At 30.6% G+C, this 102,272-nt stretch overlaps 6 protein-coding genes and 2 long non-coding RNA genes across 14 annotated transcripts; 2 read left to right on the plus strand and 6 right to left on the minus strand.

Annotated features, from left to right (window-relative positions):
- Positions 1 to 6,453: 6,453 nt before the first annotated feature.
- On the minus strand, positions 6,454 to 16,456 carry LOC130669376 (equilibrative nucleoside transporter 4). Its single transcript, XM_057472239.1, has 5 exons — positions 16,059 to 16,456; positions 15,469 to 15,623; positions 10,534 to 10,662; positions 8,831 to 9,394; positions 6,454 to 7,312 (listed from the first exon to the last, which is right to left on the minus strand). The coding sequence occupies exons 1-5, from the start codon at positions 16,226 to 16,228 to the stop codon at positions 6,477 to 6,479; spliced, it is 1,854 nt and encodes a 617-aa protein (XP_057328222.1). The 5' UTR covers positions 16,229 to 16,456; the 3' UTR covers positions 6,454 to 6,476.
- Positions 11,156 to 14,634, minus strand: LOC130669377 (uncharacterized). Of its 4 annotated transcripts, none has more exons than XR_008990166.1 (3): positions 11,987 to 13,552; positions 11,694 to 11,886; positions 11,156 to 11,329 (listed from the first exon to the last, which is right to left on the minus strand). XR_008990166.1 is itself a non-coding variant. In XM_057472242.1 (3 exons), the coding sequence occupies exons 1-3, from the start codon at positions 14,613 to 14,615 to the stop codon at positions 11,326 to 11,328; spliced, it is 1,245 nt and encodes a 414-aa protein (XP_057328225.1). In that variant the 5' UTR covers positions 14,616 to 14,634; the 3' UTR covers positions 11,156 to 11,325. The 4 variants fall into 4 exon arrangements, 2 of the variants coding, with proteins under 2 accessions (XP_057328225.1, XP_057328224.1); XR_008990167.1 differs by having other exon boundaries at positions 11,694 to 11,904; XM_057472242.1 differs by adding an exon at positions 14,602 to 14,634 and having other exon boundaries at positions 11,694 to 12,920.
- A 3,388-nt stretch (positions 16,457 to 19,844) lies between the features above and the next one.
- LOC130669937 (WW domain-binding protein 2) lies at positions 19,845 to 26,782 on the plus strand. Its single transcript, XM_057473099.1, has 4 exons — positions 19,845 to 20,061; positions 20,330 to 20,664; positions 22,709 to 22,861; positions 26,225 to 26,782. Exons 1-4 carry the CDS (start codon positions 20,006 to 20,008, stop codon positions 26,506 to 26,508), a joined length of 828 nt encoding a protein of 275 aa, XP_057329082.1. The 5' UTR covers positions 19,845 to 20,005; the 3' UTR covers positions 26,509 to 26,782.
- A 2,076-nt stretch (positions 26,783 to 28,858) lies between these two features.
- On the minus strand, positions 28,859 to 34,071 carry LOC130669959 (uncharacterized; the record flags this gene model as incomplete). Its single annotated transcript, XM_057473130.1, has 4 exons — positions 28,859 to 29,169; positions 31,525 to 32,000; positions 33,044 to 33,152; positions 34,027 to 34,071. Coding segments are annotated over 4 exons (846 nt in total), but the record flags the coding sequence as incomplete, so codon positions are not given.
- Positions 34,072 to 41,577: 7,506 nt separating this feature from the next.
- On the minus strand, positions 41,578 to 51,320 carry LOC130669598 (ubiquitin domain-containing protein UBFD1-like). Its single transcript, XM_057472584.1, has 5 exons — positions 51,209 to 51,320; positions 50,580 to 50,951; positions 46,569 to 46,759; positions 45,693 to 45,881; positions 41,578 to 42,047 (listed from the first exon to the last, which is right to left on the minus strand). Exons 1-5 carry the CDS (start codon positions 51,216 to 51,218, stop codon positions 41,937 to 41,939), a joined length of 873 nt encoding a protein of 290 aa, XP_057328567.1. The 5' UTR covers positions 51,219 to 51,320; the 3' UTR covers positions 41,578 to 41,936.
- A 3,322-nt stretch (positions 51,321 to 54,642) lies between these two features.
- On the plus strand, positions 54,643 to 76,449 carry LOC130669546 (polycomb protein suz12-B). 4 transcript variants are annotated; one of them, XM_057472506.1, is made up of 9 exons: positions 54,643 to 54,904; positions 63,982 to 64,028; positions 65,640 to 65,820; positions 65,909 to 66,000; positions 67,827 to 68,025; positions 68,105 to 68,467; positions 69,914 to 70,239; positions 70,317 to 70,570; positions 73,501 to 76,449. In XM_057472506.1, exons 1-9 carry the CDS (start codon positions 54,805 to 54,807, stop codon positions 74,492 to 74,494), a joined length of 2,556 nt encoding a protein of 851 aa, XP_057328489.1. In that variant the 5' UTR covers positions 54,643 to 54,804; the 3' UTR covers positions 74,495 to 76,449. The 4 variants fall into 4 exon arrangements, with proteins under 4 accessions (XP_057328489.1, XP_057328488.1, XP_057328490.1 ...); XM_057472505.1 differs by having other exon boundaries at positions 54,644 to 54,904; positions 69,911 to 70,239; XM_057472507.1 differs by lacking the exon at positions 54,643 to 54,904 and adding an exon at positions 61,328 to 61,855 and having other exon boundaries at positions 69,911 to 70,239.
- Positions 76,450 to 80,812: 4,363 nt separating this feature from the next.
- Positions 80,813 to 84,962, minus strand: LOC130669548 (uncharacterized). Its single transcript, XR_008990214.1, has 3 exons — positions 84,846 to 84,962; positions 82,245 to 82,400; positions 80,813 to 81,131 (listed from the first exon to the last, which is right to left on the minus strand). It is a non-coding gene; the product is annotated as an uncharacterized LOC130669548 (long non-coding RNA).
- A 6,303-nt stretch (positions 84,963 to 91,265) lies between these two features.
- Positions 91,266 to 95,133, minus strand: LOC130669429 (uncharacterized). Its single transcript, XR_008990186.1, has 3 exons — positions 95,038 to 95,133; positions 92,106 to 92,261; positions 91,266 to 91,572 (listed from the first exon to the last, which is right to left on the minus strand). It is a non-coding gene; the product is annotated as an uncharacterized LOC130669429 (long non-coding RNA).
- Between the last annotated feature and the right edge of the window lie 7,139 nt (positions 95,134 to 102,272).

Below are 102,272 nucleotides of genomic sequence, written 5' to 3' on the forward strand. Positions count from 1 at the left end.
CTAAAAGAATTTCTAGCATTAGCCGCTCCTAAGAAATAAATTATTTTGTTAAAAAAAAATATTTTCATGCGAAAGAAATTGAAAAGCAGCGCGACGCCGCCCAGTGCGAGTTAGTAACCGGTAAATGTCCGCCGCGCGCTGCTGCCAACTTGTGTGTGGTAATATTCTCTTGTACGATATAGATATATAAATATTTAGGTTTGACATTCAGGTATTCTCTCTTAATAGAGATACATTTTTTATTAATAATTAAGAATAATTCTACGCGTAATAAGTATTTTGTCACAAACAAAAATATGTTATTTAAATATTAATTATTATATTTACAAATATATATTTATATTATATGTAATTTGTGTATAATATTCAAGAAGAATTTCGAGGTTATAACCACAACAGGTAATTGAATTTTATTTTGTTTTTAATTAATTTTGAGTTAAAATAATGAAAAAATTCTAGTAACAATAGAAGCATTATTAATAATTATAGAATTAATAATATTAACAATAATAATAATAATAATATCAACAATAAATAATTTATTAAAATACATTTGAGTAATAATTTTATGAGCAAGCGATTTTTTTAATAAAATTGTTTTTAAAAAAAATTTAATTTTAATTGAAACGGAGTAATTCCTAATAAAAAAAATTAAAAACAAAATGGAAAATCTATCTTTTATTTTTTAATTTCGATAAATTAATTATTAAAAAAAATTTCATTTAGATTATTTTTTATATAGATTTAGCAATCTGAAAAATGTGGCAACAGCGCGCTTGATTTAACACGGCGGCGCAGCGTTCACCGCGCGAGTGACGAAGGATGAAAAAGTGATGCGGGTGACGAAGGGTTAAGCAAGTGCTCTTCTATAAGAGCCTTGCGCAAGGTCCATAGTTAACAGTGTCTCCCTCTACGCATGTGCCTTGCGCAGATTGTGTAGTATGGAACTGACTTAAAAATTGTGCATGATTTGCTTACGGTATTGTAGGTTAGAATATTGAAGATATTTCTAACATGGTGCAGCCAAAAGTTTCTTACGCATTTCTTGCCCAAGAAACTTGCAGCAGACACTTGCGCATGGCTCGCTCAAGACGCGGGGTATTCCCCATACTATTCTTTCCCCCACCAGTTTCAACTTGCGCAGATCTAGAGCAAGCCATGCGCAAGGTAGATTCTACATGCTTCGGCGCCGATTTTCTCTTAGAATTGAATAATAACTTCAACAAAATTCTTGTATAAGATTAGTGTAAGACTTGCAATTCAAATCTGCCCCAAATATCTGGAGCAAGACTCATAGGTGAATGGCGACACTAGCAACTAGCTAGAGAGCAGACTTGTATGATGAATCCTTTCTTTCTGTGTATGATCAGTTGATTGAAATTGAAATTTGTTATTTTACATTTATTTATTTTATGAAATATAATTTAAACTATAATTACTATTACAATAAACAATCATCAAGAATAAGTAAATTTTCATTGAGTAAATATATTTTAAAGTGAGATGTGTATTTTATAAAAAATATTTTATGTAATTTATTAAAAATGTCAAAAAAATTAAGCCTACTGAAATTTTGTACTCTTCCACGGCTTTAGATATGCTTAATTAAGGTAATAATAATTAATAGAATATTTAATTAACTATTCAGTTAATAACTTGATTAAGGATTACGTTACTATAAATTATACGATGTCTTTTTGCAGACATCAATATGATTTTAAATAATCTGTTTTTTTGAAATGACAATTACACAAAATGAGGTTCGTAAAATCATCCCTATCAGAAAACTCCATTCAGGAATCTATAGAAATCCATGTGGGAAAATTCGGATACCTGGATTCCTATACAAGTAGTCTATGGGAAACTATAAATACCCGGGTTCCATATGATAATTTTACGTAGGAAACTGTGGGTACCTGGTTTACCAAATAGGAAATCCATATGGAAAATTATGGATCTCTGGATTTTACTCTGAAAATTCCACATGAGAAACTATAAGTACCTAGATTCTCATATAAGAAATCCACACTGAAAACTATGGATACCTGAACTCCCATATAAGAATTTCACATAAAAAACTGTTGGTATACTTGGATTCCCATACAAAAAATACATATAAGAACTTGGATAGTGCTCCCCCCCTGAGATATCAGATTCGGGGCTCTGGTTCCAGGAAAAATATCTTATGAGGTACCCCTTCCACTCTTAAAAGATAGAGCTATTAAAAATAGAAGCATGCGCAGTCTTACTATCTATAAGTATATCTATGTGTATGTAAACAGCTGACTTATAGTAGCGGCTCAAGCGCATGCGCAAGTAAGTTCCACTGAGTGTAGTGGGGAAACTGAATTGAGGAGAAATGATATCTTACAGAGGGATATCTTAGGGGGGGAGCACTGTATTCAGGTTCCTATATGGATTTCTAACATAGGAAATCAGGTACAGTGCTCCCCCCTGAGATATCCCTCTGTAAGATATCATTTCTCCTCAATTCAGTTTTCCCACTACACTCAGTGGAACTTACTTGCGCATGCGCTTGAGCCGCTACTATAAGTCAGCTGTTTACATACACATAGATATACTTATAGATAGTAAGACTGCGCATGCTTCTATTTTTAATAGCTCTATCTTTTAAGAGTGGAAGGGGTACCTCATAAGATATTTTTCCTGGAACCAGAGCCTCGAGTCTGATATCTTAGGGGGGGGGGGAGCACTCTACCTGGATTTCTATGTAAAAAATTTATAATCATGGTGAACCATGTAAGTCCATAAAAGAATCTAATCTAGGTTCCCTATCAAATTTGTTTGGTTTGGATTCCTATAGAATATCACTGTATAAATCCCTAGGAAATTCAGACTAGATTCCCATGGGAAATCACATAAAAATCTATGCTGGATTCCTATAGGAAACCATATGAGAATCTAGGCTGAACTCCTACGTAGATTTTTTTGATAGGGATCACATTACTGTACAAAATTGATTAAGCAAATTGTTTTATGCTGTCAAGATAATTTAGTTACACATTCTCGGCTGATTTGTTAATAAATTTAACGGAGAACAGTTCAAAAGGCGGGGCACGAGGCTCCAAAATATCCTTATCTTTTTTTTTCGTAGTTTCATTAAAATATATTGATTTAAATTTTATTTTTTCTGAGTACTTTATTATGTTATGAATGCATACCAATTTCTATTTCCACAATAGAGGTTAAGTGGAGGAAGCTGTTTGGACTCAGTAACTGCCAATTGAGGAGAGAGGCTTATTACGGACAGGCTTATGAGGGGCAGTCGACTGTAATTATTGATTTCTAATTAATTTTGATTTCTTGTATTTCGTGTTTGTCGTGAAAAATCTTTAATTTGTTTTCTTAAAGATGAGCACCCATGACTTTTATTGGATCGTGGATATAACGTATCACGTGACCCGACACTAGATAGTTAAGTCTGCAAAAGAATAGGCTTTTCTCCCACTACTTAGCTGTTATGAGGTCCATGACTTTGCTCTAACACGCATGCGCAGTAATGACTTGATCGTAGAAAAATGGTGGGAGAAAAGTATATTCTGTTGCAGACTCAACTATACAATCCATATTTTTTTAGCACCACTTTTGAGCACTTCTCGGATGAAGATCCTCTCTAGAAGTAATTATTGGGTCGAATAATTTCTTTCAACATTTTTAGTAACGATTTAAAATAAATAACTACTATAAATGTTATTAACAACATTTTTTAATTTATTTAGAGATAAAATTATTGTCTATTAATTATTGAAATATATAATGTAGAGAAATAAGAGAAAGAACAGAACTGAGGTTTTAAAATTTTACATCAAATCATGCCCGAAGAATATGCTGCTAATTGACTAAAGTCAGCCTCATAAAATTTTATATTAAAATACAATCCTTCCTGATTGGTCGATAGTGTGATTTAATATATATCAAAACACTACTTTATATATTTAATCATGAAATTCTGATGAAAGGGCTGGAGTCTTTCTCTACTCAATAATTCAAGCCAATAACTACAGTCGACTCTGTCTAAAGGTTCTTTGCCTAAAGGTTCCTGGATATTCCCCCACCCGCTTTCTCGAGTGACGAATCACAATTCAGTTTTCGAGTGCTAACTTTAAATGCACGTTTTTTTGAGGTTATGTTTACTGCGCAGTGTGTTCGTTTTAGCGTGCGCCTCGGCGTTCGAGGGGAATATATTGTAGGGGAAGTGCTGATGGTAGGGAGGGAACCTTTAGACAATGGTCCTGTCCCGACGTGGAACCTTCAGACAGAGTCGACTGTAATCACTAATCACCTTTACTCTTATGACGTCACTTTGAATTTAGCTGCCTTGTTGACACGACCAAAATTTCTACTGCACATGCGCATTTAATTAATCAGCGCACGCATGTGTAGATCAATGCAACGTCACCTGAATTTTATAACCTTACATATTTCTATTAACTGATACGACATAACACCAAAGTTGACGTTTTTTTGAGTCAAGTTTTGTTAACAGGGGTTCGTACTTCTCTCTTTATTACACTTAAGTCCACGAACGGTACTATCTTTGTTACACTTGTGCAGTAAATTGAAACTTTGGCCGAATTTTTCTCTTAAACAAACGAATATTGTCGAACAATTTAAGCGCACTTCGTTAGATTAGACAGTGCATCAATGTGCGGTCTGTATTTTGTAATTAGAGATTTTGTTTCCGAAAAAAAATCAGCCGAAAATATCTGATAACGAAGTAGAAATCTCTTTAATACTAATAAAGTAAATCATTTTTATAAATCTGACTACATGACGCTGACTTTAGACATTTAGCGGTGATTTTCTTCGGGTATGAGTTAGATAATAGTATCTTACATATCTAGTGACATCGAATGTCATACTGGTGATTCCACAAGATGCATAAGATACTATTTATTAACTGTTTTCTTTCAACTAATGAGTGAAAACACTTCCAAGATTAAAAACTTCGATTGTAATTCAATCAGATTTAATTGGAAACAAACATTCAATCAGAATTGCTCACCCTGCTTAAAAAATCCGATAGATTCTTAGAGCTGTATGTACAAGGCCCTATACTTAACTATAGCACTTCTCATAGAACTCATATATCCTTATAAAATCTCTGTAGGAATTTATGAGAATCTATTGAATTCTATAAAATTTTCTAAACAGGGCAAGAGCGTTCCAAGTATCTGATTGAATTTCAATTATTTTGAATTGGGTTTAATCGGAAATTAATTGAGTTTATTTTTTTAATTTTCTGATTACATCTGATTAAATCCAATAGAAATTTTATAATCAGATTCAATCAGAAAATAAGAATTTATTTTTTTCCGATTACGTCAATAAAATTTTCCAATCGAAAATTATCGGAGTTTTTAGTCATGGTTACTAATAATTTATTTTATTTTACAATTTTTTACCCTGGCAGATCCTAATTACGGTAAATTACCGTAATTTACCGCGTTTTGCCGCAATTTACCATAAAATACGATATTTCTACCGCAAATTTGCCGCAATGTACGGCAATTTACAGTAATATAGGTAATTTTCGGTATTTTACTGTGAATCACTGTAAAAAATAAGGCAGTTTACCGTAATTTGTGGCCTTTTTACCGTAAGCACCGTATGCCTTTTTCTTTATACAGTGCAATACTTGACATTACGGTAAAATACCGCAGTCTTACGGTAAATTACCACCCGGTTATTGAAAGTTTGCAGTGAAAATGCCGTAAAATACCGTACATTTACCGTAAAAACCCGCAGATTGCCGATGTTACGTCATTTTACCGTAAAATACTGTAATTCTTCCGAAAACCGTAAATTACAGTAATTACTGTAAGTTACCGTAGTTTGGATCCGTCAGGATCCCTAGCGAATCCGAATTACGGTAAATACAGTGATTTACCGTAATTTACCGTGCCTAGCAGAATTACCGTAAATTACGGTAATCTACGGCAAATTACGGTAAATTGCCGTAATTTACCGTAATTATGCTAGGCGCCGTAAAATTACGGCAAATTGCGGCAATTTACCGTAATTTACGGCAAATTACTGTAATTTAGGTAAATTACTGTAATTTAGGTGAATTACTGTAATTTAGGTAAATTACCGTAATGTACGGTAAATTACCGTAATTTACGGTAGTTCTGCTAGGCACCGTAAATTACGGTAATCTACGGCAAATTACGGTAAATTGCCGTAATTTACCGTAATTATGCTAGGCGCCGTAAAATTGCGGTAAATTACGGCAATTTACCGTAATTTACGGTAATTTACGGTAATTCTGCTAGGCACCGTAAATTACGGTAAATCACTGTATTTACCGTAATTCGGATCCGCTAGGGATGAGCTGAAAAATCAAAAGAGTCCAAACCTGTTCTCCATTTTTCGATTTGAATAAAATATAAGGTGGGAATATTTAGTTTTTAAAATCACAACTTAATAAAACTGTCATGAAATATAATTTTATTTTAATGCGGAATAATCGCATTACTAATTGTTGATGTGACATTGGTAAAAATCATTGGTACTGCTGTTGTTGATGTTGTATTAAGAGCAGTTCCTAATAGTATTGCTGTTTTGTTCGCAATAATTGAAGTAGTCAAAAATGTTGCCATTTTTGTAGTTGCTGTTGTCACTAATGTATTTGATATTTTACTTATTTTTTTGACTGTCGGAAGAGTTGTGTATTTGATACTGCTCGTTAAAATTTCAGTTGTTGTATTATTACTTATCAACGTTATCGGTGTTGCAGCTGTTAATAAATTCGAACAAAGTTCTTTTGTAGAAACTGGATGAGCAAGAAGTGCATCCAACATATAAGCTATTAATGATCCAAGAGTAAGACCAGTAGTGTATGATAAAGTCATGATATTTCCTGCTAGCTCACGATGTTCTTCAGGAACTTTACTTGGCGCTTGGATCATTGGAACACTACCGACTATACCATTCGTAAGTCCAAGTAACCATGAGAACATTAGTGGATAAATTTCATTAGATAAAAGTGGCGCGTGCCTTGGAATTGCACATAAAAGAAAAAGAGGAATAAGAATTACACGCGCAGCAGAAAAATATAGCAGTTGCGTTCGTGTCCATTCGTAGGGTATCGATGCTAAAATTTTTCCAAGTAAATCAGCACCATTGAATGCTGCCATTAATATTACTGGCATCCATGATTCAAATTTGCAGGATATTATCTCAGATACAATGCCAGGGTAGAGACAAAGTGTAACGAAATAAGCTACGCCAATGCTTGCCATGTAAGGAAAAATGAGCTTTGCAACTTCAAGTCTTGCTAATAATCCCCCTGAAATTGTAATTATGGTCAGTACTTGATATAATTTATTATTTATTCGGTTTACTTTCTACATAGCAATCTTGTTCAAGGCTTGAGCAAACCTGGTCTTAAGTTCGGTAGACGTTAGTGTCTTTTCCTGCCTACACGGAAAAGAATAGATAGGAATGGTTACTGTGCTACACAAGAATGATCGTAAAGTATGCAAAAATTAATTAAAGAATGGGTCGTTTTTACATACGACTGAGTACAATCCAACATAGCAACCATTACTATGTTACACATTATGTCGAAAACATGAATGGTTATCGTGTTTATAATCACCATTCGCTTTCCAGATAATACAGGCTCCTTTCAGCAGTCAATGTGTTACTATATCCCTGGCGGTTTTGAATCACCCTGGAAACAGCCTGGAAACACTCTGGGAGTGTAAACAGGGTGGAATCACGGTGGATCCAGGGTTGTAACACAGTGGGTTTGTGCCATTTTATCACCGTGTATACACCGTGTAACTACCGTGATTCCACCATGATTCCAGGGGAATTCCAGGGTGATTCAAAACCGCCAGGGATAAAATAGGTTTAGGTCCTGTGTGGAGATGCGAAAAACTCCCCGGACAAATGCGTTCCATCGTCGTTCAGCATAGTAACTATTCTTGTGCTAGACAGGAACTGTTGCTTTCAGTCACGTGTCTGAGTGCTGTTTACAATATTAGTTCCCGTTAAACAGTAGTCAGACATGTGACTGAAAACAGCAGTTCCTGTCCAGCACAGGAATGGTTACTATGCTGAACGACCATGGAACCCATTTGTCCGGGGAGTCTTTCGCATCTCCACACAGGACCTATACCTATTTTATATAGTAACACATCGACTGCTGAAAGGAACCTGTATTATCTGGACTGTGAACACGATAACCAGTCATGTTTTCGACATGATGTGTAACATAGTAATGGTTGCTATATTGGATTGTACTCAGTCGTATGTAAAAACGACCCATTCATTAATTAATTTTTACATACTTTACGATCATTCTTGTGTAGCACAGTAACCATTCCTATCTATTTTTTTCCGTGTATGTGTCTTGCTGCAGATACTTGTGGCCGAATTTCAATAGCAAGTCTAGTGCAAGCCTTGCACAAGACATTTGTGCCAGATTATAACTCAATTCTGAAGGAAGACTATAGTTGAAAATAGTTGCGTATGTCTTTCTCAAGATCTACTCAAGGCTCAGAATCGACCTTGAGCCTTGAGCAGATCTTGAGCAAGCCATACAAGTACCTGCCGTAAGTTACTGGTGCAAGAAATGCGCAAGAAACTTTTCAACTACTCGTATCTAAGATATCTTCAATATTCTTGTGTACAATGCCTTGAGCAAGTTATGCTCAAGTCTTGATGGCGATTTATTGCTACATGATCTTGCGCAAGACACATACGTAGAAAAAGACACTAGTGACTAAAGGTTTCGCTTAAAACACTGGTACCAGAATCTTGCTCAAGCTTTTGTTACGTTGGTATTTAAAAGACTTACTTTTAATGCCTGACCAAGGTTTACTGGTTTGGTTGCTAGAAAACCCTCGCATCACAACAACATCTTCGACTTTATATTTTGGTCCAGTACCACTTGAGGGATTCCCTGATGGACCATTGGGTTCGTACACTGGGTTGCTGAAGGAAAATGCTGAATATTGGGCGCCACTTGGATCGCCGTTAGAATCTACAGCCAAAGGACTCGTTTGAAGCTTTAATATTCCATATTGTCCTTTACTTGAATCAACTTGTTCCAAGGGATCCATTAAACCGATATCTTCAGTGGGTTCAAGTGTTATTTTATTACGTTCCTGGCAAAGGTTTACGTAGAATTTAACAAATTCTGTCTTTCTGACCAGTTGATAGAGAAATGAACACATGAGAATTGTCGATATAGATAACATGAAAAATATGGAAGTATTGCCACGTTCATTATCAATAATAGATTTTGTAATTAGTCGATTAATTGACACCCAAAAACCCGCTAAACTTTCTCCTGTCATTACTGCCTGAGTATATCTTGATGGTAACATTGATGTATATCCGTAAAAGCTTGATTGTTGGACTAAAATATAAATACCGTTAAATTAATCTGGTAATTTCGTGCTAATTGGGATTCCGATGTAGGGAATACGAAAAACTTATTGGAATAAAAAATTTAATAAAAAAACTATTACCCGGAAAGAAAATTATGGCAGCGGTTCCTATAATTTTGTGAAATTTTTTCCTATACCATCATAGGAATTACGACCATAAATTATGGGAGCAGTTCCTATAGTTATAGGAATGTTTCCCATATAGGAATACTTTCTATAATATTATAGGAACCATTCCCATAATATTATGGGAACGGTTCCTATAATAGTATGGGAACTATTCCCATAATATTATGGGAATGATTCCCATAATGCAATTGGAATGGTTCCCATACCATTATGGGAAGCATTCCCATAATATTATGGGAATAGTTCCCATACTATTATAGGAACCATTCCTATAATATTATGGGAATGGTTCCCATATTATCATGAAAAAATTAATTTAAAGAAGTGTGGTAATCACTTCTATAATACACAGAAATATTATTTAACATAAAAACAAAAATTCAAACATTGAAAAAAAAAATCGTATTTGGCAAAAAAACATTAAAATTTTTAACAAGACTTTTTTGTCAGCACAAAACATTCAAGAAAATTTTAATTTTGGGAAATTTCTACACTATTGTGCAAAAAAAAAATTTTATGATATTATAGGGATGGTTCCCATAACATTATGGGAATAGTGCCCATAATATTATAGGAATAGTTCCTATACCAATATGGGAACCATTTCCATAATAGTATGGGAACGATTCCCAAACCATTATGGAAATGGTTCCCATAATGATATGGGAATGGTTCCCATAATATTATGAGAACCATTCCCATAATGGTATGGGAACCATTCCCATATTATGATGGGAACCATTCCCATATTATGATGGGAACCATTCCCATATTATGATGGGAACTATTCTCATACTAATATGGGGATGGTTCCCATAATATATATGAACCATACCTATAGTAGTATAGGTACTATTCCCATACCATTATGGGAACCATTCCCATAATGCATAGCAAAACTTCCCATAATTTTCTTTCCGTGTAGATGAATTATTCAAATGTAAAATTATTTAATTATACAATAAATTTAAACCATTACCTGTACATCCTACCGAAACAACTGCTACTGCAATTAAGTTAATTGTATATGACGTAGCCACCCCAAAAAGTTCCCACCATATTTCTGATATAACGACAAAGTTAAGAGTAACAAATGAAACAAGATATCCTAAAAAAAATTCGTTAAATAAAAATTAGTTATATGAATAATATAATAGTATATTATGTAACAAGGGATGAAACAAAACGATTCCAGACCAGGGTGAAGTTCGCTGCACGAGCCGTAAGCGAGAATATTTTTTCATAATACCAGCATCAAAACTTAAAGTTTCAGTGTCTCTACAGCCAGAAAAAACAGCCTAATTTCAGCTCAATACCGCGAACAAATATTAGGAAATAAAAAGTTAACGTAAGAGAGCTAAAATCCACCTTTTTACGAGAGTCCGTTTCCTCACCCTTTTGAGTACAAATGCGCTGCAAAGCCCCTATTTCTTCCCCAATACGGGAAATTCACAGCACGTGTGTGCCTGGAATAGGCGAGGAAATGGCCTCCCATGAAACGGAGGTGGACTTCGTTCCCGTTACATTACCCTGATTAAGGGGTTAGGGGTACTCAGGGGTATGAAAAAATGATGATTTTCAATAATTTTTTTTTTGTAGTTAATTACTTTATTTGACAAAAATAAAAACATAGCTTTATTAGAACACGTTTCGATTTGACTTCACGAAAATTTCAAAAAAAAAAATTAATAATTCAAAAAGTTATCGCTGTTTTTGTAGAGCCCGTTCCTCCCGAAGTCCTTTGCGGTGATCATCATAAGTCCTTGGAGATTCATCTAAAATCAATCGGACAAGAAAAATTAGTTTTATTAATAGATAATCTTGTGCCTGATCGAAGCTTTTTTTTTTTTTTTCGAAATTAACAAAATGGCGGCCTCAGGAAATTTTTTTCAAATTTTCGAGAAAAAAACCGACAGTTTATTGTTAAAAAAAAATCGAAATTTTTGAAAAAAAAAAAAATCCTTCGATCAGGCACGAGTTTTTAATGTATTTCAAAAGTACAATAAATTTTATTGAAATCTACCGAGCAGTTTTTAAGTTACAGTGATCACCAGTTCAGAAAACATAGTTTTGAGAAAAACGCATTTAAAGTTTTGCTATGGATTTATGTCGAATTATAAGAATTATTTAATAACTTACACTGAGTCATCTATTCCTGGACCATATAATAGCTCTTCAGCCGACATAGCAGCTTCCAAAATATCGATTTGCTGGTGCCTACGTTGCAATCGACCTTCTCGGGTGTTATCATTAGCGCGCTTATCTGCTACTTTGATACGTGCAGCATCCATTCTTTCTGCATACCGATGAGAATTAGGCCCACAATTAAGTCCTAGTGTATTCATCAAGACTAATAATGAATTTATACCCTCATTAAATATACACATAGCAACGTATGCAGCTATTTGTACGATAGTAAAACTAGTATTTACCGTTTTTGGACATATTTTCCATACTAGTTGGTTAAAGCTTTCATTATTATTCTGATTGAATCCACCTACACATCTTGAAAGTAAATTTTCATTACTAAGATCTTCGTATATAGGCTTGATAGCTTTTAAAACATCAGAAGGTAAAGGAGAATAATCGTGAGAAAAGGTATCAAGCTCTCCTCTTGCTTCAGCGCGCTGGTAAGAGCACCAAGATTCTTCGCCTTTTGGACACATATCATGATTCGGTTTTTCATCACTCGAGCCGTAGTGATAAAAGGTTGCCATTATAGCAGATTTCATATTTTCAATAGAATCACAATGCCGGCGTATTGCTAAACCATAGTACACAGTTAGTTTGTCTATTAATTTTCCTGTGAGCTTACCTCGACCACCAAGACCTTTTTGTTTACTCTTCAGCGTACGTAATCGACTCCCCATCCGCTTTTGGACATGCCCTATACATTCCTTTTTATTTACAGTTGTATTTTCGTAAGGATCTGATTTTATAATTCCTGAATAGGTCTTGGAGTCACCATCACCAATATAGTTGGCATACTTAACTCCATATTTAGTTTCAGAATACGAAAACATTTCGACCATCGCATCCACCTCCATTTTCCCAGAAGACCCTTGATGATTAGCAGAACACACATCTTCATGCGATTGATACCATTCCTCGAACTCAACAGTATTTGTTTTTTTTTTCCAATACTCACATAGCTTACAATATGCACTTTTAATGTTTATGTCAAGAATCTTTCCAGTAAAATAGCCAATTATAGAAGAAACTCCAAATGACGATGTATATCCCCGTTTTTGCCAGGTTCCATCTCCCGATACAGTTAGATGATTTATATCTTCATTTTCAGTTGTTGGCATTGCTTGCTTTTCTTCATTCACAGCTTTCGTCATGAAGGTTTCTGCGACGGCTTTACTACAATTCAAAATCTGTTTCAGTAAAATTGTATGCGTAGATTTATCTAAAAAAGACGGCATGTCCATCAGGCCGCAAAACTTGCACAATCCTTCGTATCCTATTCCTAGTATTCTCATTACAAAAATGAAACGTCTGTTTATTTCATAAGAATGCCCAACGAAAGAACAGGAAGGAATATATTCATTTCCACAGTTATTACATGCAACTACAATTTTGAATCCCAGCCCACGTGTACTTGCTGTTTGAAACACTACATTTCCATCACATTTTTTACATTTTATAAGAGCAGAAATTGCAGTGAATACCTGAATAAAATTTATTATTCGAAATTCAGTACTGCTGTCTTCAGGTACATCATCTTCAGTGTTTTGTTTTAATTTTTTAGAAGATGTACTCTGAATACTTTCATCACGTTCGGCTGTTTTCGGATTAAAAACATTCTTTCTTTTGACTGAACGCGACTTATTAATTTTTTCAGAACTCCGAAGTTCTCTTGAAACCTTTCTAGAATCACGTCCCATGGTTAATAATTTAATTCACTTGAGAAATAATTTATCACAAAACTATCGACTGATCAGTGCAACGACTACAGGTATACTGGCAACCAAAAATTATTTTTCAGTTCTTGTACTACCTACAAATTGTGAATATATATATATATATATATATATATATATATATATATATATATATATATAATTATAAATACATTAAAATGGGGAGATATTCATGACAATGAAACCCGAAAGGTCGGTTGCTTGCAGCTGTTTCTAGCTACCTGCACTCGAATGCCACGTAGCACCCGAGCGTCCTTTGGTCATTGTTAAATAACTCGAAAAGAATTTGTCGGATTCACTTCAAATTTTCACACAATATTTTTAAAATATTATACTTTAAGAAAATGCAAAAAAAAAAAAATCGATTTTTTGAAAATTCTGACTACCCCTAACCCCTTAAAAATACTCACCCTAGCGGTTTTGAATCACCCTGGAAACACGGTGATTCCACCGTGTTTCCACTCCCAGGGTGTTTCCAGGCTGTTTCCAGGGTGATTCAAAACCGCCAGGGCATTGAAAAGTATTGAAAATTATTTAAATTTTTTTCAATCCATACGGAGATTTTGAAAAATATGAAACGGAATTGAAATTTCGATCATTTGAATACTTTATAATTCTTACAATGGAATTCAAAAGTATTGAAAAGAATTCAATCTTTCATCATTTTAAAAAAAGATTCGAAAATGTGAATTCATTTTAATTTATTTCAATTCAATTCATTACGCGGTGCATACACCGTAGAACCACGGTGGTGAAATAGCACAAAGCCACCGTGGAATCACGGTAGATACACCGCGTAATCACAGTGGATACACTGTGTATACCCGGTGGTGAAATGGAACAAACCCACCGTGTAACCATGGTGGATCCATGGTGTTTACACTTCCACAGTGTTTCCACCGTGATTCAAATCTGCGAGGGCAATATCTGATGTTTGTGTACAGAAAAAAAAAATAATAAAAAATTTTTCTCTGTAAACATGTTTTCAAACTCAAATTACCAAATCTATTCTAGCTAAGAATAAGATATATTTTTAACCTTATAGTAAGCTGAATTGTCACTGCTTATGCAAACTAAGACTGCAAGCTTTATGTTAGCGATCCATAGCGTTACCAACTAACCTTGTGTTAACCATAGTTTGTTAGCTAATTTTAGGCTAAAACTGATAAAATCCCATACAGGAGCTGCCAGAGTTGAACAACGGGCCCCTACTTGGCCCAGCACTGGGGAACCTAGCGTTGGCACACCTATATTGGCCCAGGCTTGGGCCAGGACTGGGTAACCTAGCCTTGGCCGTTACAATGATTACCCGGGCTTGGGCCAAGACTGGGTAACCTAGTCTTGGCCGCTACAATGATTACCCAGGCTTGGGCCAAGACTGGGTAACTTAGCCTTGGCCGTCCAATGGCAACCCAGACTTGGGCCAAGGTAGTATTACCCAAGTTTGGATATACCTATGGTTTATATAAGTGGATCATATAAATGTACCAGTTCAACGTTAGTAGGTTCGTCCAGTAGCTACCGTTCGGACCCAGTAATCAGAAGGACGGCAGTTCGCGCCCAGAGTCCAGCAGAATTTTCACCGAGTTTTTTTCACATCATTTACCTCCCTTACATAATTAAAACGTTATTGAACATGAACTCTACGAGGTTAATAATAATCAATTTTTTTTAATTAAATTTATTCGTTTCCTGGAAGCCTGGGCCAGGTCTGGCAACCAAGCATGGGCCAGGTCTGGCAACCAGGCTTGGCCCGAGATTATTATTCCAGGCTTCTACCAAGGCTGGGCCAAGACTGGCTTACAAGCCTGGCCCAAGGTTCTACAAAGTTGGGCCAAGTCTGGGCCAAGCCTGGGCCTGTGGTACTTTCCTCTCTGGGATTAGCTTAATGCAAGCTAATTCCATTGATTACTTTCTACCTGGGACCATTGGTCTAAAATCGTTTTGTTTCATTTCTTGTCATACAATGAACTATTATTGAATCTTACCAAATGCAATCCTTGTATTTAGAGATATTGTTTCTACAAGAATGTTATTAGCACAGACAGCAAAAAATGCCATGGTTATATATACAACTGACATATCAAACACCACTGTCGTGCCTGGATATCGTGCTTGAAAATAATCTACTGGAATAACAAAGCTGAAAAATATCATATTATTAATATCAACATTCGTCTGCAAGCAGTAACACCTTTGAAATAATTTGATCAATGTACAGTCGACTACCCATCATAAGCCTAGTCTAGGGGTTGCAGGGAAAACTTTTCTTGGAATTTCAAGCTCCCACTACCGTGCGCTTAGTTTTGTTCTCCACTACCCGTAATAAATTATATTTTACTTAATATTGATTCAATGACTCTGCGAAACATAGACAGTAAATTTTCTATTTTTCCCTATTGTTAGTTTACAAGTTTAACAATTTTAACGGTGGCTTATAACGGGTTGTCTGGTACGAAATTCAAAGAAGTGGTTAAGAGGGGGAAGTTGTTTGGAATCAGTAATTGCCGTTTGAGGGGAAGAGGGTTATTACGGACAGGCTAATGACGGGTAGCCGACTGTATGTTTGTTATTTTACCTATTGTACGGTAATAAAAATCCTGCACCCGCGAGTATCAAAGCAAGATAAACAAAATTATAACGATCTGTCGGAGGAGTTATATGATCTAATCCATTAGAAAACTTAAACTCGTTTACACCCCTGGCCTTGCCGAGCTGCACGTAACCACGACTCAAATTTTCATCCATATTGCAACTATTTTCAAACTATCTGTCACTAGAAATTGTTGAACGAGCCCTCTTTAAGGGCTCATCATTTCATTTTTTTAAACTAAACAATTACTTTCACCCCTTTTCTGTTATTACTTTTCACTATTGTTACTTATTTTCACTTTTCATTTATATAATATGACAGAAAATGAATAAAGGAAGCTCTGTACTTTTATTTCCAGCTAGACTCGTTTATCAAGCGCATGCTTTGAAAATCGCATTGATTTCAGCGCACGCATTCTCTCGGAATTTTTTTCTCTCTCATTCCTTCTATATTCGTTTTTTCTTTATATTCTATACTATAAATATTAAAAAAATAAACTACTGATAATTTAAAAAAATATTTATCTATAGATACATTAAGTAATTTTTTTTTATTCTTTTATTCAATGGCATTAATTATTTAAATTTTCTAGGATTAAACGCTATAAGAAAAAAAATTTTTGTTAATAAATAAAACTGACTATTCAATATAAAGATCATCTTATAAATTTTGTTTTTTGTTAAATTTAAACTTTCGCGCCAATAATTGTTTTGTACCTGTAGTTAGTACAACAGAACTTTTTTTTCATTAAAGTTATTAATTTTTTATTTTATTATTAAGTAAAAATCCATACGCAAGTTCAAGGTCGACCTTAGAGGCTGTTTCAAAACATCTGGAGACCAACACAGGAAAAAAGAATTTCTTGGCGTAAAAAAATTTTTACTCGCTCCAAGAAATTTTTTGAATTATGAATTAAAAATGGAAAATTTTTTTAGTTCAAATCCATATAAGGATTAGTGAAGATGGTTGGAGATGGGTGAAGATGAGGCTCTCCATGTCTTCCTACAAAGAGTGGCCTGTAACTTTGCTCCTGTTGGGAATAACCCATCACAATATAAATGTTTTTTGTTCATAATGATGTCCTTTAGTAGGAAAAATCTTAAAAAGTCCTGGAAAAAATATATTTTTTGAGTTATCGACGCCGGACAGATGCGGGCAGATGACGGTGTCTATCCCTGATTTAAAAAATCGATTTAAAGAGATTTGCAATGTTAAATGCCCATAAGAAGAGAGATTCAAAAATATTCAAGGTATTCAAAAGTATTTAAAAGTATTAAAAAAATTTTTTTTTGAATCCCTTTAAATCGATTTTTTTAATCAGGGATGGCTTTTGATGAATATTGTCCTGTAACTTTGCTCCTGTTGGGAATAACCCATCACAATATAAATGTTTTTTGTTTATTATGATGTCCTTTAGTAGGAGAAACCCTAAAATGTCTTGGGAAAAATTTATTTTCTGAGTTCAGATCCATATGAGGATAAATTAAGATAAATGAGGATGACACTTTTCATGTCTTCCTACGAAGAATGGACCGTAACTTTGCCCCCGTTGGGAATAACCTATCACAATATTAACGTTTTTTAACTTCCCGCTAAGAAAATTGGAAATTTTCAAAAATTCGGGAAGTTATTGATCTCGGTCTGATTTTCGAAAATCTAATTTCTAAGAGATGTTGACATTTTGAGCTTCTAGGAAACTATTCTGACTAATTTCAAGATGATGCCCGAATGTATGTATGTATGTACGTTAGGGTGTTTCATATTTAGGTGATATTTTTTTTTTCTGTCCTACCTGGAAAACTAACAATTAATAGTACAAAAAAAATGTTCCCGCTTGAAAAAAAATTCTAAGTCAATTAGGGGCTTAGCGCATCGAAAAATTCGATTTCCCATTTAAATAACATGGGAAAAAAAATTTTTTTTAGTTTGGAATTTTTTACCTCGGCAATGGCTTATTGTACGAATAAGCCCAGCATACATTTTTCTCGGAAATTCAACGCTCTATAAAAAAAGTCTTATCATTTTTCAATAAATCCATCTGTTCAAAAGTTATTGGAGCTCGAAGTCAAGTTAAAGTTAATTTCGAGATCTTTTTACTTTTTCGGCGAAACTATCGGACTCATCGTAAAATGCCATAGAATCTTTTTTGTAGACAATTTTATTTCCTACAAATTATCTCTGATTAACTTTTTTTTACTTCTGCATTGTTTTCTAGTTATTTCCATTTTAATGCCAAGCTCCTAAAAAAATAGTGTTCTGATCAATTTTAAGAGCTTGGCATTAAAATGGAAATAACTAGAAAACAATGCAGAGTTAAAAAAAAATTTATCCGAGATAATTTGTAGGAAATAAAATTGTCTACAAAAAAGATTTCATGACATTTTATGATAAGTCCGATAGTTTCGCCGAAAAAGTAAAAAGATCTCGAAATTCACTCTAACTTGACTTCGAGGTCCAATAACTTTTGAACAGATGGATTTATCAAAAAATGATAAGAGACTTTTTTTGTAGAGCGTTAAAATTCCCTACAAAAATGTATGCTGGGCTTATTCGTACAATAAGCCATTGCCGAAGTCAAAAATTCCAAACTAAAAAACATTTTTTTTTCCCATGTTATTTAAATGGGAAATCAAATTTTTCGATCTGCTAAGCCCCTAATTGACTTAGCATTTTTTTCAAGCGGGAATATTTTTTTTGTACTATAAATTGTTAGTTTTTCAGGTAGGACAGAAAAAAAAATATCGCCTAAATATGAAACACCCTAATGTACGTAGGGGAAGGGGGGCAAAACGGGCCACCTAAAATTTTTGATGCCTCGAAATATTAGGGGGCAAAATGGGCCCCCCAAAGTTTTTAACATGAAAAGTGTTTGGAGCGGGGAAGGGGCAAAATGGGACATTGAGGCAAAATGGGCCACTGAGGTAAAATGGTCCCCTCAAAATTTTTAACATGAAAAGTGTTGGGGGGAGGGGGTAAAATGGGCTGTCTAGACTTTGAAAACCTACGAATATTCTTTAGCCAAACGGGTTCCTAAAATTTTTTTAACAGATATGATTGAAGAATTATGATAAGGGGCAAACTAGGTCACGAGTTTAACAGCATTACAAACTATAATTTTTTTCAAAAACAATTTATTCTATATAATCGAAAATAATTAAAATATAAGCAATCAAGTAATGAAATTAAGTTATTTTTAGGTCCAAATTTTCACTATCAACTCTTTTTTATACTAAACACACAGCAAAAAGTTTCAAAACGCAAAACAAGCGACAAACATACATTGAGTTTTGTTGGGGGCCGTTTTCCCAACTTTTCGGGATTTTTTAATTTTCATAGACACAGCAAATTAACACCAAAAACTCAGCAGAAGGAAAAAAAAGTGAAATAAGCTGAAAAACTCGCATTATGAAAATTTTTTGAGGGGGGCCCATTTTGCCCCACATTTTTTAATTTTTTATTTTTAATGGACAGAACAAATTAACGTCAAATCTCGGCGAGGGAGTAAAAAAAAAGTAATACAAGTAAAAAAAACTGAGGATTTGAAAATTTTTTTCTTAAGGGGCCCATTTGGCCCCCCCCCCCTTCCCTTGCGTATGTAAATATCTATAACTTTTGAACGGATGAACCATACTTGGAAATACTGGTGTACGTGGGAAAATTTGAATTGCCCGCCACTAAGCTTTCTTTGATTGGTCGCGCACAAAAACGTGGTGGGAGATAGGATTGTTAAAATTAGAGAGAGAAAAAGTAACACTACGGAGTGACATTACTAGTAAAATTTTTCATACTGACAATAGGAGCCGAAAAAAGCCGAAGTGAGATCTAGGATCGCTCGGTGTCTCGCCCATTAAAAACATAACAGACGTAAGTCAATCGTTGAGTTGGAGTGTCAGTCTAGTTTTGTTGGAAAAGAAAATTGATAAAATAATAAAATGTCATTAAATACCGCACACGCCAACAATGGCGTTCTTTTACATGCGGGAGAATGGTAAGTAAATAAAAATATATATAAGTATATTTATTATTATAAATACGACGTAGATACGTTTCTATCAAAATGGCCTTCGCTCAATATGTCAACACGAGCTATAATTGAATCATTATATTTTTTATTACTGTTATTTCTTATCATTTAAGTAGCAGTAAAATGCGTGTGTTCTTAATTTTAATTTCTCGTAATACGAAAGCTATTAATTAATTTTTAGTCATTAAAATTATTGCGCAATATTTGTAATAAATTATTTACATGTTTTTAGTATTCTCCTTTTTTGCGATAATGTCACTATGGAATTTCACGGACAAGAACAACCGGAGTTCATTGGTTCGAAAAAAGGAAGGATATATCTGACGACACATAGAATGATATTTAATGCCAAAGACCATAATGAAAAAATGCAGTCGTTTAGTTTTCCGTTCGTGACTTTGAGTGAGGTAGAACTGGACCAGCCATTATTTGGCGCTAATTATATTAAGGGAAAATGCAGGGCACAGCCTAATGGTAATTGGATTGGAGAATGTAAATTTAAGCTGCATTTCAAGAGCGGTGGAGCCATCGAATTCGGACAAGCGATGCTCAGAGCAGCGGCTATGGGTACAGTATAATTTTGAATATTTAAATGATACAGTAAAAAATTTTGTGTTAAAATCAATATAATTTGTGTGTTAAAAAGAGGCACATAATATTTGTGTTATTGTTTGGGGGGGGGGGGGAGGTTTTAAAGGCGAAAAAAAAGCATATTTTTGTGATTTTTTCCCGGCGAGATGAGTAATATAATTTCATTAAACTTAATCACATATTATTGTACAACTTTTAAAGAATATCAGAAAAAATTTTCAACGAAAATTATTGATTAATAAGCTGGTGACGTTGAATCTCCGGAGGCGCCTCGAAAAAAAGTTGTTTTGCGGTGAACATCATAACTCGTTACCGGATCATCGGAAAAAAAAAAATTGATATGCATTTTAAAGTTGATGTATTTCTCGAGGTAACCACGAAGAGTTTTTTTTTTTTTTTTCGATTTTTTGCAGCACTTGGAAGTGAAAAACGCGATTTTAGCTCAAAAAATCGCGGTTAATTTGTTATTAAAAAATAGAAAAAAATGAAAAGCAAAAAAAAACTCTTCGTAGTTACCTGTTGATTTATGTGAAGAAGTAATGTTCAAATTTTCAAAGGGATCGGTTCAGTACATTTTGAGTTATGATGTTCACGGACTTTAAAAATAACATTTTCGGGAAAATCCATTTAAAGTTTTTTATTCGTGAAAATTTGAAATAAACTATCAATCAAAGAATATGAATTTTTATACTTATATTGAGTTATCAGTTTACATCCTTTGAAAGACACACAGCCGGAGAAATGGATTCGGAAGAACAAAGAAAATTGCAGCCGATTTCTACTAGGGGTATGTAGGGGCAGGTCGGGCAGTTATAAAAATCAGGTATACCGGCCGGTCATTTGAAACGCTGTAACTCCGTTAGTTTTACTTGTATTGATTTAAAATTTGTACACAATATTCTTGACATTGTTCATTCAGAAAAAAAATTAAAAATAAAATTTTTTTTAAATAATTTTAATACCCCCCCCCCCCTTAACACAAACTATTTGTTAGGGTGAGCCAAAAAAAACGACCTATCGAATTTGCGTCTTAAAAAGGACCTATATATCGAGAAAAAAATTCTCTCATTGGGCAAAATTTTTAGCTCAAGTTTAAAAGGTGTCGGTGGCCATTTGAAGTTTCCCATTTAAATAACATGCAAAAAAATTTTTTTTGATTAAAAATATTATAACTTTTGAACCGTGTGAGATAAAAATTCGGCTCTGGAATAATCTTGTATGGCATTAAATTTTTTTAAAAAAAAGTCCTGAGAGTCGAATTTGTAAACTTGATATTTCGTATACTAACAGGCCATCAAAGTCTAGAGTAAACAGAATCATACAAATTTAATCCTTTATTTGGATTTTCCAAATACTTTTCTTTTATTGTGATCGATAACAAAATATTATTTGTTACAACGTGGATATTGTTGGTGATTTCATTGCACTACATGTACAACAAATTTTCTCGTAGCATTGATATTTTTAATAATCAAGCCTTATTAACAAACATTAATATTACAATTATTACAAACATTATTTTTAAAATATCAACAAATACTATTTAACATTCAACAATTTTTTTTATAGTAAACAAAGTTTTTATTCGAGTCAAGATTTTGAAAAAAATCACTTGACATTTAATACCAGATGTAAAAAGTAAATCAATGAATTTCTTAAAAAAAAAACAAAAATCCATTCTTATTTACGAAAAAATAATTTTTTCATTACATAAAAAAATTTGAAATTATAATTGAATATTTTTGATTCGTATGAAAAAAATTCAAGATTTTAGTAACTGCTAAATTTAATTTATTAATAATTAAAGCTTTGGAGTTAAATTGACATTTAAAAAATTTCGCTTTCAGAGATTGCCTATCTACGGTTAATTTTAAAATAACAAAAAAACTGTCTTGATTTATCACAAAAAATTTAACCCGAACCCATTTTAACACCTACTCAATATTTTTTACTGTGCGCACATGAGGTATCTTTTGATACTGTAACGATAAACCTTTTAACTTTAAAAATATTTATCCAGCTCAACGTAGTGGTCCTGGATATGATGCTCCTCCGCCGTACCAGCCTCCAACATCTGACTGGTATGCAGCTCCGCCACCAGCTTATCAAGCAGCACCCTCTGGATACTATGGTTGGATGCCTCCGACGAATGCCTTTCCTGAGATGCCTCCAGGTTCGTTTTTTTATAATTATTCATTAGCGTGCTCCGTTTGAAACGAACACTTTTTTCTTTCTTTTCCCATTGAAAATCTTGTTCTACATGATAAAATAAAATTCAGTCCAATTTTGAGCTCTTAATATCAATTTTCCGAACTGGAACAACGTCATTTAAATTTTTCCATGCTAAAAGCATGTAAATACATCAATTTTTTTTTTTATTGAATAAAACTCAGTTCCATACTAATGTATCTTTTTGGTTATAAGTTTTATTTTAAGAAAATTGTACGCTTCTTGAAAAACCCGTATGTGCTTAGCGGTACCTTCAACTAAGGTCCGCGTGGAAGCCTCGAAAGTTTAATTTCCTTTGAAGTGGTTTTTTGTTGTTAATTTATCAACCGTTGACTTTTAAAAAAAAAGTATACAAAATTTTTTGTAGGAAATTGAATCTTCTAAAAAAAGTTCATATAAGTCGAATCTATAAACCTTGATTAAAAATACTCATTAAAAAGTATTGAAAGTTATTTCAATTCTTTCCAATCCATATGGAGATTTTGAAAAATATTGAATGGAATTGAAATTTTGATCATTTGAATACTTGATAATTCTTATAATGGAATTCAAAAGTATTGAAAAGAATTCAATCTTTCATCATTTCAATACCTTCCAATTCCAAACTATTTTGTTATTGAAAAAGATTCAAAAAGATTCAAAAATAAGAATTCATTTTAATTTATTTCAATTCAAGTCATAACTCGAAATATGGAACTATTTTAGTATTGAGAAAGATTCAGAAAAATTAAAAATTCTCAATCTCTTTCAATTCTTTTCAATCCTACACTCGATCCAAAATATGAAACTATTTTGGTATTGAGGGAAATTCAGGAAGATTTAAAACTGTCAATTTATTCGAATTTTTTTCAATTCTTTGGAAATTTAGAAATTCTTATATTATTTTTAGATTCAATATAAATGAAAAGTATTAATTTTATGTTCAGATGAAAACCTTATGGAATAGGATTTATTCAAAAGTATTCAATTCTCATCTTTTTCAATACTTTTCAATGAGTATTTTTAATCAGAGAAATCAATATTTAAAGAGATATATGAACTTTAAGTATACTTATAATTATTTACCATATATTATAATTATAATTAAAATTCAAAATTTCACCTAAATGTCAAAATTCAACCCTATAGAATATGTTTGTTTATCAACTTATGATAAGTATTGATTGATATATGTTTGTATAAAATATAAAATACCCATCTCCTTTGCAATTCTTTTCAAAAAATAAATCGTTAATGGACTAAAAAAATTCCGTTCGAATTTTTAATTTTTTCGGGACCTAACAAAGGAATTCCGATTGAAACATATGACTAATATAAAAATCATTCAATTATTAAACCATTAATCTTGAGATTCAGCTGAAGTTTTGAATTTTAATTACTTAAAGTCCATAAATCTCTTTAAATATTGATTTTGTAGATTCGACTTATATGAACTTTTTTGTAGAAGACTAAATTTCCTATAAAAAATGTTACATACTTTTTTTTTTAAAGTCAACGGTTGATAAGTTAACAACAAAAAACCACTAATTTCATATGAACATAAACTTTCGAGGCTTCCACGCGGACCGTAGTCAAAGGTACCGCTAAGCACACACGGGTTTTTCAAAAAGCATACAATTCTTTTTAAATAAAACTTTGAACCAATAAGATACGTTAATATGGGACTGAGTTTTATTCAACAAACAGAAAAAAATCGATATATTTACATGCTTTTAGCATGGAAAAATTTCTACGACGTTGTTCCAGTTCGGAAAATTGATATTAAGAGCTCAAAATTGGACTGCATTTTTATTTTATCATGTAGAACAAGATTTTCAATGGGAAACGAAAGAAAAAAATGTTCATTTCAAAAAGAGCAGCCTACACGGAGAGAAAAATATCGCCAGAATGACTATCCAATGTATCTTCAAATGACGTATCGTCAGAATAACGATTCGTATAACTAATTTAGGAATACTCTCATATTAATTTAATAATCTATAGTATCTAGTGTTGCAAAAAAACAATCGAATAATCGATTTTTTAGTTTGAATAATCGATTTTTTTAAATCGGTTATATATGCTTCGATTAATCGATAGGAAATCGATTAAAATTTCAAAATACGATTTTTAAAAATCGATTTTTTTCATAAAACAATAAAAAAAAATTTTTTTTTTTAATTACGTAAATCAATACCTACAATAATTTTCAATTAATTTAATAAGCGCATTGAACACATATTTAGAGAAAATTTACTTTTAATAAAAAAAAAAATATTTTTTTCCACAATCGATTACAATAATCGATTATTAGCAATTCGATTGCGCAACTTTAAAGTTGTAGTCATTGAACAATCGACTGTCTTAAAATCTTAGAAAAAAAAAAAAATTAATAGAAAAATTAAAATTTGAATAGTAAAAACAAATAAAGCACTCTCTAATGCTTCGCATAATGAGTCGTGCAATTATGGAAAAACCGTCGTCTATCATTTAATCTATTGTAAGCATTTCCAATACTGATTTTTTAAAAATATGAAATCGATTATTCCACAATCGATTGTTTACTGTACGATTTTGCAACTTTAAAGTTGGGTTTAAAAAATCGATTGTTAAAAAAAAATTGTCAAAAACATTTTTTATTATGTTTATAATGAAATTATCTTCAATATTCACATATTAGTTGTCTATTATTTCGATAACCTAATCGATTCATTCAAATCAAAAGAATTACTCGCTATAAAAATGTAGATGTCTCCTATACGAAAAAAATATATATCCGGATATATCCGGGCAAATCTGCATATATGAGAAATATATTTATATATATATTGCATATATGCGACATATTCCAGATTTGCCCGGATATATATTTTTTTCGTATGGGCTCTAGAAGTCATCCGCTTTTTATGTGGGTTATTATAAAAAATTGTTACCTTACATTTAACGAAAAGGCAACAAGTTTTTTTTGTGCCGTTTGGGATCAGAATTAACTAGCAGGTGTAGCTTTTGAATTTTGAAAAATATGAGTCAAAAATTCGATTGTCATAATCGATTGTCATACAGCCGATTGTGCAACTATACAGTTGTTTCAAAAAACAATCGCTTTTTTTGAATTTCAAATAATCGATTCTTCGAAAAATCGATTATTTGCAAACGATTAATCGGCTCTATCGATTATTTCAGTTGGATTATAATCGATTGTTAACAATACAGCGTATAGCCAGAATAGCGATACGTATACTTAACCTGGCGATATTTTTCTCTCCGTGTATTATTCATATTATATTTTATTATTCTCTACTAAAGTTTGTCATTATTACGCTAATAGCAAACAGTGTTTATATGACGGACTCGCCGCCTCCATATCCAGGAATAAATTCCGGCCCGATGAATGCTGGTAATGTACAACAACCTGGTGCTCCAGCTTGGGCCAACCCCAACTATAATAGTCAACCTAACCCCCAAGCAGGTGCGTATCCTGGTTATCCAGGTTACCAGCAAGCTGGAGGTTATGTACCACCTCCGAATTATCAACAGTCTGCAGGCTACTATAATAATTATCCTCAAAACCCCCCACCCTACTCTCCCCAAGGATCTTACAATCCGTACTAGTTATCAACCATAGAAAAAAATATAATTATTTAACGATATTCTTCTTGTAGAATAGAAATTATTTAAATTAGTGGCTAATTTTTTCAGCACGAAATAAAAATAATTCCGATGTTAATGGAATTTTATTTTCAATTATAAAATTGACGCAGTCAATTTTTCCCTATACTTTGTTATAATTTCAGGCGTTAAATTTAAAATCTACGAACATTCCAAAGATTCAGTTCATAAAAAAAGTGACATTTTATTATAATCGCTTGATAACATTTATTTTTTTATGCAGATCAAACTGTATATAAAAATTGTCGTTCTTTTATTGAAGCAATAAATCTGTTGAAAATAAAAAAAATATATACTTATAATTATTTTAAATGTATGTAAGTTTTTTTTTAATTGAAATTCGTCATTAATGAAAGTTTTTTTCAGTTGTTTTTTTGTATTACAAATACTGACTAGTAACTGATTTAAACTTTAAGTCAATCAGTTTTAGTATCTTACGGAATTGTCTTACACCAGACTTGTCCAAGACTGATGATGCCGACTTGCTGAAGATTGGAGGTACAGATTTACGTAACCCGAGTCAAAATTAAAACAGTAGTAGTAGTTTGAGCCTCTAAAACCTCAGTTCTTTTGATGTTGGACTTGCCGCTGAATGTAATATGTTATTGAAGTCCTCGATGTCCTAAAAGTAACGTATGGAGGAGTAAGTCACCTTTTTAAAAAGATGTTTTAACCCTCCAAGGCCTACCATCCCTAGCAGACCTGATTTACCGTAAATTTACGGTATTTTAACCGTAAATCTACCGTAGAATCTGGTAAATTACCGTTAAATCCAGGCAAATTTACCGTGATCTACGGTAAATGGGTAATTTACGGCAAGTTTACCGTGAATTATCGTATTTTCTACCGTAAGTTACGATAGCTTTACCGTAGAATACAGTAAATCTTCCGTAAAAATTCGGGTGAATTACCGAATTACCGTAATTTACGGCGGATTACCGTATTTTACGACGGATTTCAGTAAATTACGGTAAAATCACCGTAAATTACGGCAAATCCACCGTAAATTACGGTAAATCGGTATTTTACAGCGGATTACCGTCAATTACGGTGAAATCGCCGTAAGTTAAGGTAATCCTACCGTAAATTTCGGTAATTTACGGCAAATCGGTATTTTACAGCGGATTACCGTAAATTGCGGTAAAATCACCATAAGTTAAGGTAAGCCTACCGTAAATGACGGCAAATCCACCGTAAATTACCACAATTTACGGTAAATCGGTATTTTACGGCGGATTACCGTAAATGACGGTAAAATCGCCGTAAGTTAAGGTAAGTCTACCGTAAATTACGGCAAATCCACCGTAAATTACCACAATTTACGGTAAATCGGTATTTTACGGCGGATTACCGTAAATTAAGGTAAAATCGCCGTAAGTTAAGGTAAGTCTACCGTAAATTACGGCAAATCCACCGTAAATTACCGCAATTTACGGTAAATCGGTATTTTAGGTGGATTACCATAATTTACGGTGGGCTTACCGTGATTTACGGTAAACCTACCGTAATTTGGGTTCGTTAGAGATACTCTTAATCTGTAACTTCGAATGAGCTCAATTCTTTAGCATGATTATTGTTATACATAAAGATAACTCCAGCTGATCGTAAGCGTCCAAGTAGCAGTGCGGCAGTGGTTGTGCTTCATATTCGCAAAGTCGTGGTTTCGAATCCCGGCGCAGCAGATTAGTTTTCAGCAGTTTTTTTCAAATATTTCGGCAGGTTCCGTTTTCCAATACATCGTTTGTATTTATTGTTCACATAAAATAATGAATTAATCATATACTAATAAGTCAAAGGCTCCAATTATTTAATTCGAATTTCGAATGACTTAGTACTATTCTATTCGAACGCCTACTCGTATAACTGTAGCTATTAATATTAATATTTTAAATTTTATAATTTTTTAATTTACAACAAAACATTTATTACTAAGAAATTATTTTTGGAATTTTTAAATTTCAAATTTTTTCGATCTCGGCAGCCATTTCTAATTAGTGGCCCCCTTTTCCCTTCTGTTTCTTTACCAATTGAACGCGATCCGATGCGAGTCTTTCTCGATCTATAAATTTAGGCTCTGGAGGCTTATTTTACCTTTTTAAAAAGATGATTTGAACCTAACCTTGGTAAAAGTGGACAAAGTTTCCACATTTAGATTCAAATCACCTTTTTAATGCATGGATCTTCGTACTCTAAGAAGATGATTTGAACCTCCTTACCCTCGTGTAGGATTTGGAGGCTCAAATCACCTTTTTAATTTTGACTCGGGCGTGTTAAATAAATAAATAATTAATAATAAAATAGTAAATAGTATACATTTTTACAATTATAAAATTACATGCGTTGACCATACAAAGATATCACTATATCCTTAACATAAATATATTTATTTCAACCATATTCTGATGTAATCGTAAGACTTAAAGTATTATTTTCAACATGAGTTCCATGATACCAGATTCTTGTGTCAAGTAATAGAATATCTCCAGTATCTACAGAAAAACTGAAAGGTTCGCAGACACTATCACATTCAGGAGTCGGTGCAACCGACCACAGTTTTTTCCCAACAATTTGTCCTTGCCACATAAGACGTGGAATGTAATCCAACTGTAAGAAAAAGGATGTCAATGAAAAACAAGTAATGTAAGTTTTCTCTAAATTACACTGAGAGAAAAAACATATACTTTCGAAAAACAATACTTGGTTTAAATATTTTAGTTACTTGAATAGTGTCAAGCAATTATTTCTTCAGTCAAGTAAAATAATTAATTTTTTCAAGTATTTTATTTATTTATTTATTTATATCCGAGGCCGAAGCCGTATGGCAATGTTTATACAAAAAACAATACAGTGTCACGTAAAATACTTAAAAACATATTATATAAATAATTATAAACATTTGTAACGTCCATTTCGTTCATCACTAGTTTACAAACAAGCTTAAAAAGTTACTGTTTACTTCGACATCCTTGCTGATTTACTTACTCAATATTAAGAAAAAAATTTGGTTTTAGGAAAAAATATTATTAGACGTCTCCCTAGTGGATCCGAATTACGGTAAATACAGTGATTTACCGTAATATACCGTAATTTACGGTGCCTAGCAGAATTACCGTAAATTGCGGTAATTTACCGCAAATTACAGTAATCTACGGCAAACTAAGGTAAATTGCCGTAATTTTACGGCGCTCAGCAAAATTACCGTTAATTACGGCAATTTACCGTAATTTGCCTATCTTGCCATAATTTACCGTAGATTACCGTAATTTACGGTAATTCTGCTAGGCACCGTAAATTACGGTAAATCACTGTATTTACCGTAATTCGGATCCGCTAGGGCTTTTATTTTATCTACTGTTGTCCAAATTTGTTTTGCACCTCAACAAACATTTGTTTTTATAAATAAATCATTTTAACATCCCTAAGATTCGAATCTAGACCGATCACGCAAGACTTATAACCTCCTTAACGGACCCAAATTACGGTAACCCGCCGTAAAATACCGATTTACCATAAATTACGGCGGATTATCGTAATTTACGGCAAATTTGCCGTAAAAATGCGGTAATCTATCGTATTTGACTGTAAATCCTGCGTAAATTACGGTAATTTGCCTAACTTGCGATGGGCTTACCGTAATTTGCCGCAGAATTGCGATAAACTGCGGGGATTTTCGCTGAATTTTTACGGTATATTTACCGTAAAATACGGTAATTTACCGTGAAGTGATTTCACTGTGTTGCGGAAAAATTGCCACAAATTGCCGTAAATTATCGCATTTTCCCGTAAATTACCGCAAAATGCGGCGATTTTGCAGAAGTACGGTATATTGCAGTAAAATTCGGTAATTTATCGTAATTCGGATCCGCTAGAGCAGCCACGGTGGCTTATTGGAAATGAAGTTTTTTTAATCGACTCTTAAGTTATTCAACGATATTTGTCATCTTAAATATCAATTTACACAACTAAATAATACAATTTAAATATTTAATAGTTTATAAAAGTAGATCTCGAAAAAATTAATATATTTTATATTTTTATCAACACCAATAAGAAATTTCATTTTGTTATAAAAAAAAATTTTTTTCTAAGTGCAAGAATTTTTTTCCAATTTTAAATTATATTCTTCTGCAATTCCTTTTTTTATTTAACCAAATAATTGCTTTATCGAAGTTTTCAATTGTAACAAATTTGAGCCGGTATCAACTAAATGCCAAAAGGGCGTATTACAGCAGTTAGATAGGGTTCCATGCCAAAAGGGCGTATAAAAAAATTTTTTTTATCATTCTTTTTAGAATCGCTCGAAACGTAAAGATCTGCAGAAAAAAAATTTTTGACGTACTATCGCCAAAAGGGCGTATATCTTTAGATCTTTGTATCTTTGTATCTAAAGATATACGCCCTTTTGGCTTTGAAAATTTTTTTTTTATTTTGAGGCTTAGAACATGTTTACAAAACGATTGGCACCAAAAAAAAAAAAAAATTATACGCCCTTTTGGTTCTTCAAAGCTAAAGGGGCGTATTACTTTTATACGCCCTTTTGGCATTTGGCACGCGATATATTACTAAAGTGAAACAACAGTTTTCTTAAAATATGAACTACAGTCGAATTCCATTAACTCGGATTCCATTATCTCGGAACTTCCCCTCAATCTTGACCCCCACTACGAGCTACGCTGTCTCCCACCCAATACTATACATTTGTATGTCTCTGTCTATATTTATCTATACATCATTTATGCATACATAAAAGCGCATGCGTTGTAGTTTACTTTTCAAAGAAGAAGGGGCGTCCGTTAACCCGGAAATTCCAAGAAATTTCCGCTCCTCCGTAAATTAACCGCCCAAATTAATGGAGTTCGACTATAATCATTTTGAGTATTTATAGAAACAAGAAATTACTTGAATTTAATTATTTTTTCTCAGTGTGCGTAGCATAAACAATGGATTAAAAACACTTACGTGCATAATTGCTCCCTGATCATATCCTATAAAAATATAATTTGTTTGTGGAACTTCCGCATCAACCGGTAGAAAATGTGGAGTGTCATAATATTTACTCATGATTTCTAATACTTGCGGATGGCAATTTTTCCATCCAACATACCAGGGATTTTCATTTAAATAATTCGACGCGCGTTGCTTACTCATTGTCAAAACTTGTTTCAATAATGAAAAATTACTTTTGAAATGTAGAAATTGACATTCGTCTTCAATTGATTCGTAAGCGCCGTCGATATTTTCATATATATTTTTAAAAAACTCTAAATCGAAGACTTTCGACGCTTTCCATGTTCTGGCGGCATTTTTTACAATAATCGGCCTCGATGAATAAGCGTATGGCGTAAATTCTTCTCTTGTAAGATTCGTTAAAACTAAAGCCGTATTTATTCCACGACAAAAATCACAATTCGATACTGGTCTTGTAAACTCCCATACTAAATAATTATTTGGAATGAAGCAACGTTTCTCATAAATAGAACTAATTAACAAATATATACTTGGATTGTATAAAATAATAGAAATTATAAACGAGGAAAAAACAGTGAAAATAAATTTTCGCGATATAAAAAAGTAAAAATATGAAAATTTCTTATCCGTGTAATCATTTTTTAATTTGACGATTTTTTTCAGACTTTCAAATTCCGCGCCTTGACATAAAAATTCTTTATTTACACCAGTCAATATTTCTTTTATAAATATTATCTGTTCTTGTTTAGTTTTTATGTCATTCATTTTCGAAATTTAGTTTACTCTCTAAATATAAATTAGTGATTTTTCACTAATTTAAAGTGAATATTCACTAATTGTCAATGCTACAATCGTACCACGCAGAATTAGTGATTTTTCACTAATTTTAAGTGAATTTTCACTAATTGTCAATGATACAATCGTACCACGCAGAATTAGTGAATATTCACTAATTGTCAATGCTACAATCGTACCACGCAGAATTACTGAATATTCACTAATTGTCAATGCTACAATCGTACCACGCAGAATTAGTGAATATTCACTAATTGTCAATGCTACAATCGTACCACGCAGAATTCGTGATTTTTCACTAATTTTAAGTGAATATTCACTAATTGTCAATGCTACAATCGTACCACGCAGAATTAGTGAATATTCACTAATTGTCAATGCTACAATCGTACCACGCAGAATTAGTGAATATTCACTAATTGTCAATGCTACAATCGTACCACGCAAAATTAGTGATTTTTCACTAATTTTAAGTGAATTTTCACTAATTGTCAATGTTACAATCGTACCACGCAGAATTAGTGAATATTCACTAAATGAAAATGTGAATATTAGAATTCACTGATTTGATAAGTGAATATGAGAATCCACTAAATTGAAAAGTGAATATGGGAATCCACTGATTTCATCGGTGAAAAAAGTATTATATTGCGAAAAAAAATATAAGACACTTGTAATCAGATCCGAAATGTGATTAATGTATTAGAATCATTACTTAGAGGAAGTATACATGATTTTGGATTGATGAAAAATTTCCGGTGACTGCTGGGCTCGAACCTGCATCCTTCCGATTCAAAGTCTTTGATGCTATCCACTGCGCTGGCCTACGCATGTGATCGCGTAAGTGTAAATAGTATATTCGTTATGATACCAAACAATAACTGATGAAGAAATAAAAAATCCGTGATGTTATGATTGACGTACTCTTCATATAAATATATTATTGTTCTGTACTTCTATTTTTTTTTATTTTGAAAGTTTTTTATTAAAATTTTTAAAAATAGCACCATAATTATTAATTATATTTATATCTAGTAAAATATTTAATTATTTGCTAGTTAAGTTACTAGTGAAATTGTGAAATTCATAAATTAAGAAGTGAATAACAGTTTCACTTGTAGAAATTATGAAAATATCGCTAGTTAAGTAGTGAAAATCACTAATTTGCTAGTGAAAATTATAGTACTAAATTTATTAGTGAAAATTCACTAATTTGTTATTTAAATACACGGATTATGAAGTGAATACTGCTTCACTAACGTAATTAATGAAATTTCCACTAATTCATGTTTAGAGAGTACAAAATTAAATAATTGTCATCTTTGTATAAAAAAATATTTTTTTTTACTGTCAATTAATTTCTCAGTCATCTCTCAATTTTTTTATCGCAACGTAATCTTATCAACTTTTTTTGTTATGACGCAGAATATTTTTTCATTAACTTATATCACGTTAACATATTTTTTAAATGCACACACCCACATATTTAATTTCAAAAATTCATTATCTTTAAATTACAATACCGTAATTTAATGTTCGTAATAAATAAGTGGAATTTTACTGTAGAGTAATAGAATTTATTTACTACTAGAGTTATTACGCGTAAAAAAAAATGACAGCAGACATTAAAATTTGAATATGAATGGTATTACTAAGTGTCAGATGCTTGTTTTTAACTAACGTTATACGTCAACTTACATTCAACTGAGAAAGACTAAGTAGGGGAATATTGATCACACGTGGTCAAAATTTCTCCTTGCCATTGGTGGAATGTTATTTGATTCTCCTTAACACTCTATGGACCTGTGAATGCGCTCGCATCTGCTATTTAGAAAAGAGAGATGAATTGATGAAAAAAAACGAGTAAGAATAAGAGAATAAAAAAATGAAATTTGTCTATGGTTAGTAATGCAAGCTGCTAGTTCTTCTCTTGCTCTTGCTACAGTATTCAACCCACTACGTCGAAGCTCCGACTATTTTTGTGATGAGGCATTTCCTGCATCAACAGATGTAGACATTATTTTTCCTTCTTACTTTCTCTTTCTATTTCTCTAGCTATGTAATGCAGCGCTAGTTTGTCGGTTTGTTTAAAAAAGATACAGAATAGATTCTTGTATTTTATTTTTTTTTAATTTAGTAATATTGGAAAATTATAATAAATTACTAATTTCAATTAAATCTTGTGGGTTTTTATGTGTTCAGATAATTAAATAACTATGGAATGTTTTTTTTTAATTTTAAATAAATGAATTTTTATAGGAGGGGGGGAGGGGGGGGGGTATTCTTCAAACTTTTTTTTAATGATATTCATAGTAAAAAAAATTTGAGCTGGTCTTAAAAAAAAAAATCGGTCTATCGGTTGACCCTGCGGGCCAGCCCCAAAACTTCTCGCTGTTTTCGAGCTCATTGAGATCGAAAACATTATTGTAAACACATTTTCGAGCTCTTCGAGCTCGATAATACTTTTGTATGCCATTGTCTTGAAAAAAACCATTTTTTAGTATTTCTTTCTCCCACGATATCTCGCGAATGAATTAACCGATTCTGATGGTTGAGGTGGCATTCGAGGCGGCTTATAAAGTTTTAGAGCTGATTAGATTTTGGAATCAATCCATCGAGCAAATTAAAAGTTATCCAAATAAAACATTTTTGAAAAAATTTTATTTTTGAAATATCTCTGAACGCACCCTACCGATTAAGTTCAAATTTTTACGGCTTCAAGATATTAATAAGCCGCGTCGAATGACACCTCAAAGATCAAAATCGGTTCATCCGTTCAAGAGTTATTAATATTTACATACATACATACGTACGTACGTACAAACACACATAAACTCGGACATCATCGTGAAATTCGTCAGAATAGCTTCCTAGAACCTCAAAACGTCAAATTCTGATAGAAATTCGGTTTTTGCAAATCGGACCGAAACCAATAACTTCCCGAATTTTTGAAAATTTACAATTTTCATAGCGGGAAGTTAAAAATGAATTTTTTCTATAAGCTTTGAGAATTACATTTATTAATTAAATTTTTTATAAATAATTAAATTATTATAATATTTTTTATAACTGCTGCCTTTAAAGTTCAATATTCGAGCGTCGTGTGGCGCGAGTAAAATAGGTCTTTCTCTCGATAACTCGACGAAACTATAGAACGATGTCGAAAAATCAGCTGTTGGACTTTTCAGCATGATTTTACTGTGCTGAAAAGTAATTGCCTATAGGAAATGTATACAAATTACCTAGCAACCGTCGTTCACTCGAGTTAGAAAAAGATAGTGATACTTTTTTCTCCATATACTCCTACTGTCGCATTTATCCTGAAATTCGCACATGCGCAGATAGAAAGACGACAATTGGAAACCTGCATAGTGATCATATGTTTCTTATTCTTATTGAATATCATAACTTGTGTGTTTGTATTGTGAAAATAATATTATTATCATATTATTAATTGTTCATTAAAAATTTTCACATTATTAAAAACAGTCACAGATTTAAATTAATAAAATTAATAAACTAATTGATAGAATTCAATTGAAAAATAAAACATGAATAGATTGTTATTATTTACACTTGTACAATTGTTTATATTTAGAAGATAATTTTTTATTCTTTAAATAATTGAATTCCTCTCGATTAAACTTTAAAGGCAGTCGTTATAAAAAATATTGTTCGATACAAAGGATTAAAAAGAGGGATACGGTATGCATGTATTGTCAACACTCGTCTAGGGATATGTTACATTCACAACGAGAACTCGTACCTACATCTCTCTCGCACTCGCTTCGCTCGTGCGCGAAAGATGTATGTACTCGTTCTCGTTGAGAATGCGGCATAACCCAAGACTTGTGTCGCCAATCCAAGCATGCCGCAAACCCTCTTTTTAATCCTACGTATCGAAAATAGCTATTTCTAATAAAACTAACCCATGTTAAAATATGTTAATGTTAATATTTATTTTATTTAAAAATTTATTTATTATTAATTAAATAACCTAATTTTTCAATTATAAAACCTTATTTTAATATTAAACTTACTACCTTGAATTGGAAGCAGCTTCATCGAAATTGTAATAATTTTAATGTAGCATAGAAATGATTCCAATGTAGCATATGAATGATTCCCATACTAGCATAGGAATGATTACCTTGCTAGCATGGCTAGTGTTACCATTCAGAATCGGACAAACTACTAGGTTAAATAAATAATACGGCTAAAAAACTTGCGTTACCATGTTATATGGTAATAATTACTATGTTACATTGGAGAATTTACCATTCACTTCTCTCCGTGTACTACTATTATTTAATTACTTAATATTTTACATGTGATATTAATAATTATATTGAAAGAGGAAGGGAATGTATTATAGTTTTTAAAAAAAAATACATCTGGAAATAAATACTACTACTACTACTACTAATGCAACTCACTAATTAATAAAACTCAAAAGTGGTAAAGTTGGGAAGCTGTTTGGACTCTGTAACTACTGATTGTGGGGAAGAGTTTTATAACGGGTAGTCGACTGTATCTTATTATTAATCATATTATTCATAAATGAAAACAACAAAGCTTTCATATAGCAAATCGTATTAAAAAATAACAATAGTTCATGCATTGAATTTTAAGTATTACTGATAAAATGTACTGATTATTACAACTATTTAGTTTTTCCAATTTTTTTAATCATATATTTACAAAAATGTATAGTATTATTTACTTTTTATTATAAATGTCAGTAATAATAAATTTATCTCATATATAACGTAGATATATCATCAATTAATCATTTTTAATAACATCTATTGATTTTTCTCGGTATTTATATATTTCGAAGTATGATATTCAGTAGAACAGAAACGAGTATTCATTATTTATTTGTCTATGAATAACCAGCACGCGGTTACTTTTCCACAAAATCTTCTATGTCTTTATAAAATTTATTGAAATCGTTGTTTTTTTAGAAAGTTTTCTTATGATTAATCCTGTTAGTTTGTAGATTTAAAAAAAGTGAATTATTTATGAAGTCATACGTCATCAAATTTTCAAAAAAGTACTCACACACAGAAAAAAAAATTAACTTGGTTCAAGTAAATTATTTTCTTAAAAATATCATTCTTGTTTCCTAACACCTAAACTTTTCAATTCAAAAAAAGTTCAATTTTAAATAAATAAATTATTACTCTTCAATGGAGAATAAAAATTTTTCTTTCAAAAATTTAACTCTTGAAAGAAGCATTTGTTGTTTTCAAACAAGATGCATATTCATTTCTCCCAAGAATTTTTTTCTCTTGGTTTGAGGCCGATAATATTGACTCAGGATGATACCGACTTAGTTTGAGTACGGCGCATTTTTTGAATCAGGATGTTATTTTACTCGATTCAGAAATATACAAATATATTTTTTAAAATTATTAATCAGTTTATTACTACAATAGTTACTCATACTAATTTTTGATTTGGAAGTTTAATGCATATTTTTATTTAAAAAAAAATTTATTTATACTAAAAATTTAAATAACATTTTTGTTTAATGACCACATTTTCAATAATAGAAAATTTGAGGTAACCCAGTAAATAAGCATTGACAATTAAATACATTTACTGTAAAAATCTTTAAAGTTTGAACACAGTAATTATTTACTACTTTAGGTATTATAATAACGAAATTTGTTCATATTTATATACATTAAACTAAAATAATTATCAACGGCGAGATTTATGTTTTGATGTTCAAATTGTGAACTTACAATTCAAAACTAACTACAACTAACCGAGAAAAACAAGCAAATACGCTGTACTCATCGAAGCGCCACCTGGCGTAAAAATTTTTACTTCACCCAAGTAAATCTGTTACTTGGTTTGAGAGTTAGATTTATTGTGTGAAAAAAATGTACTTTTGAACCAAGCATATACAAATCTTGATTTAAGAATCCTGAAACTCCTGGAGTCAAGAAATAAATTCTTGAAGCAAAAAAAAAAATGGAATTTTTCAAACTAGTATTCTTGGTTCAAGAATATTTCACTTGAATCAAGTCAACTTTTTTTTCTGTGCAAGAATCATAAATATTTTATTATTTAAATAATTAGAATATTAGTTCTGAGCAATAACATACGTAAAATAATTAATTTCACTGATTATTAAAATAAAAACGAAACATTTTATCACTATTTTTTATTGATGTTTCAATTCTTGAACATCAACTTTTATTTGAGTTTCATAAAACAAAAGCGTTACTGTATTTTAATAGTACATTGTGTAACGAGGGATAAAACAAAACAATTTCAGACCAGTGTGAAGTTGGCTGACATCACCCGCAGTCTGAAGTCGTATTTCGTCCTGAGTTACACACAGTATTTTTCATGATTACCTGCATTGGAATTTAAACTTCTTTTAGTCAGCAGCCAGTCGGAAGCAAGTTAATTTAAGACCAACGGTGTGATCAACTATTAGCGTAAGCGTAAATTGTAATTTGCAATTTATAATTAAGCAGAAACTATGAATGCTATTTATTGGCGTTACTCTAGGATCAATGACCTGATCAAGGATCTTTTTGCGTGTGGGGCCGAACCAACAGCCGCTACAAATTCGTGCCCATAGAATTTTACTATTCGGTTCCCTTTATGCGGACTTAGATAGGTTCTATAGCACCAATTCCATGTATTGGTCGACATACCACTTGGACAAGAAGGGACGTAGTTTCTTTCTCTGCCTTTCTAAGAAGACGCCCAGTAAATGACAATTATCAGAGTTTAAATTGCGAATGTCTTCAGCCAGCGGACAGAAACATTATTTGTTTCTTGCAAAGAGACAAAACAGAGACATTTCTGCCCGCTGATTGAAGGTATTCACAATTGACTCGTTTGTTAATACCTGGACAAACAAGGATCCAACTTTGATTTGTTCCATACAATCAAAGAGCTTAAGCTCGAAGAGTAGAAAATCTTTAATGACTTAATAAGTGAATAGTAGCTTGTACGCAACTTGAATCATTACACATGTAGATGATCTTTTTTAAGGTAATCAGGCGAGGCCGCGTCTTACCATTTTGTCCCGAAACGGCCTGTTGACCAGTACAGGGAATTGGTGCCACGGACTGGCCTTCCCAAGCCCACTTCATCTAGAGTCTCTTTATTTTCTGAGATGGAAGGAGTGTTAGGCCCATAAAAGTTTGGATTGATGGTTATGATTAGACACCATGGGTCAATGGCGAGTTCTTTGAACTCTCCCCGATTAACGTCCACCTTCGGTCACTGGATTATATTTTCCGACTGAAGGTGTCGTCTGGACAGGAAGTAGAGGCTTCGCAGCGCGTGTATATCCAACAGAGAGAAGAAACGGCCTCCTGTATTAAGGAGGTGGGCTTCAGGCTACAGCTCAGTAATATAATTTTGAAGCTAATGTTCATTCGCGGCATTGGACTAAAATTAACTTGTTTCGACTGGCTGTAAAGACGCGGGAATTCGAAATTTCGATGTTGGTATCATGAAAATTTTTTACTTGAAAATTATCGCACAACAATTTAAATGAGTACAATTATCGCAGAGTTCCACGGAATTTTAACAACGTAAAACTTTTTCGTTATAGACATGTGGGTTGCCAATAAATAGATTGTAAATAATAAAATTACAATAGAGAAGTTGCATGTTTGTAATTAAAATACTTTTTTTAGTTTTATGAAAGTTGTTAAGAAAAATTGAGGGAAAAGTATTATAATAATAAATTTCGCGATTAATTTTTAAATAAAAAATTTAAACTTAAATACTAGTGACGTCATTATATCAGTTCCGACGCGCCATTGCAGGGAGATGAAAAAATATCCATCATAACACTCTATTAGAATCAACAAAATACAAGAGAATAAAGCGTGACTTTTATTGGTTCTCAGTTCTACACAGAAAAAAAAGTTGACTTGATTCAAGTGAAATATTCTTGAACCAAGAATACTAGTTTGAAAAATTCCATTTTTTTGCTTCAAGAATTTATTTCTTGGCCCAAAGAGTTTCAGGATTCTTAAATCAAGATTTGTGTATGCTTGGCTCAAAAGTACATTTTTTTCACACAATAAATCTAACTCTCAAACCAAGTAACAGATTTACTTGGGTGAAGTATAAATTTTTACGCCAGATGGCGCTTCGATGAGTACAGCGTATTTGCTTGTTTTTCTCGGTTAGTTGTAGTTAGTTTTGAATTGTAAGTTCACAATTTGAACATCGAAACATTAATCTCGTCGTTGATAATTATTTTAGTTTAATGTATATAAATATGAACAAATTTCGTTATCATAATACCTAAAGTAGTAAATAATTACTGTGTTCAAACTTTAAAGATTTTTACAGTAAATGTATTTAATTGTCAATGCTTATTTACTGGGTTACCTCAAATTTTCTATTATTGAAAATGTGGTCATTAAACAAAAATATTATTTAAATTTTTAGTATAAATAAATTTTTTTTTAAATAAAAATATGCATTAAACTTCCAAATCAAAAATTAGTATGAGTAACTATTGTAGTAATAAACTGATTGATAATTTTAAAAAATATATTTGTATATTTCTGAATCGAGTAAAATAACATCCTGATTCAAAAAATGCGCCGTACTCAAACTAAGTCGGTATCATCCTGAGTCAATATTATCGGCCTCAAACAGAGAAAAAAATTCTTGGGAGAAACAAATATGCATCTTGTTTGCAAACAAAAAATGCTTCTTTCAAGAGTAAAATTTTTGAAAAGAAAAATTTTTATTCTCTATTAAAGAGTAATAATTTATTTATTCAAAATTGAATTTTTTTTTTAATTGAAAAGTTTAGATGTTTTGAAACAAGAATGATATTTTTAAGAAAATAATTTACTTGAACCAAGTTAATTTTTTTTTCTGTGTAACAAATGTAATGACGTCATTACCGACCATAAGTCGTTTTTTTTGCACCAAAAATAATTAATTTATAAAAAAATGAAAATTTTGACTTAAAAAAAGATGATTAAAACATATTCTAAAAAAGTTGTTCATTTATCTCTAAATAAATTTGTGATGATAAAAAATTCATGCGACTTCTCTATTGTCATACAATTTTTTAAGTGATAGAGAACTTGAAAATAATTTTCGTAGCTCTTGTAAAATTAAGGCGAATATTTTTATCACTAAATAAAAATAAATAAATTTTTCCTTTTGTTGGCATGAATTTTAATTTTAATATTATTTTACAAATATTTTTCAAACTTAATTAAAAATTTCCTTTAGCTTTCAAAATATTTGTGGCACTTTATTATTAAATAGAAAAAATGGAGATGACATTTTTCTAAAAATTATTTTAATTTGACGAATATTTTATTTATAAACAACCGAAAATTATTAAAACAACCTGGAAATTCTGATAAGATCTGATGATATTTTATTTACATTTAAGATTTTAATTATTTATTTTTAAATTACTAAGTCGTTTATCGAAGAATATACGACGAAAGCTCTAGAACCATAATATTAATATTAATAATAATAAATTTTAATAATAAAAATGCGTGACTAGTATAGTCGTTTCATGACGATGTTCACATTTATTAATCGCGTAATTATTTTAATTATTATCGAAAATTTGACATAAATTAAAAATAACACCACTTGCCGAGGACAGCATCTTTGATGGCAGCGATGTATTGTGCAGGGACCCAATATATCCAATATCTCGATGCTTCTGTTGTACCTAATTGTATTCCCTGAAAACAATAAATATTTTTATTGGGTAAAAAAAAGGCCGGCATTCAAAATGGAAGTAGATTTCTTATGATTAATTTATTCGTTCTCGCTTTGAGATACGATTGAATTAAAAAGAAATTTTTTTTCAACATTTTTTCGATATTTTGAAGTCAAAAACTTGATCATTCAAAAATATGATAAATGAAGCGAAATTAGTTATAACTTTTTGAATTTAGATGGTGAGATTTGAAAAGTGTTACGCGGGAATAAATTCTATTGAAGCAGTCTCACATTTTCAAGGATAATTAGGAGAACAAAAGCAACAACTAAATTTCAATAAATAAATAGGTAATTTCTGTTTCAGAAAAGGCCATTATATGAGTACAGTAGTAACAATTAAAGCACGGATGATAAACTACGACGAGAAAAAAATGTATGTAAAAAGAAAATTTTTGATTTAAGTATTTTAGTTACTTAAATAATGCCGAGCAATTATTTTTTTTAATTGTAATTATGCAGTACAGAAGCACAAGTCGGTCCACAGCCGCATGAAAAAGAGGAGGGAATAGAAAAGGTGGCAATTGCGATTAAAGGGAAAAAAAAGTGTAAAAGGCAGACAAGGCTATACACTAGGGTGGCGCAAAAAAACCGACTATTTTTTTTTTTTCGATCTCGCATGAAAATTTGTTGGTTTACGATGTTTTGAGAAGCCTCTCCAAAAATCAGGTCGATAAAAAATTTTCAAGAGGTCGCTCACGAATTTTGAAAATATCAAAAATAATCGAAATTCGGATTTTTATTTCTAAATTTTTTTTCTTTCTCGTGGCAGCAATATTTTATATCTGTAAAATTATGACTATGCTGAAAATTTCAGCCCAAAATTTGAATATTTAAACCTCGCTCAAGAATTTTGAATGTTTCCGAGTGCTGTCTTTTGGAAGTTTTTGAGCGACCCTTAAATATTAATAACAAAGCTTCTCGATTTTTTCACCATCAATTTGCATGACAATGAATGAAAATATAACCCGAGAAATAGAAATAATAAGTTTTTTTTATACTTTTTTATTTTTTAATTCAATTTTTAGGTTTTTTCGCTTATTCAAAACTTACAAAATTTTATTGTTGAAGACTGTCCTGTATATTTTTGGTTATGCAAAAGTTATATTTAAGTGAAATGACAATAATTGAGTTATAAAAAAATATAAAAACTAATTCAAACTAGTAGTTAAATATTATCAGTTAATATTCAAAATTCTTGAGCGCCGTTTAAATATTTAAGTTTTGGGCTGAAATTTTCAGCATAGTCATGATTTTACAAATATAAACTGTTGCTGCCACGAGAAAGAAAAAAAATTAGAAATAAAAATCCGAATTTCAATCATGCGAGATCGAAAAAAAAAAAATCGTCGGTTTTTTTGCGCCATCCTACTATACACTTAACAATAGTAGTAAAAAAAATTAAATCAGGCATGCCTTTTTTTATCTAACGTCAGATTAGTTTCGAACTTTAACAAACATTTTTTTTATAAATAAATAATTTTAACCTCCCTGAGATTTGAAACTAGACCGATCGCGCGAAACATGAGGCTCAGCCACGGCGGCTTATTGGAAATCTTGTTTTTAATAAACTCTGATTATTCATTGATGTTTGTCATCTTAAATATTAATTTACACAACTAAATAATAAAATTTGAATATTTAATAGTTTATAGAAGTAGCTCTCGAAAAAATTAATATATTTTATATTTTTATCAATACCGATGAGAAATTTCATTTCGTTATAAAATCAAATTTTTTTCTTAGTGTAAGAATTTTTTTCTAATTTTTAATTAAATCTTTCTTCAAGTCCTTTTTTTATTTCAACCGAATAAATATTTTATCGGAGTTTTTAATTGTAATAAATTTGAGAAGGTATCAACTGAACTGTCGAAATATTTGCTTGCCAAGTAATTGATACTTCTAGAAATTTATTACTAAAGTGAAGCAAAAGTTTTCTTAAAATCAGTACTATCAATTTAATTTTTTTAAAAATGACTTATTTTGAGTATGTATTAGGGCTGTACGTCTAAACCGGCTTAACCGGTTAAAAAAGTTAACCAGGTTAATTAGCTGATTAGCTGGTCAGCTTAGCTAATTTAACCGGTTAACTTCATTAGCTTGGCTAAGCAGCCAAAGGCTTAACCGGTTAACTCAAATTAGCTAGGCTAATTAGCTGAGGGTTTAACCGGTTAAATGGTTAATTTTTTTTTTTTTTCATCTATTCGCTACTTTATCTTAGAAAATGTATAGAAAATATCATATTTACTTAATTATAGACCGAAAAAGCGATAACAAAAAATTTGTACTATTAGGTAAAGAAAAATTCATTTTAATTTTTAAAATTATTTAATCAAAAATATATATCGCGTTACTGATGCCAAAAGGGCGTATAAAAAAATCTTTTTTTCTGATCAACTTGGGAACATTTTTTTCATTTAATTTAATGTTTTTTTCCAATTGATCGAGTTGTAAAGTCATTTATTTTACTGTTCTCTCGATTTTTTTTCGCTAAGAATTAATAATAATTGAAAAGAAAAAAAATGATACGCCCTTTTGGTTTTCAAATTTTTTTTTCGTTTTTTTCTAGATAGTTGTTTGTTGTAACATTCCCAAGTTTATCCGAAAAAAGATTTTTTAATGCGCCTTTTTGGTTTTACAGAGCCAAAAAGGCGTATATTTTGAGATACGCGTTTTTGGCATAAGTAACGCGATATATTTTCAAGTAAATAATTTGAAAAATTGTAGAGAATTTTCTTTGAACTAATAGTATAAATTTTTTGTTATAGCTTTTTCGGTCTAAAATTAAATAAATATGATATTTCCAAGACATTTTCTAAAATAAAGTAGCGAATAGATGAAAAAAAAAAAATTAACCATTTAACCGGTTAAACCCTCAGCTAATTAGCCTAGCTAATTTGAGTTAACCGGTTAAGCCTTTGGCTACTTAGCCAAGCTAATGAAGTTAACTGGTTAAATTAGCTAAGCTGACCAGCTAATCAGCTAATTAACCTGGTTAACTTTTTTAACCGGTTAAGCCGGTTTAGATGTACAGCCCAAGTATGTATGGAAACGAAAAAATTATTACTTAAATTTAATTTTTTTTATTTCAGTGTAATGAGATTCAACTATTATGTATTAATCAAAAGTCATTAAACGCTAAAGCGAAAAAAAATTTTTCCTACTTGCTAAAATATTTTGAAATTCATCGAAATATTAAAAAAAATTATCAAAAGAATGAGTAATGACAGCACAAATCAAAGCTAATTGAATGATCTTTAAGATGCAATCACCCGAAATATATTATTTATTTGAGTTCAGAAGTTATTTGATGATAAATCAACAAAAATCAACTTTTTCGAAAAATCAAAAAATTTCAAACGGTCATAACTTCTAAATTTTCTGGAAGATTGAGCTCATTTTCAAACTGAACCGAATTCGTTAACTAAAGAATAACTATACGAAGTTTCATCAAAACCGGTGTAGAATTGTGGTCGCTATCCTAGTCGACTAGCCGAGACAGGAAATGATAAAATTTTTGTCAAGTCACTTCATGAAGACAAATACAATAGTTAGATCTCTATGTAATCTACTAAGAAGTATCTATTGTAAAGAAAACCGATACTAACCATAATGTGATATTCTGGAAATTCGGGAATCGGCTCACTATGAATATTTTTAATTGAATTCATTGATATTTTGTCAGTTCTCTCCTTAGTCCCGATCCATAATTGATCTTGTTCTAGCTTAAATGTTAATCTAACTTTACCACCTGATTTATTAAGCATTCCTGATAATGGAAATTCCGGAAGGGGATCCTGAAATCAGATACGTCATAAGCAAAAAAATACTAGGATATGAGTGCTAGTGATGAATAGGGACAAGATTTTCGCTTTGATTTAGAAATGAATAGTTCAAATGTTTGATATTACGGCGAAAATATTGGTCTTATCAGAAAAGTTTTGAAACAAAAGTTGTAGGAAATTTAATTTTCTAAAAAAAATGTCTCTTTAGATTTTTTTATACGGCCAATATTTTCATCGTAATTCAAAAATTTAAATCTATAATGAATAATTCAAATTTTTGATCATTATGAAAATTTTAATTTTAAAATTACGGCTTTTTTTTTAGTCTTAAGAAAAAATTATAAGGGACATTTTTTTTATAAAATTAAATTCTGAACAACTTTTACTTAAAAAATTTTTTTATACGGCCAATATTTTCACCGTAATTCATAAATTAAGATCCATGATGAATAATTCAAATTTTTGATCATTATAAAAATTTTAACTTTGAAATTAAGGCCTTCTTTTTAGCCCTAAGAAAAAATTATAAGAGACATTTTTTTTCGAAAATTAAATTTCCTACAACTTTTGCTTAAAAAATTTTTTTATACGACCAATATTTCTGCCGTAATATAAAAAATTTTACAACATTATTTATTATTGGTTGATTTTAAATTAAAGCAAAAATCTCGGGCCTAGTGATGATTGATGGTAGCAAACCTGGACATTTATAATTCCTGGCATAGCATCTTCAGGTACCCCCTTATCCAAAATTTTCCTGTGGATTTTTTGTTGTGTCAAAGGTTCCTTACTTGAAGCTGCCGCAGCTTCGTCTTGTACTTCTTGTTTATTTGGAACAGAAACTGATAATACATCGTCTAATTTTGATCCGACAATCATTACTTTGGCCCCTGCAAAATAAAAATTAAAATACAAATTATTTTTTAGTGCTTCTGGTAAATATCCTAGTGTCAGTCTTAAGCAAGTTCCTTGACGTATGTCCTTCAGCAAGTTTCTTATGGAAGATTTAAACAAGACGAAGATGTATTTCTTAAGTATAATTGCTGCAGATTTTATCAACTCTTGCTTAAGATTCTTCTTAAAGACTTACGGAAATATGTAGAAACAGTCTGCAGCAATTCTTAAGAAATATACGTACTAGAAAACGATGATAAGTCAAAGTTGCTGCAGAATTGCTCAAGATATCGGGTTTCTTATTTTCCGAGTCACTCATAGCTCAAACGCAATACCTGAAGCGAACCCAGTGGCCCTCATTTATATTTTTAAGAGAATAAAGAAAATTTTGTTCCCGCCATATCTATTAGGGTGGGCTGAAAATACGCTTTTTTTGAATTTTCATTATTAATACCAAAAATATTTTTCTTTGTACAAAAAAAAAATGTTTCAGAAAACAAAAAAAATTTTAGGTCGATATCTTTGGCTCGCCAAATCCCGTTAAAGTGAGAAGTTGTTTAAAAATTTTTTTCCAACACATTTTGATCGGAAATTTAATTCTCTACAAAAAAGGTCCTATAATAAAATTACGTAAAGTTGATAGTTACTGAGATAATTGCAATTTTGTTCTAAAAAATATAAATTTTCAAGATATTATCACTTTTTCAGGGTAAAATATCGCGTGCTTAAAGGTAAAAGGGCTTATAACAATTTATGCGCCCTTTTACCTTTGCAAAGGTAAAAGGGCGCATACTTTTTTTTTTTATTGCCAATCGAGTAGTAGACACATTCTACGCTTAAAATTGAAAAAAAAAAAATTGAAAGGTAAAAGGGCGTATGTCTTTAATTATACGCCCTTTTACTTTTAAGAATTCGAAATTTTGGTGATCTAAAGGTAAAAGGGCGTATCCTGTTTTTTCGATTTAGTATAAGTTATAGGTCAGAGTAAGACAAAAAAATGCCACTCCAATCAAAATTACCACTCCACAATTTAATTTATAAGAACAAATATTTATTCAAGTGAAAAAACGAATGAAAAATGAAGAAAAAATAAATTCATCAGGGTATTGGTCCTATGCCATCGCCATCGTCAGGATCATCTGTACCTAAGATTATAAAAAAAAAGATTTTTTATTTTTTTTTTAGAACATAACTTGATAATAATAAAAAAATTTATAAACTATTATCATCGCTGAAAATTGGACTTTGATAATACCGATGAAAAAAAAAAAAAAAAAAAAAAAAAAACAGAAAATAGAAATGAAACCTTGATTGAAAAATGAAGAAATGCACCTTTGAAAAATTAAAAAATCTAAAAGTACATTTTATTAATTTGGTTAAATCAATTTTCACTGCACTCATAGAATTTAAAATTTTTTAAATGCATTTTTTTCATTCTCGAATTATACATTTTTTTACATCAATTGTTGAATTAAAAAAAATATAACAAACTTAAGATTCGATCAAAATTAAATAAAGAAATTTGGTTTTTTACTTAAATAAATATTTGTTCAGATAAATTAAGTAATGGAGTGATAATTTTTATTACCCTTGCAATTTTTTCTCTTACTCTGACCTATAATTGATAACAACCGAAAAAACAGGATACGGCCTTATGACTTTAAAAAAATTTTTTCTTAAAACCAAAAGGGCGTATAATAAAAAAATTTTTTTTTTTGTTTTTTCCATAGATTTTAATGTTTCCTACATTTTTACATTGATTGGATCGAAAAAATTTTTTTTTATACGCCCTTTTGGTTCTAGTAACGCGTTATTTAACATTTGGTATAAAAAATACGATTTTTTTTTATGCGCCCTTTTACCTTTAAGTAGTACTTTTCTTAAAGGTGAAAGGGCGTATGTCTTGAGATACGCCCTTTCACCTTTAGGATACCAACTTTTTTTTTTTCACAGATTTTTACGTTTCAGACAATTTCAAACCGAATGGCAAAAAAAAATTTTTTTATACGCCCTTTTACCACAAATCCCTATTAACCCTTAGCTATAAGCCCTTTTACCTTTAAGCACGCGATATAAATTTTATCATATAAATTTCATGGAAAATCAAATTTCTTACAAAATTGGTCTTCTGGTAAAAACTTGAAATTTATAGTTATTCAGAAACTGACAGTTTTATGTTTAGATAGTCACATTTCTCGTTATTTGGTGGTTTTCACCAAGAATTGCTGTTATTTTCGTAACTATCAACTTTGAATAAACTTTGATTAGGTCTGTTTTGTAGAAAATTGAATTTCCTACGAAATTTTTATGATAAAATTAATTTTTTACCCTGAAAAAGTAATAATATCTCGAAAAATTTCATTTTTTAGAGCAAAATTGCAATTATCTGAGTAACTATCAACATTACGTAATTTTATTATAAGACTTTTTTTGTAGAGAATTAAATTTCCGATCAAAATGTGTTGGAAAAAAAATTTTAAACAACTTCTAACTTTAGCGGGATTTAGCGAGCCCAAGATATCGACCTAAAATTTTTTTTGATTTCCGAAAATTTTTTTTTTGTACGAGGAAAAATATTTTTGGTATTAATAATGAAAATTAAAAAAAGCGGATTTTCGGCCTACCCTAATATCTATACAATAGAATTAGTTAATGTTATTTAAATTGATATCATTAGATAGGTCTTGACTTAAATTTGTGCCTTTTCATACTTTAAACTCTTTTTAATTGCCAAGTATTAAGATAAATAGATTTATCTATACCATTCTAATTACATTTAAATTACGCGAGAAAAAAGACGATCGTATTTATTTTCTTTAAATAAATTAATTCTTTAATTATTCTGTCACTAAATATGACTGAATGCCACTGAATATATAGTTATATTATTTATATCGCGTTACTTATTCCAAAATGACAGATTTTTATGCTCCCTTTTGGTTTTAGGAAAATTTTAAAAGCCAAAAAAGTGTGCATAGAAAAAAAAAGGATTCATTGAGACAAAAAATGTTTACTCGCCTAAAGAAAATTTTAACTTACCCCAATAAATTTTTTGCATTGTGAATTGAAAACAAAAATTTATTTAGAACTAGAAAAAATTACTTGGTGCAAGGAAAATTTTTTCTCGCCCCAAGACAATTTTTGTATTTAATTGATAATGCATAAAATTTAATGATACTGGAATTAGCAGACATTTAAAAATTTTTTAATTTTCGTATTTCAACAAATAAATTTCAAAAAAATACAATAAAAAAATGCACATGTAGAAAATTTAAAAAACCACAGATGCAATTTTGTCAAATATTTTTTTTTTTATGTTTTATCGTCTAAAAAAAAATCCAAAAATTATTAGACGTCTGCTAACTTCAGTATCATTAAAATTTTGCTGCGGCAAAAAATCTTTTTTTTCTGCGTATTTTATAAATTTAGTTGTGATATTTGGGCAGTCACGTAGTGGCTGCAAGTTCTTCGTTTAAATTTAAAGAGCTACAAATTAATGTTGTTATCTCTCGATAAAATTATATCGAACATTAAGTGGAGCTACTGAATTTACTATACTAATGCTGAATAGACGGATCACAAAGTAACGGTTGCCATGTCCAGGTATCTTAAGCAATTATGCAGCAAATCTGAGCGAATGCATCTTAAAGTATGTCGTCTTTAGCAAATTACTACAGATTTACTTAACGTATCTTACGGGTGTCTTGTCTCAGACTAGTCCAAGACTGATGATGCAGACTTGCTGAAGACTGAAGGTAGATTTACGTAAGACTTTCTTAAGAATACTACTAGAGTTCTTATAAAATAGGATCTTACCATTCGTAACTCCTAGACTGCGAAGAGTATCTTGATCTTTGGCTAGACCTTTGATCATAACTTTTTGCATTTCCTTTGGTACTGATATTATATTTTGTAAGTGAGTTTTTAAATCAATTACTAACCCATCCAGTGGGAAGGTGACATCGATTTTCTTTTTATTATAAATAACTTTAAATTCTATATTTTCAGTAACTTTATTGGGTTCTTCGCTGTCTAGGTCCTTGTCTATGTCACCCTTATTTTTGGGTAAATCTTCACTTGGTGGTTTTTCATTGTTTTCTACGTTAGTGTTTGGTGCCTCATTTAATTTAACTTCAGAACACGTTGAATTGCCACAATGATTTTCATGACAGTCAGCTTTTTCTGTGTCTAAAAAAAATTATTATTTGGATTAAAAAAATTTATCTTTTGAAAAATGATTATCATCGTTGCTGTAAATAAAAACCCTGACTTGCATTACTTTTGAAAAAATATTTTGAATATTTCTGATGATTTTTTATAGAAGTAATTTGTTATTAATTTTTTGGGTCAGTTTTAAAATTCAAATTAAAAAAAATTATCATCAATCATTAAAGTGTAAAAAATAAACAATAATAAAATATATAAATAATAATATGCTTACGTACCAACGTCCATGATGAATAAAGTTTTGTTAAGTTTGGTTAGAATTAGACACCGTTAGAAACTACAGGTTTGCCGGCTGGAGACAAAAGACACAAATTTCCTAAAGGCACCAACTTTATAAAATTTCCCCCGAAAATGTGGTCCTGAAGTTCGCAGACAATTAACAATTTTTGAATTTTCTTTTCAACAGTTTAATTTAAAAAATAAATAAAAATAAAAATATGCGCATGTAGAAAATTAAAAAGACTATAGGTGCAATTTTTTCAAATATTTTTTTTTTATATTTTATCGTTTTTAAAAGAATTCAAAAATTTTTTGACGTCGGCTAACTTCAGTTTTATCCCGAAAATAGGGTTACTAAATTTAGTCTCTAGACAGGTGGCGGCTCGAGCTCTTTCTCTCACAGAAAACTTGTTCTGCGCATCTTTTTTGCGCATGCAGTTCAGCAAAGTATTTCAAATGAACTACAGGTGCGTTAATGTTTTTTATTGTTTAAAAAATTGATTCGTAATCAAAAGTCATCAGTATGACGTATGAGTGTGAGTGTAGCAGACATCAGACAAATTTAAAATTATAAATAGAGTAAATAATTTTAAAAAGTAGTATTTATAAAAAATGCACTCGTTAATTTCAAAATTTTTTTTAAGCGCATTTTTTAAAAATTTTATTTTATTAATTATTTACTCTATTAATAATTTTAAATTTGTCTGATGTCTGCTACATTCATACTCATCATATATTTTTATTTTAATTATTTTTGCACGAGTGTGAATGTAGCAGACATCAGACAAATTTAAAATTATAAATAAATTGAGTAAATAATTTAAAAAATAATATTTACAAAAAATGCACTTATGAATTTTTAAATTTTTTAAATGCGCATTTTGTTTTAATTTTCAAAATTAATTATTTACTCTATTTATTAATAATTTTAAATTTGTCTGATGTCTGCTACATTCACGCTCATTATTTTTGCGCAGATAAAATATTTAATGAATGGAATAAACATGATCCTGAAGTTAGCAGACAATTGATAATTTTCGAATTTGTTTTTTTAACAATTTAATTTAAAAAAAAAAAAAAACTAGAATATGCACATGTAGAAAATTTGAAAAAATTCAGGCAATTTTATTAAATATTTTTTTTTTTTAAATTTATCTTTAAAAAAATTCAAAAATTATTAGTCGTCAGCTAATTTTAATTAAGGGCCAGTTTTTCAAACTGGGTTTATTTTTATTCCAGATATACCCGTGTTAAAAAAATTCTTTCCGAAAAGATTCCAAAAAAGTTCCGCATGTGGAACTTCTGAAAATGAGACAGATTAGAACTTTGAATGGAATTTTTTTGGAACGTTAGTAATTTTTGTGGTATAAAATAAGTTTTTATGAGCGAATTTAGAGTCAAAAAAGGAGGTTCTTGGAACTTTTTTGGACTTTTTGATGGACGTTTTTTTTCGTTCTATAAAAAATTCAAAAGTAATGATTTTTGAATACTATTTTGGCATATTTCTGGAACGTCTTTAATTTACACGAGATGCAAAAGTAGTGATTTTGGAATGTTTTGGAATGCTTTTTTTAGTCCATAAAAAATTTAAAAGATTCTGGAACTTTTTTGGAATGTCTATATAAAATTCCAAAAAAGTTCCAAAAACGTCCTTTTTTAACTTTAAATTTGCTCATAAAAACTTTTTTTTTACCATCAAAATGACTAACGTTCCAAAAAAGTTCCATTCAAAGTTCTAATCTGTCTCATGTTAAGAAGTTCCACATGCAGAACATTTTTGGAACGAATTTTTTTTACACGGGCTAGTACACTAGCAATTTTAATTTTAAGCCTGGATTGAAAAACTGGCCTTAAACTATCTCAAGTGGCCAGGCCCGCGTTCTGTTCGCTTTTAGTTGCCCATTTCAAGTCAACTCTCTGCTATTTAAAATGTTAATAAAATGATGACAAATGGAATTTTAAAACGTCAACTTTTAAAAGTTTTTTTAAAGCCCCCAAAAAAAATGTTAACAAAACATAATATAAAAATGTTAGCGAATAGTTGTCATAAAATGACGTAATAAATGATGTCTATTTGGGGATAAATAAAAGTTATCATTTTAATGCTGACAGTTTGTTACCCAAAAATATTAACTAAATGTTGACTTTTTACGATATTTAAAAAATAACATTGAGTTGTTAAAATTTTGTTAACTATTTCAGGTGAATATTTTATTGTATTTAAATGTTAGCTTCATTTTGACAACTGGCAACTGAAAAATGCAGCCGTTGTTTATATCACTCTATGTTACCTTTTTAATGACTTTATCTTTTTTACGCTGGGATTTTTTTGTTGTCATTCGCGTGTTCAACATGTCGATTGTTAGACATCAAAGTGCGCTCAAGAAAATAATAAATACCTCAAAATAACTTTGGCTATTTTAAAATTATTTAATAAATCATTAAAAATAAATTCAAATATTTAAATTGTATAATGTATATATTTGTATAAGCCGATAGTGGGCAGTTAAGAGTTAGTAGATAAATGAAACACTGGTGCATTCCATATCTTATTGTAAAATGATAAATCGTTTTTGCTTGTTTGATTCGTAAAATAAATTAAACCAAAGAAGTTATTTTTCAGTTGACAATAGAATATGCCAAGTACTTTGTTTTTATTTATTTACGTACTTTTTATTCCACGACAATTTATCTTATCCACAGACCCTCAAAAATTTGACAATTTTCTAGCATTAAGTCAACATAAAAATATTTAGTTTGTTAATATAAAGATAACATTCCGAATTTTTTAGATCAACGCAAAAAAGTTGTCAATTTGTTATCTTTTTGGTATCAAAAAACCAATTTCTATTTGTCAACAAAACGTTACAGTGTTGTCAAAAAGTTGACAAATTGTTACCACATTATCTTTTTGAAACCCAAAAAAGTTAACATTCGGCTGGACATTAGTAGTGATATTTATTGGAAAATATCTGCCTTTTTACATCGCAAAATAAATGGTAAAATTTTTTTGTTAACTTTTTCGAAAAAAAAAAGTTATTTAGAGAATTTTCACGCATGCGCACTACGGACAAAACATCCCGGAGAAGAGAAAGACCAAATATATGGTACCTCGGTGTTGTTATATTCTTTCTTATACCGACTGGTCATATAAGAGTACACATAAATATTTAGTCATAATTCATAATATTATCAAGTCGCATATTTTTGCTTTTTTTGTATAATAGATTTATTAAAAAAATCCTCAAATTATTAATTGTCTGCTAACTCCAGACTAATTATTATTTTTTTTACGATAACTCTAGAGTTTTACGATTTATTATTGTCGATGAATAAAAAAAATTAAAGTACCCGCCATTTATTGGTATCCGTTGCGCACATGAGTTTACTCTGCAGATTAGTTATTAATTTTCGCGCAAGAGTGCAGACGGGAGACGTTAAAAAAATAGCGACCCCTAAACGACAATCACTCGCTATCAGATCGAAAAAGAACATAAGCAGCATATAATTTTCGCGCGGAGTTGGTGTCCATAATACCGTTAAAGAGTGTGATAAGTTTATTTAATTACCAAATATCGTGTTAAATAAAATTAAAATGCCGCCAAAGAAGCGGGACAAAGAACTGGAGAGCCAGAAAACTCCGCGAATGGATCAAATTCAAGCTGACCATGAGTTGTTTCTCCAAGCATTTGAAAGTGAGTTTTTTTAAAATTAAATTTTTATTTTTTGACGTATTTTTGGTTTTGCTTTTTATGTTATCAGAAAATAATATCATTGTAACTTGGGTGTATTTATATTTGATTTTACACTTGACATGATATCTAACATAACCCCTACCAACTTGATAATTTTGAAGCGCTATGCGCGCGTCAGGTCACTTACCTTCTGTATCAACGTTAAATGTACAGACACCTGCCATAATTATTCTAATCGTTTTGATAGAGTCTTTAATGATTTATTTAACTGATCTTTGTTGTTAGATAACTTTTTTCACGATCCTGAAGTTAGTAGACAGTTACAAATTTTCCGATTTTTTTTTCAATAAATAAATTACAAAAAAAAAAAAAAACTAAAAATTAGACATGTAGAAAATTTAATAAACTATAGGTGCAATTTTTCAAAATATTTTTTTTTTATAGTCGTTTTTAAAAAAATTCAAAAACTGTCAGACGTCTGCTAACTTCAGTATCATCTTTTTTTATCTGATATCGAAATTACATGATCCTGAAGTCAGCAGACAATCACCAATTTTCGAATTTTTTTTTTTCAACAATTTAATTAAAAAAAAAAAAAACTAAAAAAATGCACATGTAGAAAATTAAAAAAACTATCGGTGCAATTTTTTTAAATATTTTTTTTTTTATAATTTATCGGTTTTAAAAAAATCCAAAAACTATTAGACGTCTGTTAACTTGAGTATCGTCGAAATTACACATCATTTATCTTGAGAGAAATTTCAAAGAGAAAAAAATTAAATTCAAGTCTTAGTTGTTTTTTTATGAAATTAAATTGATGGTTTTTATTAAGGAAACTATTGCGACACTAGTAATTAATTTTTGGAAGCGTCAGTTAAGGGTAACGTCAACTGATTTTAGATTCAATTTAATTTATGGACAAACATTACCCTGGTGGAAATTTTTTGGAATTTTCTCTGAAAAACTGAGTTCTCAAGTTCTGATGTATCTGAAGATCGGAACGTTTTTCGCGCAACGAAAATAAAAATTAGACAGTGAAAGAATCTACTGGATGACTAGATTTCCAAAATGTTTCGCATATAGTTGCTGGTACACAGAAAAAAATAATTTCTGGACGCAAGAAATTTTTTATATTATAAATTGAAAACAAAAATTTTCTTGAGACAAAAAAAAATTTCTCGGTTTAAAAAATTTTTTCTTGCTCGAAAAAAATTTATTTTCGCTCCAAGAAATTTAAAGTTTTCAATTTATAATTCAAAAAATTTTTTTGGGACAAATAAAAATTTCTCTTTTTTTCTGTGTATGTCAGCCGAAAATCTTAGGCCATCCCTAACTTCGGGAACTTCCTCTTAAGCAGTCGAATTACAAAAAATTTTTCATTTTCATTGCGCGAAAAACGTTCTGATTTTCAGGTACATAAATTCTAAAGACTTTCAAAGTTCTAAAGACTTTTTCGGAGTTTCTCAGAGAAAAGTCCGGAAAATTTTCACCAGGGAAATTTTAACAGAGGGCTAAAAATTTTGTATTTTTAAAAATCCTAATTCGTCTCCAAGAAAAATTGTTTTAAAATTCTCATTTACTTTACGAGTGCAACGAAGATGGTCCCGTTTATTTTTCTGAGCTTGAGAAAGAGCTCCGGTGGTGTTTCCTCTTAAGGCAAACAAATATTTCTTCAATTTGGTCCTCAAATTTATTCCAATTAAAAACTTCAATAAAGCAATTGTTTGATTCAATAAAAAAATGAATCGTGGACCTTTCGGGCCAGCCCCGAAACTTAACGCTGTTTCCGAGCTCAAGGAGCTCGAAAACATTATTGCTAGTACATGTTCAAGCTCTTTCAAGCTCGACAATACCTTCGAGTACTTTTATATTTTCGAGTTCAAAAAAAGTTAGGGTTTGTATTATTATTATTATTTATTGTTTATTGGCCATGAAGTTTTAACTCCTTGCGGTCATCCAAAATTCATACATTTATTCATATAGTATACATTAGTGTAATTAACATTAGGCGATTATTCACATTTATTTAACATATTTAACAATCTAGTCTCAATCTCAATCATCGAAACGAAATCCACACAAATAACGCCCGATAATTAGTTATTATGACTCAAAAAATATTCGTTACGATTTACGGAATTCCATAAAAATTGGCTGTTGTGCACAAATAACTGGTAATTTATTCCAAACTCTGATATTAATCTCCACACTGAAAAAAAAAATTTGCTATAATAACAAAAGTCAGGATTACGCAGCTATTTGTTATGATAGCAAAACTAACGCAACGAAGTGACATTTGTTGTCATAAGTAAAGTGAAGTTGCTGTTGTAACAAATGATATGTGTTGAGGAAAAATTTTTTTAATACGCATAGAACTTTGTGCTTTAATTAGGCGAACAATATCATTAAGAATTGATGTAAATTATGGCTAAAATATTAAACGCTATTTATTTTAAAAAGTGTACCAATATGTCTAAGTATAGTTAAAGGCGGGTGCCTTGAAGAAGTGATTTTCTTAACTCAAGAGAATGTATCGAGAAGCGATAATATCTTAGGTGAAGTAAAATTTTCTTGAGTCAAGAAATCTTTATAAAACCTAATTTAATATTTAGCTCAACGCATGTCATTTGTTATAACGACAACTTCACTTTACTTACCATAACGAATGTTACTTCGTTGCGTTGACTAAGATGGATTTGTTATCTTAACAAATAACTGCGTAATCCTGACTTTTGTTTAGATAACAATTTTTTTTTTTTAGTGCAAGAATTCAAAAAATTGAAAATGATCAATGAGGATCGTTTTTTAACCTTTTGCTCGCAATTACGCTTAATAAATTCAAGGTTGTTCGAAAGAAATTAATCAAAATGATCAAGACAAAGAGTTACGTGACCTTTGAATGAAACCAGCAAACTTATATATGAAACATCCGAAAAAAAAACGAAAAGCAGTAATTTTTTTAAATTCTTGTTAATGATATTATTTGAACTAACGAACCGATTGCAATAAATTATGTACCGATCATGAAAGACTGTGAAAGCAAAGGTCCGGTATAAGTTTTGGAACATATGATGAATTATATTATGCGTTGTCTGGAAAAAAAGAAGTGAATTGTTGTTTTAAAAAGTTTTTATCGCCGATATCGTTCAAACTAATCAATGGTTTTTATGGTTTAAGGCGGAATTGAACGCGGTATTTCAACATCTAACGCTAGAAAGTGTTTCGAATCCATCAGTTTTGCAATTTTTGAGTTTATTAGAAAAAAAAAACTTTTTAGAAATTCTTTCGATAACGAAATCTCGTGAGCGATTTATCCAGGTTCGATGGCTGACTTAGTATTCGATGCAGCTTCTAGAGCTTTGGAGATGATTAGATTTTGAAATAGATCAATTTACTAGTTTCTAAAATATTAGAGAAAAACGAAAAAAACGATTTTTTTTAATTCTTTCGTCGACGATTTATCTCAAGAATATATTATTCTATTGAGACGGTTTTGGCGGAAATCAAAAGCTATTATCAAGTTCTGAAGCTGATTAGATTGTGGAATTGATAGATTGGGCAGTTTTCGAAATATTCAAAAATGGCGAAACAGAAAATTAAAAAAAATTTTTTTTTGTATTTCTTAAATATATCAGGATCTATTTGATTAAATGATCTGAAATTTTCATGAAATTTAAGTTCAATCTGACTGTCGAATGCCGCAAGATCCAGCTAGATCGGTTAATTTATTAAAAAAGATATGAGATGCTTACCCGTCCCCTCTCCCCCACCCACACACATAGACATCTCTCTGACAATGTCAGAATAACATCCCAGGACCTTCACTCGAACGTCGACATTTGATGAAAATTCGATTTTTATATCCAATATTGGAGTTAAAACAATAACTTCCCGAATTTTTGAAAATTTGAAATTTTTTTAGCCGAAAATTAGAAAGGAATTGAATAAAGATTTAATTAAAAATTAGAAAAAAATTCTTGCACTCAAAAAAAAATTTTTAATAGTGATAGCTGTTGCAGGAGTATTTTATACGACTAGCTTTCACAAGTAGCTATGGCTTATAATGAACCTTGGAAGAATTAATGTTCGCTTTAAATGAATTATTTATAATTTTTAGACCTTCGTTGATGCTTATGGTAAAAATCTAATTTATTATTTTTTTTTCATTTTCTGAATGAACGGTTCATAATTCTTTCTCAGTGTGAAAGTTCTGACTAATTAATCCCGAGGAATTCTGATGGACATTTGGTAAGGATCGATCAAAAATTTGGTAACTTTATAGGGTAACATCAGAAATGTTTAATGGGATTAGTTTCATGATTTATGATTTACCAAGTTCGACTTGTTGCTTTGAACTGCTCTGAGTAGATTTATTTACTGTACATTTGCATCTTTGTCTTTCTGCTTTAACAGGAGTTATCAAATAATTTAGGCTGAGTTTTTCCGGGAACAAAACCCTTAAACATAAACTAAAGACTGGACATTGATGCACTACTACTTAATCTAGTGAAATGCACTTTAAATTTTATATAATATTCGTTTGTTTAAGAGAAAAATTCGGCCAAACTTACCATTAACTGCGCAAGTGCAACAAAGATAGTACCATTTGTGGAGTTTTTAGTTTTTCAAAAATTTCTGACTGTTAGTTTTTTTATTAGAATCACGAACGCGACTTAAAACGTATACTCCTCATTGCTCGCAATGTTAATTATCCGAACTTTGATTATAAATATCTCGAATTAGAGATGGTCAATCGACTTTCGTCAAAATTTCAAAACTTTCTGACACTATGCCCATGACCCGACAACTTCCTTAAAACAACTTAATATATGCACAGTAAAAAATTTTCTGTAGTTGTGTTTAAGACGGTCCGTGTTAAATTTTTTGTGTTGATTATTTTGTGTTAAATCAAAACATTGCGCTGTGTTAAGCTTTTTCTAATCGATCTGCTGTCTAATACTTTAAAAATGTATCCTTCGTCCATTATGACGTAAAAGCAACTACTCGGAAAGAAAATTATGGCAGCGGTTCCCATAATTTTGTGAAATTTTTTCCTATACCATCATAGGAATTACGACCATAAGTTATGGGAGCGGTTCCTATAATTATAGGAATGTTTCCCATAATTATAGGAATAGTTCCTATAATTATGGGAATAATATCCATAACACTATAGCAATGGTTCCTATAATTTATAGGAATACTTTCTATAATATTATGGGAATCATTCCTATAATTTATGGGAATGGTTCCTATAATTTATAGGAACCATTCCCATAATATTATGGGAATGGTTCCTATAATAGTTTGGGAACTATTCCCATAATATTATGGGAATGATTCCCATAATGCAATTGGAATGGTTCGTATACCATTATGGGAATCATTCCCATAATATTATGGGAATAGTTCCCATACTATTATAGGAACCATTCCTATAATATTATGGGAATGGTTCCCATATTATCATGAAAAAATTAATTTAAAGAAGTGTGGTAATCACTTCTACAATACACAGAAATATTATTAAACATAAAAACAAAAATTCAAACATCGAAAAAAAAAATCGAATTTGGCAAAAAAACATTAAAATTTTTAACAAGAATTTTTTGTCAGCACAAAACATTCAAGAAAATTCAAATTTTGGGAAATTTCTACACTATTGTGCAAAAAAAAAATTTTATGATATTATAGGGATGGTTCCCATAACATTATGGGAATAGTTCCTATAATATTATAGGAATAGTTCCTATACCAATATGGGAACCATTCCCATAATAGTATAGGTACTATTCCCATACCATTATGGGAACCATTCCCATAATGCATAGGAAAACTTCCTATAATTTTCTTTCCGTGTATATGATTTGTAAAGGAAATACTGAGCCTTATGGCCACGATATCGCCCACAATTCTAAAGAGATCTAAATAAAACGGCACGTATATTAGGTAGTTCGAGAGCTTGAACTATAGGTCGAAAATGAGCCAAACCCGTCGAGTAATTTGAAAGTTATAAGTGTTTGAAATTTTCCAAATTTAATGCAAGTAATACGTTCTGGCTTTAATTATCTTCAAATAAAAATTTTAAGAATTTTTTATTTCGAAGTCTCGGATTATTTATTCGCCACAATGGGCGAATAAATGGATCGACACTTCTTATAATAATAAATAAATCAATAAATCGTTACTTTGTCGGCGTAATTATTTCTTCTTACCGCCAACAATGTAACGGAAATCTCTTGCGATAAGAGAATCGCCGTGGCTCGCGGATAGTCTAAACAGATGACGATGCATGAGACCCGGGCCACGACGATTCTCTCATAGGAAACCTGAGATGCAACGTTAACATTTTGATGAATGTACTTAGTCGAAGAGCAGTAGAATCAGCCAGTAAATCGTGAGATCTAAGAGAGCCAAGAACTCTGATCAAAATTACGTTGACTTGGTCCTGCCTCTTCGTTCGTTTTTAAGCAATAAAGCTGTCGCTACTTCATACGTAGTAGTTGTCATTAAAAACCACTTTTACCTTGAGGAACGCTGACACCAGCGACCTGGTAATCCCTAAGCCTCATCCCGAGCTCATGCGAAGAAAGAAACGAGGGGGCAAAAAGGCCCAATTACGCCGGATTATCCGAAGGATGCACGAGATTTTCGGTAGCTCAGTTCACCAACGTCCCCGCCTAGAGATCGTTGCCGAGGAAGTCCTCGATCCGGTGACGTTGGTCATTCAAAATCCGGTTAACCGGTTACCAAATTCGGGTATCGTGTCAAGTGAAGTTCGTGAGCCGTCAAGCTCGTGTATTGTTGAGCCGTCAGGCTCTGGTGGTGTGATCCAACAGTTGGAATCGGTTGCCCTTATAAAAGAACTAGGCCTTCAAAGTTCGTCCCATTCAGAGGAGGATTCAAGGGAGAACCCGACTTTCTAGGGTCCTATTGTCCGAAAACCGTTCAGTGAGTCTAAATAAGTTTATTTTATTAATCGGCCGCAGTTAATACCAACAACAAGTTTATCCTGTGCTGAAAATGATTAACAATAATCATGCAGCTATTTCGAGTAGTGAATTTAAATTTATTCAAAAAATGAGTGCATTCAAAATAAATTGTAATAGGAGATCTTTAAGGCGTGGTAACGGATTGCAGTTACACAGTCTGTAAAGATCTAGAAAACAAACATAAAGTTATAAATTATAATTCTCGATGATTTGCTCAAGATATTGTGCCAGAATCTTTTTGCTATCTGCATTAAATGAAAACAATTCCACGTTGGTTATCAGATCATAACACAAAGAAGCCATTGTCGAAAGTGATAATCTTTTAAAATTAAATTTCTCAATCTAATAGAAATTAAATTTTTTTATTCACTCTAAAATCGAGTGTCACAAGTAGATTATTTTAATACACATTAAATGTGTTCCATATTTAAGGCCTTATGCAAAACTATAGTTTTCTGTAGTCACTTAAAACACATTTCACGGTGTGTTAAATATTTTTAGTTTGCTTATAATGTATCTGAAGATCGGAACGTTTTTCGCGCAATGAAAATTAAAAAAATTGATGTAATTTGACTGCTTAGAGGTGATAAGGGGTAATTTGGTCTGGCTGCAATTTCCGGCTGACATTTTAGCACCCATGCGAAACATTTCGGAAATCTAGATCCAGTAGATTTTTTATTTTCCATTTCTTTTTTTTATTTCCGTTTCGTGAAAAATGTTCGGATCTTCAGGTACACTGCTTATAGCGTTTCAATGTTATTTGGCAAGTGTGTTAATCGACTACACACTTGGTCTTAAAGTGTTATAATAAGAAATGTATCTTTTCATTTTGGGCACAGCCTAATGACACTTTTTGAACTTCCCGCTATAAAAATTGAAAATTTTCAAAAAGGGAAGTTGTTTTTACCCCGATTTTTGAAAATCGAGATTTCATCAGACGTTGACGTTTTGAGGTCCAAGGAGCTATTCTGACTATTTTCAGAATTATGTTCGCGTTTCTGTAGGTGTGTGTGTGAAACTTTTATAACTTTTGAACTAATTAACCGATTTAAACTTCTTCTTGCGGCAATCCAAAGAGTTTGTTTGCCGTCAACTTTGCTGAAAATTTCAGATCGTTGGATCAAGTAGACTCAAAGATAATTGAGAATTACGAAAAAAATTTTTTTTTTTAGTCTTTTTTTAATTTCTCAGAAACGATTCCGACGATCGACTTCAAAATCTAATCAGCTCTAGACTTAAATAAGACGCGCGATTTCCACCTCGAATATCAAAATCAGTCCATTAGTTCGTGAGATAACGTCGGAGAAAAAAATGGTAATAAATTTTTTTTTCGCGTAAATTCTATGAAACGACTGAATCAAACATTTTTAATATTTGATCAGCTCTCAAACTTGATAAAACGCAACGATTGTGAGATCGAACATCAAAATCGGTTCATTAGTAGGTCGGTACAAAAGATATCGACGACGAAATGTTTAAAACATAACATTTTACGTCATTTTTCTCGGAAAAATAATAATATAATGTACTGAAATGTATCTGAAATCATAACAACTCTTCCTCTTTATAGTATCTCTTGATCTCCACATGATGTGATGCAATTCGTTCGTTAGTTTAAATAATATTATCTTTAAAAAAACAATTTTTTACATTTTTCTCGGATATTCTATATATTAACGCTTAGATCTAAGTCAAAACTCATGTAACTCGTTACTTTAATCAATGAATACATTGATTTTATTGAACATAATCCTGAATAAAAATTTGAAAAACGCTTGTTTTTAATAATTATTATCAATTCTTAAGTTTTTTAAATTTAATGGAAAAGCTAACTTGTTTTGAGTTCGAAAAGCTCGAAAATACCTATGTAGTTAAAGGTATTGTCAAGCGCAAAGAATTTGAAAACAGCGAAAAATTATAGTGCTGGCCTGCAGGGTCAACCGATATCCATATTTTTCTTTGCAATTTCCTCTACAAAGAGTTGATACTTATCAATACTAAAGATCCATGTGGTTAAGTTTATGATTTATCATTTTATAAAAATTAATATATAAATTATCTCATATAATTTCTTTCTACTTTCAGAACCAACTCAAATATACCGCTTTTTACGTACGAGAAATCAAATTTCGGTGAGTGAAAACTTTACTATTTAATATTATTTTAAATTATACATCATTTATTATTCAAATATCGTTGCTTTTATCGTTAAAAGTTCATCATATCATTAGAAATTCTAAGAATATAGAATGAATTTTAATTGTAACATTACACTGTAGAAGTTTTTCGAAGTAAACGCGGATTAAATCATGAGTTTGTACGGAACGGATGATGTTTTCATTCATTTTATCCTCTCAGAGTAAAATTCACTCTTCCCTTTCTATATCCACATTGGAACGGAATATACAATACGGGAACCACTTATATTATATATACTGTAATTGTTATCATTAAGACCAATATTTTCGCCGGAATATCAAACATTTGAACCATTCATTTCAAAATTAAGGCAAAAATATTGGTCGTATAGAAAAATTTTTCAAGTAAAAGTTGTTCAAAATTTAATTTTCTAAAAACAATGTCTCCTATAATTTTTCCTTAGGATTAATAAGGAAGCCGTAATTTCAAAATTAAGATTTTGATAATTAACAAAAATTTGAATCATTCATTATGAATGTTAATTTTGGAATTACCGTGAAAATATTGGTCGTATAAGAAAGTCATAAGAGACATTTTCTCTAGAAAATTAAATTTCCTACAACTTTTGTTTGAAATTTTTTTTTATAAGACCAATATTTTCGCCGGAATATCAAACATTTGAACCATTCATTTCAAAATTAAGGCAAAAATATTGGTCACAGTTATCATAAATTTCTCTCCGTGTACTTTATATGCCTGCGATGTTACTAAATTCGGATTATCAGATATCTTTTCTATCCTCTGTGCGAAAAAAATATCTTCGTCTTACAAACAAAAAATTACACTTTTCAACTATTAATAAATTATTGGATTTAAGGTAAAAGCCCGTATACCCGCTCACGTTTCATTGGAGTGAGATTAAATCACTCAATATAAATTGATAAATAAAATGAGAAACCATATTTTTTTTTATAGTTATTTTTTGAAGTTTCGAGTATTAGAATAAAATTTAAGTTTGAAGAATAATCTTGATAATTAATTATTATTAATTTTTAAAATAAGGTCCTTGAGTGTACCCATAGTCGCTCACTAAAAGTTGTGATGTCCCATTACTCGATCAACACATGGCCCTATAGTCGCTCAAAGACAATATCAATTAAACTATGATAAGTTTATTGATTTGGACAAATAATTTATAAATTATACTACTTTATTCTTTCATAATATAAAATTTCATGAATTTTAAAAATGTATTTAATAAGATATAGTTATAACAATTCGAAAAAAATTTGACGTAATCTAAATTTAATCTAACGAATGAACGTTAAAGTAAAAAATGCCCGGCTGAGCGCGATTTTGAAAACAGTCATTTAATTTAAATTTATAATCTGTTATAATATAATTTGATACATCATATTTTAATATATTTAGATTCACAAATAATTATTTATCAATAATAATATTTTTAGTTGTAATTTTTTTTAATAAAAATTATAAAAAAACGCCTTAAACAGTTAAAGTGAGCGACTAATAGTACTGAGTGGGTATAAGGGCTTTTACCTTATTGCTTAATTAGTTTATATTTAAAATACTTGTATTTTCAGCCGGTATTTTTGTATCGAAATTTATCATACATGAAAGAACGCATGTCAAGGAGTCACAAAACTCGTTGTGGATTTAGAGTTAAATCGATATTAGAGAAGTTGATGTTGAAAAATAATGGTCAAAATCCAGAAGTCCATGGTTACATGACCCTTACTTTTCTAGGTTTTTATGATAAGAAAAGTAAGCTTTCTTTATCAATTATACTTACGTTATTATTTATTTTATTACCATAATTTAAATAAATTACAATAATTTTTCTACTACACAGTCGAAGTATCTCAAGATCCCGTTAAAGTAGAAACATTATTATTAAAAATATGTCACAAAAAGCGAAAAGATGTGACTTCGCCAATAATGCAGGTAATAAAGATTTTGCTTAAGAACCTAAAATTTATTTTTCGTAACACAGTCGAATTCCATTAACTCGGACAGTTAGTCTATAGATGAGCGTAAACTTCCTAGTGATTCCGATTTAATGGACTTCTGCTATACCAGCATCGAAACCTCAAGTTTCAGTTTCTCTACAGTCGAAACAAGATAATTTCAGTCCAATGCCGCGAACAAATATCAGCAAACGCATAAATTGCGAATGTTTTCAGTTAGCGGGCAGAAATAATGACAGTTTTGACTTTGAGCGCTAATAATTAATGGAATTATTGGTCTAAAATTAACTTGCTTCCGATTGGCTGCTGACTGCACCCGGGTCGAAAAATTTGATCTGACTTTAGTCTAACTGGACTGTATTTGGACTACTTGGTCTGTTATTGAACTTCGATAAAAATTTTAATCTGTTTTTGATCCACCCGGACTGAAAAATTTGACCTGATTTTAGTCTGATTGGACTATTTGATCTGATTTTGATCTTTTATGAAAATTTTAAGCTGTTTTCGACCTGCTACTTTAAAAAACAAACGCGTTACGAGCAGACTAAATTAGATTAATTCGTGAACTTTAAAAAATTTTAGTTCTGAAAATTTACAAGGACAAAACTAGATTAAATCATGGACTTATAAAATTTTTATTTATGGGCAATATTTATGAAAAAATATTAAGTTGCAGAATTGATTATGTTTTATTTACTATTTATTTAATATCTTTTGTTTAAAAATGTCGGCAGTTAATGAAAATTTGACAGCTTAATTTTTTAGTTGTCTTCATTGAATATTTATATTATTGAATAAAAGTAATAAAACAACTCTTAAAATGTCAAGAATTTTCTCTTATTTACTGGATAAAATTGAAAATATTTTGGCATAAGAAAACATCAAAATTCTTGTGCTACGGAGAAAAATGTTGGCTCGAAATCTACCAATTTTTATTATGCTGTCGACCAAACTTGAAACAGAAAGTAAAGTATCCAAAAAATTACTATACTCTTATAAAAAATTATTATGCTGCATCAAAATTATTATAATGTATGGAAGTAATTGATATTGAAGCTCATCGATAAGTTTCTCGCGCGTAATAAGTAATGTGATACAGTATAATCATTTTTTGTAAGAGCACGATAATTTTTTGGATACTTTACTCCCTGTTTCAAGTTTAGTCGACAGCATTGTAAAAATTGGTAGGTTTCGAGCCAACATTTTCTCTCTGTGACATTTTATTATGGAAGCGCATTAGCATGTTTTAAATACCAAGAAAATTAAAATAAATTAATAAATCTAGATTATTATTATTATTATTATTATTATTTATAAAAATTCCTGTATTTGTCCTTAAAAACAATTGAACACAGACTAAATATTATAGAAAATAAAGTCTGTTTTTGTCCTTAAAAACAATTGAACACAGAGCAATAATTATAATAAAAAAGTTTGTTTTTAGTCTAAACGCGATTTAAAACAGACTAAATATCATACGAAAATAAGTCTGATATTAGCCTGGATAAGGAATAGTACGGGCAAAAACAGATTAAATTCTTATATAAAATAAATACGATTTATAAACTTGAATTAAAGGAAAAATATTTGAATTTATCATTTATTTTAAAACAGATCTAATTTTTTGACCCGGGTGAAACTTCAAGTTTCAATGCAGGTAATCATGAAAAATATGTGTGACGCAGGACGAAACACGATTTCAGACTGCGGGTGATTGTCTGCCAACTTCACTCTGGTCTGAAATCGTTTCATTTCATCTCTTGTCATACAATATACTATTTATTACAATGCTTAATTTGTAAGGTATCGGTTGGAACTAGTGAAGTTCCAATCAATCCGTCGGAGGATCATCCTCCACCGAAAGCACCCACTATTTCCATACCCAATGAATCATTTAGTTTGGACAACGGCCACGTTGCAAAAACTTATATGCTGCTTTTAAGAGTTTACTGTATGTCTAATAACAACAGCTGCCTTATAAGTAACTGTGATTTAGATACAGGTGAGAAATCGCACAATCGATATAAATTGAATAAAAATATACACCTGTTAAAATGACATTATTGTTGATTATTAATTAGAACCAGCTCAGAAACGACGTAAGTCTTCACCAGGAAACTACAAATGTGGAGAACAAGTAAAACTTTATGGTTCAGAATTGATCGTTTACGATAAGCACAATCGTTGCCTTCTAACGGACGGTGACTATGAATTGGGCTTACAAGAAGTTCAAACAAACGTTCGATCAAGTCCTAAGAAACATAGCTCTTGGGAACCAATTGTTGATATTAAAGAGTCTGGTCCTTTTGAAGTGTTCAGTCGAAGTCCGACATTAAAATTTAGACTTAATTGGACGGTCGAGCCAAGCAATGGCCTCGTCGACAGACCCACACTTATTCATCCAATACCTAATGGCGATAACAAAGAAAATCGTTCAGAAAACAGTAAGTTTTGCTAGAATTAGTCATACCCATGTAACAATTTCCATCACAAGTTCCTGGTCAAGGCACCAATTACAAGAATCTTTTGACAGATGCTACATAGTCCTGTACTATTTTTATGAAAGTATCTTGCGGAAGACCCCTAGCTGTCTACGTCTTTATATATCTATCAATCTGTCACAAGATTTTAAGACAAGATTGTTGTAGGACTTGCACACGATGTTGTACAGAAGAACTTTGAAGGTGTCTTGCTCAAGATTTGTTAGCACATGAAAAGATTGGAACCCGACTGATTACTGTTTTTACTAGGGCTGTACATCTAAACCGGCTTAACCGGTTAAAAAAGTTAACCAGGTTAATTAGCTGGTTAGCTGGTCAGCTTAGCTAATTTAACTGGTTAACTTCATTAGCTAGGCTAATTAGCTGAGGGTTTAACCGGTTAAATGGTTCATTTTTTTTTTTTTTCATCTATTCGCTACTTTATCTAAGAAAATGTATAGGAAATATCATATTTCTTCAATTTTAGACCGAAAAAGCTATAACAAAAAATTTATACTATTAGTTCAAAAAATCACTCCAATTTTTCGAATTATTCAATTAAAAATATATCGCGTTACTAAAGCCAAAAAAACGTATGTCAAAAAAAATTTTATTTTCGTTTTTTTCTGGATATATTTTGTTGTAACATTCCCAAGTTTATCCGAAAAAAAAATTTTTTAATACGCCTTTTTGGTTCTACAGAGTCAAAAGGGCGTATATTTTAAAATACGCCCGTTTGGCATTAGTAACGCGATTTATTTTTAGTTAAATAATTCGAAAAATTGTAGAGAATTTTTTTTTAACTAATAGTATAAATTTTTTGTTATAGCTTTTTCGGTCTAAAATTAAAGAAATATGATATTTCCTATACATCTTCTAAGATAAAGTAGCGATTAGATGAAAAAAAAAAATGAACCATTTAACCGGTTAAACCCTCAGCTAATTAGCCTAGCTAATTTAAGTTAACCGGTTAAGCCTTTGGCTGCTTAGCCAAGCTAATGAAGTTAACCGGTTAAATTAGCTAAGCTGACCAGCTAACCAGCTAATTAACCTGGTTAACTTTTTTAACCGGTTAAGCCGGTTTAGATGTATAGCCCTAGTTTTTACGTTTGAAATTTATTTTTTTTTTTATTATTATTTTTATATAAATAAAATAACATTTGTACTTCAAATTTTTTTATTTTCTTTTGCCTACGACATTACCCTTACGGAATATTTTAATGTTTACGATCAAATAAGCATTATGAGTCGTGCACTTTTGGATTTTCCAAACTTTTTTCTGAAACACCCTAATAGACGTAGACAACTAGTGTACTGGTGACCAGACTTGAGCGAAATCGTTATATGGGTCATATTTATTTACTTTTTGTCAAATTATAATCTTTTGTTATTGTATTTTATTTACAGTAGATTTAGATCGATGTGGTACAAATAATAATAATAATAATATTAACAATAATAATAATGATAACAGTAGTAATATGAGTAGTAATAATAATGCCCTTCAAAATTCAAATTCGTTGACCCCGTCGAAAATGTCTTCATACGAAAAAATATCAAAGTCGGATGGAGCTCAGCAGATTGTCTATCAATTTTTATATAACAATAATAGTCGTCAACAAACCGAGGCATGCGAAGATCTACACTGTCCTTGGTGTTCGTTGGACTGCGGCAAGCTTTACTCTTTATTAAAACATCTTAAACTTTGCCATTCGCGTTTCACTTTCACATATGTGGTATGTTTATTTTTTGTACAATTGCCATATGATGTAAGTATACTTGAATATTAAGTTTTATTGTTATGGTTTTACAGCCAATATCGCAGGGTGCACGGATCGATGTCGCTATAAATGAGTGTTATGATGGCTCTTATGCAGGAAGTCCTCATGAACTTATTTCCCAACCTTCTGGTGTTGCATTTTCACGTACTGGACCTACAAGACGTACGAGTGTGACAAATATTTTAGTATGTAGACCAAAGCGAACCAAACCCAGTCTTTCAGAATTTTTGGAGCTCGATGAAAATGAATTTGAGAGTCAGCGGCCTTATATAACAGGTCACAATAGGTAATAGTAATTTATTAAAACTTTTTGCACCATTTAACTAAACTTTTGCACCAATAAATTTTTTCTAATTCTGAGAAATTTCGGTAACACGACGATTGACCTAATGCCAAAATACCCACGACAAAATACCCGCAAATTGAAATATTTTACGTTATTAATAAATGTATCTATCATTTTGAATGCATATGGGGCATTCCACGCCAAATCGGACGGTTTCAAAAATTGATTTTTCCGATTTCCTTAATTTTTTTGTATTTTTTAGTACCCCTCAAAAGAGGCTTCCTTGTAAATTTTGAGATTTTTTTGATCAATGGTTCACTACCGGACCGGGCTTAAAAGTTGCAAAATGGATAGAAGTTTAAGATAGAAAATTTTCAAGAAAATCGAAGGATACATCTTTTTTTAAAAACACGGTTGAAAACTTAAAATTCAAATATCTCGATTAAAAACATTTCCTATATTTGGTTTGTATTTTTTTCTATAAAGGCCATCTAAAAACGAAAATTTTGAAAAAAAAAACCATTGAATTTCGACCATTATTACGAAAGTTATGATCAAAAAACCATAAAAAGAGCGGTTTTTTTGAAAATTCAATATTTTTTGAACCATTGATCAAAAAAATCTCAAAATTTACCAGGAAGCCTCTCTTGAGGGGTACTAAAAAATACAAAAAAATTAAGGAAATCGGAAAAATCAATTTTTGAAACCGTCCGATTTGGCGTGGAATGCCCCATATATTACTTGATAATATACTCAAATTAAATTACCTACGGTTCTGTTGGGAAGTGACACGCGTTAATATCACCAGACAAAATATCCCCGCGACAAAATATCCTCATGACGAAATATTTTTAAACAAAATATCTACATGATAGTCCCAAAAAAAAAAAAAAAATATTCTTATTTTTTAACGACTTATGGGCTCAAAAGTTACTTCATATTATAAAAAGAATTCTCACAAAATTTCAGCCAGATATTTTTAAAATTGATCTATCACAAAGGGGGGTCCCCTTTCCCATTTGAAATACACGCGAAAATTTTTCATTTTAGTTTTTCGTTATTAAGACTATAAAAAATTTTTTTTTTAAATTTCGCCTAGTATAATTTTTTAGGAAATTAAATTCTCTACAAAAAAGTGCTGATGCATTATGTACGTCAATCGAACTGGGAAAAAGTTACGGGGCTTCAAAAATCAACAAAAATTTAGTTTATTCAGTGTTAAATTTTTTTTTTATTATTTTTCATTTTTATTGCATCGAAAAAATTTTTTACAAATTTTGATGACTATGTTCTTGTAGGAAATTCAATTTCCTACAAAAAATATCTGATATCATACATACGTCAAATGAATGAGAAAAAAGTTACAGGGCTTTGAATGTCAACGAAAAGTGAAGTTTAAAAAATGTTAATTTTTTGAACTTAAATGTCAACGGAAAGTGAACTTCATTTTTCGTTGACATTTAAAGCCTTGTGACTTGTTACTCATTCATTTGACGTATATATGATTTCAGATATTTTTTGTAGGAAATTGAATTTCCTACAAGAACATAGTCATCAAAATTTGAAAAAAAATTTTTTCGATGCAATAAAAATGAAAAATAATAAAAAAAAATTTAACACTGAATAAACTAATTTTTTGTTGATTTTTGAAGCCCCGTAACTTTTTCCCAGTTCGTTTGACGTACATAATGCATCAGCACTTTTTTGTAGAGAATTTAATTTCCTAAAAAATTATACTAGGCGAAATTGAAAAAAAAAATTTTTTTATAGTCTTAATAACGAAAAACTAAAATGAAAAATTTTAGCGTGTTTTTCAAATGGGAAAGGGGACCCCCCTTTGTGATAGCTCAATTTTAAAAATATCTGGCTGAAATTTCGTGAGGATTCTTTTTATAATATGAAGTAACTTTTGAGCCCATAAGTCGTTAAAAAATAAGAATATTTTTTTTTTTTTGGGACACCCTAGTGCATTGATATATTTCAGTAACTGCACATGCACGAAACCCGTGGGAAAATGGCACAATACCATTACAAGTTTGTGTATTATTTTTCTAAATTTGATCACATTTCACACAATTATTTAATTATCTTTTTGATTTTTTAAAATATTCCACATCTATTAGTATTTTATTTATTGATATTGCACGCCTCGGAAGCGAAGCGGAGAGGTTGTGCTTTATAACCGACCTGTCAAGGTCACACGATTTCCACTCATTAAAGTGCATATATTTTTTTTCTATTACTCTTACACATTATGAAAAGCACATCAATATAAAGCTGAAACACTAATGAATAATCCTGATACTTTTTTTAATTTGTCCAATATGTATTAATATAAAAAATAGTTCATTAAAAAAAATTTATCGTGGACGTCCATTAGTCTGTGGTTCAAAAAAACGGCGTGGTACGGATATCTCGAGAACGACTTGACGAAACTACTTAATTTTTTTTTCAAAATTTTCAGAAATAAGCAAAGAAGGTTCCTTTCGAAAATCACTACTGTAGGCCTTCTCGTTTTTTTAAAAATAAATCATTACGGTTAAAACCGGCAATCTTACATGTAAACAAACACACACTGCCGCCATTTTTCATTAGGAATGTTCTCCTTATTTATTTTTTTTTTATTACTTTTATTACCGTATATTTACCATGGAAATTTCTATGGTAAAAGAGCGGGATATTCAATTTTATTCGAAATTTAAATTTTTAAAAAAAACATAACATGAGCGTTCGAGGCGTGCACTTTTGGATTTTCCAAATTTTTTTTTGGCTTGCGATTATTTTATCACAGCTATTTTGGTTTCCGGGTATTTTGTCCCGGGTATTATGTCGTTGGGTCAAATCCTTTTTTTTTTGTGTACCATAAAATTCTCTGCACTAAACTACAAATTTTTCATCTGAAAATCCAACATTAATTATTTATTTTCCAGACTTTATCATCATACAGTAACGTGCTTACCAATTTACCCAAAAGAAATGGACATTGACTCAGAGGGAGAAAATGATCCTAAATGGTTGCAGACCAAAACTATGATGATGATCGACGATTTTACTGATGTAAATGAGGGCGAAAAAGAATTGATGAAAATGTGGAACTTGCACGTTATGAAACACGGATACGTTGGCGATTGTCAGATACCTTTAGCCTGTCAAATGTTTTTAGAATTCAAAGGAAAAGAATTACTGATGAAAAATTTGTATCGCAATTTCGTTTTGCACATGAGCAGTCTTTTCGATTTCGGGTTGATAAGTCCCGTGATTTTGTACCAGACTATTCAGAAGCTTCAAGAAATAATGAAAGAAGGCGGGGAAGAAGGAGACGTAAGAAAAATATTACGAAAATCCCACGAAGCTCAAGTCGAACGTTGGGTTTCCACAGGCATGTACGCATCCGTGGAGAATCAAAAGTCCTCTGGCGCGAGCGTTAAAACTCATTTTAATAACGAAGTCTGCAATTCAAATGCCAGACGAAAAACTTGCATGCAAATTGGATCCCCGCCGTCTTCGCAGACCGTGAAACCCGTTCACAATACGGTCAGCAAACATGCCAGCATGACCAGCACACCATCAACAAAATCCATCCTGACAAATCCCAACCAAACGTCCATCCCATTCGCGTCTGTGCAGAACACGTTGAAGAAAATTACAACGGATGTTACTGTGTCTAGTAGCAATAACGTAACCAAAGTATCGGAGGTCAATGGGAGCTCGAACAATTCCAATCAGAGTAATGATCCACCGGCCAGAAGGAAAAGCACCAACTCGATTGTCTTGTCAACGAACAATATGGTGCCGTTAAGAAGGAAATCGATGGCTAGTGACACCGCGAACACTGAATACTATAGAAGAAAATTACTTCTGGACGCCATGCCACCCGGGAACGGTGTCAGCCAAAAAGCGGCTGTCAATGGCGATACTTTCTGAGAATAAAAAAAATATGTGAGGTTTTTTTTTATTGCGGAGATTGTACTTTTCTTTTGTACAGTATTTGTTACGGATAATCACTATCAAAATTATAGTAATTATATAACTAGTTGATAGCAAGGTATTTTTCATTGTTTTAGTTATAAAATTATTTTCATATTTAATTACAGCGACACGAAAAAATATTATTTTTTTTTTATTACTGATTTATGTAAGCATATATCGATCGTCGTTCTCAGTAGGAAACACTTGGTTACATTTTTGTAAATTATACTCCGTGCTGAGCGCATAAGTAATTACTAGAGTCGGGATTTTTGCTTTGATTTAAAAATAAGTAATTTTTAATGTTGGAAAATTTTGGATATTACGGCGGAAATATTGGTGGTATGAAAAAATTTTTTTAACAAAAGTTGTAGGAAATTTAATTTTGGAAAAATAATGTCTCTTATAATTTTTTCATAAGACTAATAAGAAAGCCGGTATGTCAAAATTATGATTTTCATAATTATCAAAAATTTGAAACGTTCATTATGAATCTTAATTTTGGGAGTGCGGTGAAAATATTGGACGTATAAAAAAATTTTTCAAACAAAAGTTGTAGGAAATTTAATTTTCGAAAAAAAATGTCTCTTATAATTTTTTTATAGGACTAATACGAGAGCCGTAATTCAAAATTATGATTTTCATAATTATCAGAAATTTGAATAATTCATTATGAATCTTAATTTTGGAATTGCGGTGAAAATATTAATCGTATACAAAAATTTGTTGAACAAAAGTTTTAGGAAATTTAATTTTGGACAAAAAATGTCTCTTATAATTTTTTCATAGAACTAATACGAAAGTCGTAATGTCAAAATTATGATTTTCATAATTATCAAAAATTTGAATGATTCATTATGAATCTTAATTTTGGAATTGCGGTGAAAATATTGGTCGTATGAAAAAATTTTTCAAACAAAAGTTTTAAGAAATTTAATTTTCAAAAAAAAATGTCTCTTATAATTTTTTCATAGGACTAATACGAAAGCCGTAATTCAAAATTATGAATTTCATAATTATCAAAAATTTGAACCGTACATTATGAATCTTAATTTTGGAATTGCGGTGAAAATATTAATCGTATACAAAAATTTGTTGAACAAAAGTTGTAGGAAATTTAATTTTCAAAAAAAAAATGTCTTTATAATTTTTTTATAGGATTAATAAGAAAGCCGTTATGTCAAAATTAAGATTTTCATAATTATCAAAAATTTGAAACGTTCATTATGAATCTTAATTTTGGAATTGCGGTGAAAATATTGGTCGTATAAAAAAATTTTTTAAACAAAAGTTGTAGGAAATTTAATTTTCGAAAAAAAATGTCTCTTATAATTTTTTTATAGGACTAATAAGAAAACCGTAATGTCAAAATTAAGATTTTGATAATTATCGAAAAAATTTGAAACGTTCATTATGAATCTTAATTTTGGAATTGCAGAGAAAATATTGGGCGTATAAAAAAATTTTTTAAACAAAAGTTTTAGGAAATTTAATTTTGGAAAAAAAATGTCTCTTATAATTTTTTCATAGGACTAATACGAAAGCCGTAATGTCAAAATTATGATTTTTATAATTATCAGAAATTTGAATAATTCATTATGAATGTTAATTTTAGAATTGCGGTGAAAATATTGGTCGCAAACAAAAACTTTTTAAACAAAAGTTTTAAGAAATTTAATTTTCAAAAAAAAAATGTCTCTTATAATTTTTTCTTGGAACCAATATTTTCACCGTAATGTCAAAATTAAAATTTTGAAAAATTAGTAAAAATTTGAATCATTCATTATGAGTCTTAATTTTGGAATTACGGTGAAAATATTGGTCGTATATACAAATCATAGGAGACATTTTTTTTCTAAAATTAAATTTCCTACAACTTTTGTTTCAAAACTTTTTTTCACAAGACCGATATTTTCACCGTAATACCAAACATTCTAACCATTAATTCAAAATTAACGCAAAAATCTTGTCCCTAGTAATAACTTACTCGTATTCCTGTACTCTAAGAAATTTTTCTCGTTTGAAATGCTGTGGCATAGTAAAGCCGGGCCATGTTGGCCACCTGGAGAAATTTAAATGAACATGAAAAAATTACTGTAGTCATCGTAAAATTTATGATTTTGTCAAAAATTACTGTAACCATTAAAAATTTTACTATGGTCAGTTTTTGGATGTGATCGATGTTTTTAATCAGGAAATATAATTTTTTTTACTGATGTACATAAAAACATTTTTTATCTCAATTTTTAAATCGGTCCCTTTTAAATTTTTTGCTAAAATTACGCGATTTTGTGAAACACCAATAATTCAAAAATCTATTTCGAAAATGTGGAGTTACGTGACTCTCTACTGAGAACAACGCGATACTCATCTGAAATTTATTCCCCACAGTAGACTTATGAGTCGTAAAAATTTTCATTTCTCAAGTAACTAAAACTCAGTTGATTCAAATCTTTAATAATTTTATTTTTTGCTTCCATTTACTGTCTATAGAATACAGACAAAAAAAAACTAGCGTATACATTATTTATACTAGTCATCTAACTGCTGCCCATTTTTGTCAAGTGTACTATTTTTTTTTTTTTATTGGAAATTTTGAATTTTTTTTTGAATTTAATTTTATTGTCTAGTTGAATGATTTTTATTAACACTGGAATATTATTAAAGTAATTGTAGTTCGATTATTATTATAATTTTTTTTGGTTTGTTTTTTTTTTCTATAAATCTTTAAAGTCCATCGCTACAAGTGTCAAGAATAAATATCTGCGGAAAAATGTATCGATAATTATTGATGTATAGTTTAAATAATTTATAAGTTGATAAAAGATTCGATCATTGACACAGAAGGAAAGTGCCTTCAAAAAATCCCAAGTTAATGAGAGTTATCATTCCTACACTATGCTCTCTTTTCACGTTTAAACAATTAATTATTATCTTAAATTGTTAACATTCATGGAACATGTCCGTGTGTTATACATTTTGGTATTCTGTATATCAATTCAGAATTGATAATCGAGTATCACTAACATTTGTATCATATAATAAATGTGTAATAATTGCTGCCTATAATCGCATTTTTACTCTCTGTTATTTGGGTTTTTAAATAATTAAGAAGTATCTGGTTTACCCGGGTCGAAAAATTTGATCTGATTTTAGTCTAACTGGACTGTATTTGGACTACTTGGTCTGTTATTGAACTTCGATAAAAATTTTAATCGGTTTTTGATCCACCCGGACTGAAAAATTTGACCTGATTTTAGTCTGATTGGACTATTTGATCTGATTTTGATCTTTTATGAAAATTTTAAGCTGTTTTCGACCTGCTACTTTAAAAAACAAACGCGTTACGAGCAGACTAAATTAGATTAATTCGTGAACTTTAAAAAATTTTAGTTCTGAAAATTTACAAGGACAAAACTAGATTAAATCATGGACTTATCAAATTTTTATTTATGGGCAATATTTATGAAAAAATATTAAGTTGCAGAATTGATTATGTTTCATTTACTATTTATTTACTATCTTTTGTTTAAAAATGTCGGCAGTTGATGAAAATTTGACAGCTTAATTCTTTAGTTGTCTTCATTGAATATTTATATCATTGAATAAAAGTGATAAAACAACTCTTAAAATGACAAGAATTTTCTCTTATTTACTGGATAGAATTGAAAATATTTAGCATAAGAAAACATCAAAATTCTTGTGCTACGGAGAAAAATGTTGGCTCGAAATCTACCAATTTTTATTATGCTGTCGACCAAACTTGAAACAGAAAGTAAAGTATCCAAAAAATTACTATACTTTTATAAAAAATTATTATGCTGCATCAAAATTATTATAATGTATGGAAGTAATTGATATTCTAGCTCATCGATAAGTTTCTCGCGCGTAATAAATAATGTTTTACAGTATAATCATTTTTTGTAAAAGCACGATAATTTTTTGGATGCTTTACTCCCTGTTTCAAGTTTTGTCGACAGCATTGTAAAAATTGGTAGGTTTCGAGCCAACATTTTCTCTGTGTGACATCTTATTATGGAAGCGCATCAGCATGTTTTAAATACCAAGAAAATTAAAATAAATTAATAAATCTAGATTATTATTATTATTATTATTATTTATATTTATAAAAAGTCCTGTATTTTTCCTTAAAAACAATTGAACACAGACTAAATATTATAGAAAATAAAGTCTGTTTTTGTCTATAAAAACAATTGAACACAGAGCAATAATTATAATAAAAAAGTCTGTTTTTAGTCTAAACGCGATTTAAAACAGACTAAATATCATACGAAAATAAGTCTGATATTGGCCTGGATAAGGAATAGTACGAACAAAAACAGATTAAATTCTTATATAAAATAAATACGATTTATAAACTTGAATTAAAGGAAAAATATTTGAATTTATCATTTATTTTAAAACAGATCTAATTTTTTGACCCGGGCTCCGTTGTCTTAATTTTTTTCGATTAAAAAATTTTGAATCTTCTTCAAAGCTAGTAATATACCTTTTTTATAATGTACTTATTACTTGTTTAAAGCGAAAGGTAAGTTTTTAAGAATTACCCATTAAATTATTAGATTTCAGCTGTTGGTTACCTGTTAGATTCAGCCGTAGTAGAAAATCAGAGGATTTTTATAGCTAATTCATTATCAAAGTCATATTTGTTTCAAAATCTGAATTTGATAATCAAATTTATAATGAAATTCATAATAAAGCAAATTTTTTTTTGCACGGAGATGACGTCCAGTGGACAATAGAAATTTAGGTATTGCGGGTTTAACGTCCTGAGGGCGGTTTTTTAACGAGAGTGTGTGTGAGTGTTACGTCCGGTAGACGCTTATAATATGTGTGTGTGGAAGTGTGGAAAACGTCCGGGAGACGTAATAAAATTTAGTTTGTCATAAGAAAAACCGTCCGGGAGACGAGAAGTTTAGTTTGTAACAAGTTTAGTTTGTCATAAGATCAGTTTGTCATAAAAATAATTGTTATAAAAGGTAAATAAATAATAAGCAAGGTGCTTACCCTAACGGACCCAAATTACGGTAAACCCACCGTAAATTACGGTAATCCACCGTAGAATACCGATTTACCGTAAATTACGGTGGATTTACCGTAAAATACGGAAATACGGTAATCCACCGTAAATTACGGTAATTCGGTAATCCACCCGAATTTTTTACGGTAGATTTATCGTATTCGACGGTTAATTTACGGTATACCCGCCGTAATTTACGGTAATTCACCGTAAAGTACCGATTTACCGTAATTTACGGTGGGTTTACCGTAATTTACGGTGGATTTTCCGTAATTTACGGTGGATTTACCGTAAAATACGGAAATACGGTAATCCACCGTAAATTACGGTAATTCGGTAATCCACCCGAATTTTTTACGGTAGATTTATCGTATTCGACGGTTAATTTACGGTATACCCGCCGTAATTTACGGTAATTCACCGTAAAGTACCGATTTACCGTAATTTACGGTGGGTTTACCGTAAAATACGGAAATACGGTAATCCACCGTAAATTACGGTAATTCGGTAATCCACCCGAATTTTTTACGGTAGATTTATCGTATTCGACGGTTAATTTACGGTATACCCGCCGTAATTTACGGTAATCCACCGTAAAGTACCGATTTACCGTAAAGTACCGATTTACCGTAATTTACGGTGGGTTTACCGTAATTTACGGTGGATTTTCCGTAATTTACGGTGGATTTACCGTAAAATACGGAAATACGGTAATCCACCGTAAATTACGGTAATTCGGTAATCCACCCGAATTTTTTACGGTAGATTTATCGTATTCGACGGTTAATTTACGGTACACCCGCCGTAATTTACGGTAATTCACCGTAAAGTACCGATTTACCGTAATTTACGGTGGGTTTACCGTAATTTACGGTGGATTTTCCGTAATTTACGGTGGATTTACCGTAAAATACGGAAATACGGTAATCCACCGTAAATTACGGTAATTCGGTAATCACCCGAATTTTTCTACGGTAGATTTATCGTATTCGACGGTTAATTTACGGTATACCCGCCGTAATTTACGGTAATCCACCGTAAAGTACCGATTTACCGTAAATTACGGTAGATTTACCGCAATTTACGGTGGGTTTACCGTAATTTACGGTGAATTTACCGTAATTTACGGTAAATCTACTCGAATTTTACGGTATTCTACGATAGATTTACGGTAAAAATACCGTGAATTTACGGTAACTCAGGTCTGCTAGGGTAATTAATTGAGATTGAAATTAACGTTTTTTAAATAGATTTATTCCGGCCTGTTCATTATTCCTCTCCTCTCTCACAAAAATAAAATTTACAACAACCCTGATTTCTAAATAAAAATTAACTTAACATCCGGTTCTAAAAGGCCGAGTCCATCTTCCAGTGGCGCCCTATTATTCGACCATAATACTAGGTGGGACTAGACGTGGTATGTTTACTCCTTCTTATCCCACATCGAGTAACATAGGATATTCCAGGGTCCTGTTCCGACGGGTCGTCATTTATTTCACGTGCAATCTCATACGTGATGCAGTTTCCTGAACAGCACTCTCCAGAACTTGAGCACTAATAATAATAATGTTAATTAATTTCATAGAATTAGAAAAAATTTTTATCATAATATTTCAAATAGTGAATATGTTATCTTTATTTATTTACGTAAAGGAGGGAGGAGCAAAGTGGGCCTCTCAAAATTTTCTAAATGTAATGAAGGCTAAAATAGACCACCAAAACTGTTCATTAAATATAATTTATTAAAAAAGTTGAAAATAAAAAATTTGGAAAATCCAAAAGTGCACGCCTCGAAAGCTCATGTTATGTTTTTTTTTAAAAGTTAAATTTCGAATAAAATTGAATATCCCGCTCTTTTCCCATAGAAATTTCCATGGTAAATATACGGTAATAAAAGTAAAAAAAAAATAAATAAAGAGAACATTCCTAATGAAAAATGGCGGCAGTGTGTGTTTGTTTACATGTAAGATTGCCGGTTTTAACCGTAATGATTTATTTTTAAAAAAACGAGAAGGCCTACAGCAGTGATTTTCGAAAGGAACCTTCTTTGCTTATTTCTGAAAATTTTGAAAAAAAAATTAAGTAGTTTCGTCAAGTCGTTCTCGAGATATCCGTACCACGCCGTTTTTTTGAACCACAGACTAATGGACGTCCACGATAAATTTTTTTTAATGAACTTTTTTTTATATTAATACATATTAGACAAATTAAAAAAAGTATCAGGATTATTTATTAGTGTTTCAGCTTTATATTGATGTGCTTTTCATAATGTGTAAGAGTAATAGAAAAAAAATATATGCACTTTAATGAGTGGAAATCGTGTGACCTTGACAGGTTGGTTATAAAGCACAACCTCTCCGCTTCGCTTCCGAGGCGTGCAATAATAAAATTACGTTTTAAAGTTGTATTGCAGCAGACTATAAAAATGATTTTTTATATCAGTAAAATACAATTGTGTTATAGTTATTTGCAAATATCACACCATAATGAATAAAAAATATCAAATCCAAAATTTTTTGGAGGGCCCATTTCGCCCCTGATTTTCGATTTTTCAATTTTAATGGACGCAGCATAATGAAGTGAAAATTAAAGAAAAATTAATGATATTATAATTATTTTCCTTTACGGGGCCCACTTTGCCCCCCCCCTCCCCTATTTTATGCTTACCAATACTCCATTGGGACTGCAAAAACACTCCGGCGGTAGACTTCTGCCCGAGCCGGCTTCGGCAGTGACTTGCATCATTGCAATAATAACGAGAAGGGCAATAAATCCAAATATAATCTTTGACATTTTTTCAATCGAAATTGATCTGATCCAAAGCTAGATAATTTTAGTTTTTGATTAACCAACAGGTTTTATGTTTCAGTTGTTAATTTTTTGTACTCTCTAAACATGAATTAGTGATTTTTCACTAATTTTAAGTGAATATTCACTAATTGTCAATGCTACAATCGTACCACGCAGAATTAGTGAATATTCACTAAATGAATATGTGAATACTAGAATTCACTGATTTGATAAGTGAATATGAGATTCCACTAAATTGAAAAGTGAATAAGGGAATCCATTGATTTCATCGGTAAAAAAAATATTATATTGCGAAAAAAAAATATAAGACACTTGTAATTAGATCCGAAATGTGATTAATGTATTAGGAATCATTACTTAGAGAAAGTATACATGATTTTGATTGATGAAAAAATTCCGGTGACTGTTGGGCTCGAACCTGCATCCTCCCGATTCAAAGTATTTGATGCTATCCACCGCGCTGACCTACGAATGTGATCGCGTGAGTGTAAATAGTATATTCATTATGATACCAAACAATAACTGATGAAGAAATAAAAAATCCTTGATGTTATGATTGAGGTACTTTTCATGTCAATATATTATTGTTCTGTACTTATATTTTTTTTTTATTTTGAAAGTTTTTTATTAAAATTTTTAAAAATAGTTCGATAATTATTAATTACATTTATATCTAGTAAAATAGTTAATTATTTGCTAGTTAAAGTTACTAGTGAAATTGTGAAATTCACAAATTAAGAAGTGAATAACAATTTTGCTTCTGGAAATTATGAAAATATCGCTAGTTCAATAGTGAAAATCACTTATTTGCTAGTGAAAATGACTGTACTAAATTTATAAGTGAGAATTCACTAATTTGTTATTTAAATACACTGATTATGAAGTGAATACTGCTTCACTAACGTAATTAATGAAATTTCCACTAATTCGTGTTTAGAGATATAGATAAATTAAAAGCTTTCTAGCTTTTAAATAATAAAAACTTGATGCGAATATAAAAACTAGTGATAATAAATAACGGATTTGTGCAGAAGTTTAAATTCTACGATCAATGAGTACCCGCACGTAACGGGTTTATAAATAAACAAATTTCGAAATTTTGATTTATATTGAATATATATTAGTTTGGGTACTTGAATTATAGAGGTAATTCTACATTAATTTATTTACGATGCAATGATAATATTTTAATATAATTTTGTAAGTTCTAATAAATTGACTCAGTATAGAGTAGAGGTATCATTTTCGGCGACTTAAGGGCCAGTTTTGGACATTTCAAAAATTTTAAATAAAATTATTTTTAAAATGAACATTGATTTAATTAATTTTTTAAGTGTTATTAAAAAATTACAACAAAAGTTTTATTTTAAACTTTTTTATTCATTAAAATTAGTATATATTGGATGCCCAAAAACGGAATAGTATAGCCATAAATGGTCTTTTTACCCTAGTTTGAGAATTTATCAAAAATAATTATTCGTTTGGGAAATACGAATAATTCGAATATATACATATTTATATATATTAGGGTGGCGCAAAAAAACCGACTATTTTTTTTTTTTTCCATCTCGCATGAAAATTTGTTGGTTTACGATGTTTTAAGAAGCCTCTCCACAAATCAGCTCGATAAAATTTTTTAAGAGGTCGCTCACGAATTTTGAAAATATCAAAAATGATCGAAATTCGGATTTTTATTTAAAAATTTTTTTTTTTCTCGTGGCAGCAATAGTTTATATTTGTAAAATCATAACTATGCTGAAAATTTCAGCCCAAAATTTAAATATTTAAACGGCGCTCAAGAATTTTGAATGTTTCCGAGCGCAGTCTCTTGGACGTTTTTGAGCGACCCTTAAATATTAATAATAAAGCTTCTCGATTTTTTTACCATCAATTTGCATGACAATGAATGAAAATATAACCCGAGAAATAGAAATAATAAGTTATTTACATACTTTTTTATTTTTTAATCCAATTTAGAGGTTTTTTCGCTTATTCAAAACTTACCAAATTTTATTGTTTAAGACTGTCCTGTATATTTTTGGTTATGCAAAAGTTATATTTAAGTGAAATGACAATAATTGAGTTATAAAAACTAATTCAAACTATTAGTTACATATTATCAGTTAATATTTGAAATTCTTGAGCGCCGTTTAAATATTTAAATTTTGGGCTGAAATTTTCAGCATAGTCATGATTTTACAAATGTAAACTATTGCTGCCACGAGAAAAAAAAAAATTTTAAATAAAAATCCGAATTTCGATCATTTTTGATATTTTCAAAATTCGTGAGCGACCTCTTAAAAATTTTTTATCGAGCTGATTTGTGGAGAGGCTTCTCAAAACATCGTAAACCAACAAATTTTCATGCGAGATGGAAAAAAAGAAAATAGTCGGTTTTTTTGCGCCACCCTAATATATATATATATATTTATATTTTATTAAATATGAATTACTTACTCAATAATTATTGTCGACAAAAAATGAGTATTGTCTGACTGGTAATAACTGCAAGAATATTAAAAACTTACTGGAAATATCAGCATATGTATACGAGAATAAATATGTGAATGTTTTACGACTCACAAGATAAGATTTTTAACAATTATGTTAGTCGTGATCTTATAAAAAAAAATTCCATTTCTTTAAAAACTATTTTAAAATTTTTCCAGTCGAAATAGAAATAAAAATTGTAGTTTAATTTATCAGCTTTAATTTACTTTTTACAAAACTTAGCTAATTTCTTTCATCATAAAGTTATAAAAAAAAAGAAACGATAAAAGTAGAATTTTTTTATTTCGAAATCTTTAGGCGGTTTTAAATTCTAAACTAATTGACTGATTGGCTCATCTGCGAGCCTAATGAAGCTAACAATTACTCCAAGAATAAATTGTATCGTTTCTTTGCGATCCGTCAAAAAATTTGGGTGCTATTAAGATGAAAAAAGTTATGTTATATAAATGATTGGTATTTTTCCAACCTACTTCACATAAAGATTAGATTTTTTTTTAAATAAAAAAAAAATATTTATTTTATGATTCTGATAATTTCGTAAAAAATTTTATATTCCAATATATATATATTCCAATATATATATATATATATATGTATGTAAAAGTTTACTATTCATAAGATAAATTTAAAAAAAAAATATGTCAATCGTGAGCTTGAAAGAAAAACAATTAAAGTTGACGTTGCTGCAAAACCAGTGACTCATCTTTATTTATTAGTTTTTTTTTTTAATAATCACATAAAGTATACATTAGAACCGATGTTTTTGTCGAATCTACTCGATTAATTAGGACTTCTAATAACAGAATTTTCTCATGGTTAAATTATGGGTTTGCAAAAGACTAGAATTCTACCTGGAGAGAAAAAAATATTTAAACAACTAATAGTGACTTTTTTCAAAAGTATATTTCTTATAAAGTTTCTTAAAATTTCTTAAAATCTAAACTTTTGTATTTATTTTCAGTTAAATATTGACTCAGCTAAAGATTTTGAGAAAGCCAAGGCACAAAATATTATTTTCAAGCTTGAGAAGCTTGAAACGTATACACAAAAACCTTTCTAGGCTTAAACTAGGCTTAAGTAATTAATTAAAATATCTAAATAAAATGACGTCATAAAAAGGACGCTAGAATTGTAATAAATTGTCATTGAGTAAAATGGAAAGAAACAGACTATTTTATTGTGAAGTAAATTAGTGTATAATAATTGTGGGAAAATAATGAGTAGGGAATTAATTGCGAAAAATTATTAGTGAAAATTATAAGTGGAAAAATTAATTAATTAATACTTAATTTAACAACAAATTAATTAATTAAAAAATGTACAATCAGTGAGTTATATAAATTATTAAAATTGTAATCGGAATGAATCAATGTGGAAATATTATATTTGAAATTTAGTTTTGAGAATTAGAGTCATAATATAATATTGGATGAAAAAGATTGTGATGATAGTGAAGGTACACGGAGAGAAAAATATCGCCAGATTAAGTATACGTATCGCTACTCTGGCTATACGCTGTATAGCCATCTTACTTAACGATACGCCGTATAGCCAATTCAGCTATACAGAGTATCTTCACAGTGGATCGTCAAAATGACGATCCGCATCTTTATTTTAGGCATTTTATGAATCGCTGACATGACTATTGCGCAAACTCTGTATTTAGGCATCCGGCAACCGAGAACGATGATACTCATAGCTAATTTAGCTGTACGGATCCTCACGCTGGCAATACAGATACCTATATCAACGAAACTACATATCGTTACAAAGGCTATTCGTCGTATTGTTAAATTAAATAAACGAATACTTATCCCGAGTCGAAATCTAAGTTCCGTTTTCGTTGTAATTTTTCCTCGACTTAATTCCAGAAAAATGTACAATCAAAACAGACCTTGTGCTATTGGGTACTGTATGAACATACGTCTGGTTTAGTTGTAACTCGAGGAGTTTTGTCCCAATATAACAAGTTTACAACGAAACCAGACGTTGAATAATCATAATATTAAATATAACAACAACAATGTTAACATTATTTCAGATCTGAGGGCGCGGGTTCGAATCCCACTCAGACCCATTATTTATTTATTTATTTATTTTTTTTTTAAATAATATTACTATTAATAATAATAACAATCAAAATAATTATTATTTATTATAAAAAAAATAAAGAAACTAAAAACACTTCAACACGTTAGAAGCAACCCCACTTTATTATAATTATACAATCATAATTATTACCAAATTATAAATACATGATAAAATAATTAAAATTGACTCAAATACAAAAAAAATTTTTTACCTAGAACTTTTTTTATTCTGAAGTTCGAGGAACTTCTGGAGGTAGAATGTGAAAGAGGCAGAATATCTATCAGATTCTATGAATTACTACACCTATGCTATTAACCAAATTAAGATTACCGTAGAAAGAAATAATCGACGAAAAATCGCAACTCCCGGGATTCGAACCTATCACCTAACGCTCGCCAGTCTTATGCGCTAACCGCAACGCTACGCAACCGATATGCAACCGAGAACTTTAGTAAGTTCATATAACCGAGTTGTAAGCCACGCCTCTACAATTAACAGTCCATTGGGTTAAATATTTAAGGGAGAGGAGATAAAAACTCACGATCACATGTGAAATTATTATGTACATACTGTAAATAAGCGGCAGCGAATTTAGAGTGAATTTTCACCCCCATCACTCGGAGTATGAGATGTGCAAAAAAAAAAAATTAAATGAAATTAAATTAATAACATAAAAGGTGAATAGGAAAATTCATGATTAAAAAAAAAAGAACGAATTTTATTAAATAAAAATAAAATAAAAGTAATAATTAAAAATACAATAAGCGATTGAGGTGTGCACTTTTGGATTTTCCAAATCTTTTTATTTTCAGTATTGAGTATAGTATCCACGAATATTATCACGATTATTGAATTGGGAAGAATCTTATACAATAATATTACTAATATTAGTAATAACGAGCAACCCGCAGTCACTACGTGACTGTCCAAATATCGCTACGAAATTTATAAAATACGTAGAATAAAAAGATTTCTTGCTGCAAAAAATTTTAATTTGCACCAAGAAATTTTATGGATTATTAATTAAATACAAAAATTGTCTTGGGGAGAAAAATGATTTTTTTAGTCAAGAAATAATTCCTTGCACCAAGTAATTTTTTCTAGTTTTAAATAAATTTTTGTTTCCAATTCATAATGCAAAAAATTTTTTGGGGCAAGTAAAAATTTTCTTTAGGCGAGTAAAAATTTTTTGTGTCAATGAATCCTTTTTTTTTCTATGCACACTTTTTTGGCTTTGAGAAGCTTCCTAAAACCAAAAGGGAGTATAAAAATCTGTCATTTTAGAATAAGTAACGCGATATAAATAATATAGCTATATATTCAATGACATTCAGTGACAAAAAAAGTTTAAACTATGAAAAGGCACGAATTCAAGTCAATACCTATCTAATGATACCAATTTCAATAGCATTAACTAATTCTATCATATAGATATGGCGGGAACAAAATTTTCCTTATTCTTTTAATAATATAGATTATAATTATAATTGTTTTATTATTATTATAATATCTTATCATTATTTTAATATATTATAAATTAATGGTTTATTAATCATTACGATTATGATGATTATTATCATTATGATTATTATTATTATTAAAAAAAAAATGACTCCAAGTGAGACTCGAACCCGCGTCCGTATATTTCAAAGACTATTTGCACAATCATTATTATTATCCTTACTATAATAATAATAATTATTATTATTAATATTATTCTACGTCTGGTTTCGTTGTAAAAAATGTTGTAGAAATAATAACAATAATAATAATGTGGGTAGTGTTTACAATCAAAACAGCATTTTGTAGGTCTGGTTTGGTTGTACTTTTAGTCCGCGTCATCTTATACGATCAAAACAGGCGTTTGGGGAAGCGGCAAATTGAATTACAAAGGATTTGAATACTTTTACCATTAAAACAGAACTCGAATTTCGACTCGGGTAACCTAACCCAAATACGTATCTTTACTTTAACGATATTATAGATTATTAAATTAATGTTACGTCCTGGTTGATGTTTTGGCGCTGGCGTAGTTGAGCGGTCGATTTAAATTGGACGTGATGAGAACTTACATATAATTATAAATAATAATTAAGGATGGGTTGAACAGCCACCATTTGGTGGTTGAAATAAACTGGTTATATTTATATGTTTTTAAATTGAGACAAATCGCTTTTCGTCTTCGCGATTTTTACCAGCAGCCACCAGAATTCGCGGGTTGAACCCTGGCTTAGGCTGGCTTCTAACAAATTTTATTTTACTTGGACAGAGCAGTGGGCTGGGGTTCTTGCAAAGCAAAGACCCGCACTTATTCAAACTCGGCAACGCATGTTAAAACTTATCAACTTACCTCACGGCTTATAAAATTTATAGGATATTCTTATTGATGATCAAATTACTATTTGTAACTTAATTAATATTTGTTTTAACAGACTATTCGATAAACTTACCAGTAAAATAGGAAATAAATAGGATGAACAGATAAAAGATACAGTGAATGATTAACAATTGCAATGATTGTTTATTGCCAATTGTAATAATAAAAATTACTTACAAGAAAGTGCAAGCGCTGGATGTAATGTAGACAGATAGGTGGCACAGTATAATTTTATATCGCGAATATATCGCCGGTAACGTACAGTAATATTTAATTGAACTAACTTTGTTTATAATAATCAGTAAACTTGGACAGTAAAGTATATCGCAAGAGAATTGCTATTAATACAACTATAACGCAAGTTAATTTCCCGATTTACAAAGTAGTTATTCGTATTAACAAAGTCGCAAATAAATTGCTAGTATATGACAGTAAAACTAAATTATACGTCTTATCGCTAATTGATCCAGGATCGAAGTGAAGTTCAATCACCGTAGGGTCTTAGGGCTGAGTTTTTGGGCTCGCTCCCCACTTCCCCTCACGGTCATGCGTTGAGGTGATAATTAGTCATGTGACTATGGCACTATGACTCTAGCTTTAGGTGGTTTCAGACGGCAACGAGACGGGGAAAAATGGGAACCGCAAGGCTGAGAGAGAAGATGACAATTCACATTGTCTCAAAATATATTGTCTGGATCTGTTTTATTCAATGAATAAAGTGATAGTTGGAGAATTTGTGAAATATACAATTCTGGTATTATAATATTGTTAAGTTATTCTTAACAATAGCTTCGAGAATGTGAGAACGAAGTTGAGTTTTTAATATTGAGCCTGACTGCTCTCTATGATTCTATAATTCAGACTGACTTCTCTTGATCGAGAAAAACTAGAGTAACTCCTATCAATACGTTTGGGCATCAGACCCGCGCATCGAGTCATATGGAGGGGTCATTCGAGATAACGCATGTTCTCGAATGATCCATTCTAATATTTATTGAAAATACTTAGTTCTCACGATCTCTCCACTTTTGTTACTAACAAATGAGTCACTTATCTATTAACAAAAGCTATCTTAAACAAAATAGATATTTGTGCAGCTGCACGTCTCGAGGATTAACTCGAGGCGTCAGCGCTTATTTATATTTGATAAAATATAGAAAAATAAGTTTATCAATTATTACTCATATTCTTAACGTTCAAATGTCTTAAATAATATTATTCTATTATTATATTATATTATTTTATATGATTAATTAAATATTATTGGAATTACTAGATTATCGATATTCGATATAATTAGTTAGGTTTCAGGTCGGTAATTAAGGAAGTAAAAGCCTACGTCATCTGCCATACAGGCTGGGACGTAACATTAATATGAGAGTGTTTTTAAATTAGGTATACGAATCGTTATTCTGACGATACGTCATTTGAGGATACATTGGATAGTCATTTTGGCGATATTTTTCTCACCGTGTACAAAAAGAAAATAGAGTTTTAAGTAGAGTCAAAGAAATGTAAATTTAAAGAAATTGTGTCTGTGATTTAAGTCCGGTGGACAAGATGTAAGTTAGGTTTAAGATGATGTCCAGTGGACAATAGAAATTTAGGTACTGCGGGTTTGATATCCTGTGGGCGGTTTTTTATCAAGGTATATTAAGGTTCAAGGTTTAACGTCCGGTGGACGGTTTTTTAACGAGAGTGTGTGTGAAGTGTTACGTCCGGAAGACGCTTATGATATGTGTGTGTGGGTGGAAGTGTGGAAAACGTCTGGGAGACGTAATAAAAATTAGTTTGTCATAAGAAAAACCGTCCGGGAGACGAGAAGTTTAATTTGTCATAAGTTTAGTTTGTCATAAAAATAATTGTTATAAAAGGTAAATAAATAATAAACAAGGTGCTTAATTAATTGAGATTCAGTTCATTATTCCACTCCTCTCTCACAAAAATAAAGTGTACAACGACACTGATTTCTAAATAAAAATTAACTTAACATCCGGTTCTAAAAGGCCGAGTCCATCTTCCAGTGGCGCCCTATTATTCGACCATAATAATAGGTGCGACCAGACATGGCAAGTTTAATCACTTTGTCCCACATCGAGAAACATAGGATGGTCCAGAGTCCTGTTCCGACGGATTGTTATTAACTTCTCTTGCAATCTCAGACGTGATGCAGTTTCCTGAACAGCACTCTTTAGAACTTGAGCACTAATAATAATAATATTAATTAATTTCATAGAATTAGAAAAAATTTTTCTCATAATATTTCAAATAGTGAATATGTTATCTTTATTTATTTACGTAAGGGAGGGGGGAGCAAAGTGGGCCTCTCAAAATTTGCTATACGTCAATAAATTCAGACAGATAATAAGCTTATCGAAATTTCTTATGTAATGAGGGCTAAGACCACCAAAACTGTTCATTAAATATAATTTATTAAAAAAGTTGAAGATAATAAAATTACGTTTTAAAGTTGTATCGCAGCAGACTATAAAAATGATTTTTTATATTAGTAAAATACAATTGTTTTATAGTTATTTGCAAATATCACACCATAAAGAATAAAAAATATCAAATCCGAAATTTTTTGGAGGGTCCATTTCGCCCCCGATTTTCGATTTTTCAATTTTAATGGACGCAGCATAATAAAGTGAAAATTGAAGAAAAATTAATGATATCATAATTAATTTTCCATTAAGGGGCCCACTTTGCCCCCCTCCCTTCCCCTATTTTATGCTTACCAATATTCCATCGGGACTGCAAAAACACCACGGCGGTAGATCTCTGCCCGAGCCGGCTTCGACAGTGACTTGCATCATTGCAATAATAACGAGAAGGGCAATAAATCCAAATAGAATCTGTGACATTTTTTCAATCAAAATTGATCTGATCCAAAGCTAGATAATTTTAGTTTTTGATTAACCAACGGGTTTTATGTTTCAGTTTCCTCGCAGATTTGAATCACGGTGGAAACACGGTGGGTTTGTTTCATTCTACCACTGTGATTACGCGGTGTATCCACCGTGATTCAACGGTGGCTTGACCACTGTGTATACACGGTGTTTCCACTGTGATTACGCGGTGGATACACCGTGGAACCACGGTGGTGAAATAGCACAAAGCCACCGTGGAAACACGGTGGATACGCCGCGTAATCACAGTGGATACACTGTGTATACCCGGTGGTGAAATGGAACAACCCCACCGTATAACCACGGTGGATCCACGGTGTTTACACTTCCACGGTGTTTCCACCGTGATTCAAATCTGCGAGGGTTGTTAATTTTCTATACTCTCTAAACATGAATTAGTGATTTTTCACTAATTCTAAGTGAATATTCACTTTTTGTCAATGTGACAATCGTAACACGCAGAATTAGTGACTATTTACTAAATCAATATGTGAATATTAGAATTGATTGATTTGATAAGTGAATATGAGACTCCACTAAATTGAAAAGTGAATATGGGAATCCACTGATTTCATCAGTGAAAAAAATATTATATTGCGAAAATAAAATATAAGACACTTGTAATTAGTTCCGAAATGTGATCAATGTATTAGGAATCATTGCTTAGAGGAAGTATACATGATTTTGATTGATGAAAAAATTCCGGTGACTGTTGGGCTCGAACCTGCATCCTCCCGATTCAAAGTATTTGATGCTATCCACCGCGCTGACCTACGAATGTGATCGCGTGAGTGTAAATAGTATATTCATTATGATACCAAACAATAACTGATGAAGAAATAAAAAATCCGTGATGTTATGATTGAGGTACTCTTCATGTCAATATATTATTGTTCTGTACTTATATTTTTTTTTTATTTTGAAAGTTTTTTATTAAAATTTTTAAAAATAGTTCGATAATTATTAATTACATTCATATCTAGTAAAATATTTAATTATTTGCTAGTTAAAGTTACTAGTGAAATTGTGAAATTCACAAATTAAGAAGTGAATAACAATTTTGCGTCTGGAAATTATGAAAATATCGCTAGTTCAATAGTGAAAATCACTAATTTGCTAGTGAAAATGACTGTACTAAATTTATAAGTGAGAATTCACTAATTTGTTATTTAAATACACTGATTATAAAGTGAATATAGCTTCACTAACGTAATTAATGAAATTTTCACTAATTCGTGTTAAGAGATATAGATAAATTAAAAGCTTTCTAGCTTTTAAATAATAAAAACTTTATGCGAATATAAAAACTAGTGATAATAAATAACGGATTTGTGCAGAAGTTTAAATTCTACGATCAATGAGTACCCGCACGTAACGGGTTTATAAATTAACAAATTTCGAAATTTTGATTTATATTGAATATATATTAGTTTGGGTACTTGAATTGTAGAGGTAATTCTACATTAATTTATTTACGATGCAATGATAATATTTTAATATAATTTTGTAAGTTCTAATAAATTGACTCAGTATAGAGTAGAGGTATCATTTTCGGCGACTTAAGGGCCAGTTTTGGACATTTCAAAAATTTTAAATAAAATTATTTTTAAAATGAACATTGATTTAATTAATTTTTTAAGTGTTATTAAAAAATTACAACAAAAGTTTTATTTTAAACTTTTTTATTCATTAAAATTAGTATATATTGGATGCCCAAAAACGGAATAGTATAGCCATAAATGGTCTTTTTACCCTAGTTTGAGAATTTATCAAAAATAATTATTCGTTTGGGAAATACGAATAATTCGAATATATACATATTTATATATATTAGGGTGGCGCAAAAAAACCGACTATTTTTTTTTTTTTCCATCTCGCATGAAAATTTGTTGGTTTACGATGTTTTAAGAAGCCTCTCCACAAATCAGCTCGATAAAATTTTTTAAGAGGTCGCTCACGAATTTTGAAAATATCAAAAATGATCGAAATTCGGATTTTTATTTAAAAATTTTTTTTTTTCTCGTGGCAGCAATAGTTTATATTTGTAAAATCATAACTATGCTGAAAATTTCAGCCCAAAATTTAAATATTTAAACGGCGCTCAAGAATTTTGAATGTTTCCGAGCGCAGTCTCTTGGACGTTTTTGAGCGACCCTTAAATATTAATAATAAAGCTTCTCGATTTTTTTACCATCAATTTGCATGACAATGAATGAAAATATAACCCGAGAAATAGAAATAATAAGTTATTTACATACTTTTTTATTTTTTAATCCAATTTAGAGGTTTTTTCGCTTATTCAAAACTTACCAAATTTTATTGTTTAAGACTGTCCTGTATATTTTTGGTTATGCAAAAGTTATATTTAAGTGAAATGACAATAATTGAGTTATAAAAACTAATTCAAACTATTAGTTACATATTATCAGTTAATATTTGAAATTCTTGAGCGCCGTTTAAATATTTAAATTTTGGGCTGAAATTTTCAGCATAGTCATGATTTTACAAATGTAAACTATTGCTGCCACGAGAAAAAAAAAAATTTTAAATAAAAATCCGAATTTCGATCATTTTTGATATTTTCAAAATTCGTGAGCGACCTCTTAAAAATTTTTTATCGAGCTGATTTGTGGAGAGGCTTCTCAAAACATCGTAAACCAACAAATTTTCATGCGAGATGGAAAAAAAGAAAATAGTCGGTTTTTTTGCGCCACCCTAATATATATATATATTTATATTTTATTAAATATGAATTACTTACTCAATAATTATTGTCGACAAAAAATGAGTATTGTCTGACTGGTAATAACTGCAAGAATATTAAAAACTTACTGGAAATATCAGCATATGTATACGAGAATAAATATGTGAATGTTTTACGACTCACAAGATAAGATTTTTAACAATTATGTTAGTCGTGATCTTATAAAAAAAAATTCCATTTCTTTAAAAACTATTTTAAAATTTTTCCAGTCGAAATAGAAATAAAAATTGTAGTTTAATTTATCAGCTTTAATTTACTTTTTACAAAACTTAGCTAATTTCTTTCATCATAAAGTTATAAAAAAAAAGAAACGATAAAAGTAGAATTTTTTTATTTCGAAATCTTTAGGCGGTTTTAAATTCTAAACTAATTGACTGATTGGCTCATCTGCGAGCCTAATGAAGCTAACAATTACTCCAAGAATAAATTGTATCGTTTCTTTGCGATCCGTCAAAAAATTTGGGTGCTATTAAGATGAAAAAAGTTATGTTATATAAATGATTGGTATTTTTCCAACCTACTTCACATAAAGATTAGATTTTTTTTTAAATAAAAAAAAAATATTTATTTTATGATTCTGATAATTTCGTAAAAAATTTTATATTCCAATATATATATATTCCAATATATATATATATATATATATATGTATGTAAAAGTTTACTATTCATAAGATAAATTTAAAAAAAAAATATGTCAATCGTGAGCTTGAAAGAAAAACAATTAAAGTTGACGTTGCTGCAAAACCAGTGACTCATCTTTATTTATTAGTTTTTTTTTTTAATAATCACATAAAGTATACATTAGAACCGATGTTTTTGTCGAATCTACTCGATTAATTAGGACTTCTAATAACAGAATTTTCTCATGGTTAAATTATGGGTTTGCAAAAGACTAGAATTCTACCTGGAGAGAAAAAAATATTTAAACAACTAATAGTGACTTTTTTCAAAAGTATATTTCTTATAAAGTTTCTTAAAATTTCTTAAAATCTAAACTTTTGTATTTATTTTCAGTTAAATATTGACTCAGCTAAAGATTTTGAGAAAGCCAAGGCACAAAATATTATTTTCAAGCTTGAGAAGCTTGAAACGTATACACAAAAACCTTTCTAGGCTTAAACTAGGCTTAAGTAATTAATTAAAATATCTAAATAAAATGACGTCATAAAAAGAACGCTAGAATTGTAATAAATTGTCATTGAGTAAAATGGAAAGAAACAGACTATTTTATTGTGAAGTAAATTAGTGTATAATAATTGTGGGAAAATAATGAGTAGGGAATTAATTGCGAAAAATTATTAGTGAAAATTATAAGTGGAAAAATTAATTAATTAATACTTAATTTAACAACAAATTAATTAATTAAAAAATGTACAATCAGTGAGTTATATAAATTATTAAAATTGTAATCGGAATGAATCAATGTGGAAATATTATATTTGAAATTTAGTTTTGAGAATTAGAGTCATAATATAATATTGGATGAAAAAGATTGTGATGATAGTGAAGGTACACGGAGAGAAAAATATCGCCAGATTAAGTATACGTATCGCTACTCTGGCTATACGCTGTATAGCCATCTTACTTAACGATACGCCGTATAGCCAATTCAGCTATACAGAGTATCTTCACAGTGGATCGTCAAAATGACGATCCGCATCTTTATTTTAGGCATTTTATGAATCGCTGACATGACTATTGCGCAAACTCTGTATTTAGGCATCCGGCAACCGAGAACGATGATACTCATAGCTAATTTAGCTGTACGGATCCTCACGCTGGCAATACAGATACCTATATCAACGAAACTACATATCGTTACAAAGGCTATTCGTCGTATTGTTAAATTAAATAAACGAATACTTATCCCGAGTCGAAATCTAAGTTCCGTTTTCGTTGTAATTTTTCCTCGACTTAATTCCAGAAAAATGTACAATCAAAACAGACCTTGTGCTATTGGGTACTGTATGAACATACGTCTGGTTTAGTTGTAACTCGAGGAGTTTTGTCCCAATATAACAAGTTTACAACGAAACCAGACGTTGAATAATCATAATATTAAATATAACAACAACAATGTTAACATTATTTTAGATCTGAGGGCGCGGGTTCGAATCCCACTCAGACCCATTATTTATTTATTTATTTATTTTTTTTTTAAATAATATTACTATTAATAATAATAACAATCAAAATAATTATTATTTATTATAAAAAAAATAAAGAAACTAAAAACACTTCAACACGTTAGAAGCAACCCCACTTTATTATAATTATACAATCATAATTATTACCAAATTATAAATACATGATAAAATAATTAAAATTGACTCAAATACAAAAAAAATTTTTTACCTAGAACTTTTTTTATTCTGAAGTTCGAGGAACTTCTGGAGGTAGAATGTGAAAGAGGCAGAATATCTATCAGATTCTATGAATTACTACACCTATGCTATTAACCAAATTAAGATTACCGTAGAAAGAAATAATCGACGAAAAATCGCAACTCCCGGGATTCGAACCTATCACCTAACGCTCGCCAGTCTTATGCGCTAACCGCAACGCTACGCAACCGATATGCAACCGGCAATTATAGTCCACCAGAGCTATTTACCAACCTTGACCGTATGGGCTGCATACAAAATGAGTATAATGTGCCTATCATATACCACATAAGAAGGCACTGTGCAAGAAAAGCCATATTTACTGATATGGAACATCTACCACCAGAGTCCATAGTATACTCGACCGCACTCCCGACCAGAGATCACGATAGCCTGGACAGGCTAAATGAAAAATACTGGTGGCTTCAGGGTGAAGCGAAACACCTAGACGAATTACGAAGGAGAGCAAGATTTAAGAAGCAGCAAAACCAACAACAACAAAGAGTACAACCGCTCTTAAATAGCCGGAGATCTCATAGGCAGTAAAATATTCTGCATCCGCAGAATTTTGTAAATAATGTATATTATATATGTATAAAGTGTAAATAATTATACCCCTCAACTACCCATACCTAATACCCCTTCCTGATTCCATCCCCACCCCTCCACTCAGCCTCCAGAAGGCAAATTAACGTTGCAATGGTTTTTTATATTTTTAAAATTTTAAAATTTTTCCATAGCATAAACATTTAAATTATATCTTTAAAATTAATATTTATTAGACTAAAGAAAATTAAGAATTTAAAGAGAATATTTATTTTCAGTTACTGTTTATTGATAAGAACATCATTGGTGCCAAATCAAAATTAAAATATAAATTAGTGTATAAGTTTTGAATTAAGGATATTATTACTTATTGATGTATGAAAGAAAATATTGAAAAATAAAATCCTTTTTAAAACCAAAAACCAAAAACCGATATGCAACCGAGAACTTTAGTAAGTTCATATAACCGAGTTGTAAGCCACGCCTCTACAATTAACAGTCCATTGGGTTAAATATTTAAGGGAGAGGAGATAAAAACTCACGATCACATGTGAAATTATTATGTACATACTGTAAATAAGCGGCAGCGAATTTAGAGTGAATTTTCACCCCCATCACTCGGAGTATGAGATGTGCAAAAAAAAAAATTAAATGAAATTAAATTAATAACATAAAAGGTGAATAGGAAAATTCATGATTAAAAAAAAAAGAACGAATTTTATTAAATAAAAATAAAATAAAAGTAATAATTAAAAATACAATAAGCGATTGAGGTGTGCACTTTTGGATTTTCCAAATCTTTTTATTTTCAGTATTGAGTATAGTATCCACGAATATTATCACGATTATTGAATTGGGAAGAATCTTATACAATAATATTACTAATATTAGTAATAACGAGCAACCCGCAGTCACTACGTGACTGTCCAAATATCGCTACGAAATTTATAAAATACGTAGAATAAAAAGATTTCTTGCTGCAAAAAATTTTAATTTGCACCAAGAAATTTTATGGATTATTAATTAAATACAAAAATTGTCTTGGGGAGAAAAAAGATTTTTTTAGTCAAGAAATAATTCCTTGCACCAAGTAATTTTTTCTAGTTTTAAATAAATTTTTGTTTCCAATTCATAATGCAAAAAATTTTTTGGGGCAAGTAAAAATTTTCTTTAGGCGAGTAAAAATTTTTTGTGTCAATGAATCCTTTTTTTTTCTATGCACACTTTTTTGGCTTTGAGAAGCTTCCTAAAACCAAAAGGGAGTATAAAAATCTGTCATTTTAGAATAAGTAACGCGATATAAGTAATATAGCTATATATTCAATGACATTCAGTGACAAAAAAAGCTTAAACTATGAAAAGGCACGAATTCAAGTCAATACCTATCTAATGATACCAATTTCAATAGCATTAACTAATTCTATCATATAGATATGGCGGGAACAAAATTTTCCTTATTCTTTTAATAATATAGATTATAATTATAATTGTTTTATTATTATTATAATATCTTATTATTATTTTAATATATTATAAATTAATGGTTTATTAATCATTACGATTATGATGATTATTATCATTATTATGATTATAATTAAAAAAATATGATTATAATTAAAAAAAAATGACTCCAAGTGAGACTCGAACCCGCGTCCGTAGATTTCAAAGACTATTTGCACAATCATTATTATTATCCTTACTATAATAATAATAATAATTATTATTAATATTATTCTACGTCTGGTTTCGTTGTAAAAAATGTTGTAGAAATAATAACAATAATAATAATGTGGGTAATGTTTACAATCAAAACAGCATTTTGTAGGTCTGGTTTGGTTGTACTTTTAGTCCGCGTCATCTTATACGATCAAAACAGGCGTTTGGGGAAGCGGCAAATTGAATTACAAAGGATTTGAATGCTTTAACCATTAAAACAGAACTCGAATTTCGACTCGGGTAACCTAACCCAAATACGTATCTTTACTTTAACGATATTATAGATTATTAAATTAATGTTACGTCCTGGTTGATGTTTTGGCGCTGGCGTACACGGAAAAAAAATTCTACCGAAATTTACGATGTTAACATCGTAATCTCGGACTAGACTTTTATTACTGTCAATTTTTAAATGTTTTATTTCAAAATTTATTATGTGGGTTATATTTTTTACTATTTAACATCGTAATTTTAACAAAGACTTTTAGGATTAAAAATTACTGCAAAAATTACAATTTAACATCGTAAAAAAAAATAAATAAAAATTACAATTTAAAAACTATATTTATTCGTACATTTAATATTTCTATTTACTTTTTAACAAAATAAATATTACAGTGCTGCCTCTGTTATAATACGATGGAAGCTATAAAAAGTACGATGTTACATCGTACTTTTTAAATAGTAACTGGGTCCTCCGCAAGTCGTTTATATGGATCTTAAAAACATCATATAGTGTAGGCCCTTCAGTGGCCGAGTGGTCCAAGGCGTCGGACACTTCGCACTCGAAAGGACTCGGGTTCGAATCCAACTGCCGACCGATTATTATTTTAATCTTTTATTTAAAATTTCTCTTCAAATTTTACGATGTTACATCGTAATTTATATTAAAGAGCTTAAGACTTCGTATGGTTTGTCTGAAGTATTATTTCTTCAATGAAATTTCCGACCCTACATCGTAAAAATTACGATGTGAAAAGTCTAGTCCACCAATACAATAATTAATAGGACAAATTACGATGTTAGCATTGTAAATTTAACTAGAATTTTTTTTTCGTGTAGTTGAGCGGTCGATTTAAATTGGACGTGATGAGAACTTACACATAATTATAAATAATAATTAAGGATGGGTTGAACAGCCACCATTTGGTGGTTGAAATAAACTGGTTATATTTATATGTTTTTAAATTGAGACAAATCGCTTTTCGTCTTCGCGATTTTTACCAGCAGCCACCAGAATTCGCGGGTTGAACCCTGGCTTAGGCTGGCCTCTAACAAATTTTATTTTACTTGGACAGAGCAGTGGGCTGGGGTTCTTGCAAAGCAAAGACCCGCACTTATTCAAACTCGGCAACGCATGTTAAAACTTATCAACTTACCTCACGGCTTATAAAATTTATAGGATATTCTTATTGATGATCAAATTACTATTTGTAACTTAATTAATATTTGTTTTAACAGACTATTCGATAAACTTACCAGCAAAATAGGAAATAAATAGGATGAACAGATAAAAGATACAGTGAATGATTAACAATTGCAATGATTGTTTATTGCCAATTATAATAATAAAAATTACTTACAAGAAAGTGCAAGCGCTGGATGTAATGTAGACAGATAGGTGGCACAGTATAATTTTATATCGCGAATATATCGCCGGTAACGTACAGTAATATTTAATTGAACTAACTTTGTTTATAATAATCAGTAAACTTGGACAGTAAAGTATATCGCAAGAGAATTGCTATTAATACAACTATAACGCAAGTTAATTTCCCGATTTACAAAGTAGTTATTCGTATTAACAAAGTCGCAAATAAATTGTTAGTATATGACAGTAAAACTAAATTATACGTCTTATCGCTAATTGATCCAGGATCGAAGTGAAGTTCAATCACCGTAGGGTCTTAGGGCTGAGTTTTTGGGCTCGCTCCCCACTTCCCCTCACGGTCATGCGTTGAGGTGATAATTAGTCATGTGACTATGGCACTATGACTCTAGCTTTAGGTGGTTTCAGACGGCAACGAGACGGGGAAAAATGGGAACCGCAAGGCTGAGAGAGAAGATGACAATTCACATTGTCTCAAAATATATTGTCTGGATCTGTTTTATTCAATGAATAAAGTGATAGTTGGAGAATTTGTGAAATATACAATTCTGGTATTATAATATTGTTAAGTTATTCTTAACAATAGCTTCGAGAATGTGAGAACGAAGTTGAGTTTTTAATATTGAGCCTGACTGCTCTCTATGATTCTATAATTCAGACTGACTTCTCTTGATCGAGAAAAACTAGAGTAACTCCTATCAATACGTTTGGGCATCAGACCCGCGCATCGAGTCATATGGAGGGGTCATTCGAGATAACGCATGTTCTCGAATGATCCATTCTAATATTTATTGAAAATACTTAGTTCTCACGATCTCTCCACTTTTGTTACTAACAAATGAGTCACTTATCTATTAACAAAAGCTATCTTAAACAAAATAGATATTTGTGCAGCTGCACGTCTCGAGGATTAACTCGAGGCGTCAGCGCTTATTTATATTTGATAAAATATAGAAAAATGAGTTTATCAATTAT

The sequence above is a fragment of the Microplitis mediator genome, chromosome 6, assembly GCF_029852145.1.
Source record: "Microplitis mediator isolate UGA2020A chromosome 6, iyMicMedi2.1, whole genome shotgun sequence".
NCBI classification, from domain to species: domain Eukaryota; kingdom Metazoa; phylum Arthropoda; class Insecta; order Hymenoptera; family Braconidae; genus Microplitis; species Microplitis mediator.

What these genes read in the sequence shown, in the direction of transcription:
- LOC130669377 (XM_057472241.1), bottom strand. Translation starts at nt 13,444, where the DNA reads ATGGGACGTGATTCTAGAAAGGTTTCAAGAGAACTTCGGAGTTCTGAA.
- LOC130669376 (XM_057472239.1), bottom strand. Translation starts at nt 16,228, where the DNA reads ATGGATGAAAATTTGAGTCGTGGTTACGTGCAGCTCGGCAAGGCCAGG. An exon ending in TTTTTATTACCGTACAATAG is followed by an intron (nt 15,624 to 16,058) that starts GTAAAATAACAA and finishes GATATTTTTCAG; the next exon opens with CTTTGTTATTCCAGTAGATT. An exon ending in AAATACAAGGATTGCATTTG is followed by an intron (nt 10,663 to 15,468) that starts GTAAGATTCAAT and finishes AATTTTTTTTAG; the next exon opens with GATATCTTGTTTCATTTGTT.
- LOC130669937 (XM_057473099.1), top strand. Translation starts at nt 20,006, where the DNA reads ATGTCATTAAATACCGCACACGCCAACAATGGCGTTCTTTTACATGCG. An exon ending in CTTTTACATGCGGGAGAATG is followed by an intron (nt 20,062 to 20,329) that starts GTAAGTAAATAA and finishes ACATGTTTTTAG; the next exon opens with TATTCTCCTTTTTTGCGATA. An exon ending in GCTCAGAGCAGCGGCTATGG is followed by an intron (nt 20,665 to 22,708) that starts GTACAGTATAAT and finishes ATATTTATCCAG; the next exon opens with CTCAACGTAGTGGTCCTGGA.
- LOC130669598 (XM_057472584.1), bottom strand. An exon ending in CAGTCTAGGAGTTACGAATG is followed by an intron (nt 46,760 to 50,579) that starts GTAAGATCCTAT and finishes TTTATTTTGCAG; the next exon opens with GGGCCAAAGTAATGATTGTC. An exon ending in TTCCAGAATATCACATTATG is followed by an intron (nt 42,048 to 45,692) that starts GTTAGTATCGGT and finishes TATTGTTTTCAG; the next exon opens with GGAATACAATTAGGTACAAC.
- LOC130669546 (XM_057472505.1), top strand. Translation starts at nt 54,805, where the DNA reads ATGCCGCCAAAGAAGCGGGACAAAGAACTGGAGAGCCAGAAAACTCCG. An exon ending in GTTTCTCCAAGCATTTGAAA is followed by an intron (nt 54,905 to 63,981) that starts GTGAGTTTTTTT and finishes TTCTACTTTCAG; the next exon opens with AACCAACTCAAATATACCGC. An exon ending in TATATAACAGGTCACAATAG is followed by an intron (nt 70,571 to 73,500) that starts GTAATAGTAATT and finishes TTTATTTTCCAG; the next exon opens with ACTTTATCATCATACAGTAA.